The sequence below is a fragment of the Falco peregrinus genome, chromosome W (assembly GCF_023634155.1).
Source record: "Falco peregrinus isolate bFalPer1 chromosome W, bFalPer1.pri, whole genome shotgun sequence".
NCBI classification, from domain to species: domain Eukaryota; kingdom Metazoa; phylum Chordata; class Aves; order Falconiformes; family Falconidae; genus Falco; species Falco peregrinus.
The window spans coordinates 26,641,682-26,785,860 of NC_073743.1; the positions used below are offsets into that span (position 1 = coordinate 26,641,682).

General features: G+C 41.2%; 1 protein-coding gene across 5 annotated transcripts; it reads left to right on the top strand.

Annotated features, from left to right (window-relative positions):
* The first annotated feature begins 14,417 nt into the window (after positions 1 to 14,417).
* Positions 14,418 to 87,140, top strand: LOC129782574 (chromodomain-helicase-DNA-binding protein 1-like). 5 transcript variants are annotated; one of them, XM_055792948.1, is made up of 37 exons: positions 14,419 to 15,145; positions 16,692 to 16,887; positions 34,422 to 34,623; positions 36,717 to 36,818; positions 38,159 to 38,226; positions 40,383 to 40,532; positions 40,811 to 41,064; positions 46,882 to 47,107; positions 48,048 to 48,148; positions 48,409 to 48,587; positions 49,050 to 49,177; positions 49,266 to 49,482; positions 50,090 to 50,179; positions 51,041 to 51,231; positions 52,319 to 52,507; positions 52,680 to 52,842; positions 54,549 to 54,701; positions 54,997 to 55,068; positions 60,873 to 61,022; positions 64,137 to 64,285; positions 64,557 to 64,653; positions 64,744 to 64,839; positions 65,863 to 66,039; positions 66,281 to 66,441; positions 68,260 to 68,301; positions 69,046 to 69,176; positions 69,607 to 69,745; positions 70,455 to 70,605; positions 71,454 to 71,576; positions 71,940 to 72,074; positions 73,263 to 73,517; positions 73,954 to 74,094; positions 76,182 to 76,360; positions 78,742 to 78,838; positions 79,478 to 79,535; positions 80,492 to 80,702; positions 80,900 to 81,869. In XM_055792948.1, the coding sequence occupies exons 2-37, from the start codon at positions 16,835 to 16,837 to the stop codon at positions 81,261 to 81,263; spliced, it is 5,394 nt and encodes a 1,797-aa protein (XP_055648923.1). In that variant the 5' UTR covers positions 14,419 to 15,145; positions 16,692 to 16,834; the 3' UTR covers positions 81,264 to 81,869. The 5 variants fall into 5 exon arrangements, 4 of the variants coding, with proteins under 4 accessions (XP_055648926.1, XP_055648923.1, XP_055648924.1 ...); XM_055792949.1 differs by having other exon boundaries at positions 79,481 to 79,535; XM_055792951.1 differs by lacking the exons at positions 80,492 to 80,702; positions 80,900 to 81,869 and adding an exon at positions 84,424 to 87,140 and having other exon boundaries at positions 14,418 to 15,145.
* The last annotated feature ends 57,039 nt before the right edge of the window (positions 87,141 to 144,179 follow it).

The following is a 144,179-nucleotide window of genomic DNA, read 5'->3' on the forward strand; positions in this document are numbered from 1 at the left end:
ACATCCTGTTTACATACCTGACAATTTGTGGCTGTCTTAAAGGTACACGGCTAAGTCTTTGAAGTCAACTAACTTGTCTGCAGACCCACTGCAGACCCCAACAATTCCCCCTTTTTGTTTTTTGAACAGCTAGTACCAGGTTTGTCATGTTCTGCAGGGCCCTTGCAAACATGACGGCAACCAAAGTAATAGCAACCAAACAATACTGCCAATTGAGTGAATGGATGCCAAAATGGCTGACATTTTCTCAGATTTTGGTAACATGTTGCTGCAATGGGGCACCTAAAATCCATGCAGCACATACCATCAAAATCCTCACAGCCATGTTCTTGAGCCAACAACAAAAACCAGTAGTTGCTCTGTTTTGTATATAATGGTGGCAAATTTGACTCACATTCTTAACTGTCTAATAAACAAGGTATCGACATTTAAAGTGCAAACAATATTGACTTCTTTTGGGTTAACATTATACAGAGGTAATCAATTATCGAAAATATCAAGACTTTCAGTAAGATTCTTCATTTCCGCATACATTCACTTTTTTCCAACAATGTCTGCAAGTCAATTTCAAGGAAGGGCACACCAAACAAGGACTGGTTCAGTAAGGAGGCCACACATTAGTTGCTGGGTTGACTGGCGGCAGCAGCGCTCCCACAATCCGGCACGCTAAGCTCAGGCCGTAGACAGCGAGCAGGTATCCATCGTAGACCTTCATCTGTAGAAACACAAGCATAACCTCTCCCCCAAGTTAACAATTCATGTGGTCCCGACCAATGCCCGGTACGAGGGTCTTTCATGCGTACTAAGACACCTTCATGCTTTTGCTGCTTGTCACCAATTGACATAAAATGTCGCACAATGGGAGGCACCGCATAGTCGGCAGAGATTTTCAGAAAGTTCAAAACATAACATGCTTTCTCCAATCGTGCTTCTGGAGTCATTCCCTTCATTCCCCCTTTTTGTTTTTCAAGCTGGCGTTTAAGAGTACCATTCATGCGTTCAACAGTGGCTTGGCCCGTAGGGGAATGGAGAATTCCAAATTTGTGGGAGATACCCCATTGGGAAAGGAACTGACTGACAGGCCTGGAACTATAGGCAGGTCCACGGTCTGTTTTGATTTCAAGAGGGACACCGAGCACAGAAAAAGCGCGTTGCCAGTGCCGAATGACGTCACGACTGGTCTCACCTGTGTGGGCAGTAGCAATCATTGCAGTAGAATAGGTATCTATTGTAACATGGACGTATTTTTGTCTGCCAAACTCATTGCAATGAGTTACATCTGTTTGCCAAAGTTGTAAAGCTTGAAGGCCTCTAGGATTAACTCCATAATTTGGCACAGGAGTAACATTTTGACAGTCTGGACAGTCTGCAACAATACTGCGTGCAGCAGCCTGAGAGAGACCCTTTTGGCCAAACTGGTGATACAAGGATAGCCAATTCTGATAGAATTGGTGGGCTAACACGGCTTGCTGATGGACATCAGGAACAGGCACTGACAGAGCCACAGAAACTAGAGCATCAACTCTAGCATTGCCTTCAATTATAAAACCAGGTAGGGAAGTATGGCTATTAACATGCATAACATAATACGGAGAATGGCGTTTCCGAATCTCTTCCCAAACTAGAGTCAAAACTGCAAAAAGCTTGGGGTTGTTGACATGGCCAAAGACAGCCATATCTAGCTTGGGAAGGAGGGCTGCTACATATGCCGAATCAGTAACAAGATTAAGAGGGCCTGGAAAATACTGAAATGCCAAAGCCGCAGCCCGTAATTCTACAACTTGCAGGGATCCTTCCTGATATACAATTTGGGAATGCCATTGCCCATTTTTTTTCCAAGCAACTGCGGCTTTTCCCATTTTTCCAGATCCATCTGTAAATACTGTGTCACCTTCAACTGGTTGTCTTTGACTTAGTTGCCGTGGCTGCAAAGTTAGATGTACAGTCATTTTCAGAAGTGGATGAGGTGGGTGATGGTACTGAATTTGCCCTTGAAAATTGGCAAGAGCCACTTGAAGGGCAGCAGAATTTAACAGCGCCCATTCAACATAGTATTGTTGTACAGGGATCAGCTCCAGTCAACTCTAAACATCTTTTTTGGATTTTTATGATCAAATCGGCAACAAGTTCATACCATTCAACAGCAGTTTTCTTAGGCTGCAAAGGCAAAAACAACCATTCAAGTACATGCAGCGGATCTTCCCAAGCCTGGTTCCATTGGGCCAACATAGCATAAGGGGAAGATTGGTCCACTAAAATAAAACCACTTAAAGGAAGCGTGATATCTACACGCCACACATGTCACAAAGAGATCAATTGTTCAACTTCATTCACAAGTGCTAAGGCTGCAGGCGTTAAATACCTTGGGGCTAAAAGATCTGTGTCTCCTTTTAAAAGTTGCAAAAGAGGTTGCATTTGTTCATTAGTAAGGCCTAAATAAGGCCGTAACCAATTTAGCATTCCTGCAAGTTTTTGGACATCATTCAAAGTCTTTATGTCCAATTTTAATTTGATAGGTTGTGGAGACACAGTTCTTTTCATCACATCCATGCCCAGATATTTCCAAGGCTCTTGTCTCTGAACTTTTTCAGGAGCTACAACCAATCCAAACTCTGCTAAGCTATGTCTGGCAGCTTTTCCAACTATGTCCAGCAGTTCTGTTGACAGTGCTGCCAGCAGAATGTCATCCATGTAATGATAACAGTAAACATCCTTGTATTTGTCTCTCACAGAGCTCAGGGCTTGGGCCACAAACCATTGACAAATGGTTGGCGAGTTTCTCATGCCCTGCGGCAGCACGGTCCAGTGGTACCGTTTTGTGGGCTCAGAATTATTTCTAGATGGTACTGTAAAAGCAAACTTTTCTTTGTCTTTTGGATCTAAAGGAATGGTAAAAAAACAATCTTTCAGATCAATAACTAAAATGTCCCAGTCCAGTGGTATGGTGGCAGATGGCAATCCTGGCTGTAAGGCCCCCATAGGGGCCATCACTGCGTTGACTTTACGCAGGTCATGCAATAATCGCCATTTACCAGACTTCTTTTTTATCACAACTACAGGAGTGTTCCATGGGCTATGTGATTCTTCAATGTGGCCTGCGTGTAACTGTTCTGTAACTAATTCATGCAGGGCATACAGCTTTTCTTGGGGCAGGGGCCACTGATCTACCCATACTGGCATGTCAGTTAACCAAGTGAGACCAAGGGTAGGCTGTTTCAGTCCCTGCAGTACAGTGGCCCCAGTTAAAAATCCGTGGTGATACGAACTCCCCACTGTCCTAAACAATCTTGACCCCACAAAGTAAATGGTGCGGTGGCAACGTATGGGCAGATGGCGGCAGTCTGTCTGTCCTTCTTGCGTTTTGATCTGTATAGGTTTTACAGACAAGTAGCTATTAGTCACGCCCCCCAGACCTACAACTCCTGCTGCATTATTTACCAGAGGCCATTGAGGTGGCCAGTCTTTGGAGGCAGTTACGTCTGCTCCGGTATCCAGAAGACCGCTCAATCTCACTTCTGCAGGAGTGCCTCCCGATAACGCCAAGGTGCAGGTCAGGTTGGGTCGTTGTGAAGATAGTTCTTGTGTCCAACATACGTGAGGTTTTCCTGTGGAGCCTAATCCTTCATCACCCCACCACCTAGGCTCTGTTCTGGGAACACAACTCACAAAAGGCACAAGTTGAGCAAGGCGTGTATTTTTTGGAATTGTAACAGGAGGCACAGGTGTAGAAACTAAGGCACATATTTGACCTGTAAAGTCTGCATCAATAACACCGACATGTACTTGGATATTTTTGTAAAGTAGTACTAGATCGACCTATTAGTAAGGCACTAAGGCCTTTCCCTATTGGCCCCTGAGCATTCAAAGGGACCTTAAACACTCCATGGTTGGTTAGGGTTACTGATTCACTGGTGTATACATCCATCCCTGCTGATCCCTGGGTCCTCCCTGATAATTGGTCACATAAGGCTGGCCGGTTGGTATAACAACCTGAGGTACTTGTGTCATTGCACGCCTCCTCGCGCTCTTGTGAGCGTTTCCCTGGCGTGGTAGGAGAAAACCTTCTTTATTGTAACGAGAATTACATTGTTTTGCAAAATGCCCTTTCTTTCCACAGCGAAGACAAGGAATCATCGCTGAGGACAGTTTAGGTCGTGGCGCTTGTTGTTTTTTGGAGGGGCAGTCCTGTTTACGATGTCCTAATTTACCACAAGAATAACATTTCATTTGCATAGCAGCTAGTACTGTTAGTTTGTGTTCCACGGTGCCCACCTTGTCACAGGCTGATATCATTGCTTCTAAACTGGGTTCACCTGGTAATCCTTCTATTACTTTTTGACAATCAATATTAGCATTATCTTTGGCTAGTTGCCTTACTAGCATGTCACGCAGGTGAGGGTCAAACACTTGAGAAGCAACAGCATGTTGCAAGTTTTCCACAAATGGCAAAAATGGTTCTTTTGGACCTTGCTTAATTGCCGTATAACGCTGTTTTGGCTCTGCTAATTGTGCAGTTTTCAATATGGCTAGCATGCCTACATTTTTTACCTGATCTAATACTATGGTGGGCCACTGAGCTTGAACTTGAGGATTGGCATACTGCCCAAGACCCATCAACAGATCAGGCCCATGAGCAAACCGGGGATCACCTCGTGGAAGATTCAAATTATGCAGTCCCTGCTGTTCTGCAGTTGTTCGCCACGTGGCGTGGAAAATGGCTAGTTGCGCAGGTTGGAACATAATCTGTGCCAGCTGAGAAATATCAAAAGGAGTCAAAGCATCCATGGTTAGCAAACACAGCAACTGCACTGTAGGCGGTGAATTCACCCTGTACTGAGAAACATTTTTTTGCAAGTCCTGTACTACTTTCCAAGCAAATGGTGTATGAACGTGAGGATTACCAGCAGCCACATCTCCCAATACAATAGGATATGCGTGCGGTGCATCGGTGGAAGGAGTAGGAGAATCAAGGAGTGGTCTGCCTATCTGTTCTACTAAATCCCAGTTTCCATCTTTTAATGCCTCATCTCTTATAGCCTGCCAAAATCGCCGAGGGTCGCGCGTCATTAATGTACCACTGGAAACTTGATTTTTACCACCTCCAACTTTTTCACTGCCTGTGACTGATAACGTTGTCGTAGCTGGACCCGAATCCGGGTTTTCGGCATTTCCATCCTGCGCAGGCAGGGCCGGAGCCGAGGGGGCGGGCGGGATGGGCGGTGCCGAGGGGGCGGGTGGGGGGGGGGGGGGGGGCGGAGCCGAGGGGGGAAGGCGTGCGGGCTGGGGGGAGTCAGGGGGGCTGGGATCGGTCCACTGAGGTTTCTGCTTGTCATCCTCGTCCTCGGAATCGGTATCAAGTATAAGTCGATGCAGTTGGAGAGATTTAGGGGATTCGGGGCATTGGAGAGTGGCGTCTGGTAAGGGACACAGACTCTCCCCCTCCCCCACCCCCTCATCCTCTTGTCTGTATTCTGGAGGGGGATACAGGGGAGGTTTGAACGACGTACCCTCATTCGCATTTTGCTGAGTTTTTAAGCCCCCACTTGTGTCTTGTGGACTCTGCAAATCTCCACTCGCATTTTGCTGTTTTTGCAAGCCCCCAGTCGCATTTTGCTGATTTGGCAAGCCCCCATTCGCATTTTGCTGATTTTGCAAGCCCCCATTTGCGTCTTGCAGATTCTTGAAGCCCCCTACAACATGTCTAAGCAGTCCCCAGGTAAGCAAAAACCCTTTTTCCAGAGCTTCTCACAGTGTTGATCCTAAATTGTCCCAGGTCCACACACTAAGAGCAGTCGCGGGAGACATTTCCACTCCATGTGTTTTGGCCCACAATAACATATCTTTTAACCGAAGCCCATCTAAAGTAATTCCACGCTTCTCTAATACTAATTGCCACATTGATAGCACCATGGTATCTTCTTTAGATAACTTACTCCCCATGTTGTCCCTGGTGGCTCACTTTACCGGTGTCCTCACCTTCTCCCGGGATCTTGCAGCTGCTCGCTGTGCTACTCCCCTTCACCAGGCTCCACCTCCCCAGCAACCCGCTGGTCACAGTTTCAGGATCACTCCTGACACCCCTTACCGGGGTCACGTTGGCACAGTCTCAGAATCTCTTTTTGATACCCTTTACTGGGATCATATAGGCACGTCGGGGTCACCAAATGTGGTGACGCAAGTCGAGGCGGACTGAAAAGAAACACTATGTCTGCGTGGCTGGGTTCGAACAAAATGGCTTTTATTGTTTATACAAACTATGTATATATCTAAGACAGTGCAGGTGTCAGACCCTGATAGGTTTTTGTGTCCTTCTTCTTGCTTGCTATTTGCTGTTGCTGTAGGTGCCCGTATGCTGCGGTTCTAAGTTCGGGTTCTTCACATCCTGTTTACATACCTGACAATTTGTGGCTGTCTTAAAGGTACATGGCTAAGTCTTTGAAGTCAACTAACTTGTCTGCAGACCCGCTGCAGACCCCAACACTTTACCTCTATACTGACTCATGGATGGTGGAAAATGCCCTATGGGGGTGGTTATAGAAATGGAAGGAAAGTAATTGGCAACACAGAGGTGAACCCATATGGGCTGCTGCATTATGGCAAGATATTGCTGCTCAGGTGGAGAACCTGGTTGTAAAGGTACGTCATGTAGATGCTCATGTACCCAAGAGTCGGGCCACTGAAGAACATTTAAACAACCAGCAGGTAGATCAAGCAGCCAAGATTGAAGTGGCTTAAGTAGATTTGGATTGGCAACATAAAGGTGAATTATTTATAGCTCGGTGGGCCCATAACACCTCAAGCCATCAAGGATAAGATGCAACATATAGATGGGCCTGAGATCGAGGGGTGGACTTAACCATGGACACTATTGCACAGGTGTCACAGTCCACTCAGCACTCAGTGGACTTGTGATGGTTCGTTTACTATGATCTCAAAGCGCAAAAAATCAAGGCGACCATGACAAGGGGTTATGCTTCAATCAAACAGCACAATTTTATTGTTTGCCCGTAAAGCAGTGTGCGATAGGTAGAAAGACAGAAAGTGAAGAAAAGATAAAGTAAAAAGAAAAGGAAAGAGGTTTATAGCTACCACCACGGGTCCCTATGGTCCCAGGTCCAAGCAGCATCCTGCCTGTCCTTCCGATTGTTGTTATCCTTGGTGGGGAAGATCTCCCAAAATTCGGTTGCTAAGGAGTCCTCTTTTATGCTGAGCAACACACATTGCTCCTCCTCTGGCCCATGGAATGTTGTCAGTCTCTGCCTTCTCAAGCACTCATGTTCTGGTTCGTTGTTATGACAACGGTTGTGATTCATCTTCTGGACAGCTGTTATGTGGCCTTATTGTAGTTGTTCCTTCCAGTGCCGGGTATCAGGAAGCGGCATAGTACTCCTCGTACCATGCAGTTCTCCTTCAGGGTCACTGGGTCTCGGTGTCCATGAGGACCACGTTCCATCTCCAGGTCTCTGTTAGCAATGTTGAGACAATATCATTCTTTTTAGACCGACTCTTACAACAGGTAATTCATGAATGTGAAACATGTGCTGCAATTAATCAAGCCAAGCGGTTAAAGCCTCTGTGGCATAGAGGACGATGGCTGAAATATAAATATGGTGAGGCTTGGCAAATTGACTATATCACACTCCCACAGACCCACCAAGACAAGCGCCATGTGCTTCCAATGGTGGAAGCAACCACCGGATGGCTGGAAACATACCCTGTGCTGCATGCCACTGCCCAGAACACTATCCTAGGCCTTGAAAGACAAGTCTTGTGGTGACATGGCACCCCAGAAAGAATTGAATCAGACAATGGAACTCATTTCTGAAACAGTCTTATAGACACTTGGGCCAAAGAGCATGGTATTGAGTGGGTATATCACATTCCCTATCATGCACCAGCCTCTGGGAAAACTGAACGATGTAACGGACTGTTAAAGACTACACTGAAAGCAATGGGTGGTGGGACTTTCAAACATTGGGATAAACATCTAGCAAAGGCTACCTGGTTGGTTAATACCAGAGGATCTGCTACTCGAGCTGGTCCTGCTCAGTCAAATCTTTTGCGTACCGTAGAGGGGGATAAAGTTCCTGTAGTGCACCTGAAAAATATGCTTGGGAAAACAGTTTGGGTCATTCCTGCCTCAGGCAAAGGCAAGCCCATTCGTGGGATTGTTTTTGCTCAAGGGCCTGGGAGCACTTGGTGGGTAATGCGGGAAGATGGGGAAGTTCATGTGTGCCTCAAGGGGATTTGATTTTGGGTGAAAACAGTCAATAAATTAAGTGATGTTAATTGTTACATAATGCTGTATATTGTCTTTGGGGATGATGGTAGAATTTGAACCCACGCCCTGGAGACACTGGATAATCTTGTGGCATCCATTTCTACCATCTCTAGATTGGAAGATTTGAACCTTATTTTTTTCTTCAACTGCCACACCAACAAAGACTGACTGGTGAAACCAGATCAGTGCAGCTGTAATAGGACTTGAACTGGCTTCAACATGGAACAGTCCAACACCTCGTACCATCCTCCTTGCCCAGAGAGACAGTTATAACAGATGGAGCCCAACATCATGGACTAAATTAACTTAATGGATTTTAGAGGGATGGTCCATAGACTAAGGGAACGATATCTGTGTATTTATATTTTATATATAGGACAGGAGAAGTGAGGATGATGTATTGGAGAACATAGCATGACGTAAATGGTATGGAATAAGGGATGGATACTGTCCTGGTTTCAGTTGGGATGGAGTTAATTTTCTTCTTAGTAGTTAGTACAGTGATGTGTTTTGGATATGATATAAGAACAATGTTGATAACCACGCTGATGGTTTTAGTTGTTGCTGGGTAATGTTTATACTAAGTCAAGGACTTTTTGGTTTCTTGGGCCTTGCCATCCAGAGTGCTGGAGGGGCACAAGAGACTGGGAAGGGACACAGCCAGGACAGCTGACCTGAACCAGCCAAAGAGGTATTCCATACCATGGGACGTCATGCTTGGTATATAAACTTGGAGGGTTAGCTGGGGGGGGATCATTTCTCGTTTCTTGGGGACTGGCTGGGCATCGGTCAGTGGGTGGTGAGCAGTTGTACTGTACATCACTTGTTTTTTTCCTTTTCCCTTCCTTTGGATTTTACCCTTTTTCCCCACCTTTCCATCCTAATTGTTATTGTTATTGTTATTACTGTTGGGTTTATATCTTTATTCTGTTTAAATTATTAAATAGTTCTTATCTCAACCCTCGAGTTTTAAATTCCTTTCTGATTCTCCTCCCCACCCCTCCGGGTGGGGGGGAGTGAGCAAGTGGCTGTGTGAGGTTTGGTTGCCAGTAGTGTTTGGTTGCTGGCCGGGGTTAAATCACGACAACCATCCATATTGGAATTTGAAACAACAAATTAAGAGACATTACTGATAGTGTTTTGAACAATATATTGGTGATATGAGAAAGAAACAATGTAAAAAACAGACAAGATGCTGAAGTCTGATACATTCATGATAAGTACCTAACGAAAACCAAAAACATTATTTGTTTGAGAGGAAATGGCCTCAAGTTACACCAGGGGAGGGTTAGACTGGATATTAGGAAAAATTTCTTTACCGAAAGGGTTGTCAAACATTGGAACAGGCTGCCCAGGGAAGTGGTTGAGTCACCATCCCTGGAGGTGTTTAAAAGACTGTAGACATGGCACTTAGGGACATGGTTTAGAGGTGGACTTGGCAGTGTTAGGTTAACAGTTGGACTCAGTCATCTTAAAGGTCTTTTCCAACCTAAATGATTCTATGATTCTATGATTATCACCTTATGGGCACTCAGCTTTCAGGCAGAAAGAAGAAAAAAACAATCAAACCTTTTCATTCACATTTTGGCTGAGAATTAATTTCATTTTCAGTTGTGAAAGAAGTGGTTTAGGTCAGATCGCTTAAAGAATTACCACCAAAGAGTTTGAGTGAAAGAGGTTTAATATGAATTTGTGGAAATGTGACTGCACAAGATTCAATGGCAAGGTTCACTCTATTATGTATTACATGGAGTAAATGAAGAGAGATAAATCAAGTTGGAATCAAATCAGAATAGAGTTGGAAATAGTTTATAAAGATCAAAGGCATAAGAGGGTAAAGGAGATCCTCCCATTGAGTCACAAGGTTTAGAGCGGACCCCCTTGCTTTCTAAACTCTCACAGATTTTAGGTGTGGCTAGATCCAATCTTAGTCTCAGACTTGGTCACTGGTTTGTATCTAAACGGGGGAGAGAGAGAGAAAAAAAATTGTTCACAATTCAAGATATTCTATAGGATTTTAGCAGCAAAGAAAATCAATAAAATTTGTTTTAAATCACAAAAATTACCTAACTACTTCAAGCGTGCAATATATATTATAACAAAGGTATACTGCTAAAAGTTTGCCTCGAGTTCAGTGAAATACTCACATCTAATGCCTTTGCATTCCTCAGTGGATGAAGTGTTGAGCCTCAAGGAGCAAGGGTATCAGCCCAGGCCCCATTGTTGGCTTTCTGCAACAGTCCCCCTAGTATTGCAAACTTGGAGGTTTTCAAACTCTGAGCAGCATCCTGCTCAGAGGGAGATGCTGGTCACAGCCTGCTGTGGTCCAGGAGAGTTCAAAAGGGTCTCACTTTAGGACTGCTGTTTATAAGGCTGTGAGATGATTGGCTTTAGTCATCAGTAAATTTCCATCCTGGCTGCAACCTGAGTTGGTAACTTTTCAAAATTCCAAGAACAATGGTATCATTCCACTCAGGTTACCACTCAGGCTATGTTCCGGCAGGAGAATTCTGGGATTGTCAGGGTGTCATGTGAAGGGGGGGGGGGGGGGGGGGGGAGAGATTTTCTCAACCCCTAGTATTTGATCTGTTTATCAGCGCCCCAGGAAAGCCAAGACCCTTGTGCCCAACCAGTCTGTCAGTGTCCCGTTCCAGGGACCCTTCACTGAACAGTCCTGCTGGATTGGAGGGTGATTTGACTGACTTGTTCAGGGAAACGTGCCAACAGCATCAGGGGGACCCCTAAGCGGGTCTTCCCACTTTATTTGAATATGTTACCTGCAGACAGTGACTACTAGCGCCCCCTAAGGACTAACACTAACAGTTTATGGAATAACACCCATATATAAAATATATAAAATCGTATATAAAACCATATAAAATCGTGACAAATTAAGGTTCGTGATTGCTGGTGATAGGGACTGTCTGAAAAAACAAGCTTGAAGTGATATACAACCAAACTATATACAGCCAAAACTATAATTACTAATAACAGCTAGTGTGAGTTAGTTATTAGCGCGCATAAGATAAAGTTCTTACCCAATAGGTGTCCCTATGGGGGAGAAGACAGGTTCAGCCTGTCGACTGATCCCAGAAGTTACGATGGAGTCTTCCTTAACTTCTCTCCTCATCCATTCACTTTTTATACTTTTCTTTACTCTCAGGTGGAGCTTGAGTGACTCTAGTCATACACACTTTCATTATTGATTGGTGTAAAATTCTCTCGCTTCTTGTTTAAAACATAGCCAATAAGAAATATAACGCACATGCTTGGCGAGGGGTGGTCGTGCCTTGGAGGTGGGTAACTTTGGGATGGAGGTGTGGATTAGTATTACAATGAGATTATAATGACCAAGGTTCATCTAAGGAAAATGATTTTGCCACAGTTGTTGGCTCAGCAACAGTCATCTTCTCTTATATCTCCTATTGACAGCTGCTATGCGGTTTGTCAGCTGTATGGTACCATCAAGTTCCCAGTCCTGCAAGAAGTACAGCAGAGCCTTGTCGTGGTGTCTCCACTCTGCTCCACCCTCCACTGCTCCTCTAGAATAGCAGGTTGTGTTGCCTAGGGAACCATGATGGAGTAGATTCTGTGCATGCCAACCATCTTGAAAGTGGCAACTGTATTTCACCCTGAAAAGGTTTATATAATACTACAACTTCTGTTAGGTCCCAGTTTTCTCTAATTCCCCCCTCCAAGCGATTTTTCCACACAGGGAACAACTGATTGTCTCCATTCTCATTCCCTGCTTTGACCAGTCAACTGGAGTTCCAGTATGGACAGTGCTGTTCTCTGCCTTAGCTGAGCAAGAGTTACTGGTATGGTCAAGGGGTGCTTAACCGCCCAACTCATTACTCAAGGTTCCAAGGCCTACTCAGCAGCTCCTGGGGTCATAGAACAGCCCAGAAAAAGGGGGAAAAGTTTGCCACCACATTTTCTCTATATTTTTGGGTAGGAAAATGCAGATTCTCCTTGGCCTTCCTTTTGTTGCTAATGTATTTTGTATTGTCTTTTACGGCAGTCGCCAGATTAAGTTCTAGTTGGGCTTTAGCCCTTCTAATTTTCTCCTTGCATAACCTCACGACATCCTTGTAGTCCTGAGTTGCCTGCCCCTTCTTCCAAAGGTGGTAAACTCTCCTTTTTTTCCTGAGTTCCAGCCAAATCTCTGTTCAGCCAGGCCAGTCTTTTTCCCCACTGGCTCGTCTTTCAGCACATGGGGACGGCCTGATACTGCTCCTATAAGATTTCCTTCTAGAAGAACGTCCAGCCTTCCTGGACTCCTTTGCCCTAAGTACTCACCAGAGGAATGCCAGGAAACTGAAAATATTGAAAAAGTTTGCAGATTTGGGGCCTTATCCAACATCTAAGGAACACACATCCACTCACTCAACCCATCCCTGACCCAAGGAGGACAGGTAAGGGAATAGGAAGAGCAAAAGCAAGAAAACTCTGGGTCCAGATAAAGACAGTTTAATAAGTAAAGGAAAGAAGAAAATGAAAGAAAAAACAAGTGATGCAAAGACAATCACTTCACAACTTACCACAAATAGATTGATGCCTAGCCAGTTTCTGAGCAATGGCTACCTCCCCCAAAACCTTCTCTTATTTTTTATTGCTGAGCATGACATCATATGGCATGGAATATTCCTTTTGCCAATTCAGGTTAGCTGTCCAGGTTGTGTCCCCTCCCAGCCTTCATGCCCACCCCCAGCCTACTTACTGTGGGGGCAAAGTGGGAAAAAGAGGAAGTCTTGATGCTGTGCAAGCATTGTTCAGCAATAGCCAAAATGCTGGTGTGTTATCAACACTGGTTTAGCCACAGATCCAAAACACAGTGACATGTGGGCTGCTACAATGAAAATTAACTCCATCCCAGCCACACCCAGTACACCTTGGAAAAGTGTTTCAGTGTTAATTACCTTAACTTAAATTAAAAATTTCGATTTAAATTTAATTTAAAGCAGTTATTTTCATTCTGACATTCTTGAGTTTAAAGTCCATTGATCTTGTGGTATCTTTATTTATCACAATGAAGTATTCTCCATTAAGCTGACTTAGGCAAACTTAAGTACTTCAGGAAGGAGCATAGTCTAATACAGCTTTTTTGTAAGCTTTGAAGCTGTTTTCTTGTCTGAACACCTTCTTATGCATTTTTTTTTTTTAATTCTAAGGGGGGGAAAAACATTTATTCTGTCTTTAACTCCTGAGAATTTGAGGTATTTTCCTATGGTGCCTGAGAAATGGACTAGTGGAAGTGCCTCACCTAACCTCTGCTGCTTCAGTCTCATTCCAAAATGGAGATGGATTTTTTGTGTGTAACAGCTGATCTCAATACTTGGTGGGCTGAAGTAGCAGCCACAGGAAACCCCTGCAGTCCTGCTGAGGGGGTGGCAGATGCCTTGGCTGCTCAGCCTTGCTCACCCTGAGGGGGGCAGCCATGACATAAACCCTAGGCCAACATCTCTAGCTGTTTGACTGTGGCTCAGATGTTGGCTCCTGGCTAACACAACTCTTCAAGTATGAGGTGATTTGACAGCTACTGTAGCCACCTTGCTCTGTTATACCCACATGATAACTCTCTTCTTTCAAGCCTTTACTTCCTTCATGAGCAAACCACATTTTCATGTTAATCTCAATCTCTTGTTCTTGCAGGGTGCTGAAGAAAATTCCAAGTCTGGTACCACATCCTGGTCAGTAATGACCCCATAATCCTCCCTAGCATGATGGAGTGTAATTGCATATGTGGGAATCCAAAAAGGAGAAAGCAGGTAAATCACTTCCTCTTTCCAACACATTTGGCTGTGTAATTGTGTTGCTCAGAGCAGTCTTTCGCTCAGCAGCCACTACTTTCTTTTGCCACTCTGGGAACATGTAGACTCCAGCAGTAGGAAAAGTTACATGATTTATTTTTTTTTTCTGAGCATGACCTACCTTAAACAAACAGCTTTCTCGTTAATCACTTCAAAACAACTTGAGTTAGATATCAAGAGGAAGAAAAGAGTGTTCTGCCTCCAGCTGGGGAATGCCTTCCTCATGGAGGCAAGTGTCCTCTGTGCAGCTGCATGCCAAGCCTTCCTAAATATGCCCTAATGCCACTCGTAACCGCATAGGAAGACCAAGAAATGCATACGTGTTTATTAGGGGGCTCTGATTTTAGACAGAAACAAAAAAAAACCCCACACCACACTAAACAGTAACATGTGGCCAAGGCCAGGCTCTCCGCCACACTGCGCCGGTCATAGGCGCCCCTCAGGCTGCCGCGCCCCACCCCTGCCCCCTCACGCAGGAGCTGCAGCGGGCACCAGGAGCGACACCGGCCCCAGCGCCCGTTCGCTGCTGCGACGGGTGGACGGGCCAGCGAGCGCCTGCTGCTCCCAGCCCCAGCAGTATCCGGTGCGGCAAGGAAGCTGCTTTGGTTCCGCCACCCCCTCCAAGCGGCCCTTCCAGCCGCCATGGCCCGGCGGCGCTGTCCCCTCCCGGCTGTTGCTCCTCCTCCTCCCCGCTCTGTCCCAGGGCGCAGGAGTGACATCACGCCCAGGGTTTCCATCCGACTAAGAGAGGAGGAGGTTGAGCGGAGTAGCAGCGTGATGGCGGTGATCGGGAGGACTTAAGAAACAGCGGCGGAGCAACACGGCACCTACTTCTTAGGCTTTTCCCTTCCCGGTTTGGGGTCCTATTGTTACAGCCGGTAGGGGCTGCAGGCGAGCCTGCCGCGTGGGGCTGTAAGGAACCGGCGGCCCAGGCCCTGTGGGGGCTGCAGGAGAGCCTCCGATCCTAGGTTGCAGCACAGACCTCTTCGTGGGGTGAGGCGCCGTCTCGGACCAGGGCAGCTCTAGGGAGGCCGGGCCGGGCGCACACGCGCAGGTAGGCAGAGGCCCGCCATGGCTCCTTTCCTTTTCCCTGGTCTGGAGTTGTGTGGTGGCTGTCGCTTTTGAAGATGGATGGGGAGGCGACTGGCGTTGAGAAGAAGAGGTTGGATGCCCGGTGCGAGGCTGGGGCTCCTGGGCCTGCTCGCTGTTTTCCAAAGAGGGAGGCAAGGAGGGAACTGTGAGAGCTGAGGCGGGCAGCCGGGGTTGAGCCTCTTTAGCTGTCTCCTGCGGGGGGAGCTTGTGACGAACGGGCTGGGAGGCAGGAGTGCGGCCTTCGCTCTTCTCTGGCCATGGCGGGGCGCTGGGAGAAGCGAGCACGGAGGACAGCGGCTGCATTAGCAATACTGCCAGGGGAGCCTTGACCAGGAGCGGCGCCTGTGCGGGTTGCGCCACCAGCAGAGGGCCATCTCCGGGGGCGGGAGGTGAACCCGTGGGAGGTAAGGAGGCAGCCCTCGCGTGGGCTCTCCCCAGGAGCACCTTAGGAGCGGTCGATCACGGGAGGCCGCGAGAGCGCGGTGCGGGTGGTCGGGGAGGATCGTCGCCGGAGCAGGGAGTGGACGACAAGGAGATAGTTTCGTGGCCGCTAAAGATGTTTCCTGGGGCCCGGGGAGTGCCGGTCCTAGAGGTGGCAGGGTGTTCGCACCCTGGACGCGGGAGGGCAGACTGCGCGGAGCTTGGCCTCGTTGGGCAACAGAGGCCGATCCGCGAGGAACCACCAAGCTGCCTAGCTCGCCGCCGCGGGGGCCCCAGCCTCGCTTTGCGGCCTCTTTGGGGTTACAGGGTTCTTTCCTATCACTTTTCTTCCGTCATCGCCTTTGTTTGCTGGCTGGAGTGGCCCTGGTGTCTGAGATAGTGCCTGAGGGCAGGGCTTTTTCCATCCCGGAACGAGGCGACCTCTGCCTCCATCATGAGCTGTAGGTCGGGCTGTATTAGAGGAGAGCACCTTGAGGCAGGCAACCTGCAGGCGAGCCCCTAATCTCTTTTACACCACTAAATCTGTGAGAGGCGCTGCTCTTTAGCTGATTATCAGTGAGTTCATACTTGCACTCCATTTAAAGTGAGCCTAAACTTCCTAGGTGCATCTCACACGGTAGAGATCTGATTGAAAATGTTGATGTATACGAAATAATGATTACTCCGATCTTACTAGCCTGATGTAGTTGAGTCAATTTTTTAAAATGGGGCAGTCTTTATTTTCCTGCTTCTACCCCCAACTGGATGTAAGCATTATGTCTGTGTCTGGAAATGCTTCTGATATGTTTTTGTGCATGAAATAATTTTGCTAATTAGATCTTAGGGCTTTAATATCCGTAGTTTATATTCATGTGTTTGGGGAGGCTGTTTTCCTTTAAAATAAAGTTAGATCTGGTTGTTCTTAAGTACTATGGCATACCAAAAGCTATTTTTCAGTTAAAAAGATGATGTCAAATGTGGTAGATACTCCCTTTCAGTGTTGTAACAGGACAAGTTATTTTCAGTATCTTTCAGTTGCAACCATCAAATATTTCAAGTTATATCACCATTTTCCTTTACTACTTTAGATAATTTGGGAAAAATCTTCAATACCTGCAGAGAACAGTTGAGTAAACAAGTCACCTGGAAAAGAGTACCAAGAAGTAGATTCTTGACATCTGCCTTCTAACCTGAGTGGACTTCTATTTATCTTTTAAACTTAATATTTACAATGAATGGGCACAGTGATGAAGACGTTGTAAGAAACAGTAGTGGAGAGTCAAGGTAAGCACTTTCAGTCCTTGGCTATGTATTTTGTTTATTAGAACTGGTTTACATTTTAACTTTGTGCCAAACCTTCCTGGTGAGCAAGTAGACCATTATTTAGGAGGACCGGTCATGCTTTTTTAAAGATGCTTAATCTGCTCGTTCGAATCAGTTAGCTTCATTTAATAACTGTAACAATCATGTGTATATACCTTACGTAATACAGTTTTAATGCTATTTAAGCTCTATTGGCATCCATTACTCTTTTTTTCCTCAAAAGTTGTCTGAAGTATCAATCTGAAACAGATTAGATTGAAATGTTAAACTCATGTCTATGAAGTGTAGGGCATGCATGCATACATAATATGTGCTATATAAACCCCTAATTAGGCTATCTCTAAAGTTGGAACAGTGGACTACTAATTCTAGTGAGGCTTCCATATTTGTTGAGTTGTCAAAGCAGTATAATGGAAAGCATTAACTTCATGTTTGTTTTCCAAAGTGAAAGTACAGTTTTCCCAGCTGTTTTCTTAATATAATAATCATCATCATCATCATCCACTCCTCTAACGTCACTTGCTGGTGTTCTAGGATATGTAGAGAGTTCACTTGGTTGGAAAAGCTTGGTTAGAACTTCCCTGCTGCAAGATGAGGATAACCGTGGACTTCTAGGGGTGGAATTAAATTTGTATTCTAGAACACTGCTAAGTTCAACAAGTGTCTGCTGCACTAGGAAGTTAATATTTCTAAAACTGGGAATATGATGAATGCTGCAGATTTAAGAAGGCAAGGCAAACTTACAAATAGAAGCGGTTGTGATCATGCTGTCAGTCTACCCATCTCTCTGTCTGTCTTCACTTTCTGATCACAGCCTGTTTAACCTGTTAGTTAATTCCATCAGTCAGAGGTCATAAAGTAAACTGAGTTCTGTGGGCTTTATGAAAACAGCCAGTTGGGGTAGAGGGGATAGATCTAAATTATTGCCCCAAGTGAAGAAATCCAAGAACAACATAATGGCCAGCTGATCATTCAGCATGTGCTGGCCATTAAGCTTGCATGTAGCATAGTGAGTAATGGGGTGGGAAGAAGGGGGAAGAGAGAAGTGTTTAGGTGATATTAGGTGCAAATCTCTAAGAAACCTATGAGCAGTAGAATTAAAGACACAAAAGTTGTTAAGGTTTATTTTTTTTAATGTCAAGCTTCCATGTTATACCTAGAAATATTCTAGAAAGTCAGTAAACTTTGAATCTTGTGAATAATTTGTAAGCTTTGTTGTTGTTGTTGGATTTCTGCTTCCAGTAAAGATGATATTTGTCTAGTTAGCAAACAAATTTTAGGTTTCTTCTAGTAAGTGGCAAAATATTCCTGATTACTTATATTAAGAAAAAAAAAAAAAGAAAACAAACAGCCAATCCCAAAACAAGCCTTGTCAGCTGAGTAGAGGAACATGAACAAAATAAAACAGTGTGAACAAAGCTAGTCTTCTGAACTTTTAGAGAGTTATAAATAAGATCTCCAACAAATGTTAACTTATCAGGAACAACTCCAATGACTTTATATTTATGAAGTTTTTTACTACTTGAAACAAGCCACATAGCTAAAAATAATGTAGGAATAATACTGCGTATCAAACTATGACCACTTGTAAATACCAGTATATCAAAGTTATTCAAAAGCTGTAGCAATTCTCATAAGACTAAACCAACTAAATATCAAAAAAGCATCCAGACAACTTTATTAAACTAAATATCAGAAAGATGCAAATTACTTAAAACATGATAGTTGCCTGTGAAGTGAGAGTTTGTTCATCTTAAATGTGCTGCTGAGCACATTTTAAAGCTTTAAAAAAAGTTTTTAAATGTTAAACTTTGTTTCCTCTAGGCTTGTATCAGTCATTGACCCTGTAGCCTAATTCAGACAGATCTCAGAAAACCTATTTGTATGCTTGCCATTTGCTATCAAGAAATTCTGTTTTTCTAAATGAAGGGTGAAGGCTTCCAATATTAAATAATTGAGCCCTTTTTCTGTCCAGGCTATTTTCATTATTAAAATAATTATTGTGAAAGGTGTTTGCTTATGGGGTACCTTAGTATGTCTTGCCCCTGTTGTTGTGGTTTGGTTGGTTTGTGGGTGTTGTGTTGTCATCCCCCCCGCCTCCCCCTTTCTTCAAGTTTTCCAGAACTCTAAATGACTTTCACTAGAAGGAAAATTCCTTAAGCTAGCTGTGACTGCAGACAGATATCTAACTGTAACCAGGGAAGTGAAGCTGCATTTAGTCTTCAAATAGTCTGGGAATATGAATTCTACAGAATGGAAATAAAATCAGTAACAGGGTAGCTTGTTACTGGATAGCAGTCTGGTAGCTTGTCTGGATAGTAAGTAATTATAAGTACAAAAACTTTACAGCAGTGCTCTGAGAAACTGACTCTTAAGAAAAACATTTTTGTGTAGTGTTCTTGAAAGCATTCTGTTGCAAACTTGAATAGGACTAAATACATATTAGCTAGCATTAAGAAAGCGTAATGAGCAAGGAAGGGCAGTTATAGCTGAACTGCAATACAAGCTCTAGGTAGAACAGGGAATGCAGAAATGAAGCATTGGTGCCAATTGAACAGCAATCTGATTTCCTGTCTCTTTGCTCTTCCTATGTTTCTTGTAGAACAAGACATGGAGCACTTGAGCAGACCTTACTTCTCTGTAGGTAAAAAAGGGTGTGCTCTGTCACCCTCAAAGCAAAGTTCTTCCTTGTATTCAGAAGGAACTTCCTGTGTTTCAGTTTGTGCCTGTTGCCCCTTGTCTTGTCGCTGGTCACCACTGAAAAGAGTCTGGCCCCATCCTCTTGTTACTCGCCCTTAAGATATTTATATGCATTGATAAGATCCCCTCTCAGTCTTCTCTTCTCCAGGCTAAACAGGCCCAGCTCTCTCAGCCTTTCCTCATAAGGGAGATGTTTCAGTCCCCTAATCCTCTTTGTAGCCCTCCACTGGACACTCTTCAGTAGTCCCCTGTCCCTCTTGAAGTGGGGAGCCCAGAACTGGACACAGTACTCCAGATGCGGCCTCACCAGGGCAGAGCAGAGGGGGGGGATCACCTCCCTCGACCTGCTGGCCATGCTCCTCCTGATGCGTCCCAGTATCCCATTGGCCTTCTTGGCCACAAGGGCACACTGCTGGCCCATGGACAACTTGCTGTCCACCAGGACTCCCAGGTCCTTTTCCGCAGAGCTGCCTTCCAGCAGGCAGGTCAACCCCCCAGCCTGTACTGATGCATGGGGGTTATTCCTCCCTAGGTGCAAGACCTTATACTTGCCTTTGTTGACCTTCATTAGGTTTGTCTCTGCCCAACTCTCCAGCCTGTCCAGGTCTGGCTGAATGGCAGCACAGCCTTCTGGTGTATCAGCCACTCCTCCCAGTTTTGTATCATCAGCAAACTTGCTGAGGGTGCACTCTGTCCCTTCACCCAGGTCAGTGATGAATAAGTTGAATTAATAAGAAAGTGGTTTCTTGCATGAAGGTCCCTTACCATTGTTTATGTTCTTGAAAGCTGAGTTAATGCAAGATTAATTTCTGTGGATTTAATTTGCTTTGTTGATTTAATAGTCTGTGGACCACAAAAGATAGTTAAGTAAAGCCAACTCTGTCAGCAGGCTTGAATTCGCTGTTAAACTTATACCTTCCACAGAAGATTAAAAAGAGAAATTGAAAGGCACTATTCTAAGTTACTGTTTTAAGAAACTAAGTGGGACTTAAAACAAAGCATAATTGCAGAAGTATTCTCATCTATTGGTTTCTTTTTGGTAGAAGTAGGTAATACAAATTAGGAAGGAAGAAAAAAGAAAGGAAAAAGTGTGTATGTATAGGGAGAGTTGTATTGGGTTTATGTGGCAAGGGTTTGGTAATGAGGAGACTGCAGGGGCAGCCTCTGTCAGAAGAGACCAGGGGCTGCCCCTGTGCTGAACAAAGCCAGTTCCAGCTGACTCCGAAATGGACCTGCCACTGGCCAAACATGAGCCAATCAATGAAGCTGGTGGCACCTCTGCAATAACATTTAAGAAAGGGTAAAATGCTGTGCAGCGGAGTGTGTGTGTGTGAGAGAGGGAGGAACAAGGGGGGAAAAATGTGAGAGAAACAGCTCTGGAGACACCCAGGCTAGTGAAGAAGGAGGGGGAAGAGGCGCTGGAGCAGAGATTCCCCTGCAGCCTGTGGTGAAGGCTGTGGTAAGGCAGTCTGTGCCCCTGCAGCCCATGGAGGACCTCACCCCAGAGCAGGTGGGTGGGCCCTGAAGGAAGCTGCAGCCTGTAGAGAGTGCATGCTGGAGCAGGCTCCTGGCAGGAACTGTGGCCTTTGGAAAGGAGCCAACTCAGGAGTAGGTTTTCTGTCAGGAACTGCAGTCCTGCAGGGTACTCACACTGGAGCAGTCTGTTCCTGACGGACTGTACCCCATGGAGAGGAGCCATGCTGGAGCAGTTTACGAAGGATTATCCTGTGGAAGGGACCCCACCTTAGAGCAGGGGAAAAGAAGTATGAGGAGGAAGGAGTGGCAGATGAGCTATTATGAACTGACTGCCTCCCCCCCCATTCCATACACACACCCCTAGTGTGGAGGGAGGAGGTAGAAAGTTGGGAATGAAGGAGTGGAAGAAGGGAAGAGGGGAGAAGGAAGGTGTTTTAGTTTTGTCTTTGTGTATCACCATCCTACTTTATTTTTAATTGCAAGAAATGTATTTCAGTTGTCAGCCTAAGTCAGGAAGAGGGAATTGGGTTTGTGCTTCAGAATAGATGAAGATGGGAAATAATGCTTCTTGGTAGCCTGAACTTAATACTTTTTGTTCCCTTTGCTTTACATTAGTGATGATGAATAAGATTAATCTTTTACACATATAAATCAGATTGAGTAGTTCATTTTTTTTTTAATAAAAGAGGGGAAAAAAAGAAGAAAAGCCCACTTGCATTGTGTTTGCCTAAATAAACTTACCTATGAACTTTCAGTTTTAAGAGTTTGGCATTTATTGCCTGTTAATTGTCTTCGTTTTGGAAGGGGCTCTTCATATTCAGATGCATGACCTTCCTTGGACTTCTGGTTTATTAAAATAACGGTGAACTGTCATCTCAGATGCTTTTCAAAGACCTTGCAGAAATTAATCTTTTCTGGTTTTGATGGGTTAAACTTCTATTTTGCTCAAATTGATATTCTGTTTCCTGTTGGTTTTAAATTGGAGGATTGTTAAGGCAGTTTAATGTAATGAATGCCCTCTAAATCAGCAGTGATAAATTATCCTCTCTTGGGTCCTTTATCAACCCAGACCTTATACAGGAATCTAAATGCTCTAACAGTGCCTTTGCAGCATGGCTTGTGTAGCTTTCTGTTTTGAAGTTTCTCTTCCTAGTTAGTGCCCTGTATAAATTAGCTGACTATTCCTAGTTGTGTGTTCTGATCAGGGGGACCTTGTTTTAAGAGGTGAGCTAGTGAAGCTAAACCAAAGACTACTGAAAAGAACTAGTGACTCTGTGACAGAACGCTTGCTTTTAATGTTTGTCAGTGATGTTTTTCTTTGTCTTCTGTCATCTTCCCAAAGCATACTCTGATTTTATTTCATAGATATTTATTGGGGTTTGAAAAATTAACAGGTGCAAACATGCAACAATTACCTCTTGGTACTCTTAGTGAGCTATCTTGCAAAATAGTTTGAAAATAAATACTGCTTTTGTGGATCTCTCTTAAATTACTCTTGAAAATGCTGAGAATATCCAGAGACAGTGTCTATAAAATGTAATAGACTAACTTCTTAGTTGTGTCAAACTTTCATACCAAATCAGATTTGACATGCTGCTGTACAAATGCAACTATTTGACTTGAGGGCTAGGAGTGTGGGAAGCTTCTTTACTATATATCCTGGAAGATGCTCCCTGTAGACTTTACATTGGTTTGCTAACACACACGAAACTATACTTTTTTATGTAGAAATCCCATCCTGAGGGCATGCTATTAATTCTTAGTATATATTCCTGCATGCCTACTACTGCAGGTTAGCACTGTCAGTTAACTTTGTCATCATTGCAGTGATTTGTTTGCATAGTAGAAAAGTCCTTCAACAGGACTCAAGAGGTCATCGTTATTGCTTTATCCATCACTTTCACTGCTTTTTTTCCATGGTCCTGTGATGCTCCTATAGCTGTTTGTGCAGTCTCATGCATTCCTGTCTTTGTTTAGTGTTGTTGGTTCTGAGTTTGGTTGTTTTGTTTGGGGTTTTGTGTGTGTTTTGTTTTTTTTCAATTGAACAAAATACAGTGTATGTAAGTATTCAAGAATACCTTTTATCAAATAATGCTGTTTTAATTTTACTGGGTTTTATATCTATAATGTATAAACAATATAGAACATTGCTTGAAGCAGGGGGAGGAAGGCTTATGTGACACATTTTTGAAAGAGGGACTTAGAAAAACAGAAATTCTGTTTTGAGTAACAGAATTAAGTATCTAAAAGAGCACAAATGCTCTTCAACAGCAAATACAATATTCCCTTTCTGTATGCATCATATTAACAGCATCTTTATTCTGTAGCTTAATTTGCCTTGCCCAATTTTAGATCTAGAGTTCTTCCAATTCAAGTCTTGATAGTGTTTATAATTTCTGTTGATGTTTAGTCTCTTGGAAGCACATTCATCAGTGAAGAAGGGGAGGGGGAAGAATAGAGCTGATTGGAAGAGGACAGCAACGCAAGAGTAGAGTAAAGGGAGGACATAATGTGACAAGGTGGAATAGGGTAAATTGACAAATGCAGGTGAATAGCTAACTGAAAATTAACTTTTGTGCACTGTCTCTTTCTCTCATTATATATAAGGTATGTATGTTTTTGCTACCAGACTCTTGAGTATATTCAGAAAGGGTGAGAGAAAGACATTCTAATTTAGGCTTAGGTGCCTGAAGATTGCCTCTTACCTCCAGTTTCAAGCAGGCTTTTTTGAAAGAGGAGAAAAAAGGCTGGTTGTGTTGTACCCAAACCCTCTCTTTTAGGCTACTTCAGGTGTTCACAACAGGATGAGTATGGTGTCCTCTTTCACCTTTTGCTGAACTGTTTCAAATGAAAGCATCTAAAGAAAAGGCACTGACCCTGGACTGTACAGGAAGAAAAGGGGGCAAGAAATAAAGCATTTTGTGTAAGAGGAACTCCGGAGAGCAGAGGATCAGAATTGCTGTTCCCGAGATATTTATGTAACAGCATGTCATGGTTTAACCCCAGTCGACAACTAAGCACCACACAGCTGCTCACTGTGGATGCAGCATTAGGTAACAGGTAATTATGACCGCATTCTGAGTCTTTGGTTGAAGAAATATTTGAGTTTTAATGTTTCTTGCATCCTAACACTAGAGATACAATACCAGAATCTCAGTAATTAGTAGTGTCAGTTCAAGTGATTAATCTTGTAGAGGTCAGTGGTGCTATTTTGTGTTAATAGGTGTTACTCATTGTGAGAAAAGTTAGACAAATTATGGACCCTAGTTGAACAGCATCAGATAATATTTAAAGCTCTTTAGCTAGAGGAGGAATTGCTTGTATACTATGCCACAGATAATGCAGGGAAAATCAAACCAGCCCATAGGCAAAGGAGGAAGAGGAAAAGAAAACAACAAGGATATTAAAATATGACTACCTCACAGCTATTATTTCCATGAATTTACATTTTAAATGCCTTTATTATAGAACTTAGGTTCTGCTTCTTTTAATAAAAGGATGAAAGAAAACAGTCTTGCTATCATGAAAGTGTGTTGTGTTTTGGTGTGGAGGGGTGTTTTCTCTTTCCCCCAATGGAACAACTATTTTTAAAATCAAATTTTGGTATAGTCTGAAATGCTCTCACTTGTAGCTTGGTTAGTAATGATAGCTTGCAATGATTATTTATAGAAAATGTACATGTTGTCTTAAACTGTAACTCCTTTCCTTTTCAACTTCAAGAATGATTAAACCACATCTGACATGCTGCTGATAGAAGTTATTGGAGTGAGAGATTGCTTGTCTTTCAAGTTCTCAAAAGAATGTGAACTTTTCTCAAGCTGATTATGATTGGATTTGCCCTATAATAGCTGTTACAGTATTCATTTTAGTGGGTCAAGAAAATGTCATCTGAGCTGCTAGAAATGTATGTGAAACTTCTATATCTTGTATGTCTTTTCCTACAAGCTTCAAAACCTCAAACAATTAAGTTGTTTGCCATAGTTTTAAAAATCTATCTGAACTTACAGTGATCCTGGTAGATGTTGCAGTGTAATGAGTTCTGCAGTGTTTTTTTGGGTGTGTGTGTGTTTAGTTTTTGGTTGTTTTGGGGGCTTTCTTTTTAGTTATATCAGTAATGTTCCTTGAAGAAAGGGGGAAAAGTATTAGACTGCATAGCATTTTAAGCACTTGGAAAAACAACTGTCTGTTATGATGCAACGTGGAATGTGTGTGCATGTACTAAAATTGAAAACAACAACAGCAAAAACCCTTTTCATTTGGAATTTATTTAGTTTTCCTAAATTCTGTATTGATTTGCACCATTTTATACTTTGGTTTCGGGACAGCAGTCTTAAGAAATATTGCCCTGTTCAATTGTGCTCACTCTTACACTGCTTTGTGGGGTCTGTAAGTTGGTAGGATGTTTTTTTAAAAGCTGAGTCTGTTCCTTCTACAGACTCCACTGACACCACTAAGGGGGTGCTGTGTTGGAAGGTTGGGGAGGGCGTTAATAGTAATGTCAAAATAAGTTATTCTTGTGGAGCATCACTCACCAGCAGGCAAATATATTGTTTGAGGACCAAGACTGTTTTCAAGGTGTTTGGCTTCAGCTGTGATAGCTCATACTGCTGCTTTGTACCGTTTTCAAATTGTGAGAATTGCTGAAATTCAGAGTAAATGTAGGAACATTTAAAGTGAAATTTTGAAGTTGCTTCTTCCTTAGTTCTCCCTCTGTTTACAAGGAGATGATAGATGTAACTTTTTTTTAACACATGCATATGTGTAACTGTACCTTTTCTTAAATAATTCCATCCTTCCTTCTAGGGTTTAATCTGAATTACTGCTCATGTGGTAGAGGGTCATAGATATCCCATGGCAGGGATTAGAAATTTATGTTAATTTTTAATAACTAAGGGTTGCTTAATGTGCCCATGTTAGGGAGAAAGGAAGGCTGCTCTCCATTACTGTTTTTTACCCCTTAGCATGCCAGTAGTTTTGTGTTTGCAGTAAAATGTGAGAAGGCTGGGGGAGGTGAGTTCTATTTTTCTTTCATGAATACATTAGATAAAATACTGTAGCAAAAAAATTTGCTATAATTAAGTCCTGAGGTAGGGTGAATCTGGGCCCTGCGTAGGTGATACTGAGAAGTAATGAATGTTAAATTTTGACTAGGTCAGCGCTAGACAAGTGAAACAAAAATAAAAAGCCTAGTACATATATATCCCAGTGAAGTTACATCTGCAAAAGCAAAGTGCTGGAAAGGGATGATCTCTGGTGGTGAATTGACATGGTGTAGCAAACTGCTAGTAGCTGTGTTGAAAAGAAGTTGAAATTGAAAACTATTACTACAGTAGCTTACTACAGTAGTTTTTCAGTAAGACATAATTTTCAAAAGACTTAATTTTCAATATCCCAGTTTCTATTATGGGTACTCCTTAAGAGATGTGGGTAGAATGCTGCAGACATTTTGGTGTGAGGGGAAAAGTAGGCTTTTAGTCTCCCCTTCAGATAACACTTTTTCCTTTGTTCCAAGCAAGTTGGCATATTTTGGAGATTTTCTAGAAATTTTTTTAGAAAGTTAAATATGTCTGTTGTCTTTATTGTTGCTACATTCTTACAAGTATTACTTCAAAAACAAGTAAGGCATTGCTTTACCTTGGAAATTGATCATACAAGTTGGTAGTCTGGCTGATACTGATTTGTTTCTTATACTGCCTATGTATTCTAATATGTAGGTAGTTACCCTTTAAAGATAACCGAGAAATAAATGTCAGGCTGAAAATTTCCATTCAACTTCTGTTTGAATAGGTAAGTAGTCCTGTTAGGCAAGAGACTTCTTTTTTTTTTTTGTGTGTGTGGTATTGATACAAAGATGTTTTCTTTCAATTGCTGCAATCTCCAAATAGCTTGATTAGGGAATGAGTTCATAGAATCACAGAATACCAGGTTGGAAGGGACCTCAAATATCATCTGGTCCAACCTTTCTTAGCAAAAGCACAGTCTAGACAAGATGGCCCAGCACTCTGTCCAGCTGAATTTTAAAGGTGTCCAAAGTTGGGGCACATCCACCACTTCCCTGAAGAGATTATTCCAGTGGCTGATTGTTCTCACTGTGAAAAAATTTTCTTCTTGTGTCCAATCAGAATCTCCCCAAGAGTAACTTGTACCTATTACCCTTCATCTTTTCCTTGTGACTCCTTGTAAAAAGGGAGTCTCAATCTTCTTTGTAGCCACCCTTTAAATACTGGAAGATAGTGTTAAGGTCTTCCCTAAGCCTTTTTTTCCCAAGGCTGAACAAACCCAATTCTCTCAGCCTTCCCTCATATGACAGGCTTCCTAGTCCCTTAATCATCTTTGCGGCCCTTCTCTGGACCCTCTCCAGCCTGTCCACATCTTTTTCTGTATAGCGGGGCCAAAACTGAACACAGTATTCCAGGTGTGGCCTGACAAGCACTGAGTAGAGTGGGATAATGACTTCTTTATCTCTGCTGGTGATGGCTCTTGTTGATGCAGCCCAGCATCCTGTTGGCTTTCTTTGCTGCAGCAGTACACTGTTCACCCATATTGAGTTTGTTGTCCACCACAACCCCCAGGTCCCTTTCCACAGAGCTGCTCCCCAGCTGGGTAGAACCCAGCCTGTGCTGCGCTCCTGGATTATGTTTTCCCAGGTGCAAGACCTTGTTGAACTTCATAAGGTTCTTGTTAGCCCACTCTTCCAGCCTATCCAGGTCTTCCTGCAGGGTGGCCCTCCCTTCTGAAATGTCCACTTCCCCACTCAGTTTGGTATCATTGGCAAACTTCATCAGGGTACACTTGATCCCATCATCCAGATCATTTATGAAGATATTAAACAGCGTTTGGCCCAATATTGATCCTTGGGGGACCCCACTTGTGACAGGTTGCCAGTTTGAAAAGGAGCTATTTAACACTACTCTGTCTGGGTGTGGCCTGTCAGCTTGTTCCCCACCCACTGCAAGGACCACTTGTCTAGACCATAATGCATCAGTTTCTCTGGGAGAAGGCTGTGGGAAACCATATCAAAAGCCTTGGAGAAATCCAGGTAGACAATGTCCACCACTCACCCCACATCAGCTGAGCAGGTTACTTTGTCATGGAAGATGATCAGGCTTGTCAAGCACGATTTGCCCTTGGTGAATGTGTGCTGGCTTTTCCCAATCACATGCTTCATTTGACTTGTTTATAGCCCCCAGGAGGATTTGTTCCATAACTTTCCCAAGGACAGAAGTAAGATTGATGGGCCTATAGTTTCCTGGATCCTCCTTTAAGCCCTTCTTGTAGATGGGGGTGACATTAGCCTTCTTCCGGTCTTCTGGGATGTCCCCCAATCTCACGACTTCTCAAAGATTATGGAGAGCAGCCTCGCAATGATGTCAGCCAGCTTTCTTAACGCCCTTGGGTGGTTATTGTCAGGGTCCATCGATTTGTAGGGGTCAAGCTCCTGTAATAGTTCACATACCAACTCTTCCTTCACTGACGGTGGGTCTATGTTTTGTGTTTGCATCAACCTGGATTTTTGTTCCCAAGGCCTGTGGTCCAACAGTACTGGTAAAGACAGAGGTGAAGAAAGTGTTGAGAACCTCTGCCTTTTCAGCGTTGTTGGTGACTAATTCACCTCTGCTGTTTAACAGTGGGCCAATATTTTCCTTATGTTTCTGCCTGTTGTTTACATACCTGAAGAATTCTTTCTTGTAGTTTTTGACATCTCTGGCCAATTTCAATTTGAGCTGAGCTTTTGCTTTTCAAACTGCATCTCTGCACACCCTGACAGTGGCCTTGTAGTTCTCAATGGGTATTCGTCTGCTTTTCCATCTCTGGCACACTTCTCATGGTTTTGAGCAGACTCAGAAGCTTGCAGTTAAGCCGAGGTGGTCTCTTGCTCTGCCTACTTCCCTTACCTTTAAAGGGAATTAACTGTTTTTGTGCTTCCAGGAGAGCATTCTTGAAAAACTCCCTGCACTTGCTAGCTCCTTTATCCTCCATGGAAGCTTCCCACAGAATCCCTCCCAACTGAGCTCTGAGTGAGCTGAAGTTTTGCTCTTCTAAAATCTAAAACCTTTGCCTTAGTACTAACCTACAGCGTGCTCATCAGGATCCCAGACTCCACAATATTGTGATCACTGTAGCCAAGGCTATCACTAACTGAGATATTACAAAAGCAGTTTTTCTTGGTTTGAGTAGCAAGTCCAGCAGTGCCTCATTCTTGGTCATCCTTTGTATGAGGATGCAGTCCTCTACGCATTTCAGGAACTTGATGGATGATGTGTGAGCTGCTGTATTGTTCTTCCAACAAATGTCTCTGTAGTTCAAGTCATCCATAAGAACCACGTTCTGTTGACCCGAAGCTTGCTTAAGTGACCCAAATATTGCTTTGTTGGCTTTATTGTCTTGGTTTGGAGGTCGGTAGCAGACGCCTACTGTAAGATCCCCCTTGGAGATGACCCCTCTGATCCTGACCCAGAGGCATTTGATAGGGCTTCCACAGTCACTGTAGTTGACTTCTATACATTCAAGGTTCTTAATGTAGAGCACAACTCCTTTTCTTCCCTGCCTGTCTTTATAAAACAGCCTATAGCTATCCATCGTGATCCTTCAGTCATGCAAGTTTTCCCACCATGTTTCAGTTATTCCTATGATATCATAACTTTCTGACTGGACGTGGAACAGCTCCAGTTCCTCCTGTTTGTTCCCCAGGCTGGTATACATGAACTTGGGGTGGGTGGCCTTCTGGTAGTACTCATCTTGGGAGGCAGCTAAAGAATATTTGTTGCTTCTCTAGTTGGCCTGGCTTATTCCCCAGTTGGGTTGCAATGGTGTGAGCATTGCCACTTAAGATCCTGCCCCCTGAATCCTTCAGTTTAAAGCCTGTCTCACCAAGCTGGCCAGCTTGCTGCCAAAGATTCCCTTCCCTCTTCTAGACAGGTGGATCCCATCCCTCCCTAACAGGCTATAGTCATCAAATATCCCATTGTCATAAAAGCCAAAACAGCCAAAACCCTCATGACTGCATCAGCCACAAAGCCAGAAGTTGATTTACATTATACATCTATTTCTGGCTGCACCGTTTCTTCTAACTGATAAAATGGAAGAAAAGGTAACTTGGGCACCAATACTTTTCACTTGCACCCCCAGGGCTTTGTAGTCTTCCTTGAATCTGCCCAGATTCTGGCTTGTGGTGTTATTCATGGCCATGTGAAAGAGTAGCAATGTATAGTAGTCTGTGCTCTTGACAGGTTGTGGTATCCTCTCGGCAACATCTTTGGCCTTAGCTCCTGAAAGGCATCATACCTCTTGTGACTACCTGTCAGGCTGGCAGATGGGCACCTCAGTGTCCCTTAGCAGAGGGTCACCCACTGTTAAGGAAGTTTCTCCACCCTAGGTATCCAATAGCAGAGTTTCAGTCCAATAAGATAATTTGAGTGGTGCACCAGTAGAAACAGTTCAAGCTGGGTGCCTCTGCAGAGGGACCCTGAACAAAGAAATCCCTGGGCAATTATACCTTTACAATCTAAATTCCCCACCCCTCTCATGACAGTTCTGACCAGTAGTAATATTAGGGTCTGGGGTCTTCCCATTCCTCATTGGGTCCCATCATTGTCTCTAGACGGGCCATTTCTTATCTCTAAGGTTGCAGCTTCTGCTGACAAGTGTATTGGCTTTCCTTGCTTCCTTATCTTCCAGCTCGAACTGGTGCTGGGGTCTTCTTTTAGTTAACTAGGTAAAAGTTCAGCATATCTAGGTGAAAGTTCACAGCTTGCGGCCTAAGGCTTCAGCACATCTAGCTACTAATGCTAAGTTACACTAAACAACTGATATCCTTTATCTTTACACCCACTACAAGCACTCATCGTTTCTTTTTGTGGTATCAGCTGTGTGCTGCTGGTACAGTTTCTCCTTGCAGACCTTGCTTGTGGATGTCTATAGCTGTTAAAGTTTCATATCTGTTTTTGGTTGTGATGCTGGAGGGTAGAGACTGAAGTGGAGTCCTGTTTTTATGGGTCACCAGGGTCCAAGGTGCCTCATTCTCTGTGGTGTCTGCTACAGGAGCATGGTTCTGAAACCACCTATCTATCTTGGCCCCTCTTAATACTGCACAGACTTTTAACTGTTTCCTGCAACTCAGCTACCTGATGCAACAGATCATCAACCTGTGCACATCTTTTGCAGGTACTTACCTTTTCTCCAGGGGATGGGTCTGGGCACTTGTTGCAACCTGTCGTCTGTACTGAAATCTCCTTCCTTATGAGTTCCATCTGGGTGGAAGCGTCAGACATCTCAGGGGCTTTCTCTGTAGAAACACTGGTTTTAACTCTGAGGCAAGTGCCCACTATCCTGGCAGAGACCTAGAATACTTCCCTGGGCTGTGGGCCTACAAACAGAGTGCATGGACCTTCTCACATGAACTGCTGTGCAAACTGCAGCATCCTCTCAATCCCTGTTTGCATGCTGAAGTATAAATTAGCTGTTAGTCTACAGTAGTAATCCTGCATTCTTTCTCGTAGAGTGTTTCATTAGGGTAGCCCTGAAACAATTGTGGTGAGCCTTATTACTTGATTATTTTTTTTTCTTGTTTCTTGTATTTTCCTTTCTTCATCTCCCCATCCCTCTTGCTTCTAGCTACAGATTTGTATTATAATCTTGCATTTACTAATAAATCAGTTGAATACTGATTTTGAAACTTTTATTCTTTTTTCAGGTGTTACTATTAGTTGATATGCAGTCTGGTCATATTACCCTCCTCATGTCCAAATTGGGTCAATTTATTGTGAGAAGCAGGGATGATGAGATAGGTCTTATTTTGCTGATCTTGTTAAGACCACTGTAAGATCCATTCCCAGGCAGCCATTGTTAAGAGGTAGCATTGCAAAGGTCCTTACCTCTATGTATTTTGTCTGAACACTGAATATTGTATGATCCACATCTGTTGATGGATTGGTATTACTTAATGAAGAGTATAGATGATAGCTAGTTGATCACTTCATAAAGAAAATTATTTTGAATTAGTTGAGTTCTTTGCATCTAGCTCCTGAGCAAATACTTGCAATATTTATTAGACTTTTTTTCTTTCTATCTCACAATCCTTTTGTTTTTGAACTTGCCACTTACTTCCTACGTTGAAAAACATTAAACTGTTAAAATTTCTCATCAACTGTGAATATTACTGACATGATTTTTGCTTATTTATCTAAATGTAGGATTTAGGTATTTTTTTGTGGTATTTTGTCACAGGGACTTGTCTGGCAGGTATTTACTTTTGTCTCAAGGTTTCTCCTTGCTGAGTTTTCTTCTCTTCATGTACCATCTTCCACAGTCCCTGTGACATTTACCTAGGGCACTGTGCTATACTGAGAAATACTATTGTTTTATAACGCTCTAATTTTACCCAACACTAAAGGTAAGGTAACAGTTGTGTACAATAATACTATTGTATTTAAAACATCTTTGGTGAATTGTAGTGGATGTTGCCCTTAATTTCTGGTAACTAGTTTAAACTCCAGTCATATTCTACAGTGGGTGCCTTGCTTTTATTTTTCAAGTCAGGTTAATATGCTAGTGTTATAGCATCATGCCTGAAGTAGGCCCTTGATGAAAGGAATGGAAAGTTTGGAAGCAGCCTTGTTGCTCCTCAGTAAGTGTAAGTAAACCCAGCAGTCATATTTCTTCATATCCCCAACTTCAAAATAAGGAAGCTTTTACATGGTTTGTTTCTTTCTTTCAAAGTCAACAGATGCAGACAGTTGGTTGAGGTGCTGTCTACAAGAATCAGTTTGTGAATAGCTTTTTTTTTTTTTTTTAATTTTCTCACTAATACAATTTAATTGGTGTTAGCAACAGGGAGAGTAGTGTTTCTGTTTTGTGGCTTTAAATGTTGTCAATTAAGTGTGCTCTAGTGCAGATGATGATCAACCTACCACAGCTGCCACCGCTGCTTCTGTCCCCACCCTTGCTGTTTCACAGCCAGATGACTTTTGCTGGCAGTGATAGGTTTAGACCAGGGGTCCTCAAACTTTTTAAACAGGGGGCCGGTGCTCGGATGAAGTGGCAGAAGGTCACCTGTGGCTGCTTGGTCCCCACCCCCACCCCCCACCCCCGTCCGTCCGTCCCTCCCCCCCCAACCCCCGGCGGGGGGGTTCTGTAAATACCGGGGGCCGGATTGAGGACCCTGGGGGGCTGTATCCGGCCCGCGGGCTGTAGTTTGAGGACCCCTGGTTTAGACTGATTAGTTTTTGGGGTTTTATTGTTTTGGATTTTGGTATTATCTTTACTGGGGGTTTGTTTCTTTTTAAATGCTTGCAACTCAAGTGTACTTAATTTAAAATTATTTTGCTTGTGTGGTGTTGTAATTCCACTATTTTCCCTCATGATATCTCTAAAGTATGGTAGTATTTAATCTAATGATAAATTTGATTAAAGTTTTAACTCTGTTCCTTTGTAAAATTGTTTTAGAAAACCAAATGTTTCTATGTTTTAGAATAGTCATGGAATAAATGTTTAACTTTAAATATTATTCTATTTGAATACGTTAAATCTAGTGTGAAATGAATGTACAGGTGGAATAATCCAATGGCTCAAGAATATGCTAAGGTTACTGATTATATGACTTGTGCCAAGTCATATAATCAGTGACAAATTCAGAGTTTGTCTATGTGGGGAATTTTACTGCTGTTATTTTAACAGTATAAGATGGTCTTCATGGATTTATATTGTGTGACAGCACGCTTCTGGTTTTCCAGTTACTTTTATAAATGCTTTATTTAATCAAGTGGTGGTATTTTGTATATAGCTGGTCCAAATCAAGTACTTCCTTAAAGATACTTTTTTCCCCGTATTCTTAAGTAAACCTAGGACAACAAAATGGAGTTTATACATGCTTTGAAGAAATGCATGCTCAAAAAAAAGATTGGAGGGGACACATGCTGCTGATCTAAAAAGACTTAAAACAATTGTGTGTGTGTGTGTATATGCACAAAAATGTGTGGGGTTTGATAGAGCTAAGTAAGGGTTTGGGTGGGCGAGAAATACCCTTGTTTGACTCCTCTACATTAATGATTAATATTCTCACCTCCCTCTCTCCTTTGCCCCTCTCTTGCCCCCTCCCCCCCCCGCCCCCCATTTTGAGGTTTAGTGAAAAGTATCTGATTAAACTCTGAATTTTCATTCCTGATTTATTTAATTCAATGCATTCATTTGTATGCTATCCATGTGTCTGGGCTAGCCTAACAATTGATTTATAGGTGAAACTAAAGTCTTTTTAATGTGACTTTTTAAAAAATCCTATTTACTTAGCCATTGTGTAATATTCTGTTAACTTCTAATTGCAGCCAATCAGATGATGATTCTGGGTCAGCATCAGCTTCTGGATCTGGTTCAAGTTCTGGAAGCAGTAGTGATGGAAGTAGCAGTCAATCAGGTAGCAGTGACTCTGAGTCTGGTTCAGAGTCAGGCAGTCAATCAGAGTCTGACACATCTAGAGAGAAGAAACAAGTTCAAGCTAAACCACCACCAAAAGTTGATGGATCCAAGGTAAAACAAAACATAAATTAACCCTTTATGGGGAAAAAACACCTGCAGAGTATTTACAAGAGCAGTTTTAATTTAAACAAACAAACCCTCCATAATTTTTACTTAGAATTTTAACTTGATTGCATTAGTGAATGCATATGCTTCTATCTCATAACAAACATTGGGCTCTTTTCTCAGCTCTGTAAATACCTATAGTTAGGTAATTACCTAAATTTTATCACACAGAAGTGTCTATTAACTTATTGCATATTTTTGAAGACAAAGCCACACATAATGTTATTTCTAATTTTTTTTTAAAGTTGTTTCTCTAATGCTTAGTTTCTTCATATCTATAAATGATTGTACAACAATTTCAGGCTTAGATACAGCTTCTCTTCTGTATAGGAAAAAAGTGATGTTTAGAAATCTCTTAAATGGAATGGATGAAATTTACCTGAACTCTCTGTTTCTCTGTGTAATATGGCCTTAATTTGGATGATATATGATATATATGAAAGGTAATAAAATATTTCCTACTGTAAGATTCAAAGGCTGTTAAGAATTTAAGAATTCTTTTTTTTTTTTTTTTTTTTTGGGGGGGTGTGTTGTTGTTGTTGTTGATGTTTTTGATACTGTCTCTCACAGTATCCTTCAGGACAAAACGTCCAGCACACGGCTAGACAAGTCCATAATATGTTGTGTGAGCAAATGGCTGACAAGTCAGGCTCAAAGAGTTCTAGTAAATGAGGTTACATCCAGCTGGTGGCCAGTCACCAGTGGGGTTCCCCAGGGCTCATTATTAGGGCTAGTTCTCTTCAGTGTTTTTATAAATGATCTGGATGTAGGAATCGAATGTACATTAAGGAAGTTTGCCGATGATACTAAACTAGGAGGAGCTGTGGACTCCCTCAAGGGTAGAGAGGCCTTACAGAGAGATTTGGATAGACTAGAGAGCTGGGCAATCACCAACTGTATGAAATTTAACAAGAGCAAGCGCTGGATTCTCCACCTGGGATGGAGTAATCTTGGTTATACATATAAACTGGGGGGATGAGAGGCTGAGGAGCAGCCCTGTGGAAAGTGATCTGGGGGAGTTGGGTTAATGGCAAGTTGAGTATGAGTCAACAGTGTGCCCTGGCAGCCAAAAGGGCCAGCCATGTCCTGGGGTGCATCAAGCACAGCATAGCTAGCTGGGCAAGGGAGGCGATTGTCCCACTCTGCACCACACTGGTGCAGCCCCACCTCGAGTACTGTATGTAGTTTTGGGAGCCTCAATATAAGACATAAAACTATTAGAGTGTGTCCAGAGGAGGGCGACCAAGATGCTGAAAGGTCTTGAGGGCAAGACTTATGTGAGGAGTGGCTGAGGTCACTTGGCTTGTTCAGCTTGAAGAGAATGCTGAGAGGTAACCTCATCGCAGTCTACAACTTCAAGGGGGCAGCAGAAGGGGAGGTGCTGATCTCTAGTGACCAGCAACAGGACACAAGGAAATGGAATGAAGCTGCATCAGGGGGAGTTCATATTAGACCTTGGGAAAAGGTCCTTCACTGAGAGGGTGGTCAGTCATTGGCACAGGCTCCCCAGGGAAGTGGTCATGGCACCAAGCCTGTCAGAGTTCAAGGAGCGTCTGGATGATGCTCTTAGTCATATGGTTTAGTTTTAGGTAGTCCTGCAAGGAGCAGGGAGTTGGGCTTGATCCTTATGGGTCCCTTCCAACTTGAGATATTCTATGTACTTAAGTATTCCTATATGAAGCAAAAATATATATCAACTAAGTGGCCTGAAAGGACTTATTTAGATTAGTTTAAAAATTTACTTTTTTTTTTTAAAAAAAGTTATCTTAATACAGAGGCCTACACAACTATTGTTATACTTACTGTAAAAATTGTGCTGGCAATTCTTATATAACATTCCTTTCTGCAGAAGTCTCACTACTTTAAAATGATATTTGGTATTATTAATGCATGCAGTATTTTATAGTGAGTTTTTCATTATTAATAAAATTGAGATCCATCTTAATAGTGATGGTGCTCATCTTAAGAAAAGTAAGTATGTGGTAAACTTTAAAGTTTCAGTAGGTTTAAATGACTCTTGTATCTGAATTCCAATTCAGTTTTGGAAGTCCAGTCCAAGTATACTTGCTGTGCAGAGATCAGCATTGCTCAAGAAGCAACAACAGCAGAAGGCAGCCTCATCAGACAGTGGTTCAGAAGAGGTGAATAACATATAAGTTAGTAAATAAAATGTAAACAAGCATGTCTCATTACCCCATATGTTAAAATAAAATTACGTAGAGCCAAGTTCTAAGTGTGTATATATTTATAAAGTCTGATTTTTAGTCTTATAAAAGCAATTTTCAAACAGCTGATATGTTTGTAAGGAAACATGGGGGGGGGATATTTAGTTGCATGTTTTCAGGTGAGTTGTGCCAAAATGATAGTTTAGATTGATATTTTTAGCTGGATGTTCTGTTCTGTATGAACAAAATTTTCAAGTCACGTAGCATTAACTTTCACTGTTTTTCTGCCTTTTGAGTTCTATAAAGACAGTTAAAAATACTAGACTTTTCCACTATTGTTTCTATATAAAGGTAGCTGCTGCAGTTTTCAAAAACATTATATGGAATAGAAAGTTAGATTTTTGCAGCTTTTGTAAGAGTTATAAAAGAATTCTTGTATTTTAAGAGCCATACTTCAGTTTTAGAGAATTTTAAAACCTAAACCATAGGCTAAACAAAATTTGGCTTTGTGCAGTAGGAATATCTTTTAAGGACACTGGCTGTGAATTAGAATTTATTTAAAAGCAGCCTTTCATAGTTCTTTCATTATAAAAAAACCCAACCTCCCCCCCCCCCCCCCCAAAAAAAAAGGCATTGTGATCATAAGTCTTTAATCATTACTCTGTGTGTCTTTTTTGTCAGATTTAGCTGTTCATCATTAAAACTAAGCAAAGGAGTTAATCATATATAGTTAAAATATTGATTTATAGCTGTTGCTAAGTACTCTTTTCCTGAAGACTTTTTTTCCAGGATAAAAATGATCTAAATTTAATCTCTATGAGATTGATTTTAGGGAAATAGTAGAGTTTATAGATATTTTGTTGTTGTTGTTTAGGAGTGGAGAGAGAAGAAACATACATGCTATTCTCAAAATTTTCTTAGTGGTGTTTAAATGAGAGAGGATATAAAAGGTGAGAGAGAGCTCTCAAAGGGCAGGAGATTTTATCAGGCTTTTGACAGGACCTTCATCTTGATTTATTAACTTGCAGCAGTCTAAACTGACTATATGTAGGCACAATGATTATATTGTAAGACAGGGGTTTTTGTAGTGTTTTCTAGAGTTCTGCTGACATGGTATATTCATAGATGGAGAAATACAAAATCAATAGCAATCCTGATCTTATTCAATATCAGTGGGTACACTGAGGAGGATGAAGAGGATAAGACATGAAGAATATGATTTCAGTTTGAAAGTGGGAGCTGAATTATCTTTTTGATACTAAAAATACTTCGTTCTCTTTGTGGTAATGAATCATATATATTTTTTTCATCTGCAGGATTCATCAAGCAGTGAAGATTCTGCAGATGACTCTTCCAGTGATACCAAGAAGAAAAAACATAGAGAGTAAGATGTTTTTCGTAAATAATATAATTTTTTGTTATGGCAGCATAATGCTTATAATTACATTGGCTTCACTTCTCTGCACTTGAAATACATAATCTTGTGATTCTCAGTTTTGATTAACGTTTTGGAATATTTTAAAATAAATGCTCTCAAAGGAACATATATATCACTATTCATTTCTAAGCAAAAGAGACTGTATTACCTACAGTGTTATTGAAAAACATTCATCAGCACTTTTTATTTTTAAAGTAGTCTTATTTGTGGCAATAATATTTTTGAGCTCCAAGTCCTCCATGAAAATTATTGAAGAAATAGGAAACTACTTAAGTAAGTGGTCTCAGATAAAATTTAAGTTGGAATCCCATAGTTCATGCCAAATTTTTAAACACTTTAGAGGCAACCCCCCAAAAATTATTACAGGTTTGACAGCAATAAACTGTCTTGGCTATTCAATAAAGCTAAGTTGAAACTGAGGTAGTTTTAAGCTGTAGATCAAAAAGTGTGAAAAATGTTGTACCTTCTCTTTGGTTAGAGACTTGGAGGGGGGGTGTCATTTGTGTTTTTGTTTGAGGTTTTGTGGATGTTTTGTTTTGTTGGGGTGTGTGTGTTATGAACAGTGTATAGAAATTGAATCACTCTCATTCCTTTTCTCCAGTTATTTGAATCATCTCAATATTCAGGGCTGCCAATATAATATCTAAAAGAAGGGAGAGGGATCAAAACAAGCTTGCTATGCAAATGAATAGTTATTCACAGTCTTCTCTTACTTAAGAATGTGATTACATCTAATAACATACTCTGTTACAGGAAAGATAAAGTTAAGTTTAGAAACTAGTAACCAAATAACCTCATATATCCAGTGCTTCAATTTTGATTTATACCTATTTTGAACAAGTATGTTTGCAGTTGTTATCTGACATGCAGATCAGATTTCTCTATATATAACTTAGTACAGGATCCAAGCCCTAGAGTATGGTGTTTTATATGTTGTCTATATCTCCAATTAAATATAGGTTGTGGATTTGCATAAGGTGGGGAAGTTGGTTGGTTTGGGGTGGGTGGTTTTTTGTTTTTATTTTGGAGGGGGGTTGTTGTTTGTGTGTTCTTTAATTTACTGCTTGCAGAAAAAAAATCTTTGAAGGATACAGGTAATACTATAGTATTTCCAAGACATACAGATGTATTGACCACAATGAAAACAACTTCTAGGACCAATGCATATTTAAGTGAAAGAAGTATCAAAGTACTGATTCTTAGGCTTCCTGATCTGAAATTTAATGAAAAGGTCTTCCACCTTTGAAGGCCATTAGTACTGTTTGAGCATCTTGATCAAAGACTCCTAAACCTGATAATAGATGGTAGTATATTTAGCAACCTTTCAAGAATGCATACCAGACTTTTCTCACACCATCACCCTCCCTCACCCAAGCTATTATTACATTTCTCTGTACAGAGTCTGAGGTAAGATACAGTTGATCAGTAGGTACATATTTCCTGTTGCAAAGTAGATCTCAGCTAAGCAGGAGCACAGAGATACTGTCACTGGGAGTCACAAGTGGTTTACTCATATAGTGTCTTGTATGGGTGTGAAGCACTGATTTGGAAGCTCAGTGGGGGCTTTTGAGAGTCGATGCCTCTCAGATTGCCATGGTTCAAGTCATTGTGTGTTTCTCAAATCTGATTCTGCATTATTTTTGGTTCCTGTGCTGAAGTTAATTCTCTATTAGAGAATTTTTGATTCTGCAAAATACAGTGTTAAGGGGTTTTATGACTTGAGCATAGCTAAGTTCCAGTAAATATGTATCTTTCCAGCTAAAGTCTTGTTAAGGACTTTGATGTCAAATTAACTCAGTTATTAAAGCTGTAATTTATACAGAAATCCAGATTTTTGGTTTGATTGGTTTTTTACATCTACCTCTTGATAACAGAAAACTTAATTCAGCTCCCTTTGAAGCCATTGGGTATTTTTACCTGTTATCCGTTCATGATAAGTTTCTGTCCTTCTAGCTGAAATGACTATTAGAACATTTCTATTTCTGTAAAGAATATTGAAATTAAAGCAGCAAACCTGTGGTGAATATCTGATTTAAAAACAAGACAACAAAAACCCCAAAAAATCTAATGTGAGTTACTGTTTTGTCTCTCAATATGTACAGTGAAGACTGGCAAATGTCTGGGTCAGGGTCAGTATCAGGAACTGGTTCTGATTCTGAATCAGAGGAAGCTAGAGAGAAAAGCAGTTGTGAAGATAGTGAATCTGACTATGAGCCAAAAAACAAGGTCAAAAGCCGGAAACCTCCAAGCAGGTAAGAAGTCTTGCATTTTAGATACTCTGGTACTATTTCTAATTCATAATCAAGTATTGTACTACTATACAAGCAAATGAAAACATTAATATTTATTACAGAACTTGAAGACTTTTTTTTTAAGCTACAAAAAATGTTATCATGCCTCTTTCCTGTCTGCTCCAACGGAAAGTGGTATAATTGAGCGGTCATGAAATATATGTATTCAGAAATATACAGAAGGCTTGTAGATGTCCATATTGAAACCCTACTGTTGTGTTTATCTTACTGTCTTCAAGAATTGAGCCAAAAAGCAGCAAAAAGATTGCAGGACAGAAAAAGAGGCAGCTTGATTCATCGGATGATGACGACTATGACAAGAGAGGATCTCGCCGCCAGGCAACAGTCAATGTTAGTTATAAAGAAGCTGAAGAAACCAAGACAGATTCTGATGATTTGTTGGAAGTTTGTGGAGAAGATGTCCCACAGCCTGAAGAAGATGAATTTGAAACTATAGAGAAGTTTATGGATAGTCGAATTGGCCGAAAAGGAGGTATTTTTTTATCAGTGTTCTTAAGATTCTGCAGTGCATTGTGGTGCAATGTAAACAGCAATTGTTCTCAGCTGTAGGTAACCCATGATGTTTGTAAAGAATAAGTTTAAAAATACCAGAGAGTAATCTTATTTTGTTTTTCATACCCATAAGGATGTTTCTTTTCTAAGCCTTATAAAGTAAAACATAGAAGAATTTAAGTAACTAATTAATGCAAAAAGAAAAAATGAAATGGAATATAGTTCCATATTGCATAAATGCATGCCATACTGTTACATCACTATTTGTAGATTTTATTGATACCTGATAGATATAAACTCTATACAGGGGGATGGAGAAAAAGTGGACTGGATAGGACAGCTAACCAGTAGCCTGAATGCTGAAGGATGATGTTGGGAAGGCTTGAACCACTGAGACTGTGATTTCAGTTATTCCTGTACAAATAGTCCCAATACAATGCAATGGATGGTGGAATCTAAAATTTCAGTGGCGTGCTTGCATGTGCATGTCTAAAAGTAATTTTATGAATGATGTTAGGGGTGTCATATTTCCCACAGCTAATGGGATACAGTGTCCTACTTACGTGGTTCTTTTTCTTTTAGCCTGCAAATTAGGATTCTGATTATAGAAAACTTGGGCCTACTCACACTTCAGAACTGCCTTTCTCCATTAGTTATACCTGATCTCTAAAGTTTCTGACCTATCTCAGAGTTTGTACTCTCTTTCAACTTTCTTTTCCCATACTGTTCCAAATTCCAGTGTATTCTTACTCTAGCCCCTTACTCCAATACACAGTGCCACTGCAGTGTTAAAAGCCTTTTGGACTAGACTTCTTATATTCTGTATGCCCAGACTGCTTGTTACTGCTTGTGCTGTCCTTTGCTATTGCCATGCTCTGTTGCTATATCTGTGCCCTGCATCTGGTTGGGTCCACTTCCTTATTTGGCTCTCCTCACAGAAATGAGACTGTTTACTGCTGCTAGTGTGCTTCAGCTGTGATACTGACTGTATTTAATTAAAAATTACCCCACATAAGATTCCAAAGGGGGGGAGGGAAGTAGTAAAACAAGTTTAGGAAGAAATAGTTGAAGAGCAGCCCATCCCAATGAGCAGGAAGTCAGGCAAAAATGCCAGTAGGCCTGCATGGATAAACAAGGAGCTACTGGCAAAACTCAAAACCAAAAAGAAGGTATATGGAAGGCAGAAGCAGGGGACAGGTAACCGAAGAGGAATAGAGACACACTTTCCAAGCATGCAGAGACACAGTTAGGAAAGCCAAAGCCCACTTAGGACTGAATTTGGCGAGGGCTGTCAAAGGCAACAAGAATGGCCTCTATAAGTATATAGGTGACAAAAGGAAGACTAGGGAAAATGTGGGTATGCTGCTTAATGGAGCAGGGTCCTGGTAACACAGGACGTGGAAAAGGCTGAGGTACTGAATGCCTTCTTCACCTCAGTCTTTACTAGCAAGACCACCCTTCAGGAATCCCTGGCCCCAGAGACCAGGGAAAACTTTGGAACAAGGAAGATGTACCCTTGGTGGAACAGGATCAGGTCAAGAAATACTTAGGCAAACTGGACATATGTAAGTCCATGGGCCCTGATGAGATGCACCTACAAGTGCTAAGGTTGTTGGTAGAAATCATTGCGAGGCTACTCTCAATAATTTTTGATTGATCATGGCAACTGGGAGAAGTACCTGAGGACTAGAGGAAAGCAAATGTCATAGAATCATAGAATAGTTTGGGTTGGAAGGGACCTTTAAAGGTCATCTAGGCCAACCCCCCTGCAATGAGCAGGGATATCTTCAACCCGATCAGGTTGCTCAGAGCCCCATCCAACCTGACCTTGAATGTTTCCAGGGATGGGGCATATATAACATCTCTGGGCAACCTGTTCTAGTATTTCACCACCCTCATTGTGAAAAACTTTCTTCCTTATATCTAGTCTGAGTCTACCTTCTTTTAGTTTAAAACCATTACTCCTTGTCCTATCGCAGCAGGCCCTATGTCTTTGTTTAACCCCAGCTGGCAACTAAACACCACACAGCTGCTCACTCACTCCACCCCAGTGGGATGGGGGAGACAATCAGAAGAGTAAAAGTGAGAAAATTCATGGGTTGAGATAAGGACAGTTTAATAGGTAAAGCAAAAGCCACGCGTGCAAGCAAAGCAAAACAAGGAATTCATTCACTACTACCCATCGGCAGGCAGGTGTTCAGCCATCTCCAGGAAAGCAGGGCTCCATCACGCATAAGGGTTACTTGGGAAGACAAGCATTATAACTCTAAACGTCCCCCCTTCCTCCTTCTTCCCCCAGCTTTATATGCTGAACATGATGTCATATGGTATGGGATATCCCTTTGGTTGGTTGGGGTCAGCTGTCCCAGCTCTGTCCCCTTCCAACTTGTGCACCCCCAGCCTACTCACTGGTGGGGTGGGCTGAGAAGCAGAAAAGGCCTTGACTCTGTGTAAGCACTGCTCAGCAATAACAATAACATCCCTGTGTTATCAACACTGTTTTCAGCACTAATCCAAAATGTATCCCCATACTAGCTACTATGAAGAAAATTAACTCTATCCCAGCCAAGACCAGCACACCCTACTAAAAAGTCTGTCCCTGTCTTTCTTATAAGCCCCTTTAAGTATTGAAAGGCTGCAATAAGGTCTCCCTGGAGCCTTCTCTTATCCAGGCTGAAACAACCTCAACTCTCTCAGCCTTTCCTCACAGGAGAGGTGTTCCAGCCCTCTAATCATTTTTGTGGCCTTCCTCTGGACCTGCTCCAACAGGTCCATGTCTGTCTTGTATTGGGGACCCCAGAGCTGGATGCAGTATTCCAGGTAGTGTCTTACTGGAATGGAGGAGAATTACCTCCCTCAACCTGCTGGCCACGCTTCTTTTTATGTAGCCCAGGATATGGCTGGCCTTCTGGGCTGTGGGTGCACATTGCTGGCTCATCCAATTTTTCATTCACCAGTACCCCAAAGTCCTTCTCCTCAGGGCTGCTCTCAATCCCTTCATCCCCCAGCCTGTATTGATACTGAGGGTTGCCCTGACCCAGGTGCAGGACCTTGTACTTTAGTCTTGTTGAACTTCATGAGGTTCACATGGGCCTGCTTCTTGAGCTTGTCCAGGTCCCTCTGGGTGGCATCCTGTCCCTCAGATGTGTCAACTGTGCCACTCAGCTTGGTGTCATCTGCAATTTTGTTGAGGGTGCACTTGATCCCACAGTCTCTGTGTCGCTGATGAAGATATTGGACAGGATTGGTCTCAATACAGACCCCTGAGGGACACCACTCGTCACTGATTTCCATGCAGACACTGAGCTGTTGACCACTACCCTCTGGATGTGACCATCCAGCCAATTCCTTATCCACCAAACAGTCCATCCATCAAATCCATCTCTTCCAACTTAGAGAAAAGGATGTTGTGGGGGACTGTATCAAAGGCCTTACAGAAGTCCAGGTAGAGGGCATCAGTTGCTCTTCCCTTGTCCACTGATGTAGTCACTCCATCATAGAAGGCCACTAGGTTGGTCAGGCAAGACTTGCCCTTGGTGGAACCATGCTGGCTGTCTCGAATCTCCTCCCTGTCCTCCATGTGCCTTAACGTAGGTTCTAGGGGGATCTGTTCCATGATCTTCCCAGGCACAGAGGTGAGACTGACAGGTCAGTAGTTCCCAGGGTCCTTCTTTCTACTCTTTTTAAAAATGGGTGCAATATTTCCCTTTTTCCAGTCACTGGGGTCTTCAAATTACTTTTCAGATATGGAGAATGGCTTGGCAACTACATCAGCCAGTTCCTTCAGGACTCTGGGATGCATCTCTTCAGGCCCCATAGACTTATGCTCATGTTCCTCAGGTGGTCTCAAATGATCTCTTACAGTGGGAGGGACTTTGCTCCCCCCAGCCTTGAGGTCCATCCTCTCAAGAGGTGTGGGAAGAGGGGTTGCCAGTGAATCTGAAGTAAAAAAAAGTTGTTGAGTACTTTGGCCTTCTCCTTGTTTGTTGTTACCAGTTTGCATGTCACTCTGCAAGAAGGAGGATCTAGGGAACTACAGGCTGGTCAGCCTCACCTCAATCCCTGGGAAGGTGATGGAGCAGCTAATCCTGGAAACCATTTCCAGGCACATGAAAGTCAAGAAGGTGATCAGGAATAGTCAGCATGGCTTCACCAAGGGGATTGATAACTTTATGCGATGAAGTGATTGGCTTGGTAGTCAAGGGGAGAGCAGTAGATGTAGTCTAACTGGACTTCAGAAAGGCCTTTGACCATGTCTCCTATAAGATCTTCATAGAGAAACTGTTGATATATGGGCTGGATGAGCAGACAATGAGGTAGATTGAAAACTGGCTGAATGGCTGGGCCCAGAGGGTGGTGATCAGTAGCACAAAGTCTAGTTGGAGGCCAGTGACTAGTGGTGTACTTTGGAGGACAATACTGGGTCCACTCCTGTTCAATGTCTTCATTAATTATCTGGACCATAGGGCAGAGTGTACCCTCAGCATGTTTGCAATGACACCAAATTGGGAGGAGTGGCTGGTACACCAGAGGGTGGTGCTACCATCCAGAGGGACCTCAACAGGCTGGAGAAATGGGCTGACAGGAACCTCATGCAGTTCAAGAAGGGAAAGTGCAAAGTCTTGCCCCTGGGGAGGAATAACCCCATGCATGGGTATATGCTGAGGGCCACCCAGTTGGAAAGCAGCTTGGCAGAAGAGGCCCTGGGGTCCTGGTGGACACCAGGTTGAATATGAGGCAGCAATGTGCCCTTGCAGCCAAGGCTAACGGTATCCTGAGCCACATTAGGCAAAGTATTGCCAGCAAGGTTGAGGGAGGTGATCCTTCCCTTCTGCTCAGCACTGCTGAGGCTACATCTGGAGTATTGTGTCCAGTTCTGGGCTTCCCAGTATAAGAGACTGATGGCATTACTGGACAGAGTCCAATGAAGGTCCACAAAGATGAAAAGACTGGAGCATCTCTCCTACGAGGAAAAGCTGAGAGCTGGGATGGAGAAGACTCGGGGGGGATTTCATTAATGTATGTAAATACTTGAAGGGAGGGTACAAAGAACAGAGCCAGGCTCTTTCCATTGGTGTCAGTGCCAGGACAAGAGGCAGTGGGCACAAACTGAAACACAGGAGGTTCCATCTGAACATCAGGAAACGCTTTTTTTGACCATGAGGGTGACTGAGAACTGGAGCAAGTTGCCCAGGAAGGTAGTGGAGTTTCCCTCCTTGGAGTTATTCAAAAGCCATCTGGATGTGGTCTTGGGCAACTGGCTCTAGGTGAGGTTCTTTGAGCATGGGGGCTGGACCAGATGACCTCTAGAGGTCCCATCCAACCTCAATCATTCTTCGAGTCTGTGAATTGGATTTATAGCATCTATAGTGATGATTGAATTGTAGGCTATTCAAGTCTCAAGGTTGATTAAACACAATGTCAAATATCTGTTATATTCTCAGAGATGAGAAGGATATAACAAAGATGACAGCAAGCAGTGTTAGTGGAGCATTCTTGGGGGTCACTAGAGAAACTAGTAATGCTAAGAAAATTCTCATGAGATGAGATACTATAGGTTAGATGCAGAGTTTTTTGGTTGCTTTTTTGAATCTCATTGGTATACTTGTACATGTGTTAATATAGTTACATCATAATTCTTCAAATAAGACGAGTAACCTAAGACTTGTAGATATAATTAGTCAAGTTACATGCTCATATAAGAGTATCACAATTTTTTTTCTGCAATATGTTTTTTACTGGTTAATTAATGGCAGTGTATGCTTAATCGAGCCTTATGGTGTGGTTTCTTTATCAGCCACTGGTGCTGCAACCACAATCTATGCAGTTGAGGCAGATGGTGACCCAAATACTGGGTTTGAAAAGTCAAAGGAGCTAGGAGAAGTACAGTATCTTATTAAATGGAAAGGCTGGTCACACATCCATAATACTTGGGAAACTGAGGAAACACTGAAGCAACAAAATGTTAAAGGAATGAAGAAACTGGACAACTATAAGAAAAAGGATCAGGAAACAAAACGATGGTGAGTATTTTTATAATTACTTCCACATTGCATATTTTTTTGTAACAATATAGAAGTTTTATTGTTTTTCTGTGAGTTCTATTGCCTCTTTGCGAAGGCATAGTTTCAAGTGCCTATACAACAGAAAGACAAAAGCTTTACAGTTGAAACTTCCCTAACAATTATGATCCTGTAAGATTCTGAGCATACCAACTTTACTTGAGCAAGTGAGAATACTCACACATCTTGTAAATCAGGCCTTTAAGGAAGCAGCTTCTGCACCTAGATTTTAATGTGTCTGTTATAAATGAAGTTTTAACAAGATGGGTGGTGGATTTTCTGATTTTGTTTTAAATCTTACCTTTTACTAATTTTGTCATTGATTGTATTTTGATCAGAGTTCTTCAGGAATTGCTGCAGAGATTAAAAAAATCAGAAATTGCTAAAGCACTCAAAACATTACAACATTTAGTTTTCTTGGCTCAAACTTCTGTTAAAGCCTCAGAACCAAGAAGTGGAAAAAAAGCCTTATGTTTTAATGCTATGTTTTTGTATTTCATTTTGTTTGTATGGTTAATATAATCTGTGAATAGTGGTGGGATTTCTAGTGACTCCTACTCATAAGGTTGATTCTTATAGTGAGCCATCAGTGCCGTTCTGTGAAAATACCATGTGAAGTACACTACTCATTGTTGAGAACAGATATTGTAAATTATCTGCATGACTAGTACAAGCTGTAGCTGATAGTAATATCTCTTGATAAGCTTCTCAGTCATCAGTGATGAGGTATCTAGGCCAGATGCAACACTTTTATAGCAAGAATTTCAGTTATAGCTTCTTCAAAGAAGCTCTCTAATCAGCTTTCCTATGGTGCTTACATTCAGAGCTTTAAAATTGCCAGATTTTCTTAGTTTTAAAACTACACAATGTAATAAGTGCTGCAAATAAACTCCCATTTCAGGCTGAAAAATGCTTCTCCAGAAGACGTGGAATATTATAACTGCCAGCAGGAACTTACAGATGATCTACATAAACAGTATCAAATAGTGGAAAGGATAATTGGTATGTAACAAACTTCCACATGGAAAACAGTGTTGAGAATATTACAAGTTTATTGCTTGCATGTTGAATTTATAGTTAAGAAATTTAGGTTATTAGTATTCCTAACAGCTTAAGGAAAAACAAAATCTCTGATGAAGAGAAAAGTTGTCATATTGTCTTTGCTGTGAAACTAGTTTATGTTGTCTTATCACCTAAAATGAGTGCTTTCTTGAAGTACAGAAGGAAAATATTGATCTGGTATCTCTGATGCATTTCTGCAGCTCATTCAAATCAGAAATCAGCAGCTGGTTATCCAGATTACTATTGCAAATGGCAGGGTCTACCTTACTCAGAATGTAGCTGGGAAGACGGTGCTCTCATTGCCAAAAAATTTCAGGTGTGCATTGATGAGTATTTTAGCAGAAATCAATCTAAGACCACTCCATTTAAGGACTGCAAGGTGAGTGTGTAATTTCAATGGATTTATACAGTTATGATAATAAAAAGGAACTTGATGTATTTTATGCATCCAAAAATAAGATGCATATTATAACATTTTTTTGGAATGTTGTTGAGAACAGTAATAATGATAGTTATATTTATATATGTAGCAAGTATCACTATTAAGAATAGCCTTTTGTAGATATTTGTTCCCTACTTATTTTATTGCCATTCAAAGATAAAATTGTTTAGTGCTTTAATTTGTTTTAAAAGTAATCTTTGTGAATGAGTTCATGTCACTTCTGTTGTAGAATTTAGGTCAGCAAACTAATTTTAGCTTGCCAAATGGCCTAGTTGTCTGTGATGAATAAAGACTAGACTTGGTGACCAAACAGATTCCTACTGCTACTTTGTTTCTATAAGAAGACATTTTGGTAACTTCACTGAGTAGTAGGACTGATGCTCAATTTGCTTTTGACAGATTCTAAAACAGAGGCCAAGGTTTGTTGCACTAAAAAAGCAACCATCTTATATTGGAGGACATGAGAATTTAGAGTTAAGAGATTATCAGTTAAATGGACTGAATTGGCTTGCTCACTCATGGTGCAAGTAAGTATAGACTTAAATTAGTCTTGCTGGTTTTAATTTGAAAGCATTTATAAATTTATTTATTTGATTTTTATTTATTTTTTTTTAGAGGGAATAGTTGTATTCTTGCAGATGAAATGGGTCTGGGTAAAACAATACAAACAATTTCTTTTCTGAACTACCTGTTTCACGAACATCAACTGTATGGGCCTTTCTTGCTAGTCGTGCCACTTTCTACCTTGACATCTTGGCAAAGAGAGATTCAAACCTGGGCTCCTCAGATGAATGCTGTGGTTTACTTAGGAGATATAACTAGCAGGAATATGGTGAGTATTTCTTTGTATCATTGAAAAGATTAGTGGTAAACAAAACTCACTTCATGTTCCTGTCTTATGCTAATCTCTAATATTTTTATTAGGAATGAAAAAATACTTATTTGAAACATTGTATGTGTTTAAATGCAAATTAAAAGCATAAATTTTGATCTGATATAAATGTATGTGAAAGATTTAATTCCTACTTAATTATAAAAAATATTAAAAATGCAATCTTGCATTTGAAAATAGTTTTTTGTCATGTGATTATTTAGGTGCAAAAAAGAAATATTTAAGCCTGACAGACATAATCTTAACTTGTTTTCTGAAAGGAGGAATGTAAGTAACTTTATCCATTAAAGTTTTTTTTTTTAAAAAAAACAACTAAAAACCATGCACAAAAACCAATCCACAAAAAAACAACCAAACAAAAAACAACAAACACCCTACCACCATCACTGTTTAATAATTTAAAAAAAAAGCTTCATGTGTGTTATTCCTTTTTCATGATCAGATTCTTTTATGTCACTTAACATCTATGTTGCTGTAGTACCTGAAGTCATCCTGATCAATAAGACCATTTTTCTCTAGCTTATAATTCACTTGATTCTTCCTGTAGATAAGAACTCATGAATGGATACATCCACAGACGAAGCGATTAAAATTTAATATACTTCTAACTACTTATGAAATTTTGCTGAAGGATAAGGTAATCACACTTACTTCTTCAGGGAGATAAAATCATTTGTAGAATGTAAAACTCCTTTAGAGTTGGCACATATTTGGGTTCTGGGGCATTAAATGGATGGGGAGTATAACAGCTTTACTCTTGGAAGTATAACAGCACTTTAAGCACTTTTAGATTTTATGTATGTGTGGTGAAGCTTCCCCCCCTCCGAGTGGGTAAAACTTCTTTTTCTTCAGTTTGCTTGAGCTTCACGTTACTGTCTTAATTTCTTTGCATCTCATAATCTCTACTTTCCTGTTAGACTATCATCCAGGAACTGAAAAAACAAACCACCCCCTAGCCCCAAACACCTGTGATTCACAACTCTGAAATCCTGTGTTTTATCTTTGTATTTGTGTGTGCAGTATTATGTATATGTATATTACTACTCTCTTCATGATGGTAGCACATAGAGTTATTGTTAATCCTAACATCATATGAAAATTTTAATAAAAAAAGTTCTGCTTGTTGGCTTTCTATTTCATTTGTTTGTACATCCTGGAAAGAAAAGAATCAATAATGGATTTTTTTATTTTTTTTTTTTGCCAATTGAAAATTTATAGATCAGCTTTTTGCCTTCCCCTTCCCCCCAAATATAAACTTGGTTTATACTTTCCTTTTAAAACTTGGGATGCCTGCATAGCCTTTTGTTGAATTTAGCAAACATAAAACCCATAATACTAAAAACATATAAGTGTCCATTTTTTATTAAAATAAAAGTAGTAATGGTGTATATATAACCTTATGTAAAACATCAGAAATTGCATAATATATTAACTTGTATAATGTCCTGTCATGTTGTGTGTGTGTCCTGTGTCCCCCCCCCCCCCCAATTTCTTTAAGTCATTCCTTGGTGGTCTGAATTGGGTATTTATAGGAGTTGACGAAGCTCATCGTTTAAAAAATGATGATTCCCTTCTGTACAAGACTTTAATAGACTTTAAGTCTAATCATCGTCTTCTTATTACTGGAACCCCTCTGCAAAATTCCCTCAAAGAGCTTTGGTCTTTGCTGCACTTCATCATGCCAGAAAAGTAAGGAATGTGATATTTATTTATTTTGTGGTCAAGTTTCTTACGGTAGAATATTGTAATGGTTGGAGAATCAATAGAGATAAAGAATTGCATTGTGAAATAGTTTAAATACTTTATATAAAATAGATGCACATATTTTTCATGCTGCTCTTGATAAATTGTTTTGGTAGCAGCCTTTTCTGTTTTAGCAGTCCACAAAAAAGATGGATTGATATATAGCTTGGAACCCTGAAAAGATGCTTCATCTTAATCTAAAAGGAAAATCACATGCATTTAATCTAGGGAAACAGAATGGGGCTGAGGATGTCTTCTTTTCTGTGTTAGTGCCATGAATGAAAACAAGATTGTACCACAATGTTGGATATCCAGTAGTTCAGTCAGGCAACCAATTTGCCCTTATGGTTTGCATAGAACAGGTTTAGTGTATTGACGTTATTCTATACTGACCTCTATTTATATCTGGGATAAATAAGAGCACATGTTCCTTTCAAATATCTTGTAAATACAAAGCGCTTTAGCTCCAATTAGTTTTGGAGCTATGCATTGCATTGATTTCTTCAGAACCTTACAAGCAAAGCCACTAGGGTTGATGTCTAGCACCTATTCTTCATTTGATCGCAAAGTTCATTCTCTTAGTCTGTTAGCACATACCAGAAGGTAATCACATTTCAGCTAGTCCATACAAGCCGCAAAAGATATGCGGTCTGTTCTCTTGCACTTCTTCCAGCTATCTTCCAGCTATACAACTATTTTTTCATGCTGCTCTTGAGAAATATAATGGAATTTCTGCAACCTTCTACCAGGGTTTCCAAGCAGAAAAATAAAATGTTGAGTTTTCACTGGAGAAATTAAAATTCAGTAGTTTGTTTTGAACTTTCATTCTGCAAAAGTTTGGAAATTTCCATTCTCCTATTTGCAGACAAAATATTTGGAATTTCTTGTGAGGTGCAAATTTAGAAACTTATTTCATAAAACAGAGAGGAGTGGGGAAGAAGTCCATATGTGTTTGTGCACATGTGGTATATTTATGGTCTTTGTGTGTTCATGGTATGTCACTGTTTTACCTTTATTCTTTCTTCTGTTGAAGGTTTTCTTCCTGGGAAGATTTTGAAGAGGAGCATGGCAAAGGGAGAGAGTTTGGTTATGCAAGTCTTCACAAAGAACTTGAACCATTTCTACTCAGAAGAGTTAAAAAAGATGTAGAAAAGTCTTTACCTGCTAAGGTTGAACAAATTTTGAGGATGGAAATGAGTGCATTGCAGAAACAATATTACAAGTAAGTAATGACACTTTATAATTCCTGCTATTTTAATGATATATCTATATGAAAATTACTGAAGTGTAATAGTTCTCATAATGCAATTTGAACTGATATTTTGAGAGCTTACATCCTTCATATTTCCACAAATGGTTAGAAAATATATTACGTTCCACATTCTATGTCATAGGTGGATTTTAACCAGGAATTACAAAGCCCTGAGTAAAGGTTCAAAAGGCAGTACCTCAGGCTTTTTGAACATCATGATGGAACTCAAGAAGTGTTGTAACCATTGCTACCTCATTAAACCACCGGATGATAATGAATTCTATAATAAACAGGAGGCCTTACAGGTAATTTATTTTTTTTTTTTTTTAAAAAAGTGTTTTTACATCTCTAATATACACACAGTAATTTTATAGTGTTTTGACAATTTATTAGTTCTTATTAAAATATATTAAGAAAGAATAATTTTTCTATTAAATGTGCATCCTAGGTTTTACAGGTAAGTGAATTGATTATTTTTTGTTTGTTTCTTAACTAGAACTGAATAATAGAGAGATCAATATTAAATAAAATATCCCTGGCTTGAATTATGATCAAATTAAAAAGGAAATAGTTTGAAATAGTCTGTGTATTTTCAGATTAAATAAATTTAAGACCTATTTTAAACCCAGATTAAAATAAATCAGTTAAACAGGTAAATTGAATATAAATACAAATGCATGTGGTAGTGGTACACCAACAATCCCATGTGACAGCAGAAAGTAATCTGCAGAATCTCTTTAAGCTTTTTTTATAATCAAGTACTGTTCTCTGCATGCTTTCAAACAACCAAAGTGAAAATGAAAAAAAAGTAATAAACATCCAAAGCTTAGTCTGGTTGTTTTGTTGTTATAAATGAAAGTAATTATAGTATCACTACCAAAGATGGTCTGTAATTGTGTTGTGGGTTTAGTTTGTTTGGTCTTTTTTTTTAAAGGTTAACTAATCTTTGTACTAAAACTGTTGAGAACTGCAGCAACAAATAAAAGGACTGTTATAATTGATGCAGTTTATAACAACATAAATGTTTCTAAAGATCAGATTTTTTTTTCTGTAAGCTTTGAAGTTCATAATTTAAATTCTTTCCCAAATTTACTAGATTGAAATCACAAGCTGTCACTGCACAAGCTATTTTATATTATAAAGTGCTTGTCAAAGCTAATGGATGTTTCATTTACAACTTGGCACGCTAACTACTTAAATTTATAAAAAAACTCATCAGAACTGTTCAGCCATTATTGCTAATGATTTGTAACAATTATTTCCTTGGGTTATCTGAATAAGCTTTGTTACCTCTAATTATGAATGATACGTCTTTCTCACTTCTGGCATAAAAAATAAAAACACCTAAGTCCAAATTTGTTAATTCCCAAAACTCTATCCTGAGCCTCTTCAGCTAGAGAGGCCTAATGTTTTCAACATTAAATTCGGCATGCACCTGAGTTTCTATTCTAGTTGTTCCCACTGGAGCTGAGAAGGCTTAACATTGTAACCTAGCTAAAGCCTGTTGACCTTTACAATAAAGATTCCTCTCACTTTTATCTTGCCTGAGAAACTTGACTGATTAGGCATTGTTTAAAAATAATTGGAGGATTAAGTAGCAATGCTTATTTCTGTTCAAAAGACAGAAAGTGAGGAGCAAGTAGTACTAAGGTAGTCAAGTAGTCTCTTTGTTGTTGTTATTATTGTTTATTTGGTAGAAAAGAACTTAAGTCTACACTGTAACTGCTCTAACTCGTGGCACAGTATATTTACTCAATATTTTAATGAAATGTTAAGATGCTGTTTTATGAGCCAGAGCTGAGAAACGCATTTATTTGAAAAACATGTTAGTCAGTACTCCTGTTGATTTTAGTTAGTGCGCTTAATGCTTTTATAATGAGCTTTTACAAGATAAAGACTGACTAAATACTTATTAAACTTTCACGTTCAGTTAATGAATGTCTAACCATCTGCAGTGTATATTAGTGTTGAGGTGAACTTATTTTGCAATACACATTTTCTTGTCTCGTAGCATTTAATACGTAGCAGTGGGAAACTGATCCTTCTTGACAAGCTACTGATTCGTTTACGAGAACGTGGCAACAGAGTACTGATTTTCTCTCAGATGGTAAGGATGCTAGACATCCTAGCAGAGTATTTGAAGTATCGTCAGTTTCCCTTTCAGGTAAGAATTTTTTCTGGTAGTAGTCAAGAAGCCTTGTTCTTTACCACTTTATCTTAATAAAAGTGTCCTTTTTGTAGAAAGATTTATGAAAGTTTAATTTTATGTACAGGAAAAGACTGGCAATTACTATACGTTAATAGTATTTTGAAATGAAACTGAAGAATTACTAAGATGAAGTGTTACATTACTTTTATATTCCCCCCTCCCTGAGTTGTTTTGGCAACTGAGAATTCCAGTTGCTCCAATTAGAATATAGTAGGAATTCCCTTTTAACTGTGTTATTGAATCTCTTTAGAGACTTGATGGATCAATAAAAGGGGAACTGAGGAAACAAGCACTGGATCATTTTAATGCAGAAGGATCAGAGGTATGGTATTAGTGGTTGGTTTTTTAATCTGCTCAGCTTTATTATTTTTTTCCCCAAGAAATATAACAAATACTACACAAAAACTGAAGATAAAGTGAGGGATGTATTAAGTTGAAATTCTGTTGCTATTGCCTAGACTATAAGGTTTACAACTCTTAACAAACAAACAAAAAAAACCCCAACCCACAACCAAAAAAATTCCTAAAAAACAAACACAAAAAAAAATCTAAGAGGAGGTTAAATAGGAAACACAGAATTTATTAAAATGGTGTTTAACTAATATAACTATGTAGTTATATTTTTAGATTTTTTTTCAGTGCTCTTTAATAAGGTAACTAAGTGTTTTATACAAACTGAGGAATTTATTTTATGTAGGACTTAATCCTTCAGTTTTTACAAGAGCACTGAACTTTTACACAAGCTTTTGACATTGAAAACCTACTTAGACAATGGACATAACTGAGTTGTGTATATCCTTGCATGAAGAAAAACTATCTTTAATAGCTTTAAATCTGGCTTCTGTTATCTTTATTTTTTGCCTCTGATTTCCTTGCCCTGGAAGAAATTGAAGAACTGATTTCTAGCCATTGTTTGTGTACCACTTAAGATTCTTAGTTTATTTAGGTTTCCTACTATGGAAGCCATTCCATACCTTTGATAATCTTAGGTCTTTTGTCCTACGCTGACAGGGTTTTTCAGTAATAGATGCGTAGCATTTGTCAATTGCTGCTGAGTTTATGTTTCTGCTATGGTTGAGGAGGAAGGACTTAATTTCATAACATAAACTTCAGATATTTGTTAAATACAGAAGTTAGTTCTGTTTTAAATTTCTAGTATAGATATCATTGCCTGTTTCTGTTTCTGGAATCCTTGTAGTTGTATTGTACAGTTTTTAAAATGAAGGGGGATCCAAACTTCTCACAGTATTCAAGAATGGAGGCAAACTGGAGTTCTATAGCAATAAAATTGTTTCCTGTTTTATTCTCTATTTCTTTCCTAATAATCAATAAAACTTTTTTTTTAATTCTGTTACTGAGCTAAGGTATTCATGGAAATATCTGTAGCTCCAGGGACTCATTCCTGAGCAGTAATGGCTTGCTATTACCTTTTGCTATATTTAAAGCTCAAATTTATTTCCTATTTCACTTTAATTTCATATGCTTTTTTATCGCCTGTCTCATAAATCATTCTCTAGTCCCTTGTAGTTGTCCCTGAATAACTCTGTATCATCTGCAAACTTTGTCACCTCATTGCTCATTTCATTTTCTTATTATTTATGAATATGTTGAAGAGCATTGACCCCAGCAGAATGCTTTAGTATTCTTAACAAAAAAACAGAGGGACTTAGGCACACATGAGACACTAACAACAAGGGGGGTTGTATTTTTGGTCAGTGTTTTGCTTGTTTTTTTTTCTCCCCAAGTGGCTTTTGCTCATCTTCTAGGATGCTGCTTCCTTTAAACCACAAAGTCAATAACTTCACAAAAGAAATTGATATCCATTTGCTTTATACTTATACTGTGTCTGGCTGGGCTGGAGTTACTTGTCTTCATAGCAGCTTGTATGGTGCTGTGGTTTAGATTTGTGACAAAAAGAATGCTAATAACATACCGGTGTGTTAGCTGTTGCTGAACAGTGTTTGCATAGTGTCAAGGCCTTCTCTGTTTCTCTCTCTGCCCCCTCCAGTAAATAGACTGGGGGAGGTGTAAAAGGTTAGGAGGGTACATAACCATACAGGTGGCCTGAACTAACCAAAGAAGTATTCCATGCCATATAATGTCATGCTCAGCAATAAAAAGGGAGAGGAGGGATTTAGGGAGGTTAGCCATCTTTTGCTTGGGAACTGGCCGGGCATTGGTCTTACCCATGGGGGGTGGTAAGTGATTGCCTTTGCATCACTTGTTTTGTTTTTTCTTTCCCACTTCTTCTCTTCTTATTAATTAATTTTTATCTTGACCCCCAAGTTTCCTTTCTTTTAATCTTGCTTTCTTTTTCCCCTGTCCCACTGAGGGTGTGGGGGAGAAATGATCAAGTAGCTGCATGGTGCTTAGCTGCCTACCAGGGTTAACCTATAACATGATCAAGAGAGTTTTAAACTAGAATTGCTGGGGGAAGGAGATACCAACAAGACTGCAGTAGATAAGCCAAGGGTTGGCATGGCACCGCCTGAGGGTGGCAATGCTAGTGGGAACATTTACAAGCTTCTGGGAGCATGGAGGGCTCAGGAGCATATCTGAAATGCTTGTACACCAATACACGCAGTATGAGAAACAAAACAGAATGAACTGGAAGCATTGGTCAGCTCCCAGAGCTATGATGCCTTTGGTATAAGTGAGGCTTGACGGAATAAGTCCCACGATTGGGGTGCTGGGATGGAGGTCTACAGGCTGTTCCAGAGGGATAGGCAGGGCAGGCAAGGCGGAGATGTTGCACTGTATGTAAGGGAGAGGCTTGAATGTACAGCCCTCGCAGTTAGTGATGATGTGGTTGAGAGCCTCTGGGTGAGGATGAGGGTGGTGGAAAACAAAGGAGATGTTGTAGTGGGTGTCTACTAACGATTGCCCAGCCAGGATGTCAGCGCTGATGAGTTACTCTATAGGATTGGTAGCCCTCGTCCTTATGGGAGATTTCAACTTCCCAGACATCAGCTGGGAGTACCATACTGCTGTGATGAGCAGGTCTTGGAAGTTCTTGAAGTTTGTAGGAGATAACTTCTTGTCAAAGGTACTCAGTGAGCCAACTAAGAAAGATGCCCTCCTAGACTTGCTAATTGTGAATAGAGAAGGACTCGTGGGGGGTGCGATGGTAGGTGGCTGTCTTGGCCACAGTGATCATGAAATAGTTGAGTTTAGAATTTTCAGCGTAATGAGAAAAAAGGACAGCAGAGTTGCTACCTTGGACTTCAGGAGAGCAAACTTTAAGCTATTCTGGGAGCCACTTAGCAGAGTCCCCTGGGAATCTACTTTTGAGGGCTTAGTAGTCCACGAGTGCTGGTCAGTTTTTAAGAACCACCTTTTAGAAGCACAGGAGCAGATGTAATCCCACTGTGTTGAAAGTCAAGCAAGCAGGGCAGAAGACCAGCTTGGCTGAACAGGGAACTCCTCGTGGAGCTCAAGAGGAAAAAGAAATTGTATGATCTCTGGAATCAAGGTCAGGCTTTTCAGGAAGATTACAGAGCCATGGTTCGTATATGCCGGGAGAAAACACAACAGACCAAAGCTCAATTAGAGCTGAAACTGGCCAGTGTTCTGTTAGGTAACAAGAAAGGCTTTTTGACGTATATTAATAGTAAGAGGAGGTGTAAAGACAACATTGGACCGTTACTTCTTCAAGATGGTTGTTGTGGTTTAACCCTGGCCAGCAACCAAGCACCGTGCAGCCACTTGCTCACTCCCCCTCACCCAGAGGGATGGGGAAGAGAATTGGAAAGGAATGTGAAACTCAGGGGTTGAGATAAGAACAATTTAATAGGTAAAGCAAAAGCCGCGCACGCAAGCAAAGCAAAGCAAGGAATTCATTCACTACTTCCCATGGGGAGGCAGGTGTTCAGCCATCCCCAGGAAAGCAGGGCACCATCACGCGTAATGGTTACTCGGGAAGACAAACGCCATAATGCCGGATGTCCCCCCACCCTTCTTCTTCCCCCAGTTCATATACTCAGCATGATGTCATATGGTATGGAATATCCCTTTGGCTAGTTTGGGTCACCTGTCCTGGCTGTGTCCCCTCCTAAACTGAAAATTCCTAGATTTAGTGTAAACATTACCCAGCAACAACTAAAACCATCAGTGTCCTATCAACATTGTTCTCGCACCAAATCCAAAACACAGCACTGCACCAGCTACTAAGAGGAAAATTAACTCTATCCCAGCTGAAACCAGGACAATGGTCATCTGACTACTAGGGCTGAATAAAAAGCGGAGGCATTCACTGCTTATTTTTGCCTCACACTTTAATAATACTGGTAGACCTTGGGCTGGCTGGTCCCCTGAGTCAGAGGACCATGAGTGTGGGAAGAGTGGCTTTCCACTTGTGGACACTGAAATTGTAAGGGACCAGCTGGATCAGCTAAATGTTCACAAGTCCATGGGGCCTGATGGGAGTCATCCCAGAGTACTGAAGGAGCTAGCGGATGTTACAGGAGGACCCATCTCGATCGTCTACCAAAGGTCTTGGGAGTCTGGGGAGGTCCCTGCTGACTGGAAACAAGCTAGTGTTATTCCAGTCTACAAGAAGGGCGTGAGGGAAGACCCAGGGAACTACAGACCTGTTAGTCTAACCTCAGTTCCTGGAAAAATTATGGAGAAGATCATACTCTGGGTACTATTGAAAGGCTTCTAAAGAGCAACGCAATCCTCAGACTCAGTCAACATGGGTTCACAGAGGGAAAGTCCTGTCTAAACAATCTGATCTCCTTCTGTGATAAGGTCACCCACCTACTGGATGAAGGGAAGGCAGTAGACGTAGTTTTTCTGGATTTTAGTAAGGCTTTTGATACTGTCCCTCACAGCATCCTTCTGGACAAGTTGTGCAACTGTGGGATGAGTGGGTTCATTGTGTGTTGGGTGAAGAACTGGCTGAAGAGCAGGCCTCAAAGGGTTGTAGTGAATGGAGTTATATCTGGCTGGCGACCAGTCACCAGCAGTGTTCCTCAGGGTTCAATTCTAGGGCCGTTTTTGCTCAATATATTTATCAGCAATCTAGATCCATTAGCAAGTTTGCTGACAATACCGAACTGGGAGGTGCTGTTGACTCTCTTGAGGGACAAGAGGCCTTGCAGAGGGATCTAGATAGATTGGAGCATTGGGCTATGATTAATAGGATGAAATTTAACGAGCCCAAATGCTGGGTTCTGCACATAGGATGGAGTAACACCAGACACAAGTATAAACTGTGAGAGGAGTGGCTGGAGAGCAGCCCTGCAGAAAGGGATCTGGGGATGCTGGTTGGCAGCAGGCTCAATAGGAGCCAGCAGCATGCCCTGGCAGCCAAGAGGGCAAACTGCATCCTGGGGTGCATCAAACACAGCATAACCAGCCAGTCAAAAGAGGTGATGACCCTGCTGTATTCAGCGTTGGTGCAGCCTCACCTTGAGTACTGTGTGCAGTTCTGGGCCCCACAATTTAAGAGGGATGTGAAGATCCTTGAATGCGTCCAGAGGAGGGCAACAAAGCCAGTGGAAGGGCTGCAAGGCATGTCCTATGAGGAGCAGCTAAGGACTCTGGGTTTGTCTACTTTGGAGAGAAGGAGTCTGAGGGTCAACCTCACTGCTCTCTACAGCTTCCTGAGGAGAGGGATTGGAGAGGGAGGTGCTGATCTCCCTGGTATCCAGTGACAGGACCTGTGGGAATGGTTCAAAGCTGCACCAGGGGAGGTTTAGAATGAACATTAGGAAGCATTTCTTTACCTAGTGGGTGGTCAAACACTGGAACAGGCTTCCTAGAGAGGGGGTCGATGCCCCAAGCCTGTCAGTGTTTAAGAGGCATTTGGACAATGTCCTTAATAACATGCTTAACTGTTGGTTCTGCCCTGAAGTGGCCATGCAGTTGGACTAGAAGATCATTGATCAATCAGTTGGTCCCCTCCAACTGAAATAGTTTAGTTTATTCTAATAGCAATCTACTGGCTCTAGCCATGACAAGCACCTTATTGTATTACAAGTCTAACATATGTTTATGATATACTTTAAAAAGTGTATGAGTTCATAGTCTGCTCCACCAAGTATATAAAGAAGTGTCATATTGATTCCCTGAAGAATATTATAGCTAATATATATAAAGCTATTTCTTATTTTATCATTTCAGGACTTCTGCTTTTTGCTGTCTACTAGAGCTGGAGGATTAGGTATAAACTTGGCATCTGCTGACACTGTAGTTATATTTGATTCTGACTGGAATCCACAGAATGATCTGCAAGCGCAGGCTAGAGCTCATAGGATTGGACAGAAGAAACAGGTACACACACTTGTCTTTTAAGCTCCAAAGCTAAAGGAGGGTTTCATATGGTAGCCATAAGCTGTCTGTCTGGGCCACCACCTTCCTCATGTGTTTTGAGAATGACTAATAATTGCCAAGAATGTCTAAAAATGTTAATACTGCTAATTTGACTCTTCAAAAAATTTTTTTTAAATCTTCCTATACGGAGAGATTGCACAGCAGCCGTTGTATATGGATGGGTAGGGAGAAGAGTTGTGGACTTGTCCCATGTTCATTCACATCATGTCATTATAGAAAGTAACTGCTGTACTTCAGGCACATCCTTTTTACTTAACTTTATGTTAAATACTTAAAATACTTCGTAGTTCTCTTTGGGTTTCTTTCTTGCAGAAGACTTCAAGTAGTAATCAGATATAATACTTTTCCTTGTGGCCATGCTTGTGACTAATCACAGAAGAGATTATGGTAACATGATTGACTGGTTTCATATATGAAATACTAGTTTGACCAGACTACCACCTGACCAGGAAGACCAAGCAGTTGAGGCCCTCTATAGTCAGATAGGAGCAGCCTCACATTCACAAGTCCTGGTCTTCATGGGGGACTTCAACCACCCCAATATCTGTTGGAGGGACAACACAGCAGGGCACAAGCAATCCAGGAGGTTCCTGAAATGCATTGACAATAACTTCCATCTTCAAGAGTGATAGACGAGCTAATGAGGAGAGGTGCTATGCTGGACCTTGTTCTCACCAACAAGGAGGGGCTGGTGGGGAATGTGAATCTCAAGGGCAGCCTTAACTGCAGTGACCATGAAATGGTGGGGTTCAAGATCCTTAGGGCATTGATGAGGGCACACAGAAAGATCGCTGCCCTGGACTGCAGGAGAGCAGATTTTGGCCTCTCCAGGGATCTGCTTGGTAGAGTACCATGGGATAGAGCCCTGGAGGGAAGACAGGCCCAAGAAAGCCAGTTAATATTCAAGGATCACCTCTTCCAAGCTCAGGAGCTATGAGGGAGTCAGGCAAAACCGCCAGGAGGCCTGCATGGATGAACAAGGAGCTCCTGGACAAACTCAAACACAAAAAGGAAGCCTACAGGGGGTAGAAGCAATGACAGGTAGCCTGGGAGGAATACAGAGAAACTGTCTGAGCAGCCAGGGACCAGGTTAGGAAAGCTAAAGCCCTGATAGAATTAAATTTGGCCAGGGACATCAAGGGCAACAAGAAAAGCTTCTTATAGGTATGTTGATGATAAAGGAAGACTAGGGAAAATGTGGGCACTCTCTGGAAGGAAACAGGAGACCTGGTTACCCGGGATATGGAGAAGGTTGAGGTATTTTGCCTTGGTCTTTATCAGCAAGTGCTCCATCCATACAGCCCAAGTCACAGGAGGCAAAGGCAGGGACTGGGAGAATGAAGAACCACCCACTATAGGAGAAGGTCAGGTTCGAGACCATCTAAGGAACCTGAAGGTGCACAAGTCCATGGGACCTGATGAGATGCATCTACGGTTCATGAGGGAACTGGCAGATGAAGTGGCTAAGCCACTATCCATCATATTTGAGAAGTCAGGGCAGTCCCATGAAGTTCCCATGGACTGGAAAAGGGGAAACATAACCCCCTTTCTTAAAAAGGGAAAAAAGGAAGACCTGCAGTCTTTATCTCTGTGCCCAGCAAGGTCATGGAGCAGATCCTCCTGGAAACTACGCTAAGGCATATGGAAAGTAAGGAGGTGATTGGTGACAGCCAACATGGCTTCACTAAGGGCAAGTTGTGCCTGACAAATTGGTGGCCTTCTACGACGAGGTTACAGCTTTGGTGAATGGCAGAAGAGCAACTGATGTCATCTACCTGGACTTGTGCATAGCATTTGACACTGTCCCACACAACATCCTTGTCTCTAAACTGGAGAGACATGCATTTGACAGATGGACCACTTGGCAGTTAAGGAATTGGCTGTATGGTCACTTTAAGAGTTGCAGTCAACGGCTCAATGTCCATGAGGAGACCAGTGATGAGTGGCATTCCTCAGGGGTTTGTACTGGGACTGGTGCTGTTCAATATCTTTAGGCAACATGGACAGTGGGTTTGAGTATACCCTTAGCAAGTTTGCCAATGACAGCAACCTGTGTGGTGTGGTTGACACACCGGAGGGAAGGGATGCCATCCAGAGGAACCTTGACAGGCTTGAGAGGTGGACCTGTGCAAACCTTATGAAGTTCAACAAGGCCAAGTGCAAGGTCTTGCATGTGGGTCAGGGCAATCCTAAATATAGGCTGGGTTGGAGAATGGATTGAGGGCAGCCCTGAAGAGAAGGACTTGGGGGTGTTGGTTGATGAGAAGCTCAACATGACCCAGTAATGTGTGCTTACAGCCCAGAAAGCCAACCATGTCCTGGGCTACATCAAAAGAAGCGTGGCCAGCAGGTCAAAGGAGGTGATTCTGTCCCTCTACTTGGCTTTCGTGAGACTCCCACCTGGAGTACTGCATCCAGTTCTGGGGCCCCCTACATAAGAAGTACATGGTTCTGTTGAGTGAGTTCAGAGGAGGGCCACAAAGATGATCAGAGGGCTGGAGCACCTCTCCTATGAGGACAGGCTGAGACAGTTGGGGTGGTTCAGCCTGGAGAAAAGAAGGCTCCAGGGAGACCTTATAGCAGCCTTCCAGTACCTAAAGAGGGTTTATTGGAAAGCTGGAGAGGGGCTTTTTACAAGGGCATGTAGTGATAGAACAAGGGGGGAATGGCTTTAAATTGAAAGAGGGGAGATTTAGATTAGATATTAAGAAGAAATTCTTCTCTATGAGGGTGGTGAAACACTGGCACAGGTTGCCCAGAGAGTTGTGGATGCCCCATCATTGGAAGTGTTCAAGACCAGGTTGGGTGGGGCTTTGAGCAACCTGGTTTAGTGGAAGGTGTCCCTGCCTGTGCAGGGGGGGTGGAACTAGATGATCTTTAAGGTCCCTTCCAACTCAAACCATTCTATGATTCTAAGATTTAGAAGATTTGTAATCACAACTAACATTTCTCCCTGTTTTGTTTCTCAAGGGTTTTTTATTAAGTTCATCTGAATATTGTTTTCATGTGTAATTTGTGAACATGTAAATAAAGCCTTTTTTATAATATGCATAGGTTAATATTTATCGGCTAGTCACAAAAGGATCAGTAGAAGAAGATATACTTGAAAGAGCAAAGAAAAAGATGGTGTTAGATCACTTAGTAATTCAGAGAATGGACACTACAGGGAAAACTGTGCTGCATACAGGCTCTACTCCTTCCAGGTATATCTGTTTATTCTTTCATATTAACTTATGCTTAAATATAGCTGAGTAAAAATGGAAGTAATTTCACTTAGCTAATAAAAGGCAAAAAAAATGTGGTAAAGAGTTATGTAAGTGAAGACTGCAAATTATATTGTCTCTGTGTATATATATATTTTACATATTAAATATAGATGCTTTTAAGTCAAAAGGAGGTTTGATTGACTCATGGTTATAGTAATTTGAAAAACTTCACTAAGATAAAGTGTTTATCTGAAACTCTGTATTTCAGCTCAACACCGTTTAATAAGGAAGAGTTATCAGCAATTTTGAAGTTTGGTGCTGAGGAACTTTTTAAAGAACCTGAAGGGGAAGAAGAGGAGCCTCAGGTAAATGGAACATTGCATCTTTACTTGATGGACAGTGAAGCTAAAAATACATATGAATTGTTTTGTTGTAAAGAGAAACTTCTGTTTCAGGAAATGGATATAGATGAAATCCTGAAGAGGGCTGAAACTCGAGAAAATGAGCCAGGCCCACTAACTGTAGGAGATGAGTTACTTTCACAATTCAAGGTATTGCTCTGTTCCCTCCCTCTTCCCTTAATTATACTTTCCTTTATAAATGCTACTTTTTCTTCTCTTTTTTTGCACCTATTCATCTTTTCTTCAGTCTTATTAAACAGGTGCAACAGTAAGTCAACTCTTTGGTATAGAATGTCTTTTCACCTATACAGGGTAATTACTGCTAGTGCAAATATTTTAAAATACATCATGTATTTTGCTAACAAAATCAGGGATTTACAAATACATTAGTCTTTTTAGTTTTTAGGATATTGAGTAGGGCTGTTTTTCATTTAATGCTTTATGCTATTAAGCACCTGTGGTACTTCTGAAAATAGAGAATGAAGTTTGGATTTCTTAGCTGATGACTTTTAGAAATTCCTTTCATCCCCCATGTAAACATGAATGTCAGATATGCTTACCGGGATAACACTTAAAATATTAAGTGGGTCCAAATTGTGTGTGGTGGTTTTGTTGGGTTTTTTTCTGGATCTTTTTGTTGTTGTTTAGGTTTGATGTGTGTGGTGTGGTTTTGCTTGGTTTTTGTTTAAAGCAGGGCAGGACTTTTTTAGATGAGTAGAGTACTAAATCACTTTCCTGCTAATCATTCATTTGCAACATACTAATTTCTACAAGTTTATTAATGTTTGGTTATTTATACATTATTATAGTTTCATATTAACTTGGATATTCAGTTAGACTTGCTTTCTGCTTTGAAGGAAATTAAACAACAGTCACAGCTACTGAGGAGGCATTTTATAGTGTTTCTATATTATTCAACTTGTAAAAGAAAAAAAAGATTCTTATCTTTATATTCAGCCATGTTGTATGGAGTGTGTGTGTTTCATATATGAAAATACTTTCATTAAAGACAGCGCTTCATGAATCATTTTATATGTGTACATTTTGTGTATATATAAATAGATAAAATATGCCATTCTGAACTAAGTTTTCCTAAAATATTAATTAGTGACTCTTTGTTTAAATAAAATCATGTATTGATTTGGTGAAAATACTTATGTTCCAATACATAAGGTGGCTAACTTTTCCAATATGGATGAAGATGACATTGAGTTGGAACCAGAACAAAATTTAAGAAACTGGGAAGAAATCATTCCAGAAGTCCAGCGGCGACGAATAGAAGAGGAGGAAAAACAAAAAGAGCTTGAAGAAATATATATGCTCCCAAGGATGAGAAACTGTGCAAAACAGGTATCTCTGGGTTTTGACCAAAAACTTTAAACTTTGAGGTTTGGGGTTTTTGGTTGTTTTTTTTGTTTGTTTGGTTTTTTTTTTGGGGGGGGGGGTTGTTGCTGCTATTTTGGCTTGTACTTTTGGGTTGGGTGGTTTTCAAATGTGGCACCACTCCACACACACCCCCCTTTCTCTCCCCCCCCCCATTTTTGACAAATGTTTGTCATGTAGCTTTGAACTACTTAATCTGAAATTCCAGATCAGCTTTAATGGAAGTGAAGGGAAATGCGGTAGGAGCAGAAGATATTCTGGATCTGATAGTGATTCCATCTCAGAAAGAAAACGACCAAAAAAACGTGGACGACCACGAACTATTCCTCGAGAAAATATTAAAGGATTTAGCGATGCAGAGATTAGGCGGTAAGATGTGGGGGGACATGCATTTTTTAAAGGGACAGCACATATTTTTTTGTCATTTTAGAGTTTGAAAATATGGAAAACAGTCCATTTTTCCTGAATTTAGTTGAAATTTTTTATTCTAGGCATTTAAGGCTTAATTCTGTGTAGTCTGGGGTGATGACATAAGGAACAGTTATGTCCAGAATTTGTCCATATTTTGATGAGGGATAACATTGAGTTCAAAAGATGTTCTCAATTGTTTTACAGTCATTTAATATGTATTATTCTTTCTGCATCCCCTGAAGCCAGTGATTTCAAAAGCCAGTTTCTAAAACGGGTGAGCTTCTTTTAACCCCACAAACAAAATATTTTACTTCCCATCATTTAACCTAAAAACTGTGGTTGAAGAAATGATATGCACATTTTTGTGAAAATACCTACAAAAGATTCAGTGACTTTTGTTCTATTTTAATTTTCTTGCCTTTGTATTTGAATTAATGTTATATGGTGCTTTTTAAAACAAAAAAAACCCCCAACAACAAAATCCATTTTGATAAGTCGTTATGGTTTAACCTTGGTAGGTAGCATCACATAGCTGCTTGCTTAATCTCCCCCAGAGGGATTGGGGAGAGAATTAGAAGGGTAAAAGTGAGAAAACTCATGAGTTGAGATAACGACAATAGGCAAAGCAAAAGCTGCATGCACAAGCAAAGCAAAGCAAAACAAGGAATTCATTCACTACTTCCCATCGGCAGGCAGGTGTTCAGCCATCTCCAGGAAAGCAGGGCTCCATCATGTGTAACATTACTTGGGAAGACAAACACTCTGAACATCATCTCCTTCCCCCAGCTTTTATTGCTGAGCATCATGTCATATGGTCTGGAATATCCCTTCGGTCAGTTGGGATCAGCTGTCCTGGCTGTGTCACCTCCTGACTTCTTGTGCATCCCCAGCCTACTTGCTGGTGGGGTGGGCTGAGAAGCAGAAAAGGCCTCGACTCTGTGTAAGCACTGCTCAGCGATAACAAAAACATCCCTGTGTTATCAACATTGTTTTGGTTACAAATCCAAAACCTACTAGCAGGTAAGGTGCTCTGAAGAAAATTAACTTTATCTCAGCAAAAAACAGTACATAAGTGATTCTGTACAGCTGGTCCCATCAATATCTGGTGCTAAAAATACTTCTTTGGTAGAAGGAGGAGAAATTGTTTTGCTTTGGTTTGTGAAATGCTACTTTGCTTCTGTAATTTAAGTATTCATGTTTCTCTAAAATACTGTAAAGTTTATAAAATATTTTTTATTGTAAAGTTTATAAAAATATTTTTGATTATATAAATAACCTTAAAGAGCCTTGTTTCCTTTTCATTACATCTAACATATAATGGTTTGCTGCTTTTGTCAGGGGTATTCTTGTGTTTGAATTCCTTTATCTTCCATGTTATGTTTTCCTAAGTCTTAAAATCACCTTAAAATTGCAGCTAGCTCCTCTTTATTATGACAGGCCTAACATAATGTCCGACTTCTCTATTTACTATGCGTCCACATTTGATTTTTATGATTAGACACATCACATTGCTGAATCCTTTGTCTTGTTAAACTAATTAGTAATTTTTGAAATAAATTGTATCTTCTATTGTTTTATTTACATCAGTTATTAAACCAAATAAACTCTGGCTTTAATTGTGGGTTATCTTGATATACTAAGCTGTCTTAGTCTCTCTAGTTCTTATTTTCTTTGCATTGTCCACATAGCCTTGTACTAAGACTTTACAAATACATTTTTAAAAACAGTGTAGTTAAGCATATGGGGTTTTAACTGAAAAATTATTTCTGTTACTAGGTTTATCAAGAGTTACAAAAAATTTGGTGGCCCACTTGAAAGGTAAACTTAATTGATTATATTTGTATAGCAACTTGGAACCTTGTTTTCATTAAAATTAGAACAATTCACCAAGAAACCTTAGGTTGAAGAGAAAATAGTGCGCCTAATCTTTTGCCTTGACTATAACATGAATTTAATTTTTTTCCCTTTCTTCATTTATGGTATGTATGTAGACAGCTAATTTGACAAATCTTTAAATTTTGCAAGACTGCTTGATTTCTTTATACTTTACCTACTATCTTGTTTAATCTGCATTAGTGACAATCATTCAGTTTTCTTGTTTGATAAAGTGGATAAGGCCATAGGCTTTCAACAGACTAACTGCCAGTTTTGCATTTTTCTCATTGTCAGTTCTTATTTTAAGCTTTCTGTATTACTTTTTTATTTTTAGAATCATTTCCCGCCTTAATTTTCTTCAATACTATTTATAGTCTTAATGATTTTATTTTATATATAATAGTTCCTTTTCTATTTAAAAGAATGTGTAGTAATGTAACTCAAAACTGTATAGTTAAGATCCTTTATAGTTCCTGTTGTATTGTCCTCTATGTGAAACACCCTTTTTTGTAGTTTCTGTATTCTTTTGTATAGATGCTTTTAACTGCATGGACCAAAATTGTACACAGCATAGCAAGCGTGGGTGAATGACAACTTACATGATCACTTCTCTAGTTTTAAAATCTGAAGGATTCATTCATAATACTGAAGTTTTAGAGCTGTAAAAACATATTTGTTTTCTTACAGGTTAGATGCTATAGCTAGAGATGCTGAGCTAGTTGATAAATCTGAGACAGACCTTAGATGTCTGGGAGAACTTGTACATAATGGATGCATTAAGGCTTTAAAGGACAATTCCTTTGGACAAGAAAGAGCAGGTAAAGCGGTGGGGGGGAGGGGGGGAGAGGAATAAAATGTGTCAAGAGATCAGAATAATTCTTGCACTCTGATTATAACATAACAATTGTGTTAGGGGAAAACATTAACAAAATATTAGCATGCTAGGTGATTTAGAAAAAAATATTATAGTAAGAAGACTTTTGGGGTTTGGCTTTTTTTTCCCCTGAGTTGTTGCAGTAGAATGCAGCATGTTTTTACTTTACCATGAATTTTAAAATTAATCTGCTATTATTATCTGGAAGACCTTGACATTCTGGAGTTTTTAATTAAAGCGTTTGTTTAAGAAAAAGTCATTTGCTATATTTGAATGTCTGCTACTATAGCATTAAACTTCCTTTTTTCTTTATGTTTGTCTATAAGATACACATAAAGGCTAAATATTTTAATAATTTTGTCCTTTATTTTAAGGAGGTAGACTTGGGAAAGTTAAAGGCCCAACATTCCGAATATCAGGAGTGCAGGTGAATGCAAAACTAGTCATCTCTCATGAAGAAGAGTTGGCAGCATTGCACAAATCTATTCCTTCAGATCCAGAAGAAAGGAAAAGGTATTTTTTTCTTTTCCTAAAGGAAGACATAATGTAGAAAGTTATTCAAGGCTTTTATGTATATATTTAAGCAATCCAGACTCTAAGCACACTGGGACACCAGTGTTGCTCCATTCCCTCTAAGAACTGGCAGCAGAAATCTGTTCTACATCCTTTTTTTATTCTTTCTTCCCTCTCCTTAGAAGTTAGTATTTGCTTTGGCTTTTGAACTGTTTTAATTGGGGACTGGGTTCAGTTACTCTTAATTATTTCAGACTAGAAAATAGTCTTGTTGAGGAGCTTCTTTGTGTCACCTCTGTCTGAGAGAAAGCAATATTTGTCAAAGTGGAGGAGATGGTAATTGTTGGTAGTTGTTTAGCCCTCTGAACTTTTTAAGTTGCTACCTTGTGTATCATAGTCCCTAGACTATCTGCTTATTCAGTTAGCAGTTACACTGGATTAATATTATAAGCTTATCTTCATGGTTAGCCAGTTCTGACTCAATCCATGGCCACAGATGTCCATTGTTCTTTATATCTTAATCCTGATCTGCTTTAAAACATGTTTTGGTACTGATTTCAATAAATATTTTATAGAAATTGTAAGAAAACCTGATATCTAGATTACTTATCTAAATATACCAGAATCTTAGTGATGTGTGATATGTTCCCCTCTCCCTTGCTAAGTTTGAGAAGGTTGCTTAATTATGTTTCTGATTTATTTCTACTAGATATGTTATCCCATGCCACACCAAGGCAGCTCATTTTGATATAGATTGGGGTAAGGAAGATGATTCCAATCTGTTAATAGGTATCTATGAATATGGCTACGGCAGCTGGGAAATGATAAAAATGGATCCTGATCTCAGTTTGACACAGAAGGTATGTCATCTACAACATTTCATCAAGGGCTTTTTTTGTTTAGGTAATAATGCTAATAAGAACGGTTACTGAAAGAGCTTATTTTATGATAACTGAAATTGCACAGAAGTTAGGTCAGTTGTACTCCTTTGTATCCTTCTGGTAAATTATTAGATTTCAAGATTTTGTATATTCAGTTGAAGTATACCTTCTCAGAGTCTGGTTTGTTTCTGTATTTCTATGTATTTGGATCTCTGTCACTTGAATTCTTTCTCTTCCATCTTCCCTAGTTTAAATGCTCTAGTTATGTTAATTTTATTCTTGATCTTTTGGAGGGAAGGTTGTTTTGAGGTTTTGGTTTGGTTTTCCTAGCCCTGGTTTCTTTGCTTGAAACTGTCTTTCATTTGCAACAGGAGAATAGCTGTACTCATCAGATTAGAAGTGACACAATGGCTGCTTAGAAGTGGTGAGAAACATTTAGGGAAAGACTGGAGTGAAGCAAACATTGCCAACAACTTGTAGCTTTGGGATTTGAGTCGTCAGGATTGTATACAAATCTGTTTAATGATATCCTGCCCCTGCCTTCTATTAATTTGCTTATTTTATGAAACAACTCATATTTTTGGCTTCTGAAATATCCTGTTGTAATGAGTTAATGCATTTAGAAGCACAAGGCAGAACTAGGAAATCTGTAGATGACAGTGGTACAGGAGCTCTGAAATTTTTTTAGATAAACTATGAGTGTGGAAACAGAAATTGTTTTTTTACCTTTTTTAAATTCAGCTTTTTCTGTTCCCAGTGTTCCAGACTAGCAGCTTCCCAATTTGATAATGTGTACTTGTAGTTGATACTACTATTTCTCTCCTCAGATTTTACCTGATGATCCAGATAAGAAACCCCAGGCCAAGCAGTTACAGACCCGTGCAGATTACCTCATTAAATTATTGAATAAAGATCTTGCAAGAAAAGAAGTGCAAAGACTTACTGGTGCAGTAAGTAAAGCTTGATATTCAGTAGCGAGATAATATAATACGCTTATGGGTATGTCAGCAGATACTTGTTTTATTCTTAGTTCCACTCTGCTTTGTGTAATTTTTCTCTGTATTGCTAATCATATTATATGAGACTAACTCAATGAATGAATTGCAAGTTTAATCTTGTTTTATTCTCTCTTATTTGTATATATTCTCTACTGTTGCATTAGGCTCTGTCTCCAGTCCTGAGAAAAGTGGTGGTCATTAGTGGCAATAAATAAAAAAAATGCTTTCTTTAACATAAAAACCAAATCTTTTTCTGCAACTGTGGTGCAAAGACACTTGTCAGTTGACATAAAAAAGGTACTAATTTGCATTCAGGGCAACTCAAAGAGGAGGAAAACAAGAACTAAGAAGAATAGAGCAACAAAGGCTGCAAAAATTAAAGAAGAAATAAAAAGTGACTCCTCATTACCACCCTCAGAAAAATCTGATGAAGATGATGAAGAAAATGAGGTAAATATCATTCATATGGTAAAGATGGCTATTCAGTTGTTTCTATTAGTAATGCTTTCTATTTGATCTTCTGTTTGACTTAATAAATAAACTTGAATGCATCCTCCTTCTGTGGCAGTTAATATTGCATCAATATAATCACATGAAAGATTATATTTATTTTAATTTAATGATAAGCCTGTAGCTCAGGCATTATGATTAATTTTCCAAATTATAATATCATAAAATAATGTTGTCACCCAAGTACAAGTGACATTGTGTAATTTCAGTGTTCTTTAGAGACTTGAGCATTGTATCTGCTAGAAATGCAATTTTAATGTAACATCTGAACATAAAACTAATGTTTCTGACTAATCCATTATTAGTACTGATAATGATTCTTCAGATACCAACTTCTGTTCAGGCTCAGGAAAAAAACATCAAGCTTGATTAGAAAGAACATGAATAAATGATTTTTTAAGACATGCAAGTGAATGCTTCTGTGTATGTCAGGACTTTCATTATTCTAATAGACTATTCAACTTTGTTATGTTTTTATTACTTCTGATGTATTCCTTTAGGACTCTGTTTTTGTTGGGTCATTTATTTAAATTTATCACACAGCAGAAACCACTAGAGAAAGAAAAAATAAAACAGATTAAGTTTAGAGGCCATGTTGCACCTAATTTTGTGACTTTGAAGGTAGCTGAAGGAACACCAGATTCTTCAGAACACCTCTGGAAAAAGAGAAAGTTGGAACTCTGTTCCCTTCTATTGTGACTGTGAATGTTTAATTTGTGGTCAGTGAAAAGTTACAAAGCTAATCAGAACAGAGGTCTTTTATCATCACCATGTCCTGAAAAATCAGCTCAGTCTTGTGATACCTACTTCCTTACTGGTTTTAGCTCTTTGCAGCTTAACTACCTTTACAGGGACAGATTTCTTTGGGGATAAGAAAGTTAAATGGACTTAATCTCTCTCACACACACACCAGTACCCCTGCCCAATCAGTACTTGTTTTGTGTCACATCAAGGAAATGAGTGAGTAGTCCTCATTTTGTTTGGAAGCTGCATCCAGCTCCATTTGATAGGTGTTAAATCTAAGTCTAAAGACATCACACAGATAAAAATACAGTTTAATCTGATGATTACAAAACTTGTATAGTTAGAAATTCAATTTGATCTGACATATATGCTTGGGTATTGCAGGATGAGATTTTTTCTGTGAAACATCCACATAAAAAAGTAAAAGCAGAAGAAGAAAATGAAGAAAAGCCTGAACCAGATATTGGTATAAAGAAGGAAGCTGAAGAAAAAAGAGAGATAAAAGAAAAAGAAAATAAGAGGGATTTGAAAAGGGAAAAAAAAGAAAAAGAGGATAAGAAAGAACTAAAAAATATTAAAGACAAGAGAGAAAAAGTAAAAGAATCCACACAGAAAGAAAAAGAAGTAAAGGAAGAAAAGGTAAATAAGTATATTTTTCTTATATAGCACTAGAAAAGGCCACCAGGTGTTTGTGAATGATTTTGAGTTGAAAAGGTATTTTGAGTCATTTACTTCACAGTTGTCTTATCAATGAAATCTTTTGCATCATTTGAAGTTTTATTTTTACCACTTGTAACTACAAGGACAGGCAAATGAAATGGGAAATTACCTCTTTAAAGATGCATAGCTTAGTGGGACTGAGAGTGCAAGTGGTGCAAGAAACTTGTCCGTTCTCTTTCTCTGTCCATCAGAGAGAGAAAATAAAAGGTACTGTCACTGAATGTCAGAAATTTATATTTTTTTCTTGTTATTATTGAAGAGAATGCAGTAATTACAGTGATTGCCTAATTGCAGTATAATTCCAGCCCAAAAATAAGGTTTGCTTATCATATACATTTTCATATTTTGTTCTTAGGTAAATGAAGTCAAATCTGAAAACAAAGAAAAAAGTAAAAAAGTTTCATTGTTGGATATTCCAGTTCATATTACTGCAACTAGTGAACCAGTTCCTATATCTGAAGAATCTGAAGAACTGGATCAGAAGACATTCAGTGTGGCAAGTCCCTTGTTTGATAACTTAGCGTTTACACTTGATATTCTAAATGAACACAATTTCTGATGTTCTTGATTCTGCTATTAGGCATTATAGCACAGATATCTATTGTCAGTAAAATTTTAGATCAGTGAAGGGTTATCAACACTATACTAAAGTCAGTTTTGTTTTCAGGCCAGCAATTTTATTTTATTGCATTTATGCAGTATAGTGGAGTATTTGTCTAGTCATCTGTGCGCTGAATACTTTTAAAATACAGACTCTGAAGATCCATACTCAAGAATAATTTGTGGATACTGCTTCTTAAAGGACAGAAATGAATGAATTTTAATGCAGCTGCTGTAGTCTCTGGCTTGGCCTTATCAAATACTCCTTTGTTCTTTGTAAGCTAACAAGAGAAATTAAGTTTTAAAGTTACTCTTGAAGTATTACAGACTTCCTGCGTTAGAGGAAGGAACAAATCCTAAAGTTCTTGGAAATATCTTGACAGAGTAATGTATCTGATACCAAAAGAATTTCAGTTATATCACTACTTTTGACCTCAACAGAATCGATATAGGAAGAAAAAAAGGTAGGTAAACTCAATCTATGTAAAGTTTTATAGGTTGATTGGGGCCTTTGGAAAGATGCTAAGGAGTTACTTTGAGCTACTTTTCTGCTGTGGAAGTTCTATCACTGAGGTCTTAAAAGTTGTCTGTTACTGCCAGGCAGGTTTACTGGATCTACTGTGGTGCTGGCTGTGAGAGACAAATTATCTTATTTTCTTATCAGTATGGTACTGACCAGTTTATGTATATGGGTGTTTTGGTTTTTATCTAAATGTTGCGACTCATCCATGATTTCCAGGATATCTTGTGTATGGCTAGGTGACTTAAAAATCACTCAATTCCCATGTACAATTATGTTTCTCTGTCCACCTTTACTCTTAAGCAGTGTACTTTTAAAATTGTCTTTTTAAAGGTTGCTTTAAGCTGTGATTAGCGCAATATGTAATGTAGCTGCTTAATTACTTAATGGCATGAACTGGTAATGGAACAGCTTCACTGATTTTTGAGTTGTCCCTAGATGTTGACAGAGTGATGGTGACGTTCTCCAAAACCCCTCATATTTTTTATTCTGGATATACAGACTTGCCTCTCTTCCTTAGTGGGAGCAATTCTAGGTTGGGTTTGCATATAGAACATTTCTTTTGGCCAGGCCCTCTGTTCATCATTATGCTATGGTCAGATGCAATCTAATTAGCACATTTACCTTTTCAAATGAAAATTACTGCTGTGGATCATTGAGGCTAACTCATTTGACTTCTTGTCTACCTTGTGACAGGTAAAAATATGCATTTCATCTGTCTACCTTGCCATTGTGATTGAATGGAATTTCCAAGCAAGTGACTTTAAAACATGCTAACTGGTTTATCTGCGTTTACTATTAACACATTTGAATTGGTGTGAAAATTCAAGAATGTACATGTGAAATACATCTATGGGTATATCTGCGTTGTCATCACTGTTACTAATTCAGGCACACCTAAACTAGCTTTATCCTAGATAGCTCAGTTTCTGTCAGTATTTGCATAGAACTCAGGCTTAAAAATTTCTCAGAGAAGGAACACTGATCCTCTGTTGAATGCCAAGTTTAACGGTTGCAGAAAGTATCTACTTAAAATATATTTTAACATTCTTATACTTAATCTTGACACTGAGTTTGTATAGCTTTCAAGGTCCTAAAGAGTAGAATAAGTCATCCTATATACTTGTGCTGAAAGTTAAACCCATGATTGTAAAACGTAGTTATAATTCCTTTCCCTCTTCTATATTAAATTTGTGATTTCTTAAATCTTTAATATTTGTTACATACAATGTAATGCTTTCATGTAGGAGTAAATTTTCAACTGGACTTAAAATACTACTTTTTCCAAATGAAACCTTGTAGTAAAAATAAAAGCTGTGAGTGAAGACTTGTTTTTCATTTGGCTTACAACAGTACTGTCTTTGCCTATATAAATAGCACAGTAAGGGTGGGTCATATTTTAAAATATTTATTATCTTTTTATTTTCCTTTGAATTAATGTATGCCTTTTTTACATTTTATAGTGCAAAGAAAGAATGAGGCCTGTCAAAGCTGCATTGAAGCAACTGGATAGACCAGAGAAAGGCCTTTCTGAAAGGGAACAGCTGGAGCATACTAGACAGTGCCTAATCAAAATTGGGGACCACATTACTGAATGTCTAAAGGAATACACAAATCCTGAACAAATTAAACAGTGGAGAAAGTAAGTTATTCTGCATGATTTTTTCTTGAAAAAGAAAAATCCATAATAGCTTCTATTAAGAAGAGTAGTTTTTAATTATTTCTGGTGTTTCTTGTTTTCCCTTTCTTGTATTTTTCTGCTGTATTAAATAAGGATTTATGATTATAAATGGCTCCAGCTTTTAATGGATTCACTTTTTCATACTTGAATAGCAATGCATTTTTTCCAGTAGATGAAATAATCTTACTACTTAAACCCAAAAGCAAACAGAAAATAACTGCATTTAGAGTATATTTAATGTTTAGTGGAAAAAGAGTTGTTATCATTAAAGAATCTGGCTTTTTCAACTTTGGAGTTTTGTTTTTGTTTTTTTATTTTTTATTCATGCTAAAAATAGGCCATTATATAATTGTGTGTTGAAGTTTGAATGATTTTGAGTTGCAGAATCCTTTATTGTTTTTTAAAATATACTCTAAAATGAAATCAGATATTAACTGTGACTTTATAAAAAACATTTATACCATACCCAGATGTATTTCAAAATGAAAGAAGATTTTTAATTGTTCTTATGCATCTGTGAGGTGACAACTTCAGGGGAAAAAGTAAGAAAAATGTTGGTTTATAAGCTTGTTATATTTTGTTGTTAAGTTCTTCATACAATTTGAGTTAGTTTTATAATATGCACTTTAATCCTTTATGGTTGCAAATCTATCCTTGCAGTTCCATATACAACACTCAGTCAAGTGTTTAATTTCCTTGCAGACTGTTGTTAACATAAAATATTCCTGCTGTTTGCACTTGCTTTACTTCAAAATATTAGGGTGAACTGAAATACACAAAAAAAGACACATTGGTAAACATATTTCTTTAAGTGGAAATTCATAGTAGAGCTACTATAATATTAATTCATAATAATGCTACTACAAGACCATATATAGATTATTAAAATGTATTTAATCTGTCTTTAAGTCATAGAATATAGTAAAGGTATTCATTCTGTATTTCTTATACAGATGTCATTGGGCACACCATTGGCTGGTTACATCTACTTTTGCAAACCTTTATGCCAAAACTATAATGTTTAAATCACTGTGAAAGAGCAAATAGATGCTTCTTGAACCTACACACTTGAGATGTTTCTGAACTAAGCACTAATAAGAACAGTGTGGTATTCTGTACACTTTTAAGCACTTCACCTGTAAATTTTGCCAAAAGAATTCTAGACTTCAGATCTGGTGTCTGCAATCATAGAAGCAAACATCTTTAGGGTTTTGGCTTTTTGACACCAAAAGTGTTGATTTATTTTCCTTTCGTCTTTCATAGCATAGATTAGATCAAAGTTTTTGCCGTGCTATTTCCATCCTCTTTCAGATTTCTCATTTGGTTTCAAAAGTTTTGACCAGGCTTCGGCATTCTGTGGAAAAATCCTGTCCCTGATATCTGTAGAAAATATGGCATTTAGGTCAAATTTCTTACACTGCAAGAGATTTCAAGTTTGGAAGAATCTTTACAGAATAGTAAATACTCATGTTTTCTGACACATTTCAAACAATCTTTCAGAAGACTTGCACAACAAATTGAAAACTACTTTTTTATGCAATTGCACAAATAATTATATTAACAGAATTACCAGTAATGCTACTTTTCATTTGGCAGTCATTGTGATAAATATTATAAAATGACAAATTCTTAAAGGAATTAATATTCTGTGTAACAGACTGTGGTGGGATGACCTTGGCTGGACTCCAGGTGCCTACCAAGCTGCTATATCATTCCCCTCCTCAGCAGAACAGGGGGGAAGAAAAGAAGATGGAGAAAAAAACCCTTACGGGTCAAGATAAAAGCAGTTTAACAAAGCAATAGCAAAAGTTGCACACACAGAAGTGAAGGAAAACAAAAGATGTTATTCTCTACTTCCCATCAGCAGGCAATATTCAACCACTTCCCAGGAAGCAGGGCTTTTCAATATGTGTAGCAGTTGCTCCAGAAGACAAACATTGTAAATAACTAATCCATCTCCCCACCCCCCCTTCCTCTTAGCTTTTCTAGCTGAGCAGATGTCATATGGTATGGAATATCCCTTTGGGTCAGCTGTCCAGGCTATGTCTCTCCCAAGATCTTGCCCACCCCCAGCCTACTGGTGATGTGGGGGGGAAAGACTGCAGAGACAGCCTTGATGCTGTAGCCAAAACACTGGTGTGTTATCACCACCTTTTTAGCTACCAATACAAGCACAGCACTGTGAGGGCTGCTATGGGGCTCAGCCAGACCCAATACACAGACTTTACAATGATTTTGGTTTACTGAAGTACTGTTGAAATAATTTCATTTAAGTCCATGTTCTGTTGTATGATATAATAAAACTAATATATGAAAGACTTATAATCTCTCTTTTTCCTCAGAAACTTGTGGATTTTTGTCTCCAAGTTTACAGAATTTGATGCTAGAAAGCTGCACAAGCTGTATAAGCATGCAATCAAAAAACGCCAAGAATCTCAGGTAATATTTTCAGACTCCTCTAAATATAAAAATTTATATTCAAAGATTTATAACTGTTTATTAAGTATCAATTTAGTACACTCAATACATTTTAAGTGTATTTTACTGTTCAATAAACTGTCACAGCACTCTCAAAACTACCTAGCTGCAAACCATCACATACCAGGTTAACTTTAATAAGTAGTTAGCACACCTATGCCCTAGCGTGGCCACCAATCCCTCACAAGGTTTCTAAGATCTTTCTTACTCTTTAAGCCAGTCCCTCTGCTACCTTCTCCTTGGCCCTCCTCATGTAGGGTGGAGACTGACTGACTGACTGACTGACTGACTGACTGACTGACTGACTGACTGACTGACTGACTGACTGACTCCTTTCCCAATCTCTCTTCATCAGCTGCCCCTCTTCTATCTCCCTTAGAGCTATTTAACCATTTAGCAGGAACCAGCCACAGCTGCACCTTATCCCCATCAGCCAACCCGCTGCCTTGGAAGCCAGCCCACAGCTGGATATTATCAATGTTATTAACCCAGCTTCATTCCTCTACAGTAGACTAGTCTGGTTTTTTAGGATATTTTCTGAAGAATTCAGATGCAACTTTGGGATTTATCAATGACAGTTTTTGTACTTGTCTCTTTTAGCAACACAGTGACCAGAGTATTAGCAGCAATATGAATACACATGTAATTAGAAATCCAGGTAAGAAATCTTGAGCATATTATTGTGCTGGATATCTTAAATGATGGTATGTAAAATGAAATAAGCTTAAAACTGTCTCCTAGAACTCCCATACTGTTAGATATCATAGGGATAGGCTGACTTAGCATAACTTCACTAGTTTGCTGATGAAATTCAACTGAGCACAGACTGAATTTGGTACTTACTGATTTTAGTAGCAAGTTATTTGGCCATTCTTTGAAAGTAAATTAATTAGAAAAAAAAACCAAAAACACTTTTGTATTTAATTTTGAGGTGGGAGAGAGGCCAACTCAACACTTGTAAACTTCTGTTTGTAGCAGTTGTAATGTCACCATATTATAAGAAAGATATTCCCTGAAGTCATGGTTAGCAATCAGTTTTATGGGATGTCTTTTATTGTTGACAATAGGGCTGTTTTTCTATGCTCCCACACTTGCCTTCTTGTATTACCTGGTTTTATATCATGTTATGTAAAACTTTGAGTATGTTATCATGGGTTTAAAATGAGTAAAATGTATTTTAGGAATACCATTAAAAAACTTTCATTAGCAAGGTATACCTCTAAAACTGATGTTCATGCTAGGGCTATCTCTCCTTAGAGAGGAACTTCCTACCATTCTGTTTAAAATTGCTCTTCTAAAGGGATTTGGTCTCTACTCACTACTCATTTGGACCATACTGATCCTCTCCATTCAGTCTGTAAAGTGGAAAATTTTAGTTTCTCAGCTCTATATATCTACGTTTCTAGCTTGCTTACCCTCTATTTACTTCTGAGGTTTCTCTTCGTTCACTCACATTAGTGCATTTGTCTTTCAGTTGTTTAGATCTTGTTTTGCAAATTATAACGCCACTTTCACATTGCTTTAAATCTGACAGGTAGAAGTGCTGTTTGAATTGGTGAAGAAAAAAAATTATAGTTTATGAGACTTCCTTATAACCTCTGCTTTATTAAACAGATGTTGAAAGACTGAAAGAGAATACAAACCATGATGACAGTAGCAGGGACAGTTATTCTTCTGATAGACATTTGTCACAATACCATGATCGTCTTAAGGACAGGCATCAGGGAGATGCTTATAAGAAAAGTGACTCTAGGAAAAGGTCCTATTCAGCCTTCAGCAATGGAAAAGACCACAGAGACTGGGTTCACTATAAACAAGACAGCAGGTAAATTGCTTCGGCAATTGTCAAATCTGTTAAGAATTCCCTTCCTGGTTTTGCAGTATGCTTCTAGTAAGCACCAAAGTATCTTTTCTGAGAATGCAGAATGACAAAGAAATTTCTCTAATGCAGTTCTGTTGAATTGACATAATTATAGTTCTTACTATGTGTTCAGTAATACTAATATAAGTAAATCTTTTCAGATACTATAGTGATAGTAAACATAGAAAGTTGGATGACCACAGGAGCAGAGATCACAGGTCAAACCTGGAAGGAAGTTTAAAAGACAGTCGGCCTCATTCAGATCACCGTTCCCATTCAGACCACAGGATACATTTAGATCACCATTCCACTTCAGAGTACAGTCATCATAAATCTTCCAGGGATTATAGGTACCACTCAGACTGGCAAATGGACCACAGAGCTTCTGGTAGTGGCCCAAGGTCACCATTAGATCAGAGGTCTCCTTATGGCTCAAGATCTCCTTTAGAACACAGATCTCCATTTGAACACTCATCAGATCACAGAAGTACACCTGAACATACATGGAGTAGCCGGAAAACATAACAAAGACTGACATTGTCTGGACCTTCTTTTAGCCATATACAGTAAGCTAACACAGTAATTGCCTTATGTGACTTGAAAGATATGGACTGAATACTCTGTCAGTAGCAGTATTGTTACTTCTTTCCAGGATGCAAGGTCTATTATCCCAACAATATAAAAATATTTTTGTATTTAAAGTTTATGCTGCACTGTGCTGCAAAGGTTGTGGCACCTTTCCGTGCCCCCCCCCCCAAGAAATGGAAAATCTTTACTTTTACAGGGACCTCAACACTGCCCCATTCAGACTGGATTTCATAAAACTGTTTTTAGGCTGAACACAGTTTAAATTATGTTTGCAAATGAATTTTTAAACACTGACCTGTGATTATGTTTCAGGAAGGAATGAGGAGTTTGTTTTGTTTTTTTAGTAAAGAATTCTCAAGGATTTTTGTTCACTTCCTAAAGCTAATTGTTTACATTGTACACTGCAACCACCTTGCCGCTTTTCATCACAAGCTTGAATATTTAAGTTCTGTACCTATAACTGTAAAATAGCCAGGATTTCTCCTGTTTGTGATCAGTTGTAATAATGCCTTTTTACAAAATAAAATAAACGGTTGAAAATTAGCTGGGTTTTTTTTTTTCTTGTTCCTTTCCCCACCAACTCAGGTGTTGTCACAAGTACACAAGTATGAAACAAAGTCAGTATACTAACACTTTTAAATAAAATGAAATCACTGTTCAGAATGCAAAAATGGGGAAAGAGAGCATTTTTATTCCGTTTAGTCCGCCCTTTTTATTGGATACTTCAGATTCATGTTTTGTTTTCATTTTTATATTAAACTGTCAATACTGTGATTTGTTGTAATGAAATGTTGGGAAATATTCAGCTAAACTGTGATCTGGAAAGTTTTTTCCAGTCTATTAGTTTTAAAGAAGGAGTGTTCAATATCTGAACACTTCTGAATCCAAATCAGCCAAAATTTATTAGAAATATACTTGTTTTCCCTCTTAAAATGGGCAATAATGTCAAATGTGCTATGCAGCCAGTTAACATTTTAGATTTGAATGGCTTTCTATTAATAGGATTATTATAATACATAGATAACTTCTATGTACATAGATAACTTCTGTCTGACAAATTAAATTTAAAAGGATATGTGGGCTCTTGTTTTCTGCTGGTGTTTTCTACAGTGTATCTTTCTCATTTAACCATAAAAATATTAACCTCTAGTACTAAATTTTAATACACAACATAAATAGGGAAGATAAATGTCTACCCTGGCATCATGTGATTGGAGGAAACGTGTTGCTCCAATTTTTCTCATCTTGCAACATGTTGAGCATTTTTTTCCAATTAACCAGGTTTACATGAAAGCATTAAAATTGAACCAAAACCTCATCAGAGTACCTGTCTGTTATAATCTCACTGTAGGCACAGCTGCTACATGTTCTAAGTTAATAACATTTCCCAAGTACGTTTAAGCTAACTTAATGTAGGCTGAAACTCAGATAATTAATGCTTCTTCATTTCTTAGCTCTTCATCTTCCCAGGGGTGGGAGGGTTTTGAACCGTGCTTTTGAGCTTAATTACTGAAGCAGTGTTTAGTGGTGCCAAGTAAGGTTGTGCATGTGTGCTATGCATCTTCCTCTTCCAGTGGTGAAAAACTAGAAATTGGAGCATCCACAACTACTGCCTAGTTCTTACAGTTTGGGTAGTGAGCTGGACTCTTGGATCCACTATGATAACACATCAATAGAGCATTCCCACTAAGTCTGCTTTACCATCAGTGTAGCTATATTAGCATGGCATTGTGGCTGATCATGTCTATGTGACATGGTTAATCTGCGTCCACTTTTGTCAAAGGCATCTTGTGTCTTTCAGAGATAAGCAAGACAGAACATACTTGGTGGCTTTGGTTAGAATCTTTGTTAATTAGTTGCTGTTTAGGTTGTTAACTTTAATCATGTTATTGCTGTTTAAGACTTAACTGAATGCAGAGAGGGATGAAGTTTGATGGTAGAGATGTTTTCCATGGCTTATGAGATAGACTGTTATGGGATTCTCCTAAATAATAAGATATGCACCATATCCTTGCAAATAAGCCATTTATAATTTATTTTCTATGCATGCAGATTTGATCTTTATTTTGTTATTTTATAATGGTAAGTTGTTGAGGAGTGTGTCCAGTTCTGAAGTATCCATTTGACAAGAAGCCTCTTGTTTCAGATCTTAGTGTTGTTCTCTACAAGAGGTTTTAGGAAGTAAGAATTCTGGCAGCTCCAAGAGAACTCATGCTGCTGATAAAGATTCAGTTGTTTCAGCTGCCATGCATGGAATCATAGATTCATTTAGGTTGGAAAGGACCTTTGAGATCATTGAGTCCGACTGTTAATCTAACACTGCCAAGTCCACCACTAAACCATGTCCCTAAGCACCACATCTACACGTCTTTTAAATACCTCCAGAGATACCTTCTGCATAACTTAGATAACAGTGTTCTTTTCAGTATCTGTTCTCATGCTCCCCAAGGCTGACTACCTTGATTAGAAGTCCCTTCATTCGTAACAACTTTAGAGAGTGAGTCAGTTTGACCTAGCTTTATGAAAACTGAATCAGAGTTGGGTAATCCGGGAGTTTAGACAACAGTTCCCCCCCTGCCCTGGACTTATTTCAGTTTAGGACTAGTCCATTTCCATCACATTTAGGTGGCGCTTGAGTGACTCTAGTCATACATATTGTTATTACTAACTGGTATCATGTGCCCAGTGAGGTGTAGTAGTACCTTGGAGGCAGGTAACTTTGAGATGGAGGTGTGTGTTAGTATTACAATGAGATTATTTCATTTTGCCTCAATGGTTGGCTCAGCCACAGACATCTCATGGATTCTTCATGTGACAACTGGTATGCAGCTTATCAGCTGTGTGGTGACATCAAGTTCCCATCCCTGCAGGGAGCATGACAGAGCATGGCCGCAGGGTCTCCACTCCTCTCCATCTTCTGTCACTCCTATCAGCATGTGCTGAGCTGGCAGGGTGTGTTGCTTAGGGAACTGTGATGATGTAGATTCCATGCATGCCAACCATCCTGAAGGCGATAGCTGTATTTTACCCTAAAAAATCTTTCTGTAATACTATATTTCTATTAGGACACGATTTTCTCTAATTCCCCCCCTTCAAGGTGATTTTCCCACAGTTGCATATCCCAACAGAAAATGCCTGGAAGGCACAAATATATCTGCTGCAAGGGGAACAATGAAGTGAACCAGAAATCTCCTAAGAAATCCTGGATGCTGTCTTTCCATTGATATGGGCTATTGAAGTACCAGGAAAGGTAACAGCACACCAATAAAGGCAGAATTAAAACAGAACTCCAAACTGGTAAGAAGAAAAGAAGAAAAAAAAAAAAAACAAAAAAAGAAACAATATTCTATGAAAATGGAAGAAAAAATTGGATTAGATACTTTGATTTGTACCACATGCTGTGACCTCAGTGCTGGAAAAACAAGGACATCACTGGTTATTGCCTAGTAGACTGACCCAATGTCAAGCAGTATTATTGGAACTGGACGATGTAAGTTTAAAGGTAACAATCCCTTTGAATCCTGCTACTTTGTTGTTGGTATCTGATGATACAAACCTAGAGCATGATTGTATATTAACTGTTGAACAAGTCTTTTCCAGTAGGTCAGATTTGAAGGATGTTCCATTGGAAAATCAGGAGTGGACTCTACGCTGAATGGAGAACAATGATCCAGATATGCAGTGGTAACTTTGAAGGATATGATTGAATCACAACCCTTGCCATCAAATGCTTAGCACAAAAGGCTGAATTAATTGCCTTGGCTAGAGCTTTGAAATTGTCACAAGATAAATAAGCATATATATATATATATGTTTTGACTCTAAATATGCCTTTGGAGTGATACATGCACATGGGGAATTATGGAAAGAGGAGTTTTAACCTCACAAGGGTCACCTATTAAGCATGGATTAGAAACCTAACCTAAGGAAGTGGCCATAATTCATTGTAAGGCTCACCAACCTGGACATACTGAAGTCACACAAGGGAATTGTAAGGCTGATGAAACAGCAAAACGAGCAGCCCATGAAGCAATAATGGGAGCCTTGATTCCTCAAAATGTAATGAGAACTGAAGCGCCCAAATACAATGAAAAGGAGAATGAATTCGCTAAGATGCTAAAATATATAAGGACTTCAGACAGATGGTAGGTAACATCTACTGGACAGTGTTTGGTAACAGCTCCCATTATGTGGAAGTTGCTACAGCAGACACACGAAGGAACTCACATGGGAGCAAGTACTATAATCGCAAGTGTTAGGAGATATGCAATAGGGCCAAAGATGCAAAGCTATGCTGATCAAATAGTAAAAGAATATGCAATATGTTCTAAAAATAATCCTAAAGTGGAATTAAGACCTCCACCTGGTGAGGTAAAGAAAGGGAACATTCCAGGAGAATACTGGCAGATTGATTTTTCTGAATTACCAAAATGCAATAATTATAAATACCTCTTGGTATTGATAGATACCTTTTCAGGATGGCCTGAAGTTTTCTCATACTGGACCAACCAAGCTAGAGAGGTAACAAAGGAATTATTAAATAAGATTATAACAAGATTTGGAGTTCCAAGTGGGATCTCATCAGACAGAGGCCCACACTTTATAGCAGAAGTAATACAGACAATTTCTACCCTTTTAGGAATAAAACAGGATTTACATATACCTTGGAGACCCCAGTCTAGTGGGAAAGTAGAAAGGATAAATAGTTTTTTAAAGAAATAATTGGCTAAATTGTATCAAGAAACTCATTTAAAATGGATAGATGTTTTACTTACCGATTTAATGAGAATCAGAATCACCCCAAAAGTTAGGAAAAGGTGAACTCATTTGAAATATTATACGGAAGACCATATGCTGTAAATTTAACAGGAAAGGAAGACCAAATGCTTACTTCTGGTGATTGGGTGCTAACTGAATATATATTGTCTTTGGGAAAGACTCTTTCCTCATTGTACAGGTATATTCAACAGAGAGCACCTGTACCATTGGACATGCCGGTGCATCCTTTCCAACCTGGAGATTGAGTGTATCTTTGAACTTGGAAGGATGAGCCTTTGGAGGAGTGGTGGAAAGGACCATATTTAGTATTACTGATAAATAATACTGCAGTAAAACTTCAAGAAACTGATTCTTGGATCTATTACACTAGGATTTAAAGGAGTCCTGAAATAAAGTGGAAATCAGAATAAGCGGCTCTTCTGAAACTAAAAATCAAGATATTTTAATGAACTGTTCTTGGGCTGAAATAAGACCCTATATAGAATTGAAGTATATCCAGGGAGGTTTGAGTTTGTTAATATGATTTCTTTGCAGATACTTGTTTAAACTTGTTTTACAGATGTATAAGATTTTGCCTGGTATGTGGTATGATAAATTCTCAAATTCGGTGAGATCAGGAGGACTCATGGACACAGAATACTCATTTGAAAATGGTGGAAAGATCAATGAAGGTTGTTAATAAGACCGAGTGTTGGGTATGTACCCATTTCCCTGAATACATTCATAAAGGCATTCCTCTAGTTGGTATCCCTATTCCATTTGGGACTAATTGGAATAACTTGTGGGTAACACCAAAATACACTAATTGGAATGAGACTGACCTCCAAACTTGGACAATATTGGATCCACACTTGTCCAACGTGAAGTGTGTTACTACAAATAAAACCAAGACACACACAAATAGAGCTTGGGTATTTGTGGGGCACTACCCACATTGTGATTGGTCAATGCAGCCGATGAACCCGTCAGAATTAACTATGAGTAAGTACTGGAATGTTTCATTGGGGACTGGGTGATATTGGATATGTGGCAGCATAGCACTGTGGATAACTGACTAGCTGAAAAGGGTCACATAGACATAGTCCAGCTGGCTGGACAAAAATGCACATCGCTCTCAGCTTATCTGAAGTAAAGCAAAAATAACTGTCTTTGGCTGTTCTTGTTACACAATAACAGGAAGATTTTGGTGGGAAAAGAATGTTGCAGGTGGGAACAGATAACTACAGAAGAGAAACAAGGGGCGGGCTTGGTATTTAGGCAACTAACCAATAATGAGCTTAACTTTTGTAATATGTATGAGCTAATTATAAGAAGGCATAAAAGGTGACTGTAAGGTACAATAAACGAAGTCTGCTGATCACTCATATTGAGCGACTGTGTCTTCCCTCCGTCGCAACATAGCACAAAAAGCTTTTACCACCGGGATGGTCAGGCACTTGTACATTGGGAGTGATTTTTCCAAATATAGCTATAGTTGAGAAACTGGGTAATAACGTGTGGTTAAGAACTTACCTGCAGAGGTATAGGCAGAGTAAAAAAAACCCTTATAGAAAAACCTGCTGGATTTCATTCTTTTGCTAGGTGGTTTATTCCTTGGTTGGGGGTTGCTGAATTAGAAAAGGCAATGATAAATATATCTGCAGTAATGGAAGAGATAGCCAGTGACACTGCAGATGCCATAAAGGCTTTGCAGGAAGAAGTTTCAGAAATAGCTCATATAGCTATGCAAAATAGAATGGCATTAGATATAATATTGGCATCTCAAGGTGGATTCTGTACTATTGTTAATACTAGCTGTTGCATATATGTGGATCTAAGTGGGAGAATTTCTACTGACTTACAAGAGATTTGGAAACGTACCAAAATCTTGCATGAGATCCAGAAAGATGATACTTCTTATAGATTTCAAGAAGTTTGGTTTTTTTGAAAGTGCTTACTAATTAGATTATTGGGCCCCAATCCTGAAAATGGTTAAGCGGATGATTAAACATACTGTGAAGAGCAATAAAATGGAACATGCTTTGATAGTGATTTAAGAGTGGTGTGTTGACAATTATAGTGAATTAACTGTTTCATGGGAAGAATGATTTTGCTTCTCAATTTCCACGTACAATATTTTGCCTCATTTGAAAAAGCAGCTTTAAAAAGCTATACATACGTTGGTTTTGATTTAAAAGTGCCAAGCACACACTATACAGATCTAATACACTGTCATAAAGCAAGGAAATTCAGATGGAAGGCTGTCAACCTGTCTTTAATTTGCTCTGTTTCATATACTCCAAGTTTCTCAGAATGCAGGCTTTAATACAAGAGCTATTAAGTGTACCTGTACTGGATTTACATGGCAAGGTAAGAAAAATGTGAGAGAAACAACCTTGCAGACATCAAGGTCAGTGAAGGAGGAGATGCTCCAGGCACCGGAGTAGAGAATCCCCTGCAGCCCATGGAAAAGGCAATGGTGAGGCAGGCTGTGTCCCCCTGCAGCCCCTGGATGTTAACAGTAGAGCAGATATCCACCTGCAGCCTATGGAGGACTCCATGCTGGAGCAGTCCAGCATGTCTTATTAATTGGCAATAAAATAACTTCCCTGAGTTTTGCCTGTGACAGCAATTGCTAAGTGATCTCCCTGTCTTATCTCAACCCATGAGCTTTCCATCTTATTTTTCCCCCCTATCCTGTGGATGGAGGTGCAGTGATATAGCAGCTTGGTGGGCACCTTGCAGCCAGCCAAGGTCAACCCACCACAATACCACCAAGAATTAGACTCAGAACCACAGTCTTGAACATCTGTTCTTTGCTGCATGTTGCTTGGTTTACATTTTTAGAAATAGCTTTAGTAGATGAGTTAAAGATGTGCAGGTAGGGGAAATAAAGTGATATAAACTTAAATGAACAAGGTAAATGTTGGAAACATTATACAAACAGGAAGCTTTCATCTTCAGACAAGAAAAATTTTGCCTTATGCCAACTCAGAATTTGTTATATAGGTGTGTGAATAAAGAAAAACATTTCTACTAATATCATATGTCTCAGGATGTATGTATCAAAATAGTAATTTTTTAGTGATAACATCTCACATATTGAACTCACATTGATTAAAAATGTTGGACTGAAATGAAACAATTTCTGACATCAGTGTTCAATTTCTCTAAAATGACATAAGTACAGTAACTAATTTTACCAGCCAATGACATATTGAGTATTAAGTTGTAAAATCTCATCCCATCAGCAAAAATAGGAACTTATTAATTTATGGGGACTACAACCTGTCACAGTTTAACCCCAGCTGGTAACTAAGTACCACACAGCCACTCACTCACTTCCTCCCCATCCCTCTGGGTGAGGGGGGAGGATCAGAAAGGAATGTAAGACTAGAGGGTTGAGATTAGAACAATTTAGTAATTGAAACAGAATGAAAATGAAAAAAACCAACAATGACAATAACAGTTGTAATGAAATGGGGAAGGGAAAAGAATAAAATCCAGAGGGAAAGGAAAAACATGTGGTGCACAATGCAACTGCTCATGACCGATACCCAGCCAGTCCCCTAAAAGTAATCTGCCCACCCTGGCCAACCCCCAGGTATATAAACCAGGCATTATGTCCCATGGTATGGACTAGCTGGCTAGTTCAGGTCAGCTGACCTGGCTGCATCCCCTCCAGCCTTTTTGCTAGCAAGGCCTGAGGAACTTAAAATCTCAAAGCCAAAACACAGCACCATACTAGCTTCTAAGATGAAAATTAAATCCACACCAGCTGAAACTACTATTTAGTCATGTATGTCAAGCTACTTTTTCCAATCACCTCTCCTGTCCTTCAATATAAATACACAGCTATCATTCCCTTAGTCTGCTGGCTATCCTAAAGTCCATTGAGTTCATTTAGTCCATGACTTGGGCTCCATCTGTTATAACAGTCTTCCTGGGCAGGGAAAATGGTATGAGGTGTTGGATTGTTGCACCTTAAAGTCAGTTCTGATTCTATCAGAACTGTGCCTATCTGGTTTTGCCAAAGTAATTCTTCATTGGTGTGGCAGGTAAGGAGTCTGGTTCAAATCCAAAATAGTAGAAGCAAGTGCCACAAGGAATCCAGTACTAGTAGGTATCCAGTCCCTCTGATAGCACAGGTTCAAATCCTACTGCTGCCACCCAGCAACAATATACAATATTATATAACAAATAACATCACTCAGTTTATTGGCTGTTTTCACCCAAAATCAAATCCCTTTGAAGCACAGATCAAATTCCCCCATCCTTCCACATTAGCTACCAAGTGCTCCCAGACCCTCAAGCAAAAGCAAGCCCACAAATAGGTTTGCCTTTACCTGAGGCATGAATGACCCTGACCCAGACTTTTCCTCAAGCATAATTTTAAGGTGCACTACAGGGACTTTGTCACAGTGCTATCAAAACTAGCCAGCTGCAACAAGGCTTTTACCATCATGTACCAGGTTAACTTCAATAAGTAGATCCCCCACCTTGCCCTGGCACAGCCACCAATCCCCCACAAGGTTTCAAAAGTTCATCTACTATCCATGCTGTTTTTTCATCCTCTTCAGGCCAGTCCACGCTGCTTCTTGCCTCTGCTGTATGTGCAGTCTTCCTTCTCCAGGCTCCTCTTCCAGCCAGCTGCTCCTCATCCAGGCCCCCTTCTTCAGGCAGGGCAGGGCAGGGCAGGGCTTATACTAAATCAAGGACTTTTCAGTTCCTTGGGCCCTGCCAGCCAGAGGGCTGGAGAGGCATAGGAAACTGGGAGGGGGCACAGCCAGGACAGGTGACCCAAACTAGCCAAAGAGGTATTCCACACCATATGATGTCATGTTCAGTATATAAACTGGGGAAAGAAGAAGGAAGGTGGGGACATTTGGCATTATGGTGTTTGTCTTCCTGAGTAACCATTAGGCATGATGGAGCCCTGCTTTCCTGGGGATGGCTGAACACCTGCCTGCCAGTGGGAATTGGTAAATTAATTCCTTGCTTTGCTTTGCTTGTGTGCACGGCTTTTGCTTTACCCTTTTTTTCCCCCACCTTTCCATTTTGTTATTATTATTGTTATTATTTTTGTTCTTACCTCTTTATTCTGTTTAAATTATTAAATTATTCTTATCTCAACCCTTGACTTTTACATTCCTTTCTGATTCCCCTCTCTATCCCTCTGGGTGAGGGGGAGTGAGCAAGCAGCTGTGTGGTACTTGGTTGCCAGCCGGGTTAAACCACCACATGGGCCCACTGAGCTTTAAATAATTCACCTTTATGTTGCCAATCCAAATCTACCTGAGCCACTTCAATCTTGGCTGACTTATATATGTGCTGGTTGTTTCGATGTTCTTCAGTGGCCCAACTCTTGGGTACATGAGCATCTACATGATATACCTTTACAACCAGGTTCTCCACCTGGGGAACTGATATCTTGATATCTTGCCACAGTGTTGCAGCCCAGATGGGTTTACCTCTGCGTTACCAATTACTCTGCTTCCACTGCTGTAACCACCCCACAGGGCATTTGCCACCGTCCATGAATCAGAATAGAGATAAAGTATTGGCCATCTTTCTCATTCAGCAATGTCTAAAGCCAGCTGGATAGCTTTTGTTGCAGATTATCTTAAGTTTTTACTGAATCTTTCTATATTTTGTGTTTATGTAACAGTTAGTTATAAGAGTATTTTGATTTTAAGGAGTTAACATCCATGTTAGAATTATGTTAGCACTTATTAACCAATGACATATGAATTGCTGTACTGCTTGTTATCCGAGACTGTTATTTGAAGTCCCTATGCTATAGACCATAATACCCTTAGTCCTTATTCTCTAGACCATAACCAGAGCACCTAGGTTCTATTGTGTATAGGATGAGTTATTGGACAGTTTGGCAAGGCTGTGGGTAAGTGGATAACTGCTGAAACTTGGAAAATTTGAATGTTATCTGTTCTGTTGATCCAGCCGTCCAATTTGGCAGCAAAACTTACTTTTAAGGTGTCCTGAAGTGAACTACCTTCATTATAATAATAAAAAACACGCCCACAGGTCAAGAAGACCCTTGCCCAGGTGAAGACCCTTCCCCTGCGCAAGCATAGTAACAGAAAAGGATGACACTGCAAATATTACAATTCTATGCAAATTTCTAACCAATCATTGTAATTGGGAGTGTATGACCTTGTAATTTTGTGTATAAATGTAACGGTAAAATATACACAGGTGTGCTTGATTTGTGGAGATGCCACTGAGCACCCAGCGCTGCAATAAAGGAGTGCCTGCTTCTTAATACTACATTGGTGTTAAGAGGTTTGATTCCAAATTTCAGTGACAGTTTTGGCGACCCAGATGGGACCTTGCGAGTGAGACTGGAGGGGATCGAGTGCTGATCGAGCTCCGGCCAGCACCGAGGATTTCTTGGGAAGAACCATCTCCCTTGACCCATAAAGCTCCTCGCAACGTTCCCTGGAACAAGGTAAGGCACTTCCTTAAAAAATTTTTGTTTGGTTGTATAGCCTGCCCGTAAGGTGCAGCAAAAGCTGAGTAGGGTTGGGGCTCAAGGGTACCAGATTTGGTTGGTCTGCTCAGCATAAGCGAAAGCTGTTGTCGGGTCAGACATTTGTTTGATCTGCCCGTAGGTCATAAGCGAAAGCTATTGCTGGGTTGGACATTTTGTTTGGTTGTGTGCACATTTGGTTGTACAATATATATATGAATATATATATATACTGATATCGTCTGCCTTATTTTTTAGGTTAAACATTTGTTTGGTTGCAATATGCGCATATATTTGATTTTAAAGTTTACATCTAAGTTATAAGTGGGTAACTGCTGAAACTTGGAAAATTTGCATGTTATCTGTTCTGTTGAGTGTGTGAGTGGGTGATTGAGATGTGCACGAAGCGAGTGTGGAGCCCCAATCCACTGTTCCAACGTCCCATGAGGGGCTTGGTTGGAGAAGGATGAAATGTTTGATTTGGTCGTTAAATATATAAGGTAATAACAAAAAAACAAATTGGTAACATGGCAACAAGACTTATAAAATTATTTGAGAGTAAAAGTGTGGGGAATTTAACATTGGATGAAAAGATATCGAAAACCTCGTCGTTAGGATGTTTGTTAACACACTGGGGTGAATTACATGAAAATTTACGAAAAAGTCAAATGATAGAATATTGTAATAATTGGTGGCCATTGTATGTTTTAGAAGATCGGGAAAAGTGACCAACGAATGGAACACTAAGTTATAATACTATATTGCAATTGATGCTGTTTTGTAGGAGAAAAGGGAAATGGAATAAAGTACCATATGTGGATCTGTTCTTTTATCCGAAGCAACAAACGGATTGGCAAAAGGAATGTAAATTGATCAGTCGGGATGATCTAATAATGACATTAACCTCAGAGAACAGGAAAAGTAAAAGTTGTTGTTCTGCTTGTGACATTGGCAAGAGATGTATTAGATTTATAGTACTGACGGAGGATGAAATGGAATTGGAACTTGAAGTAGCCCCCCCAGGGAGAAATCGGGAAGAACCAGAATTAAGGATAGCTGAACCAGATAGTAGTGGTCAAAGTGAAAGAGAGACAGAAGATTCACCAGAGGCAGGGCCTTCAGGAATTTATTCACAAGGATCTTGAAGAACTAGACAATAATCCAAATTAATAGCTCCTTTAAGACAAGGAGTAGGGCAGCAGGGGCCAGTGTATGTGAAAATGCCGTTTTCTGTTACCGATTTGATGGCATGGAAACAAGCTGCAGGAACACATAGGGAGGACCCAGAAAGGGTAGGAAGGGTTGTGGAAACAATTATTAAAACACAGGATGCTGATTGGAATGATATACAATTATATTAGATAATTTATTAAACAGTACAGAAAAACAGATGTTAAAAACTGGAAGGGCACAGGCAGAAACTGCACATAGCAACGGTTTACTTACCAGAACACTGGAACAAAATTTTCTCACAGGAGACCCTCAATGGGATACAAATATGCTAGAGAGCCAGAGGAGCTTAAGTCAGTACCAAAAGTGGATGCTGTATGGGGTAAAGCATGCAATGCCAAGAGCTTTAAATTGGTCTAAATTATATGAGGTAAAACAAGACAAAAATTAATCACCCTCAGTGTTTTTAGAGAAACTGAAAGAAACAGCCAGAAAGTTTACTGATTTAAAATTAGAGTCAGAAGCAGATCAACAATTGGCTTTAATATTCATGGGACAATCAACACCAGATATAAAGAGAAAACTTCAAAAACTAGAGGGAGAGGATTCAAGGAATTGAAATAAGATGCTTGAAACAGCATGGAAAATTTACAATAACCGGGAAAAGGAGGAGGAAGAGAAAGGAAAAGAAAGAAAAGATTAAAGAAACCCTACTGATAGCTGCCTTAACGGGGAATGTAACAAGAGGAATAGGAAGAGGAAGGGCTAGAGGAAGAGGGGGTTTCAGGAATTTTGAAAATAGAGAATTTAATACCTTTGGAATTAATCAGTGTGCATATTGTAAGGAGGAGGGATATCGGAAAAAGAAATGCTCAAAAGTACAACTGAAGATACATCAAGAAGAAGCAGTATAAATGATGACTTTATATGAATGAAGAGGACCAGAGGGGAACCCAGCTGAACCTCTGGTTACAATTAAGTTGGGAGATGAAGGAGTTAAATTTCTTGTTGATACTGGAGCAACATATTCTGTATTAAATGTTTGTAAAGGGAAACTAGGAAATAAAACTGCAAAAATAACTGGAGCAACAGGGAAAGAGGAAAACAGGCCATTCCTACAACCCTTGGATTTAAAATTTGGATATAAAATAATTACACATGAATTTTTATACATACCAGATTGTCCAATACCTTTGTTAGGGCGGGATTTACTATCTAAGTTAAACGCACAGATAGTTTTTGAGGAAGGAGAAGTTTTCTTAAAAATCCCAAAATCAAAACCAGGAGAAATGCTAATGATAGAAGAGAAGGTGAAAGAAATGCAGATATCACAAGAAGTGGATGAGGCTGTCATACCAATAGTCTGGAACACAGACATACCTGGTAAGTCTAAGGCAGCACAGCCTGTAACGATAGAATTAAAGGAACAGGCAAAAACTGATAAGAATTAAACAATACCCAATCAAGCCGGAAGTGAGGCAAGGAATTAAGAAGTTAATTGATAAGTTTTTAAAATATGGGATTCTTGAAGAATGTGAATCAGAATATAATACTCCAATCTTGCCAGTAAAGAAACCTTCAGGTGAATACAGACTAGTTCAGAATTTAAGAGCTATGAACCAATTGGTTAAAGATATACATCCTGTTGTTGCAAGCCCATATACACTCTTAACTGCATTAAGAGAAAAATATCAAAGGTTTACAGTGCTTGATTTAAAAGATGCTTTCTTTTGCGTACCCTTGGAGAAGGAAAGTAGAAAACTGTTTGCTTTCAAATGGGAGAATCCACAGATAGGACGGAAGATGCAACTGACATGGACAAGGTTACCCCAAGGATTCAAAAAAAGTCTGACAATCTTTGGTAACCAGTTAGCAAAGGAACTTGAACAGTGGAAACAAAATGAGTCAGAAAGAACTGATGCCTGGATATTTACTTCTACAATATGTGGATGACATCCTGATTGCTACAGAAACAAGATCCACTTGTGTGAAGGCTTTGATGACAGCACCAGCATTGGGACTGCCGGACCTAACCAAAGACTTTCAGTTGTTTGCTCACGAAAGACTACATTTTGCACTCAGGGTGCTAACCCAGAAGATGGGAAGTTGGAAAAGACTGGTTGGGTATTTTTCCAAACAGCTGGACACTGTAAGTAAAGGGTGGCCTGTAGAAGAATGGCTGCAGAAGCATGGCCTTAGAATCTCTGAAGATCTGCACAATCCAGGCCTGGTATTAGAATAGGCCTGCAATTAGAATTGTGCTGAAGTTAACACGAAAGTTAGCCTTGAGCTATTCTTGAATCCTGAGACTGAGTAATTATGTTGTGCCAACAGGCTGTGGCTGTAACAAGATACAGCTGCTGGGAAAGCAAGTGCAGGGCCAAGAAAGATAGGGAGTGGTATGGGAATATAGGGAGTAACAAACTACAAGGCTGAAGCATAGCAACACAATTAGCTACATGGATAGAATGCTTATTTTAGTCATGATAATTAGGGGTGTGAGAACCGCACGCGCTTAGAGACTAATAACCAATTATATTTCTGCTTTACGAATATGCATGTGTATCGGTTCTATATAAGTAGTGTTAGAAACTAATAAAGTTGAGCAAGATGCATAACTCATATTGAGCGTCTTCTTGACTCCGGCGAACCCTTCTTCCAACATTTGGCGCCCAAACGACGGGAAAGTTGGTAATTGCTGGAAAAACTCTGCCTTTGCATCGCAACGGTGGGCTTTGCAAAACTGAGAGTCGCTGTGAAGAGTTCGAGCAGGAAGACGTCCGTAAAGAGTAAAGGCGTCTGAAACCGGCATTGATGTTGTGCATGGACCTGCACCGGTAAGACCGTTTTTCCCTCAATAATGGAAAGGGAAGCAGCACTCACGCTATTATCTGATATTCTTGCTAAGCGAGAGGCTAGCATGAGCACCAAGAAGCTCCATGAGCTCTGTAGGTGGGCAGCTGAAAACGGATACTTAAAAGACCCGCAATTGCTGTTTAGTGTGACTGAGTGGTGAGCGGTCAGGGATTCCCTTTGCGATACGATCCTTAGCAGCAGCAAGTTGGCCAAGGACTTGGGGACTGCCTGCCGGGAGGTCATAACCCATTTACGATCCCTGGTTGCAGAGAAAAAAATGGCTATGGCTCCCATGGAAACCGAGTCGCATCTACCCGATTATTTGGTCTAGGCGCTCCGTCTGCAAAAGGCATAATTGTGCCCATTACAAAATCTGCGACAGAGCTATTACACCCGAAACCATCTCTGGAGGGTGCCGCCGCAATGGGTGCTCCGCGCCACCCTGAAAGCTACCGAGAGCCGCCCCCCTGTTAGATGAGGACGAGGGTACTACGGCGGGTCCGAGTGCACCTCTGAATGAGAACGCGGAGTCTGCTAAGGAAACTGAACCCACCCAACCTGCACCTGCCCCGATCCCCCGTCCCCGAACCAAACCCTCCGACCGGACCCTAAACCGCTTGCAGCAGCAATTGACTGAATGCCATCTGCCTACTGCCGGTCGTGATGTTCAGATCCTGACCCAGGAAGGTGTTATCCTCCACCCTGCCGCTCCCCAAAGTCGTTGGTCTGGGGTTGTAAGAGACGCTATATTGGAGGGAGAGTGGGAAGCTGCTTCTGTTGTTGCTTGTCCAGTGCGGACTACTGCTTTACCTGCTGGTTCAGCAGCCGCTGTGTAGAAACCTTTTGATTGGAAATTTATGCAGCAGCTGCGACAAGCCGTTACACGATATGGATTACAATCTGAACCAGTCAAACACTTGTTGAATTATTTGTTTGACTCTGAAATTATGACACCCAGTGACTGTACTTCGCTAGCCAGATTGCTTCTTACACCAGCACAGTTCCCCACGCCCCACCAGCGTGCCGTGCCATGCCCCGCGGCTCCCCCCGCTCGCCCGCCCACCCACCGCCACGGATCCCCCCAGCTGCTGGCGAAAAGGGGAGTCCAGAGTTCGGTGTGGAGCTGCAGATTGCACCCCCGCTGGTGGTAAGACCACGTAGAGTAAATCACGGCAAGACACTACGCTAAATTCCTCTCTGTGAGGGGAGGGGGGGTGCACTACGGAAGGCCGCGACGAGTAAATCGCAGCAGGGCTTCTCCGCGCTGATATCCTTTCTGTGAAAGGGGAGAGCTCTGAGAAGACCGCGATGGAATTAGACGCGGCAATTAAACTGTTAACTGGCATCCTCCTTAAGAGAGGGGAGGGCGTTAAAGAGACAGAAGTGGAGACCTTAGTTCGCAGGGCAGGAAAAAAGAATAAAATCCCCGAGCCCGCGTTATTGTTTAGTATTGCGGAATGGAGAGAAGTGGGAAATTGCCTCTGGGGTGGCGGTCGATAGTCAACACTCTGGAAATTATGAAAGCGAAAAAAAAAAAAAAAAAAAAGCGGCGGCAGCCATAGAAGCTTGGGGAGAGATGTGTAGAAAAGCCAGTGGAGCAGAAGGGTGATTCACCTAAGCCTTCTCTCTTGGTTACACTTTTCGGAGTTGGGCATACTCGTCCTATGAAGGGTATATCCGCCCCTGCGTGTTTGACAGTGCCGGAGCTTTTAGATAATACAGCGGACAAACCAAAAGTTCCTTCTCGTCCTGAAACATCATTGGACGAATTTGAGGAAGAAGGCGGGGAGAAACCTTGTGATAACAATACAGAGAAATCCTTACAGGAGGTAATAGATAAATTAAGAAACCTGGAAAAGCGAGTTAAAATGAACCTGCCTACTACTTCAATACCTGTAATTCCTCCAGTTAGCCCAACTACCCCACCGATGCTGAACTCGAGAAAAGATCCAATTCTACAGCGTTGGTCTGGTGTTATTCGTGATGCTATTTTGGAGGGAGAATGGCAGGTGACCAGCTCGTTAGCTTGTCCAGTACTGATTAATAATCTTGATGCACATAATTGGGACACGATTTATGGAAGGTTAATGATCAGATTTTAGTGATGGGAGTGTTGCAACCTGCTCTTCCACCTTTTATGATGATCCCTCAGATTTGGCAAATTGTTGTGATAGACTTGAAAGACTGTTCTGTCTTTTTCACGATTCCCTTACACCCTGATGACACACAAAGAGACTCACTAACGATGATTTGCAACTGTTCTGATCCTGGTTGCATGGCACCGAAGCCAACAGTCCTCAAACTTGTTCACCAGAACAGCGGGCTGCCCAGAAAGTTGTGTCCCCCAAGATTCAGACTGGCTGGTGTGGTCACCGAATGGCAAATCATCAGTTATCTTTTTTTGGTTTGTAATGTTGCCACTTCACCTTTTGCCCTTATTTTGCAATGGCAAAAGAAAAAGGGGGAAAATACGGCGATCATTTTAGAGGGGTTGTTTTTGCCATTGCAACCCAGACATTGATGGCTCCTTAATTGGAGTAGGACATGTTATGTAGGCTTTATATGCCCCTTCCTTTTCTTACTACCAGACCAAAAGGGAAGCAATTTGGGAGTTAAGGTATATGATGACCTAAATCGACATCAACGGTCCATTGATACTTCTATGACAAGTGGAAGTAGCCAATCCTGGGGGAAAAATGAATGGACGCCCCAACGTATTATACAGTATTATGGACCTGCAACTTGGAATCCCAATGAACTCATTAGTGGTGCTCGAGAACCTATCTACAATCTGAATCGTATTATTCGGCTACAGGCTGTTTTGGAAATTATTACTAACCAAACAGCTAAAGCTCTTGACTTACTGGCAGACCAGGCAACTCAAATGCGAAATGCAATTTATCAACACAGGATGGTTCTCGATTACCTGCTAGCTGAAGAAGGAGGTGTTTGTGGTAAATTAAATGTTTCCAATTGTTGTTTGAGAATTGATGACAATGGTGAGGTAGTTAAACAAATCACATCTGAAATATGAAAGTTAGCCCATGTTCCCATCCAAACTTGGAAAGACTGGAATATTGACTTGTTTTCCTGGCTTCCCAGGAGCCCCTGGGTAAAACGAATCCTATTTTATTTGTTATATGGATTACCCACCTTATTGTTTTTGCCATGTGTTGTTCCATGTTTTATAAGATTAATTCAACACGTTATAACTAACATGCAATTTGCTACTATGGTTTCACCCGATGGCATTAAACAAATTCGAGTGGTACGCTGAAATGTACAGTTGACAATACAGATTATATAGTTAACACAATAACAGTTTAATAACAAAAAAGAATCTGGGAACAATTGACTATTAACAATTTAGATAACAATGTAGGCTGAGTAACAAAAAAATAAAATAGCAGCAAAAACAACCGCCAGGAACGCATAGACGAGGATGTGGTAATGTCTTTTATATTTTTCCACCTCCGCCATAAGTTCTTGACGTGTGGCAGTAGAAAAACGCACCCTCCGCCTAAACAACAACGAAAAAAAAAAAAGGTTTTGATTCCCCTTTATAATGAACCATATAGGTTAGACATTTAGAGAACACTCACCTTATGGGTTGTTCAGACGGGGAAATGTGTACTCCAGACCCTTCCTCCCTGGGAGGTGATGTGGCGGTCTGATGGTGAGAAAACATCATACATTGAAAACAAGGACCTGTCGTTTGGCCATAGTGCCAAAAATGTTACTATTAACTACTATTAACAGACTTACCGGAGTGGTAAGCTCGGGAAATGGGTCTGGGACTTCATCTGGACACGCAGTAGCCATTTTTTTATCATATGAATGATCTGTGTATGCCTTTGAACATGCGCATGTGCAATTTTAAAGCTCCATGGAATATGTTGGAAAAATCTGGAAAGACCGTGCATGCGAAATCCCTATAGTCTAGCCATGATAGTGACGCATGTAAAAAAAGGGAGGGAATGTGTTAAGAAATTATAGTGTTTATAGTTCATTTAAATAATATTGACTTTTATTATTACTTGAGTGAAATGTATAGCTATAAGTGTTGGTTTTAGGTTTTGTTTTTGTAGGTTATTATTATATGTATTACCCAACCCTGTGGATTTATTTTGAAAACCGTGTGTTTGACGCAAAGTAAATTCAATGAACCATTTGACAACCAGTAAACAACAAATAACAATTTATTAACAAACATGAACTAGAAGCTGAATAACAGAATAACAGTTCAGCAAAGTCTCATGTAACGTGAAAACAGGCTTCCTCACTCGTGAGTCCAGCACAGTCCTGAATAAAGTCGGGGTGGTAACTCCATCTGTTCCCTCCATGATAGTCTGTGCCTGGTCCTTGGTATTCTTCTTCTCGAGGTGACGAAGATGAACAGAAACGGATAACAAGTCACATGGTAACCTTGCTGGAGATCAACAGTTTTCTTTTGTTTGTATAGCAGTCTCTTGCACTGTGCTTTGGTATCCCATGGGTTCCACTACTTGGGGCGGATTGCGAGGAAGAGATCGCACTCTTCTGTATCGGCGTGACCAAAAATACTCACAAAAGCACATACTGATAGTTACTGTAGTCACGATGAGATAAAGGCTGAACAGCAAAACCATACAAAGTGTGTCGTCTCCTGCTCCCATCTTTTCCAAAATGATAAGGATTGTTTGTGGAGAGACAAATAAATTGGTCTGTGACCCTCCTGGTTAAGATTCAGGCTAATGCCCTGACCAAAACTGCACAATGAAAATGCATGCACAGCCTAACCTTAAAGGGGCATGAAAATTTACCCTTTTAAACGCCCACCTCTTGGCTCTTGATTCTTAACTCCCACAAACAAACCTTATATATGCTAAGAAATGTTTTATTTTGTTTTGTTATGTAATCCTGTTATGATAATGTTTTGAAATTAACTTATGACATGTTTGAGTTTTGAATTGTTAGCTAACGTTTGTTAGGGATTTATAGTTATTGTTAGTCATTTTTAGTTATTGTCTGTTATTGTTTATTGATAATGGTAACTGGGTTTAATGCTTAGATAAAGATTGTTAACCTCCTTTGTATAGTTGGCAGAATCTTTTCTCTATCTCTGTCTATGACACCCACGGAGCAGCAATGTTGAGCCACAGGGTGGTGTGAAGGACGTTATTGGGACTGTGCTATCTGTCTCAACATTGTTGGCTGACCACAAAACAACACAGAGACGGAGATACCCGAATCACCCAGAATAGGAGATCTCCGGGGAATACCCAACTTAACACCCCCTACTTCCGGACATTTATGTTAGGTTGTTTGCCGATGTCTAAATTGTAATAGAGATTGGTCCTGATTTTCATTTAAGAGACAACCTTACTGTATGAAATGTCACAATGATTTGATACGTACCAGGGGACCAGAGGATCAAGTGGAAATTCGTAAATTATTTTGTGGATGGGAACTGTCAGTACCTGAACTTTGGGAAGTATATGAAACAGACTGGTATAGAGTTTTAAGACAGTGTACTATAAGATTCGCCTGGAAATGGGCACAACAACCAAACAGGTGGAAATATATTTAAAAGATAACTAACTCTTTAGACCTTGGAAATTATTGACAGGATAACAGTAAAATTCCCCTGAAGACTACACGCTACTGCCAAGAAGATATTGATATCCCGTTGCTCTCTGCAAAAAAGTAGACGAGGAAGGCAGAGAGGTACTGAATAGTGAGGAAATGAAAGCTAGTATCCTCTTAATGGTATTGATTACCATGACTTAAAAAAAAAAAAGAACATCAACCCTTCAAGTGGACCTTAGGTTGATGGGAAGATTCAACAGAAGTTCAGTATAACGTGACAGCCGGATAACTACTTAAAAGAAGCCGTGGCAACTGTAAGCATGTTATACTAGAAATCCTGCAGCCTATATGACCACAGATGGCTATTAGGACGAACCTGGGGAATAACATATTTGGAACCTGGAACTGATAGAGGGGTCTTAATATTTATTCAGAAACATGAACTAAAAACGCCACAAGTGTAGGTAGTTAGGGCTTGGCAGCTGGAAGACGTCGCACTGTACAGAAATATAGGGCCCCTCTCCGGATAGCCAATAGCTTTTAGCTTATGACGTAAGCAGACAGAAGTGACGTTGTAAACCCAAGCTATATAAGGCCGTGCCACTTAACAATAAACGTCATTTGCCATCGACCACATTGGTGTCTGTGAGCTGATGGCCCGAGCGGCCTGGGGTTGGTTGCCATGCCGTTCCTGAACCAGGTCGCCATGCCTCTGAAGGCAACAAGTGGTGCTGAAACCTGGGAATTACTTGCCTGGAATCGGGTGAATAGGCGGCCGGAGTGGCTGGGCCAGCCCGGCAGGGAGAATGCTCCTGGACCAACAAGGAGGATGGAAGCCCTTGTGAAGGTCGTATCAGAATTACATAAGCAATGGGGTATTGATTGTGGGATAATGGGGATAAACCCAGAGATTTTACTCTCGCCGTTGCGAGGCTTTTAGAAATTAGGGTCATTGACCAACCGGTGGATATTGTCCACCCTGAAGTGTGGGATAGGTGTACTAAAGCGTTAGCCGAGGAGGCGATGTCCTCGGATTGTGGGAAAAACCTGAAGTCGTGGGGGAAAGTTGTACAGGCCCTGCACAAGGCTCCACAAGAGCAGGAGACCTGGATGGCGGCAAAAAAGGGAAGGAGAACTGGAAACAGACGGACAGATTACTGTATGAAAACTCTTGTATGGATTTGTAAAAATGTTGCACTAACGACGACGACCACTCAAAAGGGGCGAGGCAAAAAATGGAAGGGGAACTGGAAACGTATGGACAGAGGGCTGTACAAAAACTGTTGTATGGATTTGTGAAAAGGTTGCAGTAATGATGGTGACCACTCGAAAGGGGCGAGGCAAGAAAGGGAAGGGAAACTGGGAACGGACTGACAGAGGGCTGTACGAAAACTGTTGTATGGATTTGTGAAAACGTTGCAGTAACGTCGACGACCGCTCAAAAGGAGCGAGGCAAAAAAAGGAAGGGGAACTGGGAAAGGACGGACAGAGGGCTGTACGAAAAATGTTGTATGGATATGTGAAAAGGTTGCAGTAAGGATGACTACCGCTCAAAACGGCTGAGGCAAAAAAGGGAAGGGGAACTGGGAACGGACGGACAGAGGGCTGTACGAAAACTCTTGTACGGATTTGTTAAAAGGTTGCAGAAACGACGACGACCGCTCAAAAGGGGTGAGGCAAAAAATGGAAGGAGAACTGGGAACGGACGGACAAAGGGCTGTACGGAAAATGTTGTATGGATTTGTGAAAAGGTTGTAGTAATGACGATGTCTGCTCAGAATGGGCAAGGCAAAAAAGGGAAGGGGAACTGGGAACGCACGGACAGAGGGCTGTACGAAAACTGTTGTAAGGATATGTGAAAAGCTTGCAGTAATGACGACGAGCGCTCAAAAGGGGCGAGGTAAAAAAGGGAAGGGGAACTGGGAACAGACAGACAGAGGGTTATACGAAAAATGTTGTATGGATTTGTAAAAAGGTTGCAGTAAGGACGACGACCGCTCAAAAGAGGCGCGGCAAAAAAAAGAAAGGGGAACTAGGAAAGGACAAACAGAGGGCTGTACAAAAACTATTGTATGGATTTGTGAAAAGGTTGCAGTAACGACGAGAACTACTAAAAAGGGGCGAGGCAAAAAAGGGAAGGGGAACTGGGAACGGACGGAGAGAGGGCTGTACGAAAAACTGTTGTATGGAATTGTGAAAAGGTTGTAGTAATGACAATGTCTTCTCACAAGGGGCGAGGCAAAAAAGGGTAGGGGAACTGGGAACGGATGGACAGAGGGCTGCACGAAAAATGTTCTTTGGTATTTTAAAAAAGTTGGAGTAACGACGACGACCGCCTAAAAGGGGCGAGGCAAAAAAGGGAAGGGGAACTGGGAACGGACGGACAGAGGGCTGTACGAAAACTCTTGTATGGATTTATAAAATGGTTACACTAACGATGACGACCGCTCAAAAGGGGCGAGGCAAAAAAGGGAAGGGGAACTGGGAACATATGGACAGCGGGCGGTACGAAAAAGTTGTATGTATTTTTAAAAAGGTTGTAGTAATGACGATGTCCACTCAGAAGGGGCGAGGCAAAAAAGGGAAGGGGAACTGGGAACGCACGGACAGAAGGCGGTACGAAAAATGTTGTGTGGATATGTGAAAAGGTTGCAGTAACGACGACGACCGCTCAAAAGGCGCTAGGCAAAAAAAGGGAAGGGGTACTGGGAACAGACGGACAGAGGGCTGTACGAAAACTGTTGTATATATTTGTAAAAAGGGTGCAGTAACGACGACGACCGCTCAAAAGGGGCGAGGCAAAAAAGGGAAGGGGAACTGGGAACGGATGGACAGAGGGCTGTACGAAAACTCTTATATGGATTTGTGAAAACGTTGCAGTAACTACGACAACTGCTCAAAAGGGTCGAGGTAAAAAAGGGTAGGGGAACTGGGAACGGATGGGCAGAGGGCTGTACGAAAAATGTTGTATGGTATTTTAAAAAAGTTGGAGTAAGGACGATGACCGCCTAAAAGTGTGCGAGGCAAAAAAGGGTAGGGGAACTGGGAAGGGACGGACAGAGGGCTGTACAAATACTGTTGTATGGATTTGTGAAAACATTGCATTAACGTCGACGACCGCTCAAAAAGGGTGAGGCAAAAAAAGGAAGGGGAACTGGGAACGGACGGACAGAGGGCTGTACAAAAACTGTTGTATGGATTTGTGAAAACGTTGCAGTAACGTCGACGACCGCTCAAAAGGGGCGAGGCAAAAAAGGGAAGGGGAACTGGGAACGGACAGACAGACGGCTCTAAGGAAAATGTTGTATGTATTTGTGAAAAGGTTGCAGTAACGACGATGTCCGCTCAGAAGGGGCGAGGCAAAAAAGGGAAGGGGAACTGGGAACGGACGGACAGAGGGCTGTACTAAAAGTGTTGTACGGATTTGTGAAACGGTTGCAGTAATGACGACGACCACTAGAAAGGGGCAAGGCAAAAAAGGGAAGGGGAACTGGGAACGGATGGACAGAGGGCTGTACGAAAACTGCTGTATGTATTTTTAAAAATGTTGAGCTAACAACGAGGACCGCTTAAAAGGGGCGAGGCAAAAAGGGGAAGGGGAACTGAGAAAGCACAGACAGAGGGATTTACGAAAAATGTTGTATGGATTTGTGAAAAGGTTTCAGTAATGACGAGGACCGCTTAAAAGGGGTGAGGCAAAAAAGGGAAGGGGAACTGGGAAAGGATGGACAGAGGGCTGTACGAAAAATGATGTATGGTATTTTGTAAAAAAGTTGGAGTAACGACGACGACCGCCTAAAAGGCGCGAGGCAAAAAGGGGTAGGGTAACTGGGAACAGAAGGGCAGAGGGCTGTACGAAAACTGTTGTTTATATTTGTTAAATGTTGCAGTAACGAGGACGACCGCTCAAAAGGGGCGAGGCAAAAAAGGGCAGGGGTACTGGGAACGGACGGACAGAGGGCTGTACGAAAACTGTTTTATGGCTTTGTGAAAAGGTTGCAGTAATGACGACGACCGCTCAAAAGGGGCGAGGCAAAAAAGGGAAGGGGAACTGGGAACGGACGGACAGAGGGCTGTACGAAAACTGTTTTCTGGATTTGTGAAAAGGTTGCAGTAATGATGACAACCGCTCAAAAGGGGCGAGGCAAAAAAGGGCAGGGGTACTGGGAACGGACGGACAGAGGGCGGTACGAAAGGTGTTGTACGGATTTGTGAAAAGGTTGCAGGAATGACGACGACCACACGAAAGGGGCAAGGCAAAAAGGGGAAGGGGAACTGGGAACGGATGGACAGAGGGCTGTACGAAAACTGTTGTATGTATTTTTAAAAATGTTGAACTAACGATGACGACCGCTTAAAAGGGATGAGGCAAAAAAGGGAAGGGGAACTGGGAACGGACAGACAGACGGCTCTAAGGAAAATGTTGTATGTATTTGTGAAAAGGTTGCAGTAACGACGATGTCCGCTCAGAAGGGGCGAGGTAAAAAAGGGAAGGGGAACTGGGAACTGATGGACAGAGTGCGGTACGAAAAATGTTGTTTGGATTTGTAAAAAGGTTTCAGTAATGACGACGACCACTCAGAAGGGGAGACGTAAAAAAGGGGAGGGGAACTGGGAATGGACGGCCAGAGGGCTGTACGAAAACTGTTGTATGGATTTGTAAAAAGGTTGCAGTAACGACGAGAACTACTAAAAAGGGGCGAGGCAAGAAAGGGAAGGGAAACTGGGAACGGACTGACAGAGGGCTGTACGAAAGCTCTTGTATGGATGTGTAAAAAGGTTGCAGTAAGGATGATGACCGCTCAAAAGGGGCGAGGCAAAAAAGGGAAGGGGAACTGGGAAGGGACGGGCAGAGGGCTGTACGAAAAATGTTGTATGGATTTGTGAAAGGGTTGTAGTAATGACGATTTCTGCTCCAAAGGGGCGAGGCAAAAAAGGGAAGGGGAACTGGGAACGGACGGACAGAGGGCTGTACGAAAACTGTTTTATGGATTTGTTAAAAGGTTGCAGAAACGACGACGACCGCTCAAAAGGGGTGAGGCAAAAAATGGAAGGAGAACTGGGAAGGGACGGACAGAGGGCTGTATGAAATCTGTTTTATGGATTTGTGAAAAGGTTGCAGTAAAGACAACGACCACTCAAAAGGGGCGAGTCAAAAAGGGAAGGGGAACTGGGAACGGACGGACAGAGGGCTGTACTAAAAGTGTTGTACGGATTTGTGAAAAGGTTGCAGTAATGACGACGACCACTCGAAAGGGGCAAGGTTAAAAAGGGAAAGGGAACTGGGAACGGATGGACAGAAGGCTGTACGAAAACTGTTGTATGTATTTTGTAAAAAAGTTGGAGTAACGACAACGACCCCCTAAAAGGCGCGAGGCAAAAAGGGGTAGGGTAACTGGGAACAGAAGGGCAGAGGGCTGTACGAAAACTGTTGTTTATATTTGTTAAATGTTGCAGTAACGAGGACGACCGCTCAAAAGGGGCGAGGCAAAAAAGGGCAGGGGTACTGGGAACGGACGGACAGAGGGCTCTACGAAAACTGTTTTCTGGATTTGTGAAAAGGTTGCAGTAATGATGACAACCGCTCAAAAGGGGCGAGGCAAAAAAGGGCAGGGGTACTGGGAACGGACGGACAGAGGGCGGTACGAAAGGTGTTGTACGGATTTGTGAAAAGGTTGCAGGAATGACGACGACCACACGAAAGGGGCAAGGCAAAAAGGGGAAGGGGAACTGGGAACGGATGGACAGAGGGCTGTACGAAAACTGTTGTATGTATTTTTAAAAATGTTGAACTAACGATGACGACCGCTTAAAAGGGATGAGGCAAAAAAGGGAAGGGGAACTGGGAACGGACAGACAGACGGCTCTAAGGAAAATGTTGTATGTATTTGTGAAAAGGTTGCAGTAACGACGATGTCCGCTCAGAAGGGGCGAGGTAAAAAAGGGAAGGGGAACTGGGAACTGATGGACAGAGTGCGGTACGAAAAATGTTGTTTGGATTTGTAAAAAGGTTTCAGTAATGACGACGACCACTCAGAAGGGGAGACGTAAAAAAGGGGAGGGGAACTGGGAACGGACGGACAGAGGGCTGTACGAAAACTCTTGTATGGATTTGTAAAATGCTTATGTTACCGAAATCTCGGAATGAAGAACTTATCGACACCAATGTGATGTAGATAAGCAGACACTTCTTTATTGACGGCCGGGTGCGTGAGCGAGTCCTCTCACGATCAACGCGCACCAGGTCCCAAAATCAGATTCCATATATAGAACTTATTCATACATTTTCATTAATTATTCATACATAATCATATAATTTCCTGTAAATCATTTACATACTCTCCTCCTATATCCGATTATGCACAGCAAAGCTTAGAAAGGTCTAGAAATGGGTCTAGGGTACGATTTGGGTAGGTGGTATATGAGTCGGTGGTTGCGATCTCCCCCTGCCGGAATTACCTTTTACTAAAGTTCACAGTTTCTTGGCAGGCACCTACAAGCTGTTCCAGTCGACTCTCCCCATTACCCCATTAATCTCATATTCTGACATTTCAATACACCTCTGCCTACTGAAGACCGGTTAAATACAATGGAACCTTTCAACCCTAGAGTTATTACAATAGTTCCAGGCCCTTCTTCTAGCCTTGGTACAAGACGTACAAAAGATTCCATAATGTCTCTTATTGCGTAGCTGCAAGTTTCCTATACATTTTTTTTTCCTTATCCTTCTATATTTTAATTCTATTAAATGATTTTATAAAATCAATTAATTAATCAAATAAAATCAATCAATTTTAACTTATTAACTAATCGGTAACATTTCCCCCCTTTGAAAGTGTTGAAAATCATTATTTCAATACTTTCAGATTATTCATATATCTTTTGTTTCAACATATTTGGGTAATGGATCATGTCTTGGTAAAATAGTTGGTACTTCTCTCATGATCATACGACTCACTGCGATTCTATTGGTAAACTGTTTCTTTAGACATGCATATATTAGCATGCTCATCAAAAAGACAACTAGTAACAGAAACAAAGTCTTAATTATGGATTGTATCCAAGAGCTCAATTTCCATCCCAGTTTGTTAAAAATTTTCCCAAGCCAATCTTCTGACATATCCTTTTGAATTGTTTCAGTTTCTTTTTCAATTTTTCCCAATAGATCTAGATCATGTTCCACAACCTGAGTGACATTTGGAATGTGGATGCAACAGTGGTCCAGTTTATCCTTGAGATATCCACATACTCCATTTTCTTTAAGTAGGAGCATATCTAGCGCCATTCTATTTATAAAGTCATTCTGGAGGTCGCCTGTAATTATATATTCAATTCCTTAAACCCCTTTTTGTTAACGTTTGCTAATTTTTCCACTTGACCAGTTAACTGATAGAGCCATGCTATGTTTCTATATGAAGCTATAGGATTTAAAAAGTGATTCAAGTGCCCAACCAGTTTTCACTCCTGTAAATGGTTCATTCCAAATATCATCATTTATCTCAGATCTCTTTATTCGTTTCAATTCTAAATTCTCTAAGGATCCTTTAAATGATGATTTCTTTCAAATTGGACACAATGTTGGCATGCCTAAAGTAATTTGTTTCACCTTACCATCTAATGGTAAATGTGTGGTCCAGGTTCCATCACTTAATGCCCAAACTAAATGTCCTGGACTTCAAATAGTAGTTTTACTACAACTAAACAAAGCTCCTTTCCTAACTGTAAAAGTGCTGGTTAAATTGAGAGTGTTCTTAAGACCTCGACAAAAACAACCATATTTCAAAACAGCGGCCAACGGAGGAATTCTTTGAATTACTAAGTCTGCATTACTACAATCATACACTTTTTCACATTTCCACCATGGCACTATTTTATTTTCCTTCTCTCCCAATGTAGTTGACCTATCATCTACCCAGGGTAATACTGAAAAAAAACCTTTCCATCCCAGGTAAAACACCAAGAAGTTCTTGCCATATACTGAAAATGGGAAAATATGGACATAGAGCATATAGAGTCCCACTGGTCTACTAATTGGGTGCTCTGGCCAGTTTCGTTACACTTCCATTCCATAACACTTTTGCTCACGTTGATTTTAAATTGTTCATCATAAGAACACCATCCCACAGTCTTAAATCTCCCTATTTTGGTAAAAACATGATTTAACAATTTTTCACAATCCGCCAGACTACCTGGAGTTTTCCACTGTTTTCTAGTGACTTTCACTTGCTCATACCATTGAGTCACTGGCCTCTGTTCACAATAATTGGTTTCATTTTTGTGTTCCAGGTTAGTCAAATTCATAGTTAAAATTCCCCATGGAATAGATTCACCTACTGCCTTCGGTATTGGCAAACAAGCAGTAATCTGCGTGATGTTTTGTAAATTGGCAAATTCTTTAATCAATCCTACCATCAAATTTTCCTCAGCCATCTGTTTGGGAATGTCAATTACTTGTTCTGTTTCTATTTGTCTTTTGTTCCTGTCCACCAAGTCAGCCCATGATCCCACCAACACTACCAACCAAAAGAAAATCCAAAAACCAATCATAACCTGATATGCAAAATTAAACATGTTTCAAAGTCAATTTTAAGTCTCTGAGTTACGTTTCACAATCTTCCACGGAATAGATGCTTTCTTCACGGTGCTTTCTTCACTCGAGTATAATGTATCCAAGCATCCGATTCTGCAATTCTGATAGCTGTAAAGGTGGTTAGCAGTATCTGGAAGGGTCCTCTCCAACGCTCCTGCAAAGGTTTGGAGGTCCAATTCTTCACATAAACATAGTCTCCCGGCTGGAAATCATGCACTGAATTTTCCAGAGATAAAGGTCTATTCCAAATTACTGCACTCCGAATTGCAGTCAAAGTTTTTCCTAGAGAAAGCAAATAGTTATATACATCCTGCTTTCCTTTCACGTGTATGTTCGGATTTGGTTCTGGAGACTCATATGGTTTTCCATGTAATAATTCATAAGGACTGACTGAGGTTCCACTCTTTGGCTGTACCCTGATTCATAATAATGCCAATGAAAGTGCCTGAGGCCACTTTAGACTGGTTTCTTGACAAATTTTACTTATTTGTCGTTTCAAAGTTTGATTCATCCTCTCCACTTTTCCACTAAATTGTGGTCTCCAAGACGCATGCAAATCCCATTTAATACCCAATACTTTGCTAACACTTTGGACTACTTCAGCAACAAAGTGTGGACCTCTGTCAGAGGATTTCCAATAGGAACTCCAAATCTCGGAATTATTTCTTGTAATAACCACTTCACAACCTCTTTTTGCTTGTGTGGTGCGACAGGAAAGGGCTTCTGGCCATCCTGTAAAAGTATCAACCCCTACCAAGATGTACCGGTACCCATTGTATCTAGGCAACTCTGAAAAATCTACTTGCCAATAATCTCCACGTTCTGTACCAGACTTCAGCCTACCCATTTGAACCTTTTTCTTAATCACTGGATTATTTTTCAAACATACTTCACACTTTGCAGTTACCATTTTAGCTATTCCTAACATCTTAACTGATATTACTTGCTTTCGTAAAAATGTTACTAAGGCTTCTGCTCCCCAGTGACATTCTTGATGTCTCATTTGAATTATCTCTCTCATCAAAAGAGGTGGAATTACTACTTGCCCGTTAGGAGTTATCCACCATCCAGCTAAGTTTTTCTTAGCATTTAATAACTGACCCAATTTGTCATCTTCCTCTGAATATCTCGGTTTTTCCCTAGGAAGGGTTACTGTTTTAGAAGGAATTATTGCCATTTGCAATGCTTGTATCTTTGCTACTACTTTTTTTTTTTTTTTTTTTTTTTTTTTTTTTTTTTTTTGTTAGATATTCTATCAGCTAAATTATTCCCAGCTATTATTTTTGTATTCCCAATCTGGTGTGCCTTACAGTGCATGATTGCTACTTGATCTGGCTTTTGAACTGCTAGCAATAATTGTAAAATTTCTGTTTGATGCTTAATATTTGATCCTTGAGAGGACAATAACCCCCTCTCTTTCCACAAAGCTCCATGGACATGCACTACCCCAAAGGCATATTTCGAATCAGTCCAGATATTTACTCTCTTGTCTTTGCTTAATTCTAAGGCTCGAATTAAAGCGATGAGTTCTGCCTTTTGGGCTGATGTGGTACTCGCCAATGCTCCTGCTTCTATAACTGTAGTCTCTGTTGTTACCGCATATCCAGCGTATCGAACTCCTTGTTCCATAAAGCTGCTTCCATCAGTATACAGTTCCCAATCTGGTCGCTCCAATGGCACATCCTTCAGATCTTCACGACTGGAATAAACATACTCGATGGCAGCCAAGCAATCATGTTCCAGTCGTCCTTCTTCCTGTATGGAACTTAAAAACACTGCAGGATTTACCAGGTTAGTTGTCTTTAGAATCACATCATCTTGTTCAGTCAATACCACCTGGTATTTCATCATTCGGCTGGGGGACAGCCAATGTCCCCCCTTCTGTTCTAGGACAGTTATCACCATGTGTGGAACATAGACTGTTATTGTTCTTCCCAAAGTCAATTTCCGAGCTTCTCGTATGAGCATCACTGTTGCTGCCACTGCTCGAAGGCAGTTTGGCCACCCTTTACTCACTGTGTCCAGTTGTTTAGAGAAATATCCGACTGGTCGTTTCCAGCTTCCTATCCTCTGGGTTAACACGCCCAGTGCAAGGTGTTGTCTTTCATGAACAAACAACTGGAAATCTTTGGTTAGATCCGGCAGTCCCAAGGCAGGTGCAGACATTAGGGCACGTTTCAACTCTATAAAAGCCTTTTGTTGTTGTGGGCCCCATACAAAGGGAGAGTTCTTTTGGGCCTCGTACAGCGGTTTAGCTATTAGCCCATAGTTCATGATCCAAAGGCGACACCACCCAGTCATTCCCAAAAATGTTCTGAGTTCATGAATATTTCTCGGCTCAGGTGTACTACAAATAGCTTCTTTGCGATTTTTTCCTAATTGTCGTTGTCCTTTTAAATCTCAAAGCCGAGATATATCACAGTCTGGCAGGCTATTTGGGCTTTCTTCCTGGATACCTTATACCCATTTAGTCCCAGGAAATTCAAGAGGTCAATAGTCACCTGTATACAAATAAATCTTTCTTCTATAGCAATCAATATATCATCCACATATTACAAAAATAAATGTCCAGATCTTGGTTTGTCCTGTTTCCAGATTTCAAATTCCTTTGCTAATTGATTTCCAAAAATAGTTGGACTGTTTTTAAATCCTTGGGGTAATCTAGTCCATGTCAGCTGCGTCTTTTGCCTGGTTTGAGGATTTTCCCATTCAAAAGCAAACAGTTTTCTGGTTTCCTTTTCAAAGGTATACAAAAGAAAGCATCTTTTAGATCAAGCACTGTAAACCACTGATAATTCTCCCTCAATGCTGTTAACAGTGTATAAGGGTTTGCTACTACAGGATAAATATCCTTAACTATTTGATTTACTGCTCTCAAGTCTTGTACCAGTCTATATTCACCCGAAGGTTTTCTGACTGGTAAAATAGGAGTATTATACTCAGATTCACATTCTTCCAAAATTTTATACTCCAAGAATTTATCAATCAATTTCTTCAATTCCTGTCTCACTTCCGGTTTGATTGGATATTGTTTAATTCTTACTGTTCCTGTGCCTTCCTTCAAATCTATTTTAACCGGTTCTGCTAGTTTCGATTTGCCAGGAATATCTGTCTCCCATACAGTAGGGATCACTGCCAAATCCACCTCCGGTGGAATTTCTTGTTCCTTTACGTTTTCTTGTATCATCAAAACTTCTCCCGTTTTTGACTCGGGTATCTTCAAAAAGAATTCTCCTTCATCAAAAACAATTTGTGCATTTAATTTAGATAATAAATCTCTTCCTAACAAGTGTACCGGACATACTGGTACATACAAAAATTCATGTGTAATTATTTTATTTCCAAATTTCAAATCTATGTGTTGTACGAATGGCCTGTTTTCTTCTTTCCCTGTTGCTCCTTTTATATAGGCTGTTTTTGGTCCAGTTTTTCCTTTACAGGTATTTAATAAAAAAATGTTGCTCCTGTATCCACTCCCATCCTCACAATTTAAGCAACATTTTTTTTTTCCACTTTCTTATTATCAGAAGTTATAGCTATTACCAAATTATCTCTAATAGTTAGCTTACATTCATCCTGCCAATCCTTTCTTTGTCTTAAGTAAAAAAACAAATCCACATCTGGCATTTTATTCCATTTCCCTTCTCTTTTACAATACAGCATTAACTGCAAAATAGTGTTATAATTCAGTGTCCTGTTCATGGGCCACTTTTCCTGATCTTCTAATATATATAGTGGCCACCAATTATTACAATATTCAATCATCTGGCTCTTTGGCAAATCCTCATATAAATCCCCCCAATGCGCCAATAAACATCCCAATGGAGAATTTTTCGGGATTTTATCATTTAACACAAGATTACCCAAGCTTTTACTTTTAAACAACCGAGTTAACTTAGTTGCCATGGTGTAATTACCCACAGTACAATACACAATTATTCAACTCTATCACTCCGATCCGCGGATCTACACTCCACACTCACTTTCGTTTTCAATTATACGTCTCACTCTTACAGCCACACTCACACTTTCCCACAGTTACTTTAAACAAACATATAACACAATATTATACCTCTTAATTTTCTTCTTAATACACAAACTCACAAAACAACAAAGAACACCAAAAACTTCTAACATCTTGTTAGAGGCACTACCTTAGAGAACACTATAGCATATAGTTTCTCTTGTCTACACTTTTGTCCAACCCTGCAATAGCTTTCGCTTATGTCTTACAGGCAGACGCCTAGGCTTCCACTTCCACAAGGATCCTTTTAGTCCAACCCTGCAATAGCTTTCGCTTATGTCTTACGGGCAGACTCCTAGTCCTACCCTGCGCATCTCTTTCACTGCGTCTGACAGGTAGACTTACTCAGTGGGACTCCAACCCACTGGTGGAACTCCATCCCACTCCTTACCATACACTTATTATAGTGGGACTCCCCCCCACTTTCTCTAGTGCACTTACTTACTTACTTTAGTGGGACTCCCACCCACTTACTACAATTAAAAAAAGAAGTGTCTTACCAAATATCCAGGGAATGTCGCGAAGAGCCTTACGGATCGGGGATCGATGGGTGTCCCCGAGAAATCCTCAGTGCCGGCCGGAACCGATCAGGTCCCCGACTCCTCCGGTCTCCTTCAGCGAGGTCCCACCTGGGTCGCCAAAACTGTTACCGAAATCTCGGAATGAAGAACTTATCGACACCAATGTGATGTAGATAAGCAGACACTTCTTTATTGACGGCCGGGTGCGTGAGCGAGTCCTCTCACGATCAACGCGCACCAGGTCCCAAAATCAGATTCCATATATAGAACTTATTCATACATATTCATTAATTATTCATACATAATCATAACATTTCCCGTAAATCATTTACCTACTCTCCTCCTATATCCGATTATGCGCAGCAAAGCTTAGAAAGGTCTAGAAATGGGTCTAGGGTACGATTTGGGTAGGTGGTATATGAGTCGGTGGTCGCGATCTCCCCCTGCCGGAATTACCTTTTACTAAAGTTCACAGTTTCTTGGCAGGCACCTACAAGCTGTTCCAGTCGACTCTCCCCATTTCCCATTAATCTCATATTCTGACATTTCAATACACCTCTGCGTACAGAAGACCGGTTAAATACAATGGAACCTTTCAACCCTAGAGTTATTACAATAGTTCCAGGCCCTTCTTCTAGCCTTGGTACAAGACGTACAAAAGATTCCATAACAACTCTTATTGCGTAGCTGCAAGTTTCCTATAAAATTTTTTTTCCTTATCCTTCTATATTTTAATTCTATTAAATGATTTTATAAAATGAATTAATTAATCAAAAAAAATCAATCAATTTTAACTTATTAACAAATCTGTAACACTTACACTAACGATGACGACCGCTCAAAAGGGGCGAGGCAAAAAAGTGGAAGGATTATTGGGAATGCACGGACAGAGGGCTGTACGAAAACTGTTTTATGGATTTGTGGAATGGTTGCAGTAAGGACAACGACCACTCAAAAGGGGCGAGGCAAAAAAGGGAAGGGGAACTGGGAACGGATGGACAGAGGGCGGTACGAAAAATGTTGTATGGATTTGTAAAAAGGATTCAGTAATGACGACGACCACTCAGAAGGGGAGAGGTAAAAAAGGGAAGGAGAACTGGGAATGGACGGACATAGGGCTGTATGAAATATGTTGTATGGATTTGTAAAAAGGTTGCAGTAATGATGACGACTGCTCAAAAGGGGCGAGGCAAGAAAGGGAAGAGAAAGTGGGAACGGACTGACAGAGGGCTCTACGAAAACTGTTGAATGGAATTGTGAAAAGGTTGCAGTAACTTCGACGACCGCTCAAAAGGGGCGAGGCAAAAAAAGGAAGGGGAACTGGGAACGGATGGACAGAGGGCTGTACAAAAGCTCTTGTATGGATTTGTGAAAAGGTTGCAGTAACGACGACGACCGCTCAAAAGGGGCAAGGCAAAAAAGGGAAGGGAAACTGGGAACGCACGGACAGAGGGCTGTACGAAAACTGTTGTATGGATTTGTGAAAAGGTTGCAGTAACGACGACGACTGCTCAAAAGGGTCGAGGCAAAAACGGGTAGGGGAACTGGGAATGGAGGAACAGAGGGCTGTACGAAAAATGTTGTATGGTATTTTAAAAAAGTTGGAGTAACGACAACGACCGCCTAAAAGGGGCGAGGCAAAAAAGTGAATGGGAACTGGGAAGGGACGGACAGAGGGCTGTACGAAAACTGTTGTATATATTTGAAAAAAGGGTGCAGTAATGACGATGACCGCTCAAAAGGGGCGAGGCAAAAAAGGGAAGGGAAACTGGGAACACACGGACAGAGGGCTGTACGAAAACTGTTGTATGGATTTGTGAAAACGTTGCAGTAACGTCGACGACCGCTCAAAAGGGGCGAGGCAAAAAAGGGAAGGGGAACTGGGAACGGATGGACAGAGGGCTATATGAAATCTGTTGTATGTATTTTTAAAAATGTTGAACTAACGACGACAACCGCTTAAAGGGGTTGAGGCAAAAAGGGGAAGGGAAACTGGGAACGGACGGACAGAGGGGTGTACAAAAACTGTTGTATGGATTTGTGAAAAGGTTGCAGTAATGACGACGACCTCTCAAAAGGGGCGAGGCAAAAAAGGGAGGGGAACTGGGAACGCATGGACAGAGGGCTGTACGAAAAATGTTGTATGGATTTGTGACAAGGTTGTAGTAATGACGATTTCTGCTCAAAGGGGCGAGGAAAAAAAGGGAAGGGAAACTGGGAACGGACTGACAGAGGGCTCTACGAAAACTGTTGTATGGATTTGTGAAAACGTTGCAGTAAGGATGACTACCGCTCAAAAGAATTGAGGCAAAAAAGGGAAGGGGAACTGGGAACGGATGGACAGAGGGCAATACGAAAAATGTTTTATGGATTTGTGAAAAGGGTGCAGAAATGATGACAACCGCTCAAAAGGGTCGAGGCAAAAAACGGAAGGGGAACTAGGAACGGACAGACAGAGGGCTGTACGAAAAATGTATGGATTTGTGAAATGATGCAGTAATGAAGACGAGCGCTCAGAAGGGGCGAGGCAAAAAACGGAAGGGGAACAGGGAATGGAAGGACAGAAGGCTGTACGAAAACTCTTGTATGGATTTGTAAAAAGGTTGCAGTAACGACGACGAGCGCTCAGAAGGGGCGAGGCAAAAAATGGAAGGGGACTGGGAACGGACGGACAGAGGGCTGTACGAAAAATATTGCATGGATTTGTGAAAAGGTTGTAGCAATGATGCTGTCCGCTCAGAAGGGGCGAGGCAAAAAAGGGAAGGGGAACTGGGAACGGACGGACAGAGGGCTGTACAAAAACTATTGTATGGATTTGTAAAAAGTTTGCACTAACGACGATGACCGCTCAAAAGGCGCTAGGCAAAAAAGGGAAGGGGAACTGGGAATGCACGGACAGAGGGCTTTACAAAAAATATTGTATGGATTTGTGAAAAAATTTCAGTAATGACGAAGACAGCACAAAAGGGGCGAGGCAAGAAAGGGAAGAGAACGTGGGAACGGACTGACAGAGGGCTCTACGAAAACTGTTGAATGGAATTGTGAAAACGTTGCAGTAACGTCGACGACCGCTCAAAAGGAGCGAGGCAAAAAAAGGAAGGGGAACTGGGAAAAGACGGACAGAGGGCTGTACGAAAAATGTTGTATGGATATGTGAAAAGGTTGCAGTAAGGATGACTACCGCTCAAAAGGGCTGAGGTAAAAAAGGGAAGGGGAACTGGGAACGGACGGACAGAGGGCTGCACGAAAACTCTTGTATGGATTTGTTAAAAGGTTGCAGAAACGACGACGACCGCTCAAAAGGGGCGAGGCAAAAAATGGAAGGAGAACTGGGAACGGACGGACAGAGGGCAATACGAAAAATGTTGTATGGATTTGTGAAAAGGTTGGTGTAATGATGACAACCACTCAAAAGGGGCGAGACAAAAAAGGGGAGGTGAACTGGGAAGAGACGGATAGAGGGCTGTACGAAAAATGTTGTACGGATTTGTGAAAAGTTTGCAGTAACCACGACGACCGCTCAAAAGGGTCGAGGCAAAAAACGGAAGGGGAACAAGGAACGGACGGACAGAGGGCTGTACGAAAAATGTTGTATGCATTTGTAAAAAGTTTGCACTAACGACGACGACTGCTCAGAAGTGGCGAGGCAAAAAAGGGAAGGGGAACTGGGAACGGACGGACAGAGGGCTGTACGGAAACTCTTGTATGGATTTGTGAAAAGGTTGCAGTAAGGATGACGACCGCTCAAAAGGGGCGAGGCAAAAAAGGGAAGGGGAACCGGGAACGGACGAACAGAGGGCTGTACGAAAACTCTTGAATAGATTTTTAAAAAAGTTGCAGTAACGACGATGATCGCTCAAAAGGGGCGAGGCAAAAAAGGGAGGGGAACTGGGAACGCATGGACAGAGGGCTGTACGAAAAATGTTGTATGGATTTGTGACAAGGTTGTAGTAATGACGATTTCTGCTCAAAGGGGCGAGGAAAAAAAGGGAAGGGAAACTGGGAACGGACTGACAGAGGGCTCTACGAAAACTGTTGTATGGATTTGTGAAAACGTTGCAGTAAGGATGACTACCGCTCAAAAGAATTGAGGCAAAAAAGGGAAGGGGAACTGGGAACGGATGGACAGAGGGCAATACGAAAAATGTTTTATGGATTTGTGAAAAGGGTGCAGAAATGATGACAACCGCTCAAAAGGGTCGAGGCAAAAAACGGAAGGGGAACTAGGAACGGACAGACAGAGGGCTGTACGAAAAATGTATGGATTTGTGAAATGATGCAGTAATGAAGACGAGCGCTCAGAAGGGGCGAGGCAAAAAACGGAAGGGGAACAGGGAATGGAAGGACAGAAGGCTGTACGAAAACTCTTGTATGGATTTGTAAAAAGGTTGCAGTAACGACGACGAGCGCTCAGAAGGGGCGAGGCAAAAAATGGAAGGGGACTGGGAACGGACGGACAGAGGGCTGTACGAAAAATATTGCATGGATTTGTGAAAAGGTTGTAGCAATGATGCTGTCCGCTCAGAAGGGGCGAGGCAAAAAAGGGAAGGGGAACTGGGAACGGACGGACAGAGGGCTGTACAAAAACTATTGTATGGATTTGTAAAAAGTTTGCACTAACGACGATGACCGCTCAAAAGGCGCTAGGCAAAAAAGGGAAGGGGAACTGGGAATGCACGGACAGAGGGCTTTACAAAAAATATTGTATGGATTTGTGAAAAAATTTCAGTAATGACGAAGACAGCACAAAAGGGGCGAGGCAAGAAAGGGAAGAGAACGTGGGAACGGACTGACAGAGGGCTCTACGAAAACTGTTGAATGGAATTGTGAAAACGTTGCAGTAACGTCGACGACCGCTCAAAAGGAGCGAGGCAAAAAAAGGAAGGGGAACTGGGAAAAGACGGACAGAGGGCTGTACGAAAAATGTTGTATGGATATGTGAAAAGGTTGCAGTAAGGATGACTACCGCTCAAAAGGGCTGAGGTAAAAAAGGGAAGGGGAACTGGGAACGGACGGACAGAGGGCTGTACGAAAACTCTTGTATGGATTTGTTAAAAGGTTGCAGAAACGACGACGACCGCTCAAAAGGGGCGAGGCAAAAAATGGAAGGAGAACTGGGAACGGACGGACAGAGGGCAATACGAAAAATGTTGTATGGATTTGTGAAAAGGTTGGTGTAATGATGACAACCACTCAAAAGGGGCGAGACAAAAAAGGGGAGGTGAACTGGGAAGAGACGGATAGAGGGCTGTACGAAAAATGTTGTACGGATTTGTGAAAAGTTTGCAGTAACCACGACGACCGCTCAAAAGGGTCGAGGCAAAAAACGGAAGGGGAACAAGGAACGGACGGACAGAGGGCTGTACGAAAAATGTTGTATGCATTTGTAAAAAGTTTGCACTAACGACGACGACTGCTCAGAAGTGGCGAGGCAAAAAAGGGAAGGGGAACTGGGAACGGACGGACAGAGGGCTGTACGGAAACTCTTGTATGGATTTGTGAAAAGGTTGCAGTAAGGATGACGACCGCTCAAAAGGGGCGAGGCAAAAAAGGGAAGGGGAACCGGGAACGGACGAACAGAGGGCTGTACGAAAACTCTTGAATAGATTTTTAAAAAAGTTGCAGTAACGACGATGATCGCTCAAAAGGGGCGAGGCAAAAAAGGGAAGGGGAACTGGGAATGGACGGAAAGAGGGCTGTACGAAATATGTTGTATGGTTTTGTGAAATGTTGCAGTAACTACGACGAGCGCTCAGAAGGGGCGAGGTAAAAAAGGGAAGGGAACTGGGAACAGACGGACCGACGGCTATACGGAAAATATTGTATGTATTTGTGAAAAGGTTGCAGTAATGATGTTGTCCGCTCAGAAGGGGCGAGGCAAAAAAGGGAAGGGGAAGTGGGAACGGATGGACAGAGGGCTTTACAAAAAATATTGTATGGATTTCTGAAAAGGTTTCAGTAATGACGACAACGGCTCAAAAGGGGCGAGGGAAAAAAGGGAAGGGGAACTGGGAACGCACGGACAGAGGGCTGTACGAAAAATGGTGCGTGGATTTTGAAAAGATTGTAATAATGACGATTTCTTCTCAAAAGGGGCGAGGCACAAAAGGGAAGGGGAACTGGGAATGGACGGACAGAGGGCTCTACGAAAACTGTTTTATGGATTTGTGAAAAGGTTTCAGTAATGACGACGATGGCTCAAAAGGGGTGAGGCATAATAGGGAAGGCGAACTGGGAACAGAAGGGCAGAGGGCTGTACGAAAACTGTTGTATGGATTTGTGAAAAGGTTTCAGTAATGACGACGATGGCTCAAAAGGGGCGATTCAAAAAAGGGAATGGGAACTGGGAAGGGACGGACAGAGCGCTGTAGGAGAACTGTTGTATGGATTTGTAAAAAGGTTGCAGTAATGACGACGACCGCTCAAAAGGGGCGAGGCAAGAAAGGGAAGGGGAACTGGGAACGGACGGACAGAGGGCTGTACGAAAACTCTTGTATGGATTTATAAAATGGTTACACTAACGATGACGACCGCTCAAAAGGGGCGAGGCAAAAAAGGGAAGGGGAACTGGGAACATATGGACAGCGGGCGGTACGAAAAAGTTGTATGTATTTTTAAAAAGGTTGTAGTAATGACGATGTCCACTCAGAAGGGGCGAGGCAAAAAAGGGAAGGGGAACTGGGAACGCACGGACAGAAGGCGGTACGAAAAATGTTGTGTGGATATGTGAAAAGGTTGCAGTAACAACGACGACCGCTCAAAAGGCGCTAGGCAAAAAAAGGGAAGGGGTACTGGGAACGCACGGACAGAGGGTTTTACAAAAAATATTGTATGGATTTTTGAAAAGGTTTCAGTAATGACGACGATGGCTCAAAAGGGGCGAGGCAAAAAAGGGAAGGGGAACTTGGAAGGGACGTACAGAGGGCTGTACGAAAAATGTCGTACGGATTTGTGAAAAGGTTGCAGTAATGATGACAAATGCTCAAAAGGGGCGAGGCAAAAAATGGGAGGGGAACTTGGAAGGGACGGCCAGAGGGCTGTACGAAAACTGTTGTATGTAAGTCTCCACAGAAAAAGGACCCAAATGGATCCCAGCGAAGAATGTAAGACTTTTCCGTGAACCTTTACCGCAGACAGTTGATACCAACATTGACCCTACAGAATGAAATATAAACTGCGTGAGGATCTCTGTTTTGCAGTAATGTCAAATACCCAAAATCAGGATATAGAATATAGATTTCGCTTTTTACAGCTCCTAAAACCAACACTATCACCCTGGATCAAACCACTTAAAAAAGGTAATGCATTTGGACCTGACCAGATCCCCAACGCACTGACAGCACCGCTAGCAGATATTATCTTACCTTATATCGACTTTCAATGACACTGTCACGAACCAAATTGGACAGCGTCCCGATTTCTATAGTTATGTTGCTATGAACATGGACCATTCTGTCGACCGTGGATCAAGATTCATTGTGAACTCTGTGATCACGATCGCTGGCGAGTTGTAAGACTAAGGGACAGATGGGGTCATTGGATGTGTTCTGGGTGTTATAATCAACTATTAAGGTTTAATCAGATACAGTGGGCTGAATGTTTTATGGGAAAACCTCTTTTGGAGATAGAGGGAGTTATAGGAGTAGGTTCTGAGATTTTGCCACACTTAGTTTTTGTAAATTTTTTATCATTGATTGAAAGCCTAGAAGTACGGGCTATTGCATGGTTGTTGTTTCAATATATTATATTAGCAGGCAGAATTTATATTCTTAACGAGAACATCATTGTAGGATTAGAGTGTGGACAATCAATTTCAGTGCCTCGGTCATGGACAGTACGACCAGAAGAATGGCTGGTTGTAAAATGACGATGGCAAAAGAAAAAGAGAAACAAGCGTTGTCATTAATATGGATAATGATGTTCACATCTGGACCTTGGCCTACTGAAGGTAGCTCTTATCCCCCTTTTCTACCAAAGGTAAATGTTTGGGTCACGTTGGCGAACTTGACTGGACAGGATACTCTGTGTCTTGCTATGGCCACTCCAGATCAGCCTTTTTCCACATGTCTTGTGGGCTTACCATTAGATGAATGGCCTATACCTAAAAACCTTCAAAGTCTTTTTCCACCCAAAAACGTATCAAAAAATGTGACAGATAATTGGGATGTATGGACACCCCATCTCCCACTGGCTACTTTGGAACCACAGGAAATTGAACTTCTTGGTTCTGTAAAAATGGATTTTTGCATAAAATTCAACTACATGGGAAAGAATCAATCCAGGGCATGGGACGTTTCCCCTATTCATCCTGTTTTTAGAAATGCAAGTATCTGGTGTAATTACACTGCTAACTGTGGATAACTGGCTAGCTGAAAAAGGTCTCATAGACATAGTCCAGCTGGCTGGACAAAAATGCACATCGCTCTCAGCTTATCTGAAGTAAAGCAAAATACACTGTCTTTGGCTGTCCTTGTTACACAATAACAGGAAGATTTCGGTGGGAAAAGAATGTTGCAGGTGGGAACAGAAAACTACAGAAGAGAAACTAGGGGCGGGCTTGGTATTTAGGCAACTAACCAATAATGAGCTTAACTTTTGTAATATGTATGAGCTAATTATAAGAAGGCATAAAAGGTGACTGTAAGAGACAATAAACGAAGTCTGCTGATCACTCATATTGAGTGACTGTGTCCTCCCTCCATCGCAACAGCTAACAACCTGTCTAAATCTAGCAATGTTCCGCTCTCACTACCTGCTGGAGTATTTTTTATTTGTGGGGATCGAGCATGGCCTGTCGTTCCTTCTCATATAAAAGGAGGTCCGTGTAGTTTGGGTCGACTTTCTGTCCTGACTCCTAACACATCTATGATTTTACAACATGGCTACTCTCGAAGGACAAAGCATGGCACTCATGCAATTGCTCCTGACTGTGATGATAATAACAATTTTGGTCCTTTGGCCAACGCTTTACTGCATCTCTTTTGTTGCCTGGAGCTGCTGCAGGAAATGCTCTGGCAACATTAAATAAGCTTGGCTGTTGGCTTGCCAAACAAACTAATGCCACAAGCAGTGCCCTGCCTGGTCTTTTATTAGATGTTGATAGTGTTCGCCACGCGACATTAAAAAATAGAGCTGCAATAGATTTTTTGCTTCTGGCACAAGGTCATGGTTGTGAAGAGTTTGAAGGGATGTGTTGCATGAACCTTTCAGATCATTCCGAATCAATTCATGCTAGCATCCAAAGACTGAGGGATGGAGCTTCTCATCTTCAACAAAGTGATAATTGGGATTGGTTAGATAAACTGTTTAGTGGTTGGGGTATTTTAGTTAGATTTAGTTAGATGGTTAAGAAGTTTAGTGAAGATGATTATATATGCTTTGGTTGCTTTTTTGTTTGTTTTATTACTTATACCTAGTCTTTTACAATGCTTACGAAAATTAACAACTTGTTTGATTTCAAGGGTTCATTTGTGCAACAGGAAGGGGAGATGCGGGACAAGGCCTCAAGGACAAGAGTCCAAGTACGGTTAGACTGATGAATAGAGACATGATAGAACTTGTAGGGCACAAGCCCTAGGAACAAAGGAACAAGCTAACCGAAGACTCTTGAGCCGTTGCGGTTGGGATGGCAACCAGACAAAAAAAGTATACAGACAGGGGAACGGATAGTGCTGATAAGTAACTCTGTTAATCACGAAAGTCACGTAGGAAGAAACCCCCTAATCGTAGAATAGAAATTGATCCTAGGATGAGGTAAACTAATCAGTTCCTATTGTTTTAACAGTGTGCCTTAAATGTCAGCCAATCAGTGTTATTTGCGCTTTGGATTTAAGCAATCAGTGTGTGATGTGTAGAGGATAGAATCGTATATAATTGTAAGAAAATTATTAATAAATAGACACCTTGCTTGCATCAAGCTGCGTCCCGTCTCTTCATTCGCCGCAGTTCCTCATTCAAGCCCTCTGTCCTTCCTTCGACAATTCCCCTTTGTTTCCTTGTCCCTATTGGCCGGTCATCGTCGCCGCTACAACCTTTTTACGAATGTATACGACGTTCTTCATACAAGCCCTCTGTCCTTCCTTCGACAATTCCCCTTTGTTTCCTCGTCCCTTTTGGGCGGTCGTTATCGTAGCTACATTGTTTAACAAATGCATATAACGTTATTCATACAAGCCCTCTGACCTTCCTTTGACAATTCCCCTTTGTTTCCTCGTCCCTTTTGGGCGGTCGTCGTCTTCGCTACAAACTTTTTACGAATGCATACGACGTTCTTCACGCAAAACCCTCTGTCCGTCTGTCGACTATTCCCCTTTGTTTAGTCGTCCCTTTTGGGCGGTAGTCTTCGTCGCTATAACCTTTTTACGAATGCATACGACGTACTTCATAAAAGCCCTCTGTCCTTCCTTTGACAATTCCCCTTTGTTTCCTTGTCCCTAATGGGCGGTCGTTGTCGTCGCTACATCGTTTAACTAATGCATATAACGTAATTCATACAAGCCCTCTGTGCTTCCTTTGACAATTCCCCTTTGTTTCCTTGTCCCTAAAGGACGGTCATTGTCGTCGCTACAACCGTTTAACTAATGCATATAACGTAATTCATACAAGCCTTCTGTCCATCTTTCGACAATTCCCCTTTGTTTCCTCGTCCCTTTTGTGTGGTCTTCGTCATCGCTACAACCTTATTACGAATGCATGCGACGCTCCTCATAAAAGTCCTCTGTCCTGCCTTCGACTATTCCCCTTTGTTTACTCGTCCCTTTTGGCGGTCGTCGTCATCGCTACAACCTTTTTACGAATGCATACGACGTTCTTCATACAAGCCCTCTGTCCTTCCATCGACAATTCCATTTTGTTTCCTCGTCCCTATTGGGAGTTCGTCATCGTCGCTACAAGCTTTTTACGAATGCATGTGACGTTCTTCATACAAGCTCTCTGTCCTTCCTTTGACAATTCCCCTTAGTTTCCTCGTCCTGTTTGGGCGGTCGTCGTCATCGCTACAACCTTTTTACGAATGCATACGACGTTCTTCATACAAGCCCCCTGTCCTTCGAAAATTCCCTTTTGTTATCTTCGTGCCTTATGGGCGGTTGTCGTCGTCGCTACAACCTTTTTACGAATACATTCGCCGTTCTTCATATAAGCCCTCTGTCCTTCCTTCGACAATTCCCCTTTGTTTTCTTGTACCTTTTGGGCGGACGTCGTCGCCGCTACAACCTTTCTCTGAATGCAGGCGACGTTCTTCATACAAGCCCTCTGTCCTTCCTTCGACTATTCCCCTTTAGATCCTCGTGCCTTTTGGGCGGTCGTCGTCGTCGCTACAACCTTTTTACGAATACATACGACGTTCTTCATACAAGCCCTCTGTCCCTCCTTTGACAATTCCCCTTTTTTCCTCGTCCCTTTTGGGCGGTAGTCTTCGTCGCTATAACCTTTTTACGAATGCATACGACGTACTTCATACAAGCCCTCTGTCCTTCCTTTGACAACTCCCCTTTGTTTCCTAGTCCCTTTTGGGCGGTCGTCGTCTTCGCTACAAACTTTTTATGAATGTATACGACGTTCTTCATACAAGCCCTCTGTCCTTCCTTCGACAATTTCCCTTTGTTTTCTCGTTCCTCTTGTGCGGTCGTCGTCGTCTCTATAACCTTTTTACGAATGCATACGACGTACTTCATACAAGCCCTCTGTCCTTCCTTTGACAACTCCCCTTTGTTTCCTAGTCCCTTTTGGGCGGTCGTCGTCTTCGCTACAAACTTTTTATGAATGTATACGACGTTCTTCATACAAGCCCTCTGTCCTTCCTTCGACAATTTCCCTTTGTTTTCTCGTTCCTCTTGTGCGGTCGTCGTCGTCTCTATAACCTTTTTACGAATGCATACGACGTACTTCATACAGGCCCTCTGTCCTTCCTTTGACAATTCCCCTTTGTTTCCTCGTCCCTTTCGGGAGGTAGTCATCGTCGCTAAAACCTTTTTACAAATGCATACGAGGTTCTTCATACAAGCCTTATGTCCTTCCTTCGACAATTCCCTTTTGTTTCCTCGTCCCTTTTGGGCGGTCGTCGTCGTCGCTACAACCGTTTAACGAATGCATATAAAGATATTCAAACAAGCTCTCTGTCCTTCCTTTGACAATTCCACTTTGTTTTCTCGTACCTTTTTGGCGGACGTCATCGTTGCTACAACCTTTCTACGAATGCATACGACGTTCTTCATACAAGCCCTCTGTCCTTCTGTCGACAATTCCCCTTTGTTTCCTCGCTCCTCTTGTGCGGTCGTCGTCGTCTCTACAACCTTTTTACGAATACAAACGACGTTCTTCATACAAGCTCTCTGTCCTTCCTTTGACAATTCCCCTTTGTTTCCTTGACCCTTTTGGGAGGTCGCCGCCATCGCTACAAGCTTTTTATGAAAGCATACGACGTTCTTCATACAAGCCCTCTGCCCTTCATTCGACAATTCCCCTTTGCTTCCTCGTCCCTTATGGGCGGTCGTCCTCGTCGCTACAACCTTTTTACGAATGCATACGACGTTCTTCAAACAAGGACTCCATCCCTCCTTCGACAATTCCTCTTTGTTTCCTCGTCCCTTTTGGGCGGTCGTCGTCGTCGCTACAACCGTTTAACGAATGCATATAACAATCTTCAAACAAGCTTCCTGTCCTTCCTTTGACAATTCCACTTTGTTTTCTCGTACCTCTTTGGCGGACGTCGTCGTCGCTACAACCTTTCTACGAATTCATACGACGTTCTTCATACAAGCCCTCTGTCCTTCCTTCGACAATTCCCCTTTGTTTCCTCGTCCCTTTTGGGTGGTCGCCGCCATCGCTACAAGCTTTTTACGAAAGCATACGACGTTCTTCATACAAGCCCCATGTCCGTCCTTCGACAATTCCCCTTTGTTTCCTCGCTCCTCTTGTGCGGTCGTCGTCATCTCCACAACCTTTTTACGAATACATACGACGTTCTTCATACAAGCTCTCTGTCCTTCCTTTGACAATTCCCCATTGTTTCCTCGTCCCTTTTGGGTGGTCGCCGCCATCGCTACAAGCTTTTTACGAAAGCATGCGACGTTCTTCATACAAGCCCTCTGTCCTTCCTTCGACAATTCCCCTTTGCTTCCGCGTCCCTTTTGGGCGGTCGTTGTCGTCATGGCTACAACCTTTTTACGAGTGCATACGACGTTCATCATACAAGCCCTCTGTCCTTCATTCGACATTTCCCCTTTGTTTCCTCGTCCCTTTTGGGCGGTCGTCCTCGTCGCTACAACCTTTTTACGAATACATACGACGTTCTTCAAACAAGCACTCCATCCTTCCTTCGACACTTCCCCTTTGTTTCCGCGTCCCTTTTGGGAGGTCGTCGTCATCGCTACAACCGTTTAACGATGCATATAAAGATCTTCAAACAAGCTTCCTGTCCTTCGTTTGACAATTCCACTTTGTTTTCTCGTACCTTTTGGGCGGTCGTCCTCGTCGCTACAACCTTTTTACGAATGCATACGACGTCCTTCATACAAGCCCTCTGTCCTTCCATTGACAATTCCCCTTTGTTGCCTCGTCCCTTTTGGGCGGTAGTCTTCGTCGCTATAGCCTTTTTACGAATTCATACGACGTACTCCATACAAGCCCTCTGTCCTTCCTTTGACAATTCCCCTTTGTTTCCTCGTCCCTTTCGGGAGGTCGTCACCGTCGCTAAAACCTTTTTACAAATGCATGCGAGGTCTTTCAGACAAGCCTTATGTCCTTCCTTCGTCAATTCCCTTTTGTTTCACCGTCCCTTTTGGGCGGTCATCGTCTTTGCTACAACCTTTTTACGAATGCATACGACGTCCTTCATACAAGCCCTCTGTCTTCCATTGACAATTCCATTTTGTTTCCTTGTCCCTTTTGGGCGGTCGTCGTCGTCGCTACAACCTTTTTACGAATTCATGCGACATTCTTCATAAAAGCCCTCTGTCCTTCCTGCGACAATTCCCCTTTGTTTCCTCGTCCCTTTTGGGCGGTTGTCGTCGTCGCTACAATCTTTTTACGATTGCGTGGGACGATCTTCGTACAAGCCCCCTGTCCTTCCTTCGACAATTCCCCTTAGTTTCCTTGTTCCTTTTTGGGCGGTTGTTGTCGTCGCTACAACCTATTTATGAATGCATACGACGTTCTTCATACAAGCCCCATGTCCTTCCTTCGACAATTCCCCTTTGTTTCCTTGTCCCTTATGGGCGTTCGTCATCTTGTCTATGACCTTTTAACGAATGCATACGGCGTTCTTCATACAAGCCCTCTGTCCTTCCATCGACAGTCCACTTTTGTTTCCTCGTCCCTATTGGGCGGTCGTCCTCGTCGATAAAACCTTTTTACGTATGCATTTGACGTTATTCATAAAATCATCTTTCCGTCCTTTCGTCATTTCCCCTTTTTTTCCATGTCCCTTTTGGGCGGTCGGCGTCATCTCTATGACTTTTTCACGAATTCATACGACGTTCCTCATACAAGCCCTCTGTCCTTCATTCGACAATTCCCCTTTTTTACCTCGTCCCTTTTTGGCGCTCGTCATCGTCCCTACAACCTTTTTACGAATGCATACGACGTTCTTCATACAAGTCCACTATCCTTCCTTCGACCATTCCCCTTTGTTTCCTTCTCCCTTTTGGGCGGCCGTCGTCATCGCTACAATCTTCTTACGAATGCGTACGAAGTTCTTCATACAAGCCCCCTGTCCTACTGTCGAAAATTCCCCTTTGTTTCCTCGTTCCTATTGGGCGGTCGTCGTCGTCGCTATGACCTTTTTACGAATGTATACGACATGCTTCATGCAAGCCCTCTGTCCGTCCTTCGACAATTCCCCTTTGTTTCCTCGTCCATTTTGGGCGGTCGTCGTCATCTATATCACCTTTTTATAAATGCATACGACATTCTTCATACAAGTCCCTGTCCTTCCTTTGACAATACCCCTTTCTTTCTTCGTCTATCTTGGGCGGTCGTCGTCGTCGCTACAACCTTTTTACGAATGCATACGACGTTCTTCATACAAGCCCTCTGTCCTTCCTTCGACAATTCCCCTTTGTTTCCTCGTCCCTTTTGGGCGGTTGTCGTCGTCGCTACAACCTTTTTACGAATGCATACGACGTTCTTCATACGAGCCCTCTGTCCTCCCTTTGACAATTTCTCTTTCTTTCCTCGTCCCTTTTGGGCCGTCGTAGTCGTCGTCAAAACCTTTTTACGAATGGATTCGACGTTCTTCATAGAGCCCTCTGTCCTTCCATCGACAGTTCCCCTTTTTTCACTCTTCCCATTTGGGCGGTCGTCGTCGTCGCTATAACCTTTTTATGAATGCATGCGACGTTCTTCATAGAAGCCCTCTGTCTTGACTTCGAGAATTCCCCTTTTTTTCCTCGTCCCTGGTGGCGGTCGTCGTCACTACAACTTTTTTCGTATGCATACGACGTTCCTCATACAAGCCCCCTGTCCTTCCTTCGACAATTCCCCATTGTTTCCTCGTACCTTTTGGGCGGTCGTCGTCGTCGCTACAACCTTTATACGAATGCATATGACATTCTTCATACAAGCCCCATTTCCTTCCGTTGACAATTGCCCTTTTTTACCTCGTCCCTTTTGGGCGGTGGTATTCGTCGATACAAATTTTTTACGAATGCATGCGACGTTCTTCATACAAGCCCCCTGTCCTTCTTTCGACAATTCCCCTTTGTTTAATCGTCCCTTTTGGGCGGTCTTCATGGTCGCTACAACCTTTTTACGAATGCATACGACGTTCTTCATACAAGCCCACTGTCGTTCCTTCGACAATTCTTCTTTTTCTTCTCGTCCATTTTAGGCGGTCGTCATCGTCGCTACAACCTTTTTACGAACGCATACGACGTGCTTTATACAAGCTCTCCGTCCTTCATTCGACAATTCCCATTTGTTTCCTCGTCCCTTTTGGTCGGTGGTCATCGTCGATACAACCTTTTTGCGAATGCATAGGGCGTTGCTCATACAAGCCCCCTCTCCTTCCTTTGACAATTCCCCTTTCTTTCCTCATCCGTTTTGGGCGATCGTCGTCGTCGCTACAACCTTTTTACGGATGCATGCGACGTTCTTCATACTAGCCCTCTGTCCTTCCATCCACAAAACCCTGTCGTGACGGAGGGAAGACGCAGTCACTTTAATATGAGTGATCAGCAGACTTCGTTTATTGTCTCTTACAGTCACCTTTTATGCCTTCTTATAATTAGCTCATACATATTACAAAAGTTAAGCTCATTATTGGTTAGTTGCCTAAATACCAAGCCCGCCCCTAGTTTCTCTTCTGTAGTTATCTGTTCCCACCTGCAACATTCTTTTCCCACCAAAATCTTCCTGTTATTGTGTAACAAGAACAGCCAAAGACGGTGTATTTTTGCTATACTTCAGATAAGCTGAGAGCGATGTGCATTTTTGTCCAGCCAGCTGGACTATGTCTATGAGACCTTTTTTCAGCTAGCCAGTTTTCCACAAAACCCCTTTGTTTCCTCGTCCCTTTTGGGCGGTCGTCGTCGTCGCTACAACCTTTCTACAAATGCATACGACGTTCTTCATACAAGCCCTCCTTCCTTCCTTCCTCAATTCCCCTTTAGATCCTCGTCCCTTTTGGGCGGTCGTCAACGTCGCTTCAACCTTTTTACGAATGCATATGACGTTCTTAATACAAGCCCTCCGTCCTTCATTCGACAATTCCCCTTTGTTTCCTCGTCCCTTTTGGGCGGTCGTCGTCGTCTCTACAAATTTTATATTAGTGCATACGACGTTCTTCATACAAGCCCTCTGTCCTTCCTTCCACAAAAACCCTTGGTTTCCTCGTCCCTATTGGGCGGTCGTCGTCGTCTCTACAACCTTTTTACGAATGCATACGACGTGCTTCATAGAAACCCTCTTCCTGCCTTCGACAATTCCCCTTTAGATCCTCGTCCCCTTTGGGCGGTCATCGTCGCTACAACCTTTCTATGAATGCACGCGATGTTCTTCATACAAGCCCCCTGTCCTTTCCCTGACAATTCCCCTTTGTTTCCTCGTCCCTTTTGAGCGCTGGTCATCGTCGCTACCACCTTTTTATGAATACATACAACGTTGTTCATACAAGCCCTCTGTCCAGCCTTCGATAATTCCCCTTTTTCTTCTCGTCCCTATTGGGCGGTCGTCATCGTCGCTACAACCTTTTTACGAAAGCATGCGACGTTCTTCATAGAAGCCCTCCGTCAATCCTTCGACAATTCCCCTCTTTTACCTCATCCCTTTTGGGCGGTGGTATTTGTCGCTACGAATTTTTTACGAATGCATGCGACGTTCTTCATTGAAGTGCTCCGTCCTTCCTTCGAGAATTCCCCTTATTTACCTCGTCCCTTTTGGGCGGTCGTCATGGTCGCTACAACCTTTCTACGAATGCATACGACGTTGTTCATACTAGCCCTCCGTCCTTCATTCGATAATTCCCATTTTTCTTCTCGTCCCTTATTGGGCGGTCGTCGTCGTCGCTACAACCTTTTTAGGAATGCATACGATGTTCTTCATACAAGCCCTCTGTCCTTCCTTTGAGAATTCCCCTTTGTTTCCTCGTCCCTTTTGGGCAGTAGTCATAGTCGCTATAACCTTTTTACGAATGCAAGCGACGTTCTTCATGCAAGCCCCCTATCTTTCCTTCGACAATTTACCTTTGTTTCCTCGTCCCCTTTGGGCAGTCGTCGTCGCTACAACCTTTTTACGAATGCATATGGCATTCTTCATGCAAGCCCCCTGTCCTTCCGTCGACAATTCCCCTTTGTTTCCTCGTCCCTTTTGGGCGGTAGTCATAGTCGCTATAACCTTTTTACGAATGCAAGCGACGTTCTTCATGCAAGCCCCCTGTCCTTCCTTCGACAATTTCCCTTTGTTTCCTCATCCCCTTTGGGCAGTTGTCGTCGCTACAACCTTTTTACGAATGCATATGGCGTTCTTCATACAAGCCCCCTGTCCTTCCTTCGACAATTCCCCTTTGTTTCCTCGTCCCTTTTGGGTGGTCGTCATGGTCGCTACAACCAATCTACGAATGCATACGTCGTTCTTCATACAAGCCCCCTGTCCTTCCTTTGACAATTCCATTTTGTTTCCTCATTCCTTTTGGGTGGTCGTCGTTGCTACAACCTTTTACGAATACATACAGCGTTCTCCATACAAGACCCCTGTCCTTCCTTTGACAATTCCCCTTTGTTTAATCGTCCCTTTTGGGCGGTCGTCGTATTCGCTACAACCTTTTTATGAAAGCATGCGACGTTCTTCATACAAGCCCTCCGTCCTTCATTCGACAATTCCCCTTTTTCTTCTCGCCCCTCTTGGGCGGTCGTCACGGTCGCTATACCTTTTTACGAATGCATACGACGTTCTTCATACAAGCCCCCTGTCCTTCCTTTGACAATTCCCATTCTTTCCTCATCCGTTTTGGGCGGTCGTCGTCGTCGCTACAACTTTTTTACGAACGCATGCGACGTATTTCATACAAGCCCCCTGTCCTTCCTTTGAACAATTCCCCTATGTTTCCTCGTCCCTTTTGGGCTGTCGTCGTCGCTACAATATTTTAACGAATGCATACGACATGCTTCATACAAGCCCCCTATCCTTCCTTAGACAATTCCCCTTTTTTTCCTTGTCCCTATTGGGCAGTCGTCGTCGTCGCTACAAATTTTTTGCCAATGCATACGACATTCTTCATACAAGCCCCCTGTACTTCTTTCCACAATTCCCCTTTAGATCCTCGTCCCTTTTGGACGGTCGTCGGCATCACAACAACTTTTTTACGAATGCATACGACGTTCTTCATACAAGCCCCTAGTCCTTCCTTTGACAATTCCCCTTTCTTTCCTCATCCCTTTTTTGTGGTCGTCGTCGTCGCTACAACCTTTTTACGAATGCATGCGACGTTACTCATACAAGCCCCCTGTCCTTCCATTGACATTTCCCCTTTGTTTCCTCGCCCAATTTTTGGCGGTCGTCGTCGCTACAACCATTTAGCAAATGCATACGGCGTTCTTCATACAAGCCCCCTGTCCTTTCTTTGACAAGTGCCCTCTTTTAACTTGTACCTTTTGGGCGGTGGTCGTCCTCTCTACAACTTTTTTACAAATGAATATGACGTTCTTCATAAAAGCTTACTGTCTTTCCTTTGACAATTCCCCTTTGTTTCCTCATCCCTTTTGGGCGGTCGTCGTCGCTGCTACAACCTTTTTACGAATGCATACGACGTTCGTCATACTAGCCCTCTGTCCTGCCTTCGACAATTCCCCTTTAGATCCTCGTCTCTTTGGGGCGGTCGTCGTCGTCGCTACAAATTTTATATGATTGCATACAACGTACTTCATACAAGCCCCCTGTCCTTCCTTCCACAATTCTCCTTTGTTTCCTCATTCCTTTTTGGGCGGTCGTCATCGTCTCTATGACCTTTTTACGAATGCATACGACGTTCTTCATACAAGCCCCCTGTCCTTCTCTTGACAACTCCCCAATGTTTCCTCATCCCTTTTGGGCTGTCGTCAAGGTAACAACCTTTTTACGAATGCATACAACCTTTTTCATACAAGCCTTCTGTCCTGCCTTCGACAATTCCCCTTTAGATCCTCGTGCCTATTGGGCGGTCGTCGTCGCTACAGCTTTTTTATGAATGCATGCGACGTTCTTCATACAAGCCCTCTGTCCTTCATTCGACAGTTCCCCTTTGTTTCCTCGTCCCTTTTGGGTGGTCGTCATGGTCGCTACAAATTTTTTACGATTGCATGCGACATTCTTCATACAAGCCCTCTGTCCTCCCTTCGACAATTCCCCTTTAGATCCTCGTCCCTTTTGGGCGGTCTTCGTCGTCGCTACGGCCTTTTAATGAATACATACGATGTTCTTCATACAAGCCCCCTGTACTGCCTTCGACAATTCCCCTTTTTCTTCTCGTCCCTTTTGGGCGCTCGTCATCGTCGCTACAACCATTTACGAATGCATACGACGTACTTCATACAAGCCCCCTGTCTTTCCTTCGACAATTCCCCTTTAGATCCTCGTCCCTTTTGGGCGGTCGTTGTCGTCGCTACAACCTATTTAGGAATACATTCGCCGTTCTTCACATATGCCCTCTGTCCTTCCTTTCACAATTCCCCTTTTTCTTCTCGTCCCTTTTGGAAGGTCGTCGTCGCTGGTACAACCTTTCTACGAATGCATTTTACTTTCTTCATACAAGCCCTCTGTCCTGCCTTCGATAATTCCCCTTTAGATCCTCCTCCCTTTTGGTGCGGTCGTCATGGTCGCTACAACCTTTTTACGAATGCATGCGACGTTCGTCATACAAGCCCTCTGTCCTGCCATCGACAATTCCCCTTTGTTTCCTCATCCCTTTTGGGCGGTCGTCGTCGTCGCTACAACCTTTTTACGAATGCATACGAGGTTCTTCATAAAAGCCCTCCGTCCTTCCTTCGACAATTCCCCTTTTATACCTCGTCCCTTTTGACGGTGGTATTAGTCGCTACGAATTTTTTATGAATGCATGCGACGTTCTTCATACAAGCCCTCCGTCCGTCCTTAGACAATTCCCCTTTTTTACCTCGTCCCTTTTTGGCGGTCGTCATCGTCCCTACAACTTTTTTACGAATGCATACGACGTACTTCATACAAGCCTTCTGTCCTGCCTTCGACAATTCCCCTTTAGATCCTCGTCTTAAGTACTATTAAGTTAATCTTCAAAACACTTATTACATTATCATAATCATCCTCATTTTGCAGATAAATGAAAATAACAGCAAGAAGCAAGTAACCTGCCAAAGGTAATAGAATTAGTGGCAGTACTGAAACCAGATGTGAGCTGAAAATAGATTACACCACCCTTATTGTTAGCACCCAGTAATCCTCTGGTTTGATAAAACAAAATACAGCATCTGTTCTGTGATGATGCTTTCGGCCATGCTCCATAGGATCTATATTATCTGGGTTTTTTTCATTAGTCAGGTGTTGCAGCTCCACCAGTATTCCAGATAAATATCACTTCAGTGAAAGAAGTGGAGTTACAGTCTCTTATGCCAAGGTAAATTTGGTCAATTGGGTCAATGCATTTCATTTGGGAATAATAGACAAGAGCTAAGAAATTACAAGGTGTGTATTAGAGGGAAAAAGAGTACAAAGAGTACTCACTCCTCCAATCTCAGGGGAGAAAATAGGATTAAAAAGTTCATGGGTCAAGATATATAGGGAGATGACATGCCAATTACAGTCATGGACAAAACAGACTCTTCATAGGGAAATTTTTATAATTTATTGCCAAATAAAATCAATTTGAATAGTGAGGAAAAAAAAAAGCAGAGAAAAAAACCCATGGTGCCCCATGTTGAGCACCGAAAAAGACTGTTGTGGGTTAACCTCAGTGGTCAGCTAAGCACCACATATCTGCTTGTTCACTCCTCCTGCAGTGGGACAGGGGAGAGAATCAGAACGGTAAAAGTGAGAAAACTCATGGGCTGAGATAAAGACGATTTAATAGGTAAATCAAAAGCTGCATGTGCAACCAAAGCAGAATAAGTAATTAATTCACTACTGCCCATCAGCAGTCAGGTGTTTATCCACTTCCATGAAAGCAGGGCTTACATACAAATTGCTATAGAAAAAATGAATTCTATCTCAGCCAAAACCAGTATACCTTCACAGGCTGTGCTGTGTATATCTTCTCCTGTGTGGTCTCTTCCACAGACTGCAGGGGAATACCTGCTCCAGCACCATGGAGCACCTTCTCCCCCTCCTTCTTCTCTGACCTCGGTGTTCCCTCTGCTGTTTCTTATTCTTTTTACCGCCTTCTCCTCTCCTTCTGTGATGGTTTTTTTGCCCTTTCTTAAATATGTTTTCACAGAGATGCTACCAACTTCACTGATGGGCTCAGCTTTGGCCTGTGGTAGGTCTGTTGCTGAGCCAGCTGAAACTGTCAGCCCCTGACCTCTTCGCTCAAAGACCACCCCTGCAGCCCTCATAGTTATCAAAACCTTACTACATGTACCTGTCATGGTTTAACCCCAGCCAGCAACTAAGTACTACACAGCCGCTTGCTCACTCCACCCTGGTGGGATGGGGGAGAGAATCAGAAAATTAAAAGTGAGGAAACTTGTGGGTTGACATAAGGACAGTTTAATAAGAAAAACAAAAGCCACGCACACAAGCAAAGCAAAACAAGGAATTCATTCACCATTTCCCATCGGCAGACAGGTGTTCAGCCATCTCTGGGAAAGCAGGGCTCCATCACACATAATGGTTACTTGGAAAGACAAAATGCCATAACTCGAAACATCCCCTCCCCTTCTTCTTCCCTCAGCTTTATATTGGTGAGCATGACATCATATGGTATGGAATATCCCTTTGGTCTCCTGGGGTCAACTGTCCCAGCTGTGTCCCCTCCTGACGTGTGCATCCCCAGCCTACTCACTGGTGGGGTGGGGTGAGGAGCAGAAAAGGCCTTGACTCTGTGTAAGCACTGATGTTCTGCATAAAAACAGATAAAAGCACTCTTTTTTCCATTTCTTTTGCAGGTGTTTCCATATAAGAATAGGCAGTTATCTCATTCAGAAGGCTAAGCAAATGAACAGTCCAGCTCTTTAGACAATAAGAAAAAACTATAGACAATGTATTTGAGAGACAATACAGTGAGGGATACAGGTGGATTCAGCAGCTATGAAAGGGGATTTGGAACAGAAAGAAAAAAAAGCTAAGAGATGTTCTAGATGTTAAGACTGAGGGGCCATGTAGGCTATTAGTCTGTCTTTGATAATAACAATAGGAGATGCTATTTCAGGAAAATGAGTCTAATCACTTCCTTTGGTCCATTCTTCAGCATCGACAATTGTTGCATTTGGAATGGTAGAGAGTAATAGAACATTGAAAAGCCTTAAATTCAGAGAGGAGAGGCCTGAACAAACTGTATAGTTGTATAGTCATCAAGTATAATCACAGTGAATCTCAATGAGTACATCTACAGGCACCCATGCGAGTGTTGTGCAATTGCAAATCTCTCTAGTTCCTCACTGCATACTTACTTGCTATATGAGATTTGGATATCTTGAGAAAGAGATACTTGAAATTGGCATGGAAAGAAGCTAATATACTTAATCCTCTGCTTGAACTTATACAAAATACTTTTAATGAGGTGTCAGGAAAGACAGGCAAGGGACACATCAGACAGAAAAAAGAATTATGACTAAACGTGGTTGCAGTTTTATTTATTGCTTTCTCTGTTACAAATTAACTTCAAGTTCCTTGTTTGAGGTTGTTGTTTTTTTCTCTACACTCATTTAGCTTGCATTTCAAAAAGTGCACTTTGAACTTGTAACTGGAAGATAGTCACCACATGATATGCACTTGCACTCTAGAAATATTTAACATTTTTGCGAAATAAACTTATTATTCTTACACATGTATCAAAGACACCAAGTTGGGTGTACTGTTGATCTGCTTGAGGGTAGGAATGCTCTGCAGAGGGATCTGGACAGGCTGGATCTATGGGCCAAGGCCAATTGTATGAGATTCAATAAGGTTCAGTGCTGGGTCCTGCACTTGGGTCACAACAATGCCATGCAATGCTACAGGCTTGGGTAAGAGTGGCTGGAAAGCTGCCTGGGGAAAAAATGACCTGGGGATGTTGGTCAACAGCTGGCTGAATATGAGCTGGCAGCGTGCCCAGGTGGCAGAGAAGGCCAACAGCACCCCAGCTTATATCAGAAATAATGTAGCCAGCAGGACTAGGACAGTGATTGTCCCCCTGTACTCAGCACTGGTGAGGTCACACCTCAAATCCTGTGTTCAGTTTTGGGCCCCTCACTACAAGAAAGACATTGAGGTGCTGGAGAGTGTACAAAGAAGAGCAAAGAAGCTGGTGAAGGGTCTAGAGAACGAGTCTTATGAGGAGCGGCTGAGGGAAGTGGGGTGGTTTAGTCTGGAGAAAAGGAGACTCAGGGGAGACCATATCCCTCTCTACAACTACCTGAAAAGAGATTGTTGGGAGGTGGGTCTCGTCTCTTTTCCCAAGTAACAAGTAGAACAAGGAAGCAGCCTCGAGTTGTGCCAGGGAAGGTTTAGATTGGATATTAGGAGAACTTTCTTCACTGAAAGAGTTATCAAGCATTGGAACAGGCAGCCCAGGGAGGTGGTTGAGTCACCATCCCTGAAGATATTTAGAAGACGTGTAAATGTGGTGCTTAGGGAAATGGCTTAGTGGTGGATTTGGCAGTCCTGGGTTAACAATTGGACTAGATAATCTTTTCCAACCTAAATGATTCTATGATTCTAATGATTCTATGAGAGCATCAGCTTATCTTCAGTCAGCCAAATGCATACTCCAGTACTAGTCTTCAACTGCTAGGTATGTAACTACTTTTTTCCTGGGACCTGTGCAGTTAGAGAAGAATTTCATGATCTTTATTAAAAGAACCTAGTTGTTACTAAAATAACAGTGGTCAGTAATACTCCATGGGCAAACAACATTACTGTAAAGGACCTCATTTTGTCTATGAACATAAGCGTTAAATGAGTAATTGGGTGTCACAGACCTTAATATATTTCCCACACTGATGTTCAAAACACTACCCTTACCATCCTTCAAGCCTCTGCTAAACCAGAACACATCAGTCTTCTATCTGACATCATAACTCTTCCATGAATCTGTAGTCCCTTGGTATCTCCAGAACTATTTGGGATCTCACTCAGCTAAAAAAACATTATTCTTTAAAAGACATTTATTTTCCCCTTTGGGACCATAAGGGAGAAAAAAGAATTTTCAAAACCAAAGACTGCAGGAGCAAAATCATGGACTCAACGACGTATCAATATGATCCTAACTGAAGCCACTTTACTTAAGTTTCTGCAAGCTTATATACAATTTTCATATTCGTACACACGTCACACCTTAATTATGTTGGTTACGTACACTGTTCACACGCTGCTATACAGACACTAATTGGTTAAAAGCATACTGCGACGAGCGAGGGGAAGCAAGCAGCCGACTCAATGTGAGTGATAGAGCAAGCTTCAATTTATTACGGCGCGATTATGTCTTATATACAGTTCCAGTTAATTATGCCTACAAATCATCTGCTGATTGGCTAAGCTCTAAAGGATTACACTTTCATACGTCCTCCTATTTGCGGTTTCTGCGGATAGCTAACTACATATATTTTTTTTTTCTCTCTTATCTATGTGAATTCCTCAAAGTTATTTACAACATTAAGCACAAGGTCAGCATAACCTTATCTCTCTTCCCTTATTAGCAAGCCTGGTAATTTTCCATTTTTAGCAAGCCTGGCAATTTCTCGCTGCGGCCTAGCTTGGTTCACTCCAGACTTATGTCAAAAGCTGTATCACACAGTCCTTCTATGGAACCGTGGCCGTTCTCTTTCATCCATTCTGCAACAATTCCCCCTTTTTCTTTTTGGACAAGGAAAACTGGTCCAGTTACACGCTCAAATAATTTTCAAATACAAGAGAGAGCACAGCTTAAACATATAAATCCAATGAAAACAATTATTACTATAAGCAACACACTTTGCAACAGTTTTTTTAACCAGCCTCCTATCCCAAGCCAATTTGTTAAGCTTTCAAGGCCAAAAAATCCAACATCTTGTTGAATTTTTTGAGAATGTTCCATCAATTGTTTGATTTCTTTATGTATGGAGCTTGAATTATCTTCAAGGTCCATACAACACATGCCTTCAAAATCTTCACAGCCATGTCCATGTGCTAATAGTAAAAAGTCAATGGCCATGCGGTTTTGCAAAACAGCATGTTGAACAAAAGTTAAACTATCAGCTAGGTCTGATAAAACTCTGCTGGTGAGGTTGGCTTGTTTAACCACCCAACAAGACAGCGTTTCTAAATTTTTGTGGGCCCGAGCAGCGGCGGCACCTGGGATAAATAACGAAGCAAAAAATACCTCCCATTTGTTCCAAAGTTGAACGTTATCATCACAGGTGTTACCAAGGATCTGGGAAGTGTCTCTTCTCCATCTCACTGGATTTGATTTGTTAGGATGAAAATGTGGTAAGGCTAAACTCAGACGACCGATGGTACATGGACCACCTACAGGCATTGAGGGTATTCCATTCCATGCTCTATTACCACAAATAAAAAACAAACCAGGGGGTAATTTCCTAGGATATAATACTCCAGGTGCAGGATTAGACAGATTTCGACTGATATGGTTACACCAAACACTCCAATTAAACTGATTCTTAATTGGATATACGGGAGTGATAGCAGTTGTACTACAAGGCATGTTAGAGGCTTCACCAGCACAAGGGTACCGGGAAGAATTCAAATATACACAATAAGAGGCATTTAGTGAATCGACTAGTTCGATTTCTTGAGGGCTAGGACCAATAGGGAGTTTGTCATCCCAGTTATCAAATTTTTCAAAAAAGCTGCTCATATTATTACCTCGAGCCAATATGGTAACTTTTGGCATCTGGTTAAGAGACTGGTTAAGGGCGATCCAATCTGAGTCATTTAACGGCACACCTACTAAACAAGTTAAAAAGGGTACGCTAGGGGTTGACAAACTTGCACAAAACGTGGTTGTGTTAATAGCTCTACTTAAAGATACCCATACATTTTCTCGCAAATCAAACAATGATTTAGGCACAAAGGCTACAACTACGACAACAAAATTAATTAACACAACAATTCTCAACATTATGCTTAAAATATAGCTAAAACAATATTAATAAATCAATCACGAGTTGACATTGGTTACTGGAGCATCAGTCACTGCTGCTTTGGTCCATTTTGCTGGGATCCACTGCGGCCCTGTGGGAGTAAGTACACACATATAACCTCTTCCAGCATACTTTACTTCTGCTGGCCCTTTCCACAAACCAGCTGAAGGATCCCTATACATAACAAACATTGGAACACCATCTTTACATGTTTTAAGATACCCATGTAACCATGCAGGTGATTCTTGCTGTTCTGCAAATATACATAGATGATTCAACACAAAAAGAACTTTAGCAAGTCTCTCTTGTACATCTGTAATCTTCTCAAACTTCTGTAAATATTGCTTTAATGTCTGATGTCTTCTTTCAATGATTGCTTGTCCCGTGGGAGAGTGAGAAATACCTGTAATATGTCGCACTCCCCATGCTTGACAAAAATGTCTCATTTTTTCACTGACAAAAGCAGGGCCATTATCAGTCTTTATTGTCTGTGGCACTCCCATGACAGCAAAACAACTTGTTAAATGCCGTATTACATGGAGTGCTCGTTCCCCTGTTTGTGCTGTAGCCCATACAAATTTACTATATGTATCAATTGTAACGTGTACATATTTTAATCTGCCAAATTCAGCAACGTGAGTGACATCCATTTGCCACAACTCTCTGGCTTTAAGTCCTCTGGGGTTCACCCCGATACCTAGTCCCGGTCCATGATGACTGCACGTAGGACAAGCTCGTACAATTCCTCTAGCTTCTTCCATTGTAATGTCAAATTGTCGATGCAGTCCCCGCGTGTTTTGGTGAAATGTGTTGTGTGATTCTCGTGCTTTAACAAACTCGCTTAGTGGAGCTGCTACAGACACGAGCTGGTCAGCGCGCGCATTCCCTTCCCCCAAACCGTCAGACCATTTATGACTTCTAATATGTATAACGCAGTAGGGTTGCGTGCGCTGCTGTATTGCTGACAACAGTTGCCTAAGGAGTTCAAACAGCCGTTGACTTTGCACTTCTTTAAGGCGAGCATCTTCAATTGGGCTTACGATTCCAGCAACATACATCGAGTCCGTTACAATGTTTAACCTCGCATGTATCCATTGGGTACATACCCATACAACAGCAGCTAGCTCTAAAGTTTGTAACGAATCTCCTGCTTTCGCAGGAAGGATTTGGTGGTGCCATTGATTGTTCTCGTGCCATGTTGCTGCTGCTTTTCTTGAGCGTTTCCCTGCATCCGTATAAACTGTGATAGCATCCGCTAAGGGTCGCTCACTTCGTTTTGGACGCTTTAACCAGTCATAATTACTAATCCATTTTAATATAGGTGCTTTTAAAGGCTCAACTTTAATCTCCAGAGCTTCACTTAATAAACTTAACTGTAAAGCTGATGAATTCTGCAACCACCACTCCAAGTCTTCTCTGCGTATTGGTAGATACACGACATTTGGCTCCATTCCGGTAATTTGTAAAATTCGCGTTCTTCCTTTTCGAATGATTTCTGCCAAATTTTGCGTTTTTTCTTGGATGGTAGTCTTTGGTTGCATTTTGGTAAAGATCCACTCTAATACTCTCACAGTCTCCCCCTTTTTCTTTTTGCACTGTGTAAGTGCACCAATAAAGTGTGAGGGACCGTTTAACACAGTGAGGTCTACAGGAAGATCAGGGTCAATTCGATCTACTGCACGCTCTACAACCCGCTCACTGAGTTGTTGAATCATAACTTGTTGATCCTTAGAAACAATAACAGGATTAGATGGATCTGTTCCTTTTAATAAAGGTCGTAACACGTCTAGTTCATCATTGGTGATGCCTGCTACTGGGCGTAGCCATTGGAGGTCACCCAATAACTTTTGAGCATCATTGAGGGTATGCAGATCTTTACAAATGGTTAATTTTTGTGGACTCACTTGTGACTGAGTAATATTCCAGCCAAGATATTTCCATGCGGGTGAACGCTGGACCTTTTCAGTTGCTATGACGAGATTTTGCGTCTCTAACTGTTGTTGTAAAAAGGTCTCCTGTTGTCCAGTGAAAGGCTGTTTTTGAGCAAATAGAATATCATCCATATAATGGTAAATAATAACATGAGGCCATGCTTTTCGAATAGGTTGGAGAGCAGCATCAACAAATAGCTGACACAGGGTAGGGCTATTTTTCAT

What these genes read in the sequence shown, in the direction of transcription:
- LOC129782574 (XM_055792948.1), top strand. Translation starts at nt 16,835, where the DNA reads ATGAATGGGCACAGTGATGAAGACGTTGTAAGAAACAGTAGTGGAGAG. An exon ending in ATAAACAGGAGGCCTTACAG is followed by an intron (nt 52,843 to 54,548) that starts GTAATTTATTTT and finishes CTTGTCTCGTAG; the next exon opens with CATTTAATACGTAGCAGTGG. An exon ending in AAGAAGTAAAGGAAGAAAAG is followed by an intron (nt 73,518 to 73,953) that starts GTAAATAAGTAT and finishes TTTTGTTCTTAG; the next exon opens with GTAAATGAAGTCAAATCTGA.